Source organism: Mus caroli, unplaced genomic scaffold (assembly GCF_978045245.1).
Source record: "Mus caroli unplaced genomic scaffold, Mus_caroli_1 scaffold_5, whole genome shotgun sequence".
NCBI lineage: Eukaryota > Metazoa > Chordata > Mammalia > Rodentia > Muridae > Mus > Mus caroli.
The window spans coordinates 132,629,640-132,752,755 of NW_028227260.1; the positions used below are offsets into that span (position 1 = coordinate 132,629,640).

General features: G+C 41.7%; 2 protein-coding genes and 1 pseudogene across 2 annotated transcripts; 2 read left to right on the forward strand and 1 right to left on the reverse strand.

The window, feature by feature from the left end:
• Window positions 1-10,762: 10,762 nt before the first annotated feature.
• LOC110287346 (POU domain, class 5, transcription factor 1-like) lies at window positions 10,763-12,132 on the forward strand (annotated as a pseudogene).
• A 9,291-nt stretch (window positions 12,133-21,423) lies between these two features.
• LOC110286587 (polyubiquitin) lies at window positions 21,424-21,894 on the reverse strand. The gene is made up of 2 exons (XM_021153040.2): window positions 21,854-21,894; window positions 21,424-21,818 (listed from the first exon to the last, which is right to left on the reverse strand). The coding sequence occupies exons 1-2, from the start codon at window positions 21,884-21,886 to the stop codon at window positions 21,438-21,440; spliced, it is 414 nt and encodes a 137-aa protein (XP_021008699.2). The 5' UTR covers window positions 21,887-21,894; the 3' UTR covers window positions 21,424-21,437.
• Window positions 21,895-63,976: 42,082 nt separating this feature from the next.
• Window positions 63,977-109,275, forward strand: Phf6 (PHD finger protein 6). The gene is made up of 11 exons (XM_021153596.3): window positions 63,977-64,167; window positions 68,222-68,403; window positions 68,832-68,933; window positions 83,636-83,769; window positions 84,045-84,088; window positions 92,950-93,116; window positions 93,262-93,405; window positions 95,673-95,777; window positions 99,107-99,240; window positions 106,724-106,850; window positions 107,178-109,275. The coding sequence occupies exons 2-10, from the start codon at window positions 68,266-68,268 to the stop codon at window positions 106,848-106,850; spliced, it is 1,095 nt and encodes a 364-aa protein (XP_021009255.1). The 5' UTR covers window positions 63,977-64,167; window positions 68,222-68,265; the 3' UTR covers window positions 107,178-109,275.
• Window positions 109,276-123,116: the final 13,841 nt, after the last annotated feature.

Sequence of the window (123,116 nt, forward strand, 5' to 3'; positions counted from 1 at the left end):
ATAGCAAGCACAACATCAGGGACCATCAGCAGGATCAATAGCTGCCACAGGCCCTCCCTCTCAGGGCTCTCATATTCATAACCTCTCAAGAGTCCCCAGAATTCCAAAGGTAAACTATCAGCAGCTGGTAAAAATCACACCCATCCTATAACACAAGAAAAATCATAGCATGGTTAGCAGCCCATTCCCTACATGTGGGGTAAAAAAAAAAAAAAACCAAAACAACAACAACATATTCTCATAACATAACTAGATTTTTAAAGAAACCAAAAATTCTCACTACACAGACCACTCTTTGGTTCAAGATTAATCTGGGCTACATCAGACCAGCACCACAAGAATCTGAAGAAGTTTATTATCTCTGAATCTCTTTTTTAAAAGAAAGTTCCATTCAGGTGCTGGAGAGAGGGCTCAGCAGCTAAGAGCAGTTGTTGCCCTTGCAGAGGACAAGAGTTTAGTTCCTAGAACTAATGTTCCAATATCCCCAGATCTAGAAGACCCAGTGCCTATGCTTACTGCTTGCATATGATACACATACATACACACAGGCCAAATATTCATGCATGCAAAATAAAGTTTTGTTTTTTAATTAAAAGGAGAGTAAATGATATCCCTTGGCATTGGCGTTACAGACAACTGTGAGCCACCTAATATGGCTGTTGGGCACTGAACTCAGGTCCTCTGCAAGAGTAGCCAACTCTTTAACCATGAATTATAAAACCATGTGTTTTGCCTCTCTGTGTTTCACGCTGGATTTCAAATGACAAAAAAGCAGTCCTTGTGTCATTTGGTAAGTCAGAATTCCCTAACTCAAGATTTCTTCATGTAGCTGTCACACCCTATGAACTCCTAAACCATAGTCTATAAAAATCTACAAAACTGAGAGCTTACATACACAGTTTGAACTCTTGAAGAAGACTCAAGCAAACCTAGCTTTTGGTCTGAGGAGCTACTCCTGAATTTAAACTGGAAATTTTGGCCAGGCAGTGGTGGCACATACCTTCAATCCCAGCACTCAGTAGGCAAAAGCAGGCAGATCTCTGAGTTTGAGGCCAACCAGGGTTTTACAGAGAAATCCTGTCTCAATCAGACAAGAACAAATGATGGAGAAATGGCTCAGTGGTTAAGAACACTGGCTGCTATTCTTGAAGACCTGGATTCAATTCCCAACACCCACATGGGAACTCACAACTGTCTATAACTCCAGTTCTAGGGGATCCAACACTGTTATACAGACATACATCCAGGCAAAACACCAATGTATATAAGAATAAATAAGGTAGTTGGGCAGTGGTGGCGCACACCTTTAATCCCAGCACTTGGGAGGCAGAGACAGGCAGATTTCTCAGTTCGAGGCCAGCCTGGTCTACAGGGCGAGATCCAGGACAGCCAGGGCTACACAGAGAAACCCTGTCTCGAAAAACAAACAAACAAACAAACAAACAAACAAACAAGAATAAATATGGTAAAAAACAAAGCAAAAGCAAAACAAACAAACAAACAAACAAATCATGGAACCTTTGAGCTAATATTTCCCCCAAAATGACTCTTTGCAAACTTTATATGCCTCTGTACGGGGGAACGCCAGGGCCAAGAAGTGGGAGTGGGTAGGTAGGGGAGTGGCAGGGGAAGGTCAGGGGGACTTTTGGGATAGCATTTGAAATGTAAACGAAGAAAATACCTAATTAAAAAAATAATAGAAGCCGGGCGTGGTGGCGCACGCCTTTAATCCCAGCACTCGGGAGGCAGAGGCAGGCAGATTTCTGAGTTCGAGGCCAGCCTGGTCTACAAAGTGAGTTCCAGGACAGCCAGGGCTATACAGAGAAACCCTGTCTCGAAAAACCAAAAAAAAAAATAATAATAATAAATAAAAAATAAAAAAAATAAAAAAATAATAGATCTTCGATGAGGGAGCTAAAACCATCCAGTGGAAGAAAGACAGCATTTTCAACAAATGGTGCTGGCACAACTGGTGGTTATCATGTAGAAGAATGCAAATCGACCCATTCCTATCTCCTTGTACTAAGGTCAAATCTAAGTGGATCAAGGAACTCCACCTAACCAGAGACACTGAAACTTATAGAGGAGAAAGTGGGGAAAAGCCTCGAAGATATGGGCACAGGGGAAAAATTCCTGAATAGAACAGCAATGGCTTGTGCTGTAAGATCGAGAATTGACAAATGGGACCTCATGAAACTGCAAAGCTTCTGCAAGGCAAAAGACACCGTCAATAAGACAAAAAAGCCACCAACAGATTGGGAAAGGATCTTTACCTATCCTAAATCAGATAGGGGACTAATATCCAATATATATAAAGAACTCAAGAAGGTGGACTCCAGAAAATCAAATAACCCCATTAAAAAATGGGGCTCAGAGCTAAACAAAGAATTCTCACCTGAGGAATACCGAATGGCTGAGAAGCACCTGAAAAAATGTTCAGCATCCTTAATCATCAGAGAAATGCAAATCAAAACAACCCTGAGATTCCATCTCACACCAGTCAGAATGGCTAAGATCAAAAATTCAGGTGACAGCAGATGCTGGCGAGGATGTGGAGAAAGAGGAACACTCCTCCATTGTTGGTGGGATTGCAAGCTTGTACAACCACTCTGGAAATCAGTCTGGCGGTTCCTCAGAAAATTGGACATAGTACTACTGGATGATCCCTCAGTACCTCTCCTGGGCATATATCCAGAAGATGTTCCAACTGGTAAGAAAGACACATGCTCCACTATGTTCATAGCAGCCTTATTTATAATAGCCAGAAGCTGGAAAGAGCCCAGATGTCCCTCAACAGAAGAATGGATACAGAAAATGTGGTACATTTACACAATGGAGTACTACTCAGCTATTAAAAATAATCAATTTATGAAATTCCTAGGCAAATGGATGGACCTGGAGGGCACCAGAGGTTCTTTTATCCTGAGTGAGGTAACCCAATCACAAAAGAACTCACATGATATGTACTCACTGATAAGTGGATATTAGCCCAGAAACTTAGTATACCCGAGATAGAAGATACAATTTGCAAAACACATGAAACTGAAGAAGAACGAAGACCAAAGTGTGGACACTTTGCCCCTTCTTAGAATTGGAAACAATCACACATAGAAGGAGTTACAGAGACAAAGTTTGGAGCTGAGACAAAAGGATGGACCATCTAGAGACTGCCATATCCAGGGATCCATCCCATAATTAGCCTCCAAACGATGACACCATTGCATACACTAGCAAGCGTTTGCTGAAAAGACCCTGATATAGCTGTCTCTTGTGAGACTAGGCCGGGGCCTAGCAAACACAGAAGTGGATGCTCACAGTCAGCTATTGGATGGATCACAGGGCCCCCAATGGAGGAGCTAGAGAAAGTATCCAAGGAGCTAAAGAGATCTGCAACCCTGTAGGTGCAACAACATTATGAACTAACCAGTACCCCGGAGCTCTTGACTCTAGCTGCATATCTATCAAAAGATGGCCTAGTCGGCCAGCACTGGAAAGAGAGGCCCATTGGACACGTAAACTTTATATGCCCCAGTACAGGGGAACACCAGGGCCAAAAAGTGGGAATGGGTGGGTAGGGGAGTAGGGGGGAGGGTATGGGGGACTTTTGGGATAGCATTGGAAATGTAATTGAGGAAAATACATAATAAAAAAAATATTTAAAAAAAAAGAAAAAGAAAAAGCTGAAAAAAACAAACAAACAACAAAAACAAAACAAAACAAAACAAAGAAAAGTACTCAGGACCACTGCAAAGTTTTCTTTAGTAACTCTTCACTTCCCTTAGCTTCGGCAGCACAAGAAGTGGAAATCACCATTTTGCTCAGAAATTTTATTGAGGAGGTGGAATGAGTTGAACAGAAGCATAAAGACCCATGAAGAAGATGCCACATGAGAATCTAACAGACAACCTCTGAGAATCCACCATCAAAACTCTGCAAATGCTAGCAGAGTTTTCTGACATCTATCCCTGCAGCATCAAAGAGCAAGAGGACTTGACCAAGAAAGGGCTGCAGCCTCTGGGGTGGGGGGTGAGGATGGGGCACAATGGTCTGTAACAAGAAGGATCCCAACCAACCTCAGCTCTTTACTGAACTGAATCCCAACCTTGCAAAGCTCCCACTGAGATGAGCCTGATCAGACCCATCCATTCCTATCTAGTGGGAAAACATCCTAAGGGAAGTCTGAACACCTCCTTTTCTTTAAAATTTTATTACGTTGAGTTATGTAAGGTCATTTTCATGCAAGCCTTTAATGTGCCTTGAGTATTTTCCACTCCCATACTTGACTCTTCTACCTTGTTTCCCTGGCATCTCCTCTTCATTGTAGCTCTTTGCTCCCCTAGAGCAGTGCTTCTCAACCCCCCTAATGCTGTGACCTTTAACACAACTCCTTACGTTGTGGTGACCCCCAACTATAAAATTTTTATCATAATTTTGCTACTGTTGTGATTAATAATGTAAATATCTGATATACAGGCTATCTAATATGTGACCCCAATGGAGTCGAAACCCACAGGTTCAGAACTGCTGCCTTAGACATTTAATTTCTACTTTCTGATTATCTATACGTAGATGCTTTTATGAAAATAAATCTTGGGAGCCCCAAAAGAAAGAAAACGTGGCACGTTACTCTTGCTGAGACTGGCTAGATTCCCTTCATGTGATTGTCTCTAGTAATGGGATTTTTGAGGTTAAAAATATTCTGCAGAGCAGAAGAAATAATTAAGCAGTGAAAAGATAGCAACTAGAATGGGAAAAAATCTTTGCTGGCTACACATCTGACAGAGGATTCACACCTAGAGTATATAATATAAACTCAAAAAAACTAAATTAAAGACCTGTGGCAATTGACTTATGGTGGCTTACAACCATTTGTAACTTCTGTTCCAGGGGACCTGACACCCTCTTCTGATCTCTATGGACAACAGGCACTCTAGGACATATGTCCATGCAAAACACCCATACACATAAAGTAAAAATTTGAATATCTTTAAAAACTAAATGGCATGAAATCAAACAACTGAATCAACAAATGGTTTAATGAAATGAGCAGACAGTTCTCAAACAAGAAGTACAGCCGGGTGTTGGTGGTGCACACCTTTAATCCCAGCACTCGGGAGGCAGAGGCAGGCGGATTTCTGAGTTCGAGGCCAGCCTGGTCTACAGAGTGAGTTCCAGGACAGCCAGAGCTACACAGAGAAACCCTGTCTCAAAAAACAAACAAACAAACAAACAAACAAACAAAAAAACCCCAAGAAGTACAAATGGCCAATAAACATTTGAATTAGCTAAGAAAGCTGAATTTTCTTAGAGTTCACTCTAGAGGCAGTGGGACCTGGGACAATGGAGTGGATAAATGAGGTGGTCTCAAGTCCCATGCAATAGCCAACTTTAGTCAGAGCATCAGACAGTTTATCCTCTGAGAGTTAAGAGAAGTCGCATGGGTAAAGTGTACTGTCTGTCACCAGGGCAAGCCACAGGAGGCAGGCAAGCTGCACTGCATGTGACAGGCAAAGCCACTTGTGGCAAGTACATGTTTTGTTTTGTTTTTTTCCCATAGAGGCATATAAACAAATAACAATGTCCAATAGTAATGAGTAGTCTGAAATAAACTCACCTTTTCCTGCTACACCTAGGAGGGACACAAAAACATAATCTAAGAATAATTTTGAGTTTTTGAAGAAACTGAGGGCACAAGACTCTTGTTTTGGTTTCTTGGAGTTTTATCATAAGCACTCAGAAATCTCTTTGTAAGAGTCTATTGTTGGCCCATGTTCCAACACTTAGCTGTAAAAGAAAGAATTACAAATAAAAACTACATTGTGATTCCATTTCTCCCCAGTCAGAATGTCAGCTGTCCACAGAACAGTAAGATCTGCAGTGCTGACTGGGGTGGGTGGTATCTCAAAAGTTCCCATCTCTAAATAAGGAGCAGTCTCTCATTCTTGATAGGTTATTCAAACCCATATAGTCAACTACACACCATACACACACACACACACACACACACACACACACACACACAAATATAGATGTATAAGTGAAACATAATAATAATTGAAGAACTCATGAAATTGGGAGGGAGTGGAAGAACACAGAAGGAGCTGAAGGAGGGATGGAGCAGAAATGATCAAATATGGTACCCATGTGTGACATTCTCAAAAAAAAAAAACATTGTTTTTGAAGTCTTGGCTAGAGAGATATCTCAGTGGATAAGATGTTTGCTGCACAACTTGAGGCTCTAAGTTCTGATTTCCAGTGCATGAGGGATGGACACAGGCAGATCTCAGGGGCTCACTAGTTAGCCAGGCTAGCTAAGGAAACAGCAGTCATCTACAGTTTCCAAATCGCTATCTCAGGAAAATAAGGTGAAGAGCAACAAAGGAAGACACTGGGCATTGATGCAAGCTCTGTCCTTTACACATGCTGCCACAGGTGAGCACATACACACGTGCATGCAAGAAACAGTGCATGCACACATGTGTACGTATGCACACAAACAAAGATAAAATATTTTTTTCTTTTTAAAAATTTGACTATTTCATGAAACTCAAGAAGAATGAAGACCAAAATGTGGACACTGTGCCCCTTCTTAGAATAGGGAACAAAACACCCAGGGAAGGAGTTACAGAGACAAAGTTCGGAGCTGTGATGAAAGGATGGACCATTTAGAGACTGCCGTATCCAGGGATCCATCCCATAATCAGCTTCTAAACGCTGACACCATTGCATACACTAGCAAGATTTTGCTGAAAGGACCCAAAGATAGCTGTCTCTTGTGAGACTATGCAGGGGCCTAGCAAACACAGGAGTGGATGCTCACAGTCAGCTATTGGATGTATCATAGGGCTCCCAATGGAGAAGCTAGAGAAAGTACCCAAGGAGCTAAAGGGATCTGCAACCCTATAGTTGGAACAACAAGATGAACTAACCAGTACCCCGGAGCTCTTGTCTCTAGCTGCATATGTATCGAAAGATGGCCTAGTCGGCCATCACTGGAAAGAGAGGCCCATTGGACTTGCAAACTTTATATGCCCCAATATAGGGGAATGCCAGGGCCAAAAGAATGGGAATGGGAGGGTAGGGAAGTGGGGGGCGGTATGGGGGACTTTTGGGATAGCATTGGAAATGTAATTGAGGAAAATATGTAATAAAAAAAAATTTGACTATTTCTATGTAACTCAGGCTGGCCTGGAACTTAAAATTCTCCTGCCTCAACCATTCCAAGTGCTAGGCTTACAGGCAAACACTACCACACCTGGCTTAAAGACAATCTCCATAGAAGTAGCTAAATTAGCTTCATAAGCAGCAGACTTGGTCTTCAAACTGGCATGTGTAGCCTACCTCAAAACCCTTTGCAATCTATTAAAGCTAAAATTGTGGCCATATTTACGGTGATGCCTTCAGTCATTTTCATTCCCGTTTCCGTTTACAATTTACCACAACTGTTTTCAGTGCTGTGGGCTTCCATATTCTGAGCAGGTCCCCCAGGCAGAGGTCTGTACTCAGCAGGAGGCATTAGGGCATGGTGGAAAAAGCATGGCTCTGCCTCTAGCAAGCTGGGTAACCTTGAACAAATTAGTTCCCCTTTCAAAAGCTCAGTGATGTTTCTCATCAGTGAAATGTATCCATTTTATAGGGTTGATGTGGCAATTATGTGAAAATTGCTTTTACTGCAATATCTATTATGATATAGGTGTTCCAGGAAATGCAGTCAATGTCCTCTTTGAGTTTGTTTTGATTTAAAAAAAAAAGACTTAAGACCAGTTTTTGATTTCACAGCAAAACTGAGGGGAAACAGACTTCCAACCCCCAACCCTCACCCACTCTTGTGCAGCCCCCCGGTATCTTCAGGTATGATGTCCTGTGTCTGCAATTCCTCATTCAAGCAGGGAGGATTGGAAGTTCAATGTCATCCTAAGCTACATAGCAAGGTCAATGCCACCCTAGGCTACACGAGTTCCTGTCCCAAATGCGTTTTTTAAAGGAGGACAAGAGAAATGTCTAAGTCAGCAAAATACTTGGCATGCAAGTATGAAGACATGAGTCCAGATCCACAGCGGGGTTCATCTCAGCTTGGGGAAAGCAGAGGCACGAGAATTGCAGGGCCTCCTGCTCAACAGTCTAACCAGTCAGCAAACTCCAGGTTTGATAAGAAGCCCTCTCTCAAAAAATAAGGTGAAAGGTTGGTGAGATATCTCAGCAAGTTAAGGCAACCACTGCCAAACCTGTAGACCTGACTTTGACCTCCAGGATTCACATGGCGGGAAGAGAAAACCAACTCCTGCAAGCTGTCCTCTGACCCATCTCTCTGTCTCTCTGTCTCTCTGTCTCTGTCTCTCTCTCTTTACACACACACACACAATAAATAAATAAATAAATAAATAAATAAATAAATAAATAAATAAGTGTAACAAAAGCTAAGATGAAGAGTGCTTGACGTGGATACCAAAGTGCGCATGCATCTGTACTTGCACACACAAGAAGGGGCATAAACACAAAACATTTTTTCCTTTTGTTGAAAACAAGATTTTATTCTCAAGTGGTATATCCTGCTTATGGCTTGCCCTCCCTCTACTTCTTCTAGTTCTTCCCCACCTCCCCTTCCATCTGGATCCACCCTCTTCCCATCTCTCATGAAAAACAAGTTTCTAAAGGATAATTTAAAAAAAACATAGTAAAATAAAACAAAAACAGTCACATCAATGTTGGACAAAACAAACCAATGGAAAGAAAAGAGCCCAAGAGAAGGCACAAGGAACAGACTCAGGAAACCCATAAAAATACTCAACTGGAAGCCATAATGTGTATACAAAGGAGCTGTGGGGAAAAGGAGAAAAGATAAAATATAAATAATACAAAAATAAAAATATCAAGATAAAATATTTTTAAAAAGAAAGAAAGAAATAAAGAAGCCCAGACATTATATTATGAGACAAGGAACCTCCAAAGATGCTGTGAGTTCATTTTCTGTTGGCCTTCTACTGCTGAGCATGCAGCCTACTCTCAAGAGTAGTTGATTTCCTCTATGAACCATCCTAGGAGAAGACTAAATTTCCATTTGCAAATGGCTATCCATTGAAGATAGCTTCTGTGTTCAGGATGAAGCATGTGTCCACTTCTCCTTTCAGCTCTAGGACCTCATCTGGTGCAGACCAGTAAAAGCCCTATGCATGCTGCCCCAATCTTTGAGAGTTCATATGTGTGTTAATCTTGTTGATTTAGAGAGTGTCTTAGTCAATGCTCTGTTGCTGTGAAGAGACACCATGCCCCAGGAAAGTTTTACAAAAGAAAGCATGTAATTAGGGGCTGGCTTGCCATTTTAGAGGCTTAGTTCATTATCATCATGGCAGGGAACATGGCAGTTCACACAGCACTGGAGAAGTAGCTGAAAGCTCCATCCTTATCCACAGGGAGAGAGCTGGCCTGCAGTTTTGAAACCTCAAAGCCCACATTCAGTGACACACTTTCTCCAATAAGGCTACCACTCTCTGATAACCAAACATTTAAATCTATGAGCCTATGGTGTCCGTTCTCTTTTAGACAACCATAGTATTTGTTCCCACCTCTCTTTCAGGAGGAAGCATCTCTGATGATGGCTTAGCAAAAAAGGCACTGATCTATGGGTACATATTCATGTATCAAAAAGACTAGCACATGAGGTAATGGCTCTATGGAAGCAATGGCTTGACTTCCCCATATTCAGTGAGTTGTGCAGATGTTATCTTCAGGAATGGAGCCCTGCTGTCAGTTTGTGGAGAGCAACCTAGTCTTGGAAACAAACTGGGTTGTTTGAGGATTCCCATGGGACCTCTTTGGACAACAACTCAATTATATGTAACCCAGTCCTAGTACTGGAAGCTTCATTTGGTGACAAGAGGTGTCCAGTTGAGGCTCTGTCTCCCCCATTATTTGGCAATTTCATATAGAGAACATTCATATATGTATATATTTTTGGAAGCTTCTACTCTATTAGGTCTGATGCTATCCCTGAAATGGCCTTTAATTTTAGCTGTCTTTCCCCATTCATCCTCTCTCAATCAAGGTTAATCTAGATAAAAACAAATGGGGAAAGAAAAGGGAACAGAAGACACCAAGTCAAATGGGGAGGGGTGTTAAAAAGTCAAATGTTTTGTTTTTGCATATGAGAATGAAGACCGGGCTGGAGAGATGGCTCAGCCGTTAAAGGCTAGGCTCACAACCAAAAATATAAGAGAATGAAGACCACTTTCAGTTATTACATTGTCCAGATTCCAGAAAATGTCACTACCACTCTGAAGGGATGCACAGTTTTGGTGAAGGGTTCCAGAGGAAGCCTTTGAAAGGTGTTGAACCACATCAGTGTAAAAATGTGATCTCCTTGGAAAGAAAAAGAGGAGGTTATAGGTTGAATTCAAGATGGGGAAACAGAAGGGCCATTGTGTGAAATATCTGGAGTCACTTACAGACTGTGATGAAAGGAATTACCCTGGGCTTCAGTTACACCATGAGGTCTTTGTACCCACCCCACCCCCATTATCAACGCTGTTGTTGTTGTTTTTTAAATCAATATTGGTATTCAAGAGAATGAATCTCTTGTTAAAATCTAAAACTTGTTTAACGGAAAATTTCATCTGCAGGGTTTGGATGAAAATGGGTGCCCCTTGCTCTGTTTATCAAGCCCAGAAAGATGAATGAATCTCAGAAGGAAACAATATTGAGGCAGTCCCTAGGTAACCAACTCCTCCTTCTGTCAGGCTCCCAACTTGGGGTGCCCACCTTCCCCATGGCCTGGCACCTGGCTTTAGACTTTATCTTCTTACTCCCATAGGGAGTGGGGAGGATGGGTCAGGAAAGCTGGAGCTGGGCTGGGTGGACCCTCTGATCTGGATAAGCTCCCAAGGCCCCCAAGTGGGCCTATAATGGGGACGGAGGGTAGACAAGGCTTGGGGGTGTTGGGGATCTCCCCACGTACCCCACTGTGATAGTTTGTATATGCTCAGCCCAGGGAATGGCGCTATTTAGGAAGTGTGGGCTTGGTGGAGTAGGTGTATCACTGTGGGTGTGGGCTTTAATACTCTAGTCCTAGCTGCCTGGAAGCCAGTCTTCTCCTAGCAGCCTTCATATGAAGATGTAGAATTCTCAGTCCCTGCACCATGCTTACCTGGATGCTGCCATATTCTGCCTTAATGATAATGGACTGAACCTCTGAACCTGTTAAGTCAGTCCCAATTAAATGTTGCATTGGTCATGGTGTCTGTTCACAGCAGTAAAACCATAACTAACTTAGACAGCCATCACCTACCATAAGAGTTCTATGGAGGAGGAGTAGCCTATTGTGAACCTTAGGTTGGACTGGGACTAATGCCCCAAGTTGGCCTGGAGACTTTGCAGCCTTAGGCCGGACAGGAGCACGAGTGGAGAGGAACTCAGAGAGGGCCTCTCTTAAGCACTGTACTCTCCACCCCAGTGCTGTGAAGTTGGAGAAGATGGAACCAAGTCCCCAGGTGTCTCAGGACATGAAAGCTCTGCAGATAGAACTGGAGAAGTTTGCCAAACTGCTGAAGCAGAAGAGGATCACTTTGGGGTACAACCAGGCCGACATGGGGCTCACCCTGGGTTCTCTTTGGAGAAGTGTTCAGCCAGACCACCATCTGCAGTTTTAAGGCCCTGCAGCTCAGCTTCAAGAGCTTGTGTAAACTGCAGCCCCTGCTGGAGAAGTGGTGGAGGAAGCAGACAACAATGAGAACCTTCAAGGATGCATGCAAACCCTGGTGTAGGCCTGCAAGAGAAAGCAGATGAGCATTGAGAACCCTGAGAAGGGGAACCTGAAAAACACTTTTCTGCAGTGCCGGAAGCCTAACCTGCAGCAGGTCAGCATCATCCTCAAACAGCTTGGGTTGTGGTTCTGTAACCTACGCCAGAAGGGCAAACAAATGATCAAGCATCAACTATTCCCAACAAGTATGAAGCTGCAGGGCCTCCTTTGGGGGAGAGCTATATCCTTTCCTTTGCTTCCAGGGCCCCATTTTGGTGCCCTGGGGTATGTGAACCCCCATTTCACAACACTGTACACATTGGTCCCTTTTTGCGAGGATAAGACCTCTCCCTTCTGTTCCTGTCACTGCTCTAGGCTCTCCCATGTATTCAAGTTGAGGCAACATCCCTGCCTGGGGATGAAGTGAGCCTAGGAAAAGGAAGTGGATAAGGAGAGCCTGGAGCCACCATGGCTTTGGGGTTAAGTTCACTGACTGAGGAAAGTTTCAAAGCACAGAAAGGGTAGAGAGGAAGATGAAGTTATGCTGTTGAGTGTGAGCCGTCACTCACCACTTTGTTCTTGAATTTAAAAAGCCTGGGACACAGTAAAAAAAAAAAAAGATTGAATTTGTTTCAAATTTAGCAATCTGCAGCAGTTAAAAACAAAACAAAAGGATTCTAAAACCTTTTGGATAGTGTCTATGTTTATGCAAAAAGGACGGAGCAATAGGCCGAAAAGAAAAACTGGAGGAAAAATCCTACAGTTTCTCCTGCTGGTGCAAGCATAGCTTGTGTAGTACACAGAAAGCTGTTGAATTGTACACTTAATTCTGTAATATGTGAATTATGTATCACTGTTATTTTTAATACAAATAAATTAAACATACCAATCAAATCATCCGGGTTGCCAGAATAAAAGTAAAACCAGACTACTGCACACAGCATACATCAAATCCACCTTAACCGTTGAAAGGCAAAGAATGGAGAGAGGTACCTTTTGCTTATGCTAAGCCTGAACAGATTGATGAAGCTGTGTTTCTCTAAAAGCTTTACTAGAGATATAGCAGGATATTTCATAATGATAGAAGACCAAGGGAAACATCAAAGTCTGGTTTTCAGTTATGCCATGGAGCCACAGTAAAGCCTGAGACATTGAAACTACTAATGGAGAACGCAAGAGAAGCACTTCAAGATGCTGATGTAGAATGAGCTCAGTTGGCAGAGTACTTGCCAAATGTGTAAAGCCCTGAGTTCATTCCCAGAACCACATAAAGCTGGCATGCTGGTGGATAACTGCATTGTCAGAATGGGGGTGTTAGAAGGAAAGGGATCAGGACTTGCAGCCAGCCTTAGCTAAGTAGTGAGCTTGAAGCAACCCTGGGCTACATGAGACTGTCTCAATTAAAAAGAAAAGGTATAAATATAAGCAATGACTTCCTGAATGGGACACGGATGGCTCCAGAAATAATGGCAACAATGGATTAACGGCATTGCAGCAGATGAGAAAGCATCTTCTGTGGACCCCTGAGATGGCTCACTGGTAAAGGCATTTGCTCCCAAGCCTGAGGACATGAGTTCAACCCCAAGATTCACAGTGTAGAAGGAGAGATTCAGTTCCCAAAAGTTGTCCTTGGACCTTCACATGCTTGTTGATGTGACTGATGTACCCCACTCCCATACAATAAATAAACATATGTTAAAAACGGGCTTCACAGTAAAGGAAACAGCCAGGTGAAGAGAGAACTTAAATAGGAAAGAACCTTTGTCAGGTACTTGTTGAATATGAAAGTAAGTTTAAGAAATTAGGCAGAACGAATATATCCAGAAGATGTCCCAACCGGTAAGAAGGACACATGCTCCACTATGTTCATAGCAGCCTTATTTATAATAGACAGAAGCTGGAAAGAACCCAGATGCCCCTCAACAGAGGAATGGATACAGAAAATGTGGTACGTTTACACAATGGAGTACTACTCAGCTATTAAAAAAAGAATGAATTTATGAAATTCCTAGGCAAATGGATGGACCTGGAGGGCACCATCCTGAGTGAGGTAACCCAATTACAAAGGAACTCACACAATATGTACTCACTGATAAGTGGATATTAGCCCAAAACTTAGGATGCCCAAGATATAAGATACAATTTGCTAAACGCATGAAACTCAAGAAGAATGAAGACCAAAGTGTGGACACTTTACCCCTTCTTAGAATTGGGAACAAAACACCCATGGAAGGAGTTACAGAAACAAAGTTTGGAGCTGTGACGAAAGGATGGACCATCTAGAGACTGCCATATCCAGGGATCCACCCCATAATCAGCCTCCAAACGATGACATCATTGCATAGACTAGCAAGCGTTTGCTGAAAGGACCCAGATATAGCTGTCTCTTGTGAGACTATGCCGGGGTCTAGCAAACACATAAGTGGATGCTCACAGTCAGCTATTGGATGGATCACAGGGCCCCCAATGGAGGAGCTAGAGAAAGTACCCAAGGAGCTAAAGGGATCTGCAACCCTATAGGTGGAACAACATTATGAACTAACCAGTACCCCGGAGCTCTTGACTCTAGCTGCATATGTATCAAAAGATGGCCTAGTCGGCCATCACTGGAAAGAGAGGCCCATTGGACACACAAACTTTATATGCCCCAGTACAGGGGAACGCCAGGGCCAAAAAAAAATGGGAATGGGTGGGTAGGGAAGTGGGGGGGAGGGTATGGGGGACTTTCGGGATAGCATTGGAAATGTAATTGAGGAAAATACGTAATAAAAATATTAAAAATTTTAAAAAAAGAAAGAAATTAGGCAGAACGAGAGGGATGGCTCAATAACTAAGAGCACTTATTGTGAGATCAGGAGGACCAGAGTTTGGATTCCAGCACCTATGCTACAAGCTGGGTTTCTGACACACACATGGAACCACAGAGCCTAGGAGAGCAGAAGACAGAAGGATCTGTGGGGCTTGATGGCTTCTGGCCTAGATTCAGGGAGAGACCTCATCTCAAAGAAATAGGTAAAGCAAGACACCCAGTGCCATCTTCTGCTCTCTGCATGTGCACAGGCAGTCCCCACACGTGTGCATAGACTCATACACAGACATACATACATACTTACATATGGAAATAAGGAAGAAATAAATAAACTAACTTTAAAAATTAGCCCAAAGAGCAAGAAACCCAATCAATAAGTGGACAAATGAACAGGTAATTCTCAAATGCACAACTGGACAATAAGTGCATGAAAAAAATTCTTGAGTGCAATGCGCACCGCCACATTCAGCTCTCATCATAGGCTTGATTCACACTTCTTTTCTGCCTGTGGTGCTTTGAATAAAAGAAGGTTCTTATTCTTTATCTTTAGCCATTGTATTACTTCTTTTTCCATTGCTGTGATAAAACACCATGACCAAAAGCAATTTCAGAGGCATAAGAGTCCACCATGGGCCAGGCACTGATGATGACCACATTTAATCCCAGTACTCTAGAGGCAGAAGTGAGTTTGAGGCCAGCCTGATCTACAAAGCAAGTTCCAGGACAGCCAGGGCTATACAAAGAAACTCTGCCCAAAACAAACAAACAAACAAACTCAGCGTCCATCATGGCAAGGAGGCATACTTGCAAGCAGCAGACACGGTAGCAGGAAGCTTAGAGCTCACATCTTCAGAAACAAGCAGGAGTCAGTGAGGGCAAACTGGATGGAGGGTGAGGTATACACTCTCAAAGCCTGCTCCGAGTAGCATACATACTTCCACCTAAAACCCTAGAAACAAAATTGCCCACTGGGAATCAAGCGTTCAAATCCTGGAGCCAATGAGAACCTTCTCTTATTCAAAGCACCACAGGCAGAAAAGAAGTGTGAATCAAGCCTATGGTGAGAGCTGAATGTGGTGGTGCACACTGCACTCAAGAAGCATTGGCAGGAAGACGCCATGATGCACACTGCACTCAAGAAGGACAGGCAGGAGGACGTCACAAGCTCCAGCCCAGCAGCCTCATCTACACAGAGAGGTTATTTTATTTTATTCTTTTATTGGATATTTTCTTTATTTACACTTCAAATGTTATCCCCTTTCCCGGTTTCGCCCCCTCCCAGAAACCCCCTATCCCATCCCTCCTCGCCCTGCTTCTATGAGGGTGTACCTCCACCTACCCACCCACTCCCACCTCCCCACCCTCGATTCCCCTACACTGGGGCATCTATCGAGCCTTCACAGGACCAAGGGCCTCTCCGCCCACTGATGCCTGACAAGGCCATCCTCTGCTACATATGCAGCTGGAGCCATGTGTAAAGCACCAAAATTTTGTCTTGTTCTGGTCAGAATGAAGAAACCATAGACAGATCACTACAGAGAGTCCTAAGCACCATTTTCTACTGCATCATTTACCATAACAGTGCATGCAATCAGCCTTGGTGTCTGTCAGCAGGTGAGTAGATAAAGAAAATGTGTTGTGTAGACACAATGGAGTATTGCTCAGCCATTAATAAAACCATGTCATTTTTAGGAAAGTGGACAGAACTAGAGATCATAATGTTAAATAAAATACAACAGACTCAGAAAGAAAAAAATTACATATTTATTATCGTGTGGCATCTTGAATATAAAGAAAGACATGAAAGCAGAAAGGGGATTACTGGGAATGTAGAAGGAAATCAGGGGCAGGCAGATAAGAGAGAACAGGATCAAAGTATGGATATTTATACATGAAACTGTCGCAAAGAATCTCATTAATTTACACGGTTAATATATGCTAATTTAAAGAGATTTGGCCCATTTATTTTAATATTAAAATGAAAATTAAAAGTGCCAAGAATAACCGAGACGATCTCAAAAAAATAGAACAGTATTGGCAGGTGGATTTGATTTGGGGCGGAGGGGGGGTGGTTCTGGGCAAAGCTAAAGAGCAGGTGGAGAAACTAAAGAAAGGCAACAGGTCACTGGGTGCCAGTAACAGTGACCATGCATTGCAGTGCTACTCTGAGGCAATTAACCTAGGTTCCCAGAACCACCTGCTGCGCAGCAATCCCAGCTGCAGCCTATGCCAAGAAAGAGGACTACCAGAAGAAGTATAAGAGTGTCAGCAAAAATCAATTATCAAAACCTGGTTGGGAAAAGAGCTACTGGCCAAAAGCAGCAACTCATGAGCTCTTTTCTTACGATGTGTGGATGTGTGTGCATATGCTGTGTGCATGCTTGCCCATCCACAGAGATCAAAGGAAAAGATGGAATGTTTCCTTCACCTTTTACTTTATTTGAGGCAGTCTCTTGTTTGCAGTTGTGTGAGCAAGGATGGTTGACCTGCAAGCTTCTCAAGACTATCCTATCTCATTGTCCCATATTGCTCTATGCCTGCAAGCCTCTAGAAGTCTCCTATCTCATTCTCCCAATTGCTATATTCCTGCAAGGCTCTAGGAAGCCTCCTATCTCAAGTCTCCCATCTTGCTCTATCCCTGCATACCTCTAGGAAGCATCCTATCTCAGAATCCCATCTTGCTCTATCCCTGCAAACCTCTAGAAGTCTCCTATCTCATTCTCCGATCTTGCTCTATCCCTGAAATCCTCTAGAAGTCCCTATCTCATTCTCACATCTTGCTCTATCCCTGCAAGACTCTAGGAAGCATCCTATTTCAAGTCACCCATCTTGCTCTATCCCTGCAAGCATCTAGGATAGCTCCTATCTCAGTCTCCCAACTTGCTCTATCCCTGCAAGCCTCTAGAAGCCTCCTATCTCATTCTCCCATCTTACTCTCTCCCTGAAAACCTCTAGGAATCCTACTATCTCAAGTCTCCCATCTGGCTCTATCCCTGCAAGCCTCTAGGAAGCCTCCTATCTCAGACTCCCATCTTGCTCTATCTCTACAAGCCTCTAGGAAGCTTCCTATCTCAAGTATCCCATTTTCCTATATCACTGCAAGGCTCTACGTAGCATTCTATCTCAAGTCACCCATCTTGATACATTCCTACATGCCTCTAGGAAGTCTCCTATCTCATTCTCACATCTTGTTCTATCCCTTCAAGTCTCTAGGGAGCAACATATCTACAGTCACCCATCTTGCTATATCCCTACATGCCTCTAGAAAGTGGCCTATCTCATTCTCCCATCTTGCTCTATCCCTGCAAGACTCTAGGAGGCTTCCTATCTCAGCCTCCCATCTTGCTCTATCCCTGCAAGCCTCTAGGAAGTCTCCTATCTCATTCTCCCATCTGTCTCTATCCCTGCAATCCTCTCAGAAGCCTCCTATCTCAGACTCCCATCTTGCTCTATCCCTATAATCCTCAAGGAAGACTCCTATCTCAGACTCTCATCTTGCTGTATCCCTACAATCCTCAAGGAAGCCTCCTATCTCAAGTCTCTCATATTACTCTATCCCTGAAAGCATCTAGGATGTCACCTATCTCAGTCTTCCATCTTGCTCTATACCTGCAAGCCTCTAGGAACGTCCTACCACAGTCTCTCATCTGGCTCCTTCCCTGCAAGACTCTAGAAAGCCTCCTACCTCAAGTCTCTCATCTTGTTCTATCTCTGCAAGCATCTAGGATGTCTCCTATATCAGTCTCCCATTTTGCTCTATCCCTGCAAGCCTCGAGGTAGTGTCCTATCTCATACTCCCATCTTCTCTATCCCTACAGGACTCTAGGAAGCCTCTTATCTCAGACTCCCATCTAGCTCTATGCCTGCAAGCCTCTAGAAAGTCTCTTATCTCAGAATCCCATCTTGCTCTATCCCTGCAAGCCTCTAGAAGCCTCCTATCTCATTCTCCCATCTTGCTCTATCCATGCAAACCTCTAGGAATCCTCCAATCTCAAGTCTCCCGACTGGCTCTATCCCTGCAAGCCTCTAGGAAGTCTCCTATCTCAGACTCCCATCTTGCTCTATCTCTACAAGCCTTAGGAAGCCTCCTATCTCAAGTATCCCGTTTTCCTCTATCACTGCAAGGCTCTAGGTAGCATCCTATCCAAATCACCCATCTTGCTTTATCCCTGCAGGCCTCTAGGAAGCCTCCTATTTCAGACTCCCATCATGCTCTATCCTGGAAAGCTTCTCAGAAGCCTCCTATCTCAGATTCCCATCTTGCTCTATCCCTACAAGCCTCTAAGGATCCTCTTATCTCAAGTCTCCAATCTTGCTCTATTACTGTAAGCCTCTAGGAAGTCTACTAGCTCAGACTTCCATTTGATTTATCCCTGCAAGTTGCTACGAAGCTCTGATTCAAGTCATCCATTTTGCTCTATCCCTGCAAGCCTCTAGGAAGTCTCCTTTCTCATTCTCCCATCTTGCTCTATCCCGGCAAGCATAAAAGAAGTCTACTATCTCAAGTCTCCCATCTTGCTCTATTACTGCAAGCCTCTAGGAAGTTTACTAAGACTCCCAGTTTCTCTATCCCTGCAAGTTGCTACAAAGTCTCTTATTCAAGTGACCCATTTTGCTCTATCCCTGCAAGCCTCTAGGAAGTCTCCTATCTCTTTATTCCATCTTACTCTATCCCGGAAAGCTACTAGAAAGCATTCTATCTCAAGTCTCCCATCTTGCTCTATTCCTGCAAGCCTCCTATCCCGGAAGCCTCCTATCTCAGACTCCCATCGTGCTCTATCCCTGCAATCCTCTAGGAAGCTTTCTATCTCACGTCTCCCAACTTGCTCTACCCCTACAAGCCTCTAAGAAGGTTCCTATATCAGCCCCCATCTTGCTCTATCCCTGCAAGCCTAAAGGAAGACTCCTATCTCATTCTCCTATCTAGCTCTATCCCTGCAAGCCTCCAGGAAACCTCCTATCTTAAACTCCCATCTTGCACTATCACTGCAAGGCTCTAAGAAGCTTCCTATCTCAAGTCTACCATCTTGCTCTATCCTTGCAAGCCTCCTATCTCAGACTCCCAACTTACTCTATCCCTGCAAGTGTCTAGGAAGCCTCCTATATCAAGTCTCCCATCTTGCTTTAGCCCTACAAGACTCTGGGAAGCCTCCTATCCCAAGTCTCCCATTATGTTCAGTCCCTAAAAGCCTCTAGGAAGTCTCCTATCTCAGAATCCCATCTTTCTCTATCACTTCCAGACTCTAAAGAGTCTCCTTTCTCAGTCTTCCACCTTGCTCTATCCTTGAAAGCTTCTAAGATGCCTCCTATTTCAAGTCTCTCAACTTGTTCTACCCCTCCAAGCCTCTAGGTAGTCTCCTATATCAGAGTCCCAACTTCTTCTGTCCCTGCTGGCCTCTAGGAATTCTCCTATACAAGAATCCCATCTTGCTCTATCCTGCAAGACTCTAGGAAGTCTCCTATCTCAGTTTCTAATCTTTCTCTATCCCTGCAAGCCTCTAGGAAGCCTCCAATCTCATTCTCCCAACTTGCTCTATCCCTGCAAGCCTCTAGGAACTTTCCTATCTCAGACTCTCATCTTGATCTATCCCTGTAAACCTCTAGGAAGACTCCTATTTCATTCTCCCATCTTGCTCTATCCCCTCAAGCCTCTAGGAAGCCTCCTACCTCAAATCTCCCATCTTGCTCTATCCATGCAAGACTCTTGGGACCACTTATCTTATTCCCCCATCTTGCACTATCACTGCAAGCCTCCTGGAATCCTCCTATCTCAGACTCCCATCTTGATCTATCTCCGCAAGCCTCTAGGAAGCCTATCTCAGACTCCCATCTGGCTTTATCCCTGCAAGCCTCTAGGAAGTCTCCAACCTCATTCTCCCATCTTGCTCTATCCCTACAAGCCTCTCAGAAGACTCCTGTCTCAAGTATCCCATCTTCCTCTATGCCTACAGGCCTCTGGGAAGTCTCCTATCTCAAGTCTTCCATGTTGCTCTATTACGGCAAGCTACTAGAAAGCCTTCTATCTAAAATCTCCCATCTTGTTCTATCCCTACAAGCCTCTAGGAAGCCTCCTATCTCATGTCTCCCAAATTTTCTCTATGCCTGCAATCCTCTAGGAAGTCTCCTATCTCAGTCTCCCATTTTCGTCTACCCCAGCAAGTCTCAAGGAAGACTCCTATCTCATTTTCCCATCCTTTTCTATCTGTGCAAGCCTCAAGGATGCCTCCTATCTCAGACTCCCATCTTGCCCTATACCTGTAAGCCTCTAGGAAGCCTCCTATCTCAGACTCCCATCTTGATCTATCCCTGCATGCCTCTAGGAAGCCTCCTATCTCAAATCTCCCTTCTTGCTCTATACATGCAAGCCTCTAGCAAACATCAAATCTAAGACTCCCATCTTGCTTTATCCCTGAAAGCCTCTAGGAAGTCTCCTATCTCAGACTACCATCTTGGTCTATCCCTGCAAGCCTCTAAAAGTCTCCTGTCTCATTCTCCCATCTTGGTCTATCCCTGTAAGTGTCTAGGTAGTCTCCTATATCAGACTGCCATCTTGCTCTATCCCTTCTAGCCTCTTGGAAGTCTCCTATCCCAGACTACCATCTTTCTCTGCCCCTCATGCCTCTAGAAAATCTCCTATCTCAGATTTGCATCTTGCTCTATTCATGCAAACCTCTAGGAGGCCTCCTATCTAAATTCTCCCATCTTGCTCTACCCCTGCAAGTGTGTAGGAATTCTCTTTTTTTTTTATGCTTACCATGCAACAAAACCTTTATTAACATTTTTAACAGAGGTTCAGCTATTATTGAAACTTGTAGTTTCTAAACTTAAACTGGGGCAAATGGCTAGAGTGCAGAGTAATGCCATCACTGCCCACTGGGAATGCAGACCGAATAATTAATAGCCACCCCTCAGACGGAGGACCAGGTGCAGGGTCGACTCTTTCTGGATGTTGTAATCAGAGAGAGTGCGGCCATCTTCTAGCTGCTTGCCGGCAAAGATCAGCCTCTGCTGGTCAGGGGGGATGCCCTCTTTATCCTGGATCTTGGCCTTCACGTTCGCGATGGTGTCACTGGGCTCCACCTCCAGGGTGATGGTCTTGCCGGTCAGGGTCTTCACAAAGATCTGCATGCCACCCCTCAGGCGGAGGACCAGGTGCAGGGTTGACTCCTTCTGGATGTTGTAATCAGAGAGGGTGCGGCCATCTTCCAGCTGCTTGCCAGCAAAGATCAGCCTCTGCTGGTCAGGGGGGATGCCCTCTTTATCCTGGATCTTGGCCTTCAGATCTTCGTGAAGACCCTGACCGGCAAGACCATCACCCTAGAGGTGGAGCCCAGTGACACCATCGAGAACGTGAAGGAATTCTCTTATCTCATTCTGCCAACTTGCTCTATCCCTGCAAGCCTCTAGGAAGCCTCCTATCTCAGACTCTCATCTTGCTCTATCCCTGCAAGCCTCTAGGATGCCTCCTACCTCCTGTCTCCCAAATTGCTCTATCCCTACAAGCCTCTAGGAAGCTGGTATCTCAAGTGTCCAATCTATCTCTATCCCTAATATCTCTAGGATGTCTGCTATCTCAGAGTCCCATCTTGTTTAATAATGCAAGTCTCTAGGGATTTTCCTATGTCAGGCTTTCATTTTTCTCTCTCCCTGTAAGCCTCTGGGAAGACTCCTATCACATTCTGCCATCTTGCTCTATCTCTGCAAGCCTCCAGGAATCCTCCTATCTCAGACTCCCATCTTGCACTAAATCTTGTTCCCTGTAAGTCTCTAGGAAGCCTCCTATATCTAGTCTCCCTTCTTGCCCTAAATCTGCAAGCCTCTAGGAATTCTCCTAACTCAGACTCCCATCTTGCTATATCAATACAGGCCTCTAGGAAGCCTCCTATCTCAGTCACCCATGTTGCTTTATCCCTGCAAGCCTCTAGAAAGCCTCCTAACTCAAGTCTCCCATATTGCTCTATCCGTGCAAAACTGTAGGAAATCTAGGAAGTCTCCTATCTCAGACTCCCAACTTGATCAATCCCTGCAAGCCTCTAGGAAGTCTCCTATCTCAGTCTCCCATTTTGCTCCAATATGAAATTCTCTAGGATGTCTCCTATCTCAGACTCCCATTTTGCTCTATCCCTGCAAGCCTCGAGGAAGTCTGCTAACTCAACTCTTACATCTTTCTATATCCCTGCAAGACTCTAGGAAGTCTCCTATGTCAGATTCCCATCTTGCTCTATCCCTGCAAGCCTCTAGAAGTCTCCTATCTTACTCTTCCATCTTGTGCTATTTCTGCAAGCCTCTAGGAAGTCTCCTATCTCAGTCTCCCTTCTTGTGGTATTTCTGCAAGCCTCTAGGAAGCCTTTGATCTAAGACTAACATATGCACTATCCCTGCAAACCACTAGGAAGCCTCCTATCTCAAGTCTTCCGTCTTACTCTATCCCTACAAGCCTCTAGGAAGCCTCCAATCCAAGTCTCCCATCTTACTCTATCCCTGCATGCCTCTAGGATGTCTCCTATCTTGTTCTCCCAACTTTCTCTATGCCTTCAACCCTCTATGAAGGTAACAATCTCAGACTCCCATCTTGCTTTATCCCTGCTAGTTTCTAGGGATTCTCCGAACTCATTCTACCATCTTACTCTATCATTGCAAGCCTCTAGGAAGTCTCCTATCTCACGTCTCCCATCTTACTCTATCTCTGCAAGTCTATAGAAAGTTCCCTATCTCATTCTCCCATCTTTCTCTATCCCTGCAAGCCTTTAGGAAGCCTCCTATCTCAGACTCCCATCTTGTTCTAAACTTGCAAGTCTCTAGGATGCCTCCTATCTCAAGTCTCCCATTTTGCTCTATCCCTGAAAATCTCTAGGAAGTCTGCTATTTCAGACTCCCATCTTGCTCTATCCCTGCAAGACTCTAGGAATTCTCCTATCTCATTCTCCCATCTTGCTCTATCCCTGCAAACCTCTAGAAATCCTCCTATCTCAAACTCCCATATTGCTCTATCCCTGAAAGCCCTTATGAAGCTTCCTATCTCAGACTCCCAACTTGCTCTATCTCTCCAAGCCTCTAGGAATCCTCCTATTTCAGACTCCCATCTTGTTCTATCCTTGCAAGCCTCGAGGAAGCCTCCTATCTCAAGTCTCCCATCTTGCTCTATCCCTACAAGCCTCTAAGAAGCTTCCTATCTCAAGTCTCCCATCTTGCTCTACCCATGCAAACCTCTAGGATATCTACTATCTCATTCTCCAAACTTCCTCTATGCCTGCAAGCCTCTAGGAAGGTTACAATCTCAGACTGCCATCTTGTCTTATACCTGCCAACTTCTAGGGATTCTCCAATCTCATTCTACTATCTTACTCTCTCATTGCAAACCTCTAGGAAGCCTCCTATCTCAAGTCTCCCATCTTTCTTTATCCCTGCAAACCACTAGGAAGCCTCCTATCTCAGGCTCCCATCTTGTTCTATTCTTGCAAGCCTCTAGGAAGCCTCCTATCACAATCTCCCATCTTGCTTTATCTCAACAAGCCTATATGGAGTATTTTATCTCAAGTCTCAAATATTTCTCTATTACTGAAAGCCTCAAGGAAGTCTCCTATCTCACTCTCCCATTTTGCCCTATATGTGCATGCCTCCTGGAAGCCTCCTATCTCAGACTCCCATCTTGCTCTGTCACTGCAAGCCTCTAGGAAGCCTCCTATCTCAAGTCTCCCATCTTGCTCTATCCCTGAAAATCTCTAGGAAGTCTTCTATTTCAGACTCTCATCTTGCTCTATTCCTGAAAGACTCTAGAAATTCTCCTATCTTATTCTCCCATCTTGCTTTATCCCTGCAAGCCTCTAGGAATCCTTCTATCTCAAACTCCCATATTGCTCTATCCCAGCAAGCCTCTAGGAAGTCTCCTATCTCAAGTCTCCTATCTTGCTCTATCACTGCAAGCCCCTATGAAGCCTCCTATCTCAGACTCACAAATTGCTCTATCTCCCCAAACCTCTAGGAATCCTCCTATTTCAGACTTCCATCTTGTTCTATCCCTATAATCCTCTACAGATCTCCTATCTCATTCTCCCACCATGTTCTATCCCTGCAAGCCTCTAGGAAGTCTACTATCTCATACTCCTATCTTTCTCTCTCCTACAGGCCTCAAGGAGCCTCCGATCTCAAGTCTCCCATCTTGCTCTATACCTGCAAGTCTTTAGGAACCCTCCTATCTCATTCTCTCATCTTTCTCTATACCTTCCAGCCTATAGGAACACTACCATCTCAGACTCCCATCTTGAACTATCTCTGTAAGCCTCCTAACTCGACTCTCCCAACTTGCTCTATCCCTGAAAGGCTCTAGAAAGTCTCCTATGTCAGAGTCCCATCTTGCTCTATCCCTGCAAGCCATTAGGAAGTCTACTATCTCAGTCTCCCATCTTGAGGTATTTCTACAAGCCCCTAGGAAGCCTTTGATCTGAGACTCCCATCTTGCACTGTACCTGCAAGCCTCCAGGAAGCCTCCTATCTCAAGTCTCCCATCTTGCTCTAAACCTACAAGCCTCTATGAAACCTCCTATCTCAATTCTCCCATCTTAATCTATCCCTGCATGCCTCTAGGAAGTATCATAACTCATTCTGTCAACTTCCTCTATGCCTGCAAGCCTCTAGGAAGGTTACAATCTCAGACACTGATCTTGCTTTATCCCTGCAAGCCTCTAGGAATCCTCCTATCTAAGGCTCCCATTTTCATCTCTCACTATAGGTCTCTACGAATTGTCCTATCTCAAGTCTCCCTTATTTCTCTATCCCCACAAGCCTTTAGTAGGACTAGTATCTAAAGTTCCCCATCTTGCTCTATCCCTACAAGACTCTAGGAAATCTAGGAAGTCTCCTATCTCAGACTCCCATCTTGCTCTATCCCTGAAAGCCTCTAGGATGTCTCCTATCTCAGACTCCCATTTTGCTCTATCCCTGCAAGCCTCTAGGAAGCCTCCAATCTCAGAGTTCCTTCCTGCTCTATCCCTGCAAATCTCTAGGAAGCCTCCTATCTCAGACTCCTATTTAGCTCTATCCCTGCAAGCCTCTAGGAAGTCTCCTATCTCATACTCCCGTCTTGCTCTATAGATTCAAGCATCTACAGGTTTCCTATCTCATTCTTCCATCATGTTTTATCCCTGCAAGCCTCTAGGAATCCTCCTATATCAAGTCTGCCTTCTTGCTCTATCCCTGTAAGCCTCTACGAAGTCTCCCATGTCAGACTCCCATTTTGCTCTCTCCCTACAGGCCTCTAGCAATCCTCTGATCTCATATCTCTGATCATGCTCTATACCTGCAAGCCTTTAAGAAGCCTCCTATCTCATTCTCCCATCTTGCTCTATACCTTCCAGCCTATAGGAAGCCTACAATCTCAGACACTGATCTTGCACTATCCCTGCAATCCTCAGGGAAGCCTCCTAACTCAAGTCTCCCATCTTGCTATATTCCTGCAAGCCTATAGGAAGTCTCCTTTATCAGTCTCGCATCTTGCTCTATACTTGCAAGCCTCTAGAAATCCTCTTATCTCAGACTCCCATCTTGCGCTATCCCAGAAGGCCTGTAGGAAGCCTCCTATCTCAAGTCTCCCATCTTGGTCTATCCCTACAAGCCTCTAGGAAGCCTCCTATCTCAAGTCTCCCATCTTGCTCTATCCATACAAGCCTCTAAGAAGTCTCCTATCTCATTCTCCCAACTTCCTCTATATCTGCAAGCCTCTAGGAAGGTTACAATCTCAGACTCCCATCTTGCTTTATCCCTGCAAGCCTATAGGAATTCCCCAATCTCAATCTACCATCTTACTCTATCATTACAAGCCTATAGGGAGCCTCCCCTATCAACTCTCCCATTTTCTCTGTGCCTGCAAGCCTCTATGAAGTCTCCTAACTCATTCTCCCATCTAGCTCTATTAGTGCAACCCTCTAGGAAGCTTCCTATCTCAAGTCTTCCATCTTGCTCTATCCCTGCATTCCTCTAGGAAGCCTCCTATCTCAGACTCCTATCTGGCTCTATCTTAACAAGCCTCTAGGGAGTCTCCTATCTAAAGTCTTGCATATTTCTCTATTTCTAAAAGCCTCAAGGAAGTCTACTTATCTCACTCTCCCATTTTGATCTACCCCTGCAAGACTCTAGGAAATCTAGGAAGTCTCCTATCTCAGTCTCCCAATTTGCTCCATCCTGAAAGCCTCTAGGATGTTAAATATCTCAGACGCTCATCTTGCTCTATCCCTGCAAGCCTCTAGGAAGCCTCCTATCTCAAATCTCCCAACTTGCTCTATACCTTCAAGCCTCTAAAAAGTCTCCTATCTCAGACTCCCATCCTGGTCTTTCCCTGCAAGCCTCTACAAGACTTCTATCTCATTCTTCCATCTTTCTCTATTCCTGCAAGCCACTAGGAAGCCTCCGATCTCAGACTCCCATCTTGCTCTATCCCTGAAAGACTCTAGGAAGTCTCCTATCTCAGACTCACATCTTGGTCTATCCCTGCAAGCCCCTACAAGTCTCCTACTTCATTCTCCCATTTTCTCTATTCATGTAAGTCTCTAAGTAGTCTCCTACATCAGACTGCCATCTTGCTCTATCCCTGCTAGCCTCTTGGAAGTCTCCTATCCCAGACTCCCATCTTGATCTGTCCCTGCAAGCCTCTTAAAAGTCTCCTATCTCCATTTCCCAACATGCTCTATTCATAAAAGCCTCTAGGACGCCTCCTATCTAAAGTCTCCCATCTTTCTCTATCCCTTAAGCCTCTAGGAAGTACCTTATCTCATTCTCCCAAAATGCTCTATCCCAGCAAGCCTCTAGGAAGCCTCCTATTTCAGACTCCCATCTTGCTCTATCCCTGCAAGCCTCTCAAAAGCCTTCTATCCTATCTCAGACTTCCATCTTGCTCTATGCCTGAAAGCTGCTAGGCAGTCTCCTGTCTCAGAGTCCCATCTTGCTCTATCCATGCATCCCTCTACAGGTCTCCTTTCTCATTCTCACATTTTGCTCTATCCCTGCAAGCCTCTAGGAATCCTCGTATCTCAAGTCTCCCTTCTTGCTCTATGTCTGCAAGCCTCTAGGAAGCCTCCTATCTCCATCTCCCATCTTGCTCTATCCCTGAAAAATTCTAGGAAGTCTCCTATCTCAGTCTCCCCTATTGCTCTATGCCTGCAAGCCTCTAGAAAGTCTTTTATCTCATTCTCCCATCTTGCTCTATCACAGCAAGCCTCTGGGAAGTCTCCTATATCATTTTACCAACTTCCTCTATTCCTGCAACCCTTCAGGAAGACTCCTATCTTATTCTCCCATCTTGCTCTATCCCTGCAAGCCTCTAGGAAGTCTCCTATCTCATACTCCCATCTTTCTCCTTCGCTTCAAGTATTTACAGGTCTCCTATCTTTTTCTCCCATCATGTTCCATCCCTGAAAGCCTCTAGGAATCCTCCTATCTCAAGTCTGCCTTCTTGCTGTATCCCTGCAAGCCTCTACGAAGTCTCCTATCTCAGACTCCCATCTTGCTCTCTCTCTACAGGCCTCTAGGAATCCTCTGATCTCATATCTCCAATCATGCTCTATACCAGCTCTATATACTATTTCATTCTCCCATCTTGCTCTATACCTTCCAGCCTATAGTAAGCCTACTATCTCAGACACTCATCTTGCTCTATCCCTGGAAGCCTCTAGGAAGCCTCCTATTTCAGACTCCCGTCTTGCTCTATCCCTGCAAGCCTCTAGTAAGTCTCCTATCTCAAGTATCCCATCTTGCTCTAAAACTGAAAGTCTCTAGGAAGTCTGCTATTTCAGACTCCAATCTTGCTCTATCCCAGCAAGCCTCTAGGAAGCCTCCTATCTCATTCTCCCATCTTGCTCTATCCCTTAATGCCACTAAGAAGGCAATTATCTCAGACTCCCATCTTGAATTATCCGTGAAAACCTATCCCTTCCTAGAGGCCTGCAGTGATAATGTAAGATGGGAGAATGAGATAGGAGGCTTCCTAGAGGCTTGTAGGGATAGAGAAAGGTGGGAGGGAGAATTGAGATAGCCTCCTATATTAAGTATACTGGCTAGTTTTGTGTCAACTTGACACAGCTGGAGTTATTACAGAGAAAGGAGCTTCAGTTGAGGAAATGTGTCCATGAGATCCAACTGTAAGGCATTTCTCAATTAGTGATCAAGGGGGAGAGGCCCCTTGTGGGTGGGACCATCTCTGGGCTGGTAGTCTTGGTTCTATAAGAGAGCAGTGTGAGCAAGCCAAGGGAACCAAGCCAGTAAGGAACATCCCTCCATGGCCTCTGCATCTGCTCCTGCTTCCTGACCTGCTTGAGTTCCAGTCCTGACTTCCTTGGTGATGAACAGAAGTATGGAAGTGTAAGCCGAATAAACCCTTTCCTCCCCAACTTGCTTCTTGGTCATGATGTTTGTGCAGGAATAGAAATCCTGACTAAGACATTAAGTCTCCCATCTTGCTCTATCCCTAAAAGATTCTAGGAAGTCTCCTATCACAGACTCCCATCTCGGTCTATCCCTGAACCCTCTAAGAAGTCTCCTATCCCAGACTGCCATCTTGCTCTATTCCTGAAAGCACCTAGAAAGAATCCTATTTCAAATCTGCCATCTTACTCTATACCTACAAGTCTCTAGGTAGCCTCCTATCTCATTCTCCCATCTTGCTCTATCCCTGTAAGACTCTAGGAAGTCTCGTACCTCAGTCTCCCATCTTGCTCTATCCCTGCAAGCCTCTAGGTATCCTTGTATCTCAACTCTCCCATCATGCTCTATCCATACAAACCTCTAGGAAGCCTCCTATCTAAATTCCCCCAACTTGCTCTATCCTTGCAAGCCTCTAGGAGGTCTCTTATCTCATTCACAGAACTTGCTCTATCCCTGCAAGTCTCTAGAAATCCTTCTATCTCATTCTCAGAACTTGCTCTATCCCTGCAAGCCTCTAGGAAGGCTCCTATCTCCGTCTCTCACCTTGCTCTTTCCCTACAAGCTTCTAGGAAGCCTCCATTCTCAAGTCTCCCATCTTTATCCCTGCAAGACTCTAAGAAATCTAGGAAGTCCCCTATCTCAGACTCCCATCTTGCTCTATCCCTGCAAGAATCTAGGAAGTCTGCTATGTCATACTCCCATCATGCTCCATCCTGAAAGCCTCTAGTATGTCTCCTATCTCAGACTCCCATTTTGATGTATCCCTGTAAGCCTCTAAGAAGTCTCCTATCTCAGACTCCCATCATGCTCTATCCCCGCAATTCTCTAAGGAAGCATACTATCTCGTCTTCCATCTTGCTATATCCTGCAAGCCTATAGGATGTCTCCTATATCATTCTCCCATCAGCTCCATCCCTGAAGGCCTAAGGAATGCTTCCTATCTCAGACTCCAATTTTGCTCTATCCCTGCAAGCCTCAAGGAAGCCTCCTATGTCAAGTTTCACATCTTGCTCTATCACTGCAATCCTATACAGATGTCCTATCTCATTCTCCCATTTGCTCAATCCCTGCAAGCCTCTAGGAATCCTCCTATCTCAAGTCTCCCTTCTTGCTCCTACTCTGCAAGCCTCTAGGAAGTCATCTAACTCAGACTTCCATCTTGCTATATCAATACAGGCCTCAAGGAAGCCTCCTATCTCAGACTCCCTTCTTGTATATCCCTGCAAGCATCAAGGAAGCCTCCTATGTCAAGTTTCACATCTTGCTCTATCCCTGCAATCCTATACAGGTCTCCTATCTCATCATCCCATTTACTCTATCCCTGTAAGACTCTAAAAATCCTATTTCAAGTCTCCCTTTTTGCTCTATCCCCACAAGCCTCTAGGAAGACTCCTTTCTCAAGTCTCCCATCTTGCTCTATCCCCACAACTCTCTAGTAAGACTCCTATCTCAAGTCTCCTATCTTGCTCTATCCCTGCAAGCCTCTAGGAAGTTTCCTATGTCAGACTTCCATTTTGCTCCATCCTGAAAGCCTCTAGAATGTCTCCTATCTCAGACTCCCATTTTGCTCTATCCCTGCAAGACTCCACGAACTCTTCTCCTATCTCAGACTCCCATCTTGCAATATCACTACAGGCCTCTAGGAAGCCTCCTATCTCAAGTCTCCCATCTTGCTCTATCCTTGCAAGCATCTACGAAGTCTCCTATCTCATCAATCCATCTTGCTCTATCCCTCCAAGCCTCTAGGAAATCTCCCATCTCATTCTCCCATCTTGCACTATCACTGCAAGCCTCTAGTAAGCCTCCTACCTTGAGTCTCCCATCTTGATCTATCCCTACAAGCCTCTAGGAAGCCTCCTATCTCAGTCTCCCATCTTGCTCTATCCCTGAAAAACTCTATGAAGTCAGCTATTCCATACTCCCATCTTTTTCTATCTCTGTAATGCTCTAGGAAGTCTCCTATCTCATTCTCACAACTTGCTCTATCTCTGCAAGCCTCTAGGAATCCTTTTATCTCAAGTCTCCCTTCTTGCTCAATCCCTGCAAGCATCTAGGAAGTCTCATATCTCATTCTCCCATCTTGCTCTATCCCTTTGAGACTCTAGGAAGTCTACTATCTCAAGTCACCCATCTTGCTCTATCTCTACAAGCCTCTAGGAACTTTCCTATCTCAGACTTTAATCAGGTTCTATAACTGCAAGCCTCTAGCAAGTCTTCTATCTCAGACTCCCATTTTGCTCTATCCCTGCAATCCTCTAGGAAGTCTCCCATCACAGTCTCCCATTTGCTCCATCCCTGCAAGCCTCTAGGATGTCTCTTATCTTTGACTCCCATCTTGCTCTATTCCTGCAAGCCTCTAGTAAGCCTCCTATCTCATGTCTTCCATCTTGCTCTACCCTGCAAGCATATAAGAAGTCTCCTATATCATTCCCCCATCTTGCTCTATCATTGAAGGTCTAAAAGAAGCCTCCCATCTCAGACTCTCATTTTGCTCTATTCCTGAAAGCCTCAAGGAAGCCTCCTATGTCAAGTTTCACATCTTGCTCTATCCCTGCAATCCTATACAGGTCTCCTATCTCATTCCCCCATTTGCTTTATCCCTGCAAGCCTGTAGGAATCCTCCTATCTTAAGTCTCCCTTCTTGCTCTAACTCAGCAAGCCTCTAGGAAGTCTCCTAACTCAGACTCCCATCTTTCTATATCAATACAGGTCTCTAGGAAGCCTCCTATCTCAGTCACCCATGTTGCTTTATCCCTGCAAGCCTCAGAAAGCCTCCTAACTCAAGGCTCCCATTTACTCTATCCCCACAAGCCTCTAGTAATACTCCTATCTCAAGTCTCCCATCTTGCTCTATCCCTACAAGCTTCTAGGAAGCCTCCTTTCTCAAGTCTTCAATCTTGCTCTATCCCTGCATCCTCCAGGAAGTCTCCTATGTCAGACTCCCATTTTGCTCTATCCCTGCAAGCCTCTAGGAAGTCTCCTATCTCAGACTCCCATCTTGCAATATCACTACAGGCCTCTAGGAAGCCTCCTATCTTGTGTCCCATCTTGCTCTATCCTTGCAAGCATCTACGAAGTCTCCTATCACATTAATCCATCTTGCTCTATCCCTTCAAGCCTCTAGGAAGTCTCCCATTTCATTCTCCCATCTTGCTGTAGCACTGCAAGCCTCTAGTAAGCCTCCTTCCTTGAGTCTCCCTTCTTGATCTATCCCTACAAGCCTCTAGGAAGCCTCCTATCTAAGTCTCCCATCTTACTTTATCCCTGAAAAACTCTATAAATCTGCTATTTCATACCCCAATCTTGTTCTATCACTGTAATGCTGTAGGAAGTCTCCTATCTCAGTCTTCCATATTGCTCTATCCCTGCAAAACCTCTAGGAAGTCTCCTATCTCATTCTCAGAACTTGCTCTGTCCCTGCAAGCCTCTAGGTATCCTCTCATCTCAAGTCTCCCTTTTTTGCTCAATCCCTGCAAGCATCTAGGAAGGCTCCTATCTCATTCTCCCATCTTGCTCTATCACTGCAAGCTTCTAGGAAGTCTCCTATCTCAGACTCCCATTTTGCTCTATCCCTGTAATCCTCTAGGAAGTCTTCTATCTCAGTCTCCCATTTGCTCCATCCCTGCAAGCCTCTAGGATGTCTGTTATCTTAGACTCTCATCTTGCTCTATCCCTGCAAGCCTCTAGTAAGCCTCCTATCTCATGTCTTCCATCTTGCTCTATCCTGCAAGGCTATAAGAAGTCTCTTATAGGGCTGGTGAGATGGCTCAGTGGGTAAGAGCACCCAACTGCTCTTCCGAAGGTCAGGAGTTCAAATCCCAGCAACCACATGGTGGCTCACAACCATCTGTAACAAGATCTGACTCCCTCTTCTGGAGTGTCTGAGGACAGCTACAGTGTACTTACATATAAAAAAAAAAAAAAAAAAAAGCTTCAAAAAAAAAAAAAAAAAAAAAAGAAGTCTCTTATATCATTCTCCCATCTTGCTCTATCCCTGAAGGCCTAAAGGAAGCCTCCTATGTCGAGTTTCACATCTTGCTCTATCACTGCAATCCTATAGAGGTCTCCTATCTCATTCCCCCATTTGCTCTATCCCTGCAAACCTCTAGGACTCCTCCTATCTCAAGTCTCCCATCTTGCTCTAACTCTGCAAGCCTCTAGGAAGTCTCCTAACTCAGACTCCCATCTTTCTATATCAATATAGGCCTCTAGGAAGCTTCCTATCTCAGTCACCCATGTTGCTTTATCCCTGAAAGCCTCTAGAAAGCCTCCTAACTCAAGTCTCCCATCTTACTCTATCCCCACAAGCCTCTAGTAAGACCCCTATCTCAAGGCTCCCATCTTGCTGTATCCCTATAAGCTTCTAGGAAGCCTCCTTTCTCAAGACTCCCATCTTTCTCTATCCCTGCAAGAAACTAGGTAATCTACAAAGTCTCCTATCTCAGACTCCCATCTTGTTCTATCCCTGCAAGAATCTAGGAAGTCTCCTATCTCATGTCTTCCATCTTGCTCTATCCTGCAAGCCTATAAGAAGACTCCTATATCATTCTCCCATCTTGGTCTATCCCTGAAGGCCTAAAGGATGCTTCCTATCTCAGACTCCCATTTTGATCTATCCCTGCAAGCCTCTAGTAAGCCTCCTATCTCATGTCTTCCATCTTGTTCTATCCTGCAAGTCTATAAGAAGTCTCCTATATCATTCTCCCATCTTGCTCTATCTGAGCAAGCCTCAAGGAAGCCTCCTATGTCAAGTTTCACATCTTGCTCTATCCCTGCATTCGTATACAGGTCTCCTATCTCATTCTCCCATTTGCTCTATCCCCTACAAGCCTCTAGGAACCCTCCTATCTCAAGTCTCCTTTCTTGCTCTATCTCTGTAAGCCTCTAGGAATATTCCTAACTCAGACTCCCATCTTGCTATATCAATACAGGCCTCAAGGAAGCCTTCTATCTCAGACTCAAATCTTGCTCTATCCCTGCAAGCCTCAAGGAAGCATCCTATGTCAAGTTTTAAATCTTGCTCTATCACTGCAATCCTAAAAGGTCTCCTATCACATTCTCCCATTTGCTCTATCCCTGTAAGCCTCTAGGAATCTTTCTATCTCGTCTCCCCTCTTGCTCTATCCCTGCAAGCTTCTAAGGCAGTCTCCTATGTCAGACTCCCATTTTGCTAAATTCTGCAAGCCTCTAGGAAGTCTCCTATCGCAGACTCCCATCTTGCTTTATCCCTTCAAGCATCTACAGGTCTCCCATCTCATTCCCCCATCATGTTCTATTCAGGCAAGCCTCTAGGAATCCTCCTATCTCAAGTCTCCCTTCTTTTTCTATTCCTGCAAGCCTCTAGGAAGTCTCCTATCTCAGACTCCCACCTTACTCTCTCCCTACAGCCCTCTAGGAATCCTCTGATCTCATGTCTCGATCTTGTTCTATACCCGCAGCCTTTAGGAAGCCTCCTATCTCATTCTCCAACCTTGCTCTATAACTTCCAGCCTATAGGAAGCCTAGTATCTCAGACACCCATCTTGCACTATTCCTGCAAGCTTCTAGGAAGCCTCCTTTCTCAATCTCCCATCTTGCTCTAACTCTGCAAGCCTCTAGGAAGTCTCCTAACTCAGACTCCCATCTTTCTATATCAACACAGGCTTCTAGGAAGTCTCCTATCTCAGACTCCCATCTTGCTCTATCCCCGTAAGCCTCTAGGAATCTTCCTATCTCAAGTCTCCCATTTAGCTCTATTCCGACAAGCCTCTAGACCGTCTCCTATCTCACTCTCCCATCTTGTGCTATTTCTGCAAGCCTCTAGAAATCCTCTTATCTCAGACTCTCATCTTGCGATATCCCTGCAGGCCAGTAGGAAGCCTCCTATGTAAAGTCTCCCATCTTGCTCTATCCCTACAAGCCTCTAGTAAGCCTCCTATCTCAAGTTTCCCATCTTGCTCTATCCCTGAAAGACTTTAGGAAGTCTCCTATCTCATTCTCCCAAATTCCTCTATGCCTGCAAGCCATAGAAGGTTACAATCACTGACTCCCATTTGCTTTATCCCTGCAAGCCTCTAGGAACTCTCCACTCTCAATCTACCATCTTATTCTATCATTGCAAGCCTCTAGAAAGCCTCCTGTATCAACTCGCCCATCTTCCTCTATCCCTGCAAGTCAATAGGAAGTCCCCTATCTCCTTCTCCCATCTTGCTCTATCCCTGCAAGCCCTCTAGGAAGCCTTCTATCACAGACTCCCATCTTGCTGTATTTTTGCAAGCCACTAGGAAGCCTCCTATCACAATCTCCCATTTGCTCTGTGCCTGCAATCCTCTATGAAGTCTCCTAACTCATTCTCCCATCTAGCACTATTCGTGGAAGCCTCTATGAAGCTTCTTATCTCAAGTCTCCCATCTTGCTCTATCCCTAAAAGATTCTAGGAATTATCCTATCTCGCACTCCCATCTTGCTCAATCCCTGCAAGCCACTTGAAGTCTCCTATCTCAGTCTCCCATCTTGCTCTATTCCTGTAAACCTCTAGGAATCCTCCTATCTAATTCTCCCATCTTGTATTATCCCTGCAAGTGTCTAGGAAGCCTCCTTTCTCAGACTCCCATGTTGTTCTATCCCTGGAAACCTCTAAGAAGCATCCTATCTCATTCTCCCATCTTGCTCTATCACTGCAGGCCTCTAGGAATCCTCCTATCTCAGACTTACATCTTGCAATATCACTACAGGCCTCTAGGAACCTCCTATCTCAAGTCTCCCATATTAATCTATCCTTACAAGTGTCTATGAATTCTCCTATATCATTAATCCATCTTGCTCTATCCGTTCAAGCCTCTAAGACATCTCCCATCTCATTCTCCCATCTTCCTCTATCACTCCAGCCTCTAGAATGCCTCCCATCTCAAGTCTCCCATCTTGCTCTATCCCTGCAAGCCTCTAGGAAGACTCCTATCTCATTCTCCCATCTTTCTCTCTCCCTGCAAGCCTCTATGAAGCCTCCTATCTCGTTTTCCCATTTTGCTCTATCCCTGCAAGCCTCTTGGTAGCCTCCTATCTCATTTTCCCATCTTGTTCTACCCCTGCAAGCCTCTATGAAGACTCCTATTTGAAGTCTCTCATCATGCTCTATCCCTACAGGCCTTTAGGAATCCTCATATCTCAAGTGTCTCTTCTTGCTCTATCCCTGAAGATCTCTGGGAAGTCTCCTATCTCATTCTTCAAACTTTCTCTATCCCTGCAAGCCTCTAGGAAGGGCTCCTATCTCAGACTCCCATCTTGCTTCATTCCAGCAAGCCTCTAGAAAGACCCTATCTCTATCTCCCATCTTGCTCTATCCCTGCAAGCCTCTTTGAAGCCTCCTATCTCAAGTTTCCCATCTTGCTCTCTCACTGAAAACCTCTAGGAAGCCTCCTATCTCAGACTCCCATCTTGCTCTAGGCATACTGGAATTACATATGTGCTGTACTGTATCCAGGTTTACAAGGATACTGTAGATGGAAAATTTGGATTCAAAAAAAGTGATAGAGCTATAAAAAAGAAAAAAAAACTGGCTTTTCAACCTTGGCAGAAGACTATAAAATTCTGGCCCCATGAGAGCTCTTGGTGGCTTCCTTAGAGTTGATCTGGACAGTACAAGAATGAAGCCGCAGTAGCACTCCTGTTTTCTCCTGCTCCCCAAGAAAGGAGAGCAACTTAGAGTCAAGGGTAATTGTTCCATCAGAGAACAAGATGCAGGTATTGAATGAGTCTTGGAACTGATGACTATGTGATAAGAACAAACAAACAAAGAAACAAAAACAAAAAAACCCTTCTAGTTTCTTTGGCATGTTATGTCAAATGATCCTTTGCTGGGGGCACAGGTGAAAGGATGTTTTGCTAAAGCAGACTCGGGTGAAAGAATATTTTCTGGAAGCAGAAGGTGAAGGGGTATTTTGATATAGCAAACACATGAAAGGACCCGGGATGAAAGAGTATAAATATGACTCCCCAGACAGTGGGAGATGAGCATTGACTATTGGTTTGATTTGTGCCACCTCACTTCTCTATGGACACCCATGTATTGGTTCTCTTTACATAGCACTGTTGAGCTCAACCTGTGGTAATGCTGCCACTGAGAAAACCTCGTCCAAGAACTGCTCGTGAGGTTCCCGAGGCAGCTTGCTGCTTCTGGGGCCTTGCCTTAGGCTCGTTGACAAGCCTGGCAGTTTCTTCAGGCTTGAACTACGGCTGCCTGGTGTCTGCTTGCTGAAAGAACTGGTCTGTAGCTGCTGAATCATATTTGGTGTTCGCTATGGGACTGAACTGCTGCCAAAGAAAATCAAACGCCCCCCAAAAACTATTGCTAAACACTCCCCCATAGCCTAATAATTTTTGTCTTCTACTACTTCTGTTAGGTGGTGGTCTAGAGGAGAGGTTGAAACCTTATTAAAAGTAGGTTGCAAAAAACATGTATGCCTACAGCCAAGCTCTCTACCAACTGAGGTACACCCCAAGGCCACTGTCTTGAAACATTAGAACTGAGTTGAGAGCAAGACTCAACCGAGATGGCTTGCATGACCAACCAAGAAGCACTGTGCTTTAAGAAAGACGACTACAGTAAGTGCCTGGTGCTGTAAGAGAATGTCAGTGGTGTGCAGAGAAGTCTACAGATAGATTGCCAAGGCTTATGCTGAGATTGGTAGTTACTAAATCCAAGAAGCAGAGCACAAGGGTGCCATCCACTTCTACTACAACTCTCTCTGGCTCCAAACCCCAGCCATTTCTCAAGAAATGGCCACAGGGAGCTAGGGAGATGGAGTAGGTGCTCTTCCAGAGGACTGAGGTTAAATGCCTAATACCCATGTGATGGCTCATAACCAGTTTCAGGGATCCTGATCTCTCTTCTGGCCTCTTCCAGGCACTGCATTCACATGATGCACAGGCATACATGTCGGCAAAATACTCAAACACATAAAATAAAAATAAATCTAAAGAAATGGCAACAGACAGGGAAATACTGAAGGAGCAAGAGCTGGTGGACTGCATCAACTCCCACTTTGCTTTGGAGAAGAACAGTGGTGTCTAATACTTTTAGAATTATAGCCCCAAGCTATAATGCACTATATGGAAGCAGTTAACTTTGAAATGCCAAACTGCACATGGAGGTGTCTGCTCCACTAACCCCCTGGTTATTTGATCACCCACTGAAGAATGGATGCATCTGGAGCAGACTTCTCTCACAGTTACACATGGAGAACAGCTGCCTTAGGAGACAGAGAAGTGTGCAATAGCCATAGCTGTGCACTAGAAGGCACTGGGCCTGGGTGGCTATCAGCATTGCATGATGGTACAGTATAAACAAATATGACATCCCTAAAGATGGAAAGAGAATGGTCATGGCCAACCTAAGCTGTGACGGATAAAGAATTGCCTCCAGGTCATACTGCTCCCCCTGGAGTAGCTGTTGAAAGACACCTTCATTTTCAGCCATTCAGAAACCCATAAAGAATCTTATGGTAGGGCCAACAAGATGGCTCAGCTGGTAAAAGTGCTTGCTGCTAAGACTGATGACCTGAGTTCAAACCTTGGAATATATATGGCAAAGGAACAGAAACAATCCTATATCTGTGCTGTGGCCTGCAACATCTCCCCCCCACACACAATAAATAAATAGATGTTAAAAATTAAAAATTCTGCTTCAGAGACTAGTCTGCACAGGCGAGAGTGTGGACTACAGAAGCTACACAAATTCTGGGACAGGCAGAAGTGACACAGCTTCTGGGGCAGACTCCATTTCAGGCTCCAGATATCTGAGCACCTTCCCTGCTGGAGGAGAGGTGTCTGCCCTGCCTGGGAGGGATGTGCCGGAGCACCTGGGGGAGCCATCTTGGTTCCATGATCCCTCAGAGATTAGTCTGCGCAAGTGAGAGTGTGGACTACAGAAGCCACACAGCTTCTGGGACAGGCAAAAGCAGCACAGCTTCTGGGGCAGACCCCATTTTGGGCCTTCATCTTCGGCCAGGAGGCAGGTCCGAACGCCAGATATCTGTGCACCTTCTCTGAAAGAGGAGAGGTTCCTGCAGAGAGTACTCTGACCACTGAAACTCAAGAGAGAGCGAGTCTCCCAGATCTGCTGACCGAGGCTAACAGAATCACAGGAGGAACACGCTCCAACCAGAGACAACTATAACAACTAACTCCAGAGATTACCAGATGGCAAAAGGCAAATGTAAGAATCTTACTAACAGAAACCAAGACCACTCACCATCATCAGAACGCAGCACTCCCACCTCAGCCAGTCCTGGATACCCCAACACACCCAAAATCCTAGATTTGAATTTAAAAGCATATCTCTTGATGATGGTAGAGGACATCAAGAAGAACTTTAATAACTCACTTAAAGAAATACAGGAGAACACTGATAAAAAGGTAGAAGTCCTTAAAGAAAAATAGGAAAACACAACCAAACAGGTGATGGAATTGAACAAAACCATCCAAGACGTAAAAAGGGAAGTAGAAACAATAAAGAAAACCCAAAGGGAGACAACACTGGAGATAGAAACCCTAGGAAAGAAATCTGGAACCATAGATACGAGCATCAGCAACAGAATACAAGAGATGGAAGAGAGAATCTCAGGTGCAGAAGATTCCATTGAGAACATGGGCACAACAATCAAAGAAAATGCAAAATGCAAAAAGATTCTAACTCAAAACATCCCGGAAATCCAGGACACAACGAGAAGACCAAACCTACAGATAATAGGAGTAGATGAGAGTGAAGATTTTCAACTTAAAGGGCCAGCAAATATCTTAAACAAAATTATAGAAGAAAACTTCCCAAACCTAAAGAAAGAGATGACCATGAACATACAATAAGCCTACAGAACTCCAAATAGACTAGACTGGAAAAGAAATTCCTCCCAACACATAATAATCAGAACAAAAAATGCACTAAATAAAGATAGAATATTAAAAGCACTAAGGGGAAAAGGTCAAGTAACCTATAAAGGCAGGCCTATTAGAATTACACCAGACTTCTCACCAGAGACTATGAAAGCCAGAAGATCCTGGACAGATGTTATACAGACACTAAGAGAACACAAATGCCAGCCCAGGCTACTATACCCAGCCAAACTTTCAATTACCATAGATGGAAAAACCAAACTATTCCACAATAAAACCAAATTCACACATTATCTTTCCACGAATCCAGCCCTTCAAAGGATAATACCAGAAAAAAAAAAAAAAAAAACAATACAAGGAGAGAAACTACACCCTAGAAAAAACAAGAAAGTGGTCCTTCAACAAACCTAAAAGAAGACAACCACAAAAACAGAATGCCAACTCTAACAACAAAAATAATAGCAAACAACAATTACTTTTCCTTAATATCTCTTAATATCAATGGACTCAATTCCCCCAATAAAAAGACATAGACTAACAGACTGGCTACACAAACAGGACCCAACATTTTGCTGCTTACAGGAAACCCATATCATGGAAAAAGACAGACACTACCTCAGAGTGAAAGACTGGAAAACAATTTTCCAAGCAAATGGTCTGAAGAAACAAGCTGGAGTAGCCATTCTAATATAGAATAAAATCAACTTCCAACCAAAAGTTATCAAAAAAGACAAGGAGGGACACTTCATACTCATCAAAGGTAAAATCTTCCAAGAGGAACTCTCAATTCTGAATATCTATGCTCCAAATGAAAGAGAAGCACCATTTAATAAAGAAACTTTATTAAAGCTCAAAGCACACATTGCACCTCACACAATAATACTAGGAGAATTCAACACCCCACTTTCATTAATGGACAGATCGTGGAAACAGAAACTAAACAGGGACACAGTGAAACTAACAGAAGTTATGAAACAAATGGATCTAACAGATATCTACATTACATTTTATCCTAAAACAAAAGGATATACCTTCTTCTCGGCACCTCATGGTACCTTCTCCAAAACTGACCATATAATTGGTCACAAAACAGGCTTTAACAGATATAAAAATATTGAAATTGTCCCATGCATCCTATCAGATCACCATGGACTAAGGCTGATCTTCAATAACAACATAAATAATAAAAAGCCAACAATCATGTGGAAACTGAACAACACTTTCCTCAATGATACCTTCCTTGGTCAAGGAAGAAATATAGAAATTAAAGACTTTTTAGAGTTTAATGCAAATGAAGCCACAACATGCCCAAACTTATGGGACACAATGAAAGAATTTCTAAGAGGAAAACTTATAGTTCTGAGTGCCTCCAAAAAGAAGCTAGAGAGAGCACACACTAGCAGCTTGACAACACAGCTAAAAGATCTAGAACAAAAGGAAGCAAATTCACCAAATAGGAGTCGACAGCAGGAAATAATCAAACTCAGGGGCAAAATCAACCAAGTGGAAACAAGAAGAATTATTCAAAAATCAAACAAAGGAGGAGCTGGTTCTTTGAGAAAATAAACAAGATAGATAAACTCACTAGAGGGCACAGGGACAGCATTCTAATTAACAAAATCAGAAATGAACAGGGAGACATAACAACAGATCCTGAAGAAATCCAAAACACCATCAGATCCTTCTACAAAAGGCTATACTCAACAAAACTGGAAAACCTGGATGAAATGGACAAGTTTCTAGACAGATACCAGGTACCAAAGTTAAATCAGGATCAGATTAATAACCTAAACAGTCCTATATCCCTTAAAGAAATAGAAGCAGTCATTAATAGTCTCCCAACCAAAAATAGCCCAGGACCAAATGGGTTTAGTGCAGAGTTCTATCAGACCTTCAAAGAAGATCTAATTCCAGTTCTTCTCAAACTATTCCACAAAATAGAAACAGAAGGTACTCTACCCAATTCATTCTATGAAGCCACAATTACTCTGATACCTAAACCACATAAAGACCCAACAAAGATAGAGAACTACAGACCAATTTCCCTTATGAATATCAATGCAAAAATACTCAATAAAATTCTTGCTAACCAAATGCAAGAACACATCAAAACAATCATCCATCCTGACCAAGTAGGTTTCATTCCAGGGATGCAGGGATGGTTTAATATACAGAAATCCATCAACATAATCCATTGTAGAAACAAACTCAAAGACAAAAACCACATGATCATCTCGTTAGATGCGGAGAAAGCATTTGACAAAATCCAATACCCATTCATGATAAAAGTCTTGGAAAGATCAGGAATTCAAGGCCCATGCCTAACCATGATAAAAGCAATCTACAGCAAACCAGTAGCCAACATCAAAGTAAATGGTAAGAAACTGGAAGCAATCCCACTAAAATCAGGGACTAGACAAGGCTGCCCACTTTCTCTGTACCTATTCAACATTGTACTTGAAGTCCTAACAAGAGCAATCGACAACAAAAGGAGATCAAGGGGATACAAATTGGAAAGGAAGAAGTCAAAATATCACTTTTTGCAGATGATATGATAGTATATATAAGTGACCCTAAAAATTCCACCAGAGAACTCCTAAACCTCATAAACAGCTTCAGTGAAGTAGCTGGATATAAAATTAACTCAAACAAGTCAATGGCCTTTTTGTACACAAAGGATAATAAGGCTGAGAAAAAAATTAGGGAAACAACACCCTTCTCAATAGTCACACATAATATAAAATACCTTGGCATGACTCTAACTAAGGAAGAGAAAGATCTGTATGATAAGAACTTCAAGTCTCTGAAGAAAGAAATTAATGAAGATCTCAGAAGATGGAAAGATCTCCCTTGCTTATGGATTGGCAGGATCAATACAATAAAAATGGTTATCTTGCCAAAAGCGATCTACAGATTCAATGCAATCCCCATCAAAATTCCAACTCAATTCTTCAATGAATTAGAAAGAGCAATCTTCAAATTCATCTGGAATAACAAAAAACCTAGGATAGCAAAAACTCTTCTCAAGGATAAAAGAACCTCTGGTGGAATCACCATGCCTGACCTAAAGCTCTACTACAGAGCAATTGTGATAAAAACTGTATGGTGCTGGTATAACGACAGAAAAGTAGACCAATGGAATAGAATTGAAGACCCAGAAATGAACCCACACACCTATGGTCACTTGATCTTTGACAAGGGAGTTAAAACCATCCAGTGGAAAAAAGACAGAATTTTCAACAAATGGTGCTGGCACAACTGGCGGTTATCATGTAGAAGAATGTGAATTGATCCATTCTTTGTTGTTGTTGTTGTTGTTTTGATTTTTTTGGGTTTTTTGTTTGTTTGTTTGTTTGTTTTTGTTTTTGTTTTTCGAGACAGGGTTTCTCTGTATAGTCCTGGCTGTCCTGGAACTCACTTTCTAGACCAGGCTAGCCTCGAACTCAGAAATCCACCTGCCTCTGCCTCCCAAGTGCTGGGATTAAAGGTGTGTACCACCATGCCGGGCTGCATTGATCCATTCTTATCTCCTTGTACTAAGGTCAAATCTAAGTGGATCAAGGAACTCCACATAAAACCAGAGACACTGAAACTTATAGAGGAGAAAGTGGAGAAAAGCCTCGAAGATATAGGCACAGGGGAAAATTTCCTGAATAGAACATCAATGGCTTGTGCTGTAAGATCAAGAATCAACAAATGGGACTTCATAAAATTGCAAAGCTTCTGAAAGGCAAAAGACACTGTCAATAAGACAAAAAGGCCATTAACAGATTGGGAAAGGATCTTTTCCAATCCTAAATCAGATAGGGGACTAATATCCAATATATATAAAGAACTCAAGAAGATGTACTCCAGAAAATCAAATAACCCCATTAAAAAATGGGGCTCAGACCTAAAGAAAGAATTCTCACCTGTTTAATACCGAATGGCTGAGAAGTACCTGAAAAAATGTTCAGCATCCTTAATCATCAGGGAAATACAAATCAAAACGCCCCTGAGATTCCACCTCATACCAGTCATAATGGCTAAGATAAAAAATTCAGGTGACAGCAGATGCTGGCGAGGATCTGGAGAAAGAGGAACACTCCTCCATTGTTGGTGGGATTGCAAGCTTGTACAACCACTCTGGAAATCAGTCTGGCAGTTCCTCAGAAAATTGGACATAGTACTACCAGAGGATCCCACAATACCTCTCCTGGGTATATATATATATATATATATATATATATATATATATATATATATATCCAGAAGATGTTCCAACTGGTTAGAAGGACACATGCTCCACTATGTTCATAGCAGCTTTATTTATAATAGCCAGAAAATGGAAAGAACCCAGATGTGCCTCAACAGAGGAATGGATACAGAAAATGTGGTACATTTACACAATGGAGTACTACTCAGCTATTAAAAAGAATGAATTTATGAAATTCCTAGGCAAATGGATGGACCTGGAGGGTATCATCCTGAGTGAGGTAACCCAATCACAAAAGAACACACATAATATGCACTCACTGATAAGTGGATATTAGCCCACAAATTTAGAATACCCAAGATACAAGATACAATTTGCAAAACACATGAAACTCAAGAAGACCAAAGACCAAAATGTGTATGTACACTTTGCTCCTTCTTAGAATTGGGAATAAAACACCCATGGAAGGAGTTACAGAGACCACGTGAGTTACAGCTCACGTTTGGAGCTGAGATGAAAGGATGGAACATCTAGAGACTTCCACACCCGGGGATCCATCCCATAATCAGCCTCCAAATGCTGACACCATTGCATACACCAGCAAGATTTTGTTGACAGGACCCTGATATAGCTGTCTCTTGTGAGGCTATGCCGGGGCCTAGCAAACACAGAAGTGGATGTTCACAGTCAGCTATTGGATGGATCACAGGGCCCCCAATGGAGGAGCTAGAGAAAGTACCCAAGGAGCTAAAAGGGTCTGCAACCCTATAGGTGGAACAACAATATGAACTAACCAGTACCCCCAGAGCTCGTGTCTCTAGCTGCATATGTAGCAGAAGATGGACTAGGGGGCTGGTGAGATGGCTCAGTGGGTAAGAGCACCCGACTACTCTTCTGAAGGTCCAGAGTTCAAATCCTAGCAACCACATGGTGGTTCACAACCATCCGCAATGAGATCTGGCGCCCTCTTCTGGAGTGTCTGAAGACAGCTACAGTGTATTTACATATAATAAATAAATAAATCTTTAAAAAAAAAAAAAAAGAAGATGGACTAGTCAGCCATCAGTGGAAAGAGAGGCCCCTTGGTCTCTCAAACTTTATATGCCCCAGTAAGGGGGAATGCCAGGGCCAAGAAGTTGGTGTGGGTGGGTAGGGGAGTGGGAGGGAGGGTATGCGGGACTTTTGGGATAGCATTCTAAATGTAAATGAAGAAAATACATAATAAAAAATTTTAAATTCTGTTCATAGTCAGGAGGTGGTAGCACATGCCTTCAATCCCAGCAACAAAGGAGGCAGAAGTAGGTGGGTCTATATGTTTGTGGCCAGCCTGGTCTACAGAGTGAGTTCCAGGACAGATAGGGCTACACAGAGAAACCTTGTCTTGATAGATAGATAGATAGATAGATAGATAGATAGATAGATAGATAGATAGATTAGATAGATAGATGATAGATAGATAGATAGATAGATAGATAGATAGATAGATAGATAGATAGATAGATAGATAGATAGATGGATGGATGGATGGATGGATGGATGGATGGATAGATAGATAGATAGATAGATAGATAGATAGATAGATAGATAGATAGATGGATGGATGGATGGATGGATGGATGGATGGATGGATGGATAGATTAGATAGATAGATAGATAGATAGATAGATAGATAGATAGATAGATAGATAGATAGATAGATAGATAGATAGATAGATAGATATAGATGATAGATAGATAGATAGATAGATAGATAGATAGATAGATAGATAGATAGATAGATAGATAGATAAAATTTAGAGAGAATCCCATGATAGCACATGAAATCCAAAATATGATGCAAATAGGTCTGATCTCTATTCAGTGAAAGCAATTATTCCCTTCTCCCATACGGTAAAAGAAAGCTTGGATGGATGCAAGTATAAGAAAGAGGAGAGAAAAACTGAGCCTATCCTGAGCTGAATCTCCAGGCAAAAATGGCTCATTAGTATATTTATCCAAGCCTAGGAGGAAGGCAAGCTCATTCAGCCACCACCCTGGGCACTTGTTTCTTCACCATAGCCCTGACTCTATCTCTTTCCTCTGTCCCCTGTCTTGGCTGCTCCCCAACAATTGGCTATTGTTTATTTGGAGACCTGGGCACAGAGGGGGAAGAGAAAATGCCCCTCCCAACCTGGAGTCTCCACTGTCTTCACAGGGTTAATGCCAAGTCTCTTACTTAATCAAACAAATTGATGTGACATCACAGAACAATATTGAAGAGATTACATTGTAATACATTGAGGACAATTGTAAATCTGGAATAATAAAACCAGATAGCATAGAAAGATAAACAGATTAAGGACACATGCAAAGGACAGACAGACACACACACACACACATACATACATGCACACACACATACACATACAGAAAGAGAGAGAGAGAGAGAGAGTAATGGCTCTGAATACTCCCATAATTTAAAATAAATGGATATTTATCTCTTACATCACATCATACACAAATATCAATTTCAAATGTCTGGTGGATCTAAAGGAGAATGGTAAATCAATAAGCTTCTATAAGAAAGCATTCTAGAATATCTTCATGACCTTGGCAAAAGGCAAGAAGTATTCTTTCTCCAGACAGCATTGTTTCTGGTTACATTTAAGAACAAATAAAACACACATGAGCTCTGTATTTTCTCCTTTATGAACAGCTTGGCATTGGGATGGGTTTATCTAGTGGCCGCTTCAACTGCTTGTTTCCTGATGGCTTGTTCCTGGAGGAAATGTTATGATTAATCTCAGCATGGTAAGATTTGCTGTACAGCAGTAGCATTTCTGGCTCCATGACACAAGGGACTAGGAGCTCTCAGGAGCCAGACTGGCTTGCATTCTTGTTGCTCCTGTAACTGGTGTTTGACATCAGTATTTGGCCTTTAAATCACTGATGCATCCTTTTGCCAGTGCCTTTGGGTTTTTCTGCATTGTACGTCATTTTGACATGTCGATCTGACTAGTGATGTATGATCTCTTGGTCTTTTTTGTTGTTGTTGTCTTCAGCTGCACAAAATTTCTGAGCAGAGTGATGATGTCAAGTTGATGATGGCCACTTCCATGGGCAGCATAGACAAAGGGCAATTACTTAGAAAAAAAACAGAGGAATAAAAAAAAAGCTGATAAATGAAACTATAAAATGGGAAATTTTCTATTTATTAAAAGTCTATGGAGAGAATACAAAACAGTTCAGGAAGTGAGAGACTAAACTGTCATTGGCTAACTGGCAATGGGCCTTCTGGTATCTGAAATACAGAAAGAATTCCCACAGATAATTAAGAACAGTGTGGATAACCATTTAGAAATATGGTGTGGGATTTGTGCACAGAACAGTAAATAGATTATTAACAAAGCAGAGCAGGGCCAGAAACTTATTCACATGATGGAGAAAGATACATCCTGTACATGGCGGCCATGAGAAAGCTATAGTGGCCAAAGAAAGCTGCCGTGGAGCTGCTAATTTCAGCTGAATAAAACATCATGGAAAGAATAGTGGCTTGTGCCTCTGGTCCCAGCTAGGGAGGGTAAGTTGCTGGTATTTAGGACAACTAAAGAAGACCCCCTCAGCTCAAACAACAACATCAAAACTTGAGAAGAATATTGTATATTTTTAACCAGGCTGGCAGGAAGGAGGATGTTCTAAAGAAACACTTGTGCCCCTCACATCAGCTATCAGACCATTGAAACAATGGGCCTCAAGAACTTGGAATTTCCTTAGGAGTCACAAGCTAGGAGAAGGAAAGGGTTGGGTGCCTGGTGCCAGCCAGAGGAAGAACTGGTTTTCCAGTAAAAATTATCACACAGTTCTGATAACTTATGAGACCATCCTGCAGGATGAGACAAAGCCAAGACAATGGTGAATTAATGATGGGTTAAACTAGACCCTGCCCAAGATTTCCTACTTGCGCAAACCCACGCCTCTCGACATAAACCTCATTTCAGGTCCCCAAACATAAAATTGAGGAATTATTGGATCTCTTAGTTCCTCTTACCAGTGTGACCACATAGAACAAATCTCCTTTTATTGCTTAGTCTAGTTTGTTAGGGCTGCAAAAACCCAGGATCTGACCCTATTAATTACAGTAGTAACATGTTAATTAAAAGTCATCCAACAGGCCGGGCGTGGTGCCGCATGCCTTTAATCCCAGCACTTGGGAGGCAGAGGCAGGCGGATCTCTGAGTTCGAGGCCAGCCTGGTCTACAGAGTGAGTTCCAGGACAGCTGGGCTACACAGAGAAACCCTGTCTCGAAAAACCAAAAAAAAAAAAAAAAAAGTCATCCAACAAAAAAACCTCTACTGGATATAAACATGTATATCTACCATGAGGTACCAAAATACATGATGCAATGACGACTTTGATATGTATAACAGATATATGATAATTAAAAATAAGGCAAAATGTGTGCTGCAGCAATGGTCCAGCAGTTAAAAGCATTTGTTCTTGCAGTTGGCCCAGGTTCAGTTCCCAGCATTTACCTGGCAGTTCACAAGCGCCTGGAACAGGGGATCCAGAGCCTCTTTTTTTTTTTTTTTTTTTTTTTTAAAGATTTATTTATTTATTATATGTAAGTACACTGTAGCTGTCTTCAGACACTCCAGAAGAGGGCGCCAGATCCCGTTACGGATGGTTGTGAGCCACCATGTGGTTGCTGGGATTTGAACTCTGGACCTTCGGAAGAGCAGTTGGGTGCTCTTACCCACTGAGCCATCTCACCAGCCCCAGAGCCTCTTTTGACCACAGAGAGTTTCTGCATGAACACGGTGTGCATATGTACACTCAGGCACACATACAAACACAAATAAAGAAAAATGTAAAAGATGAAATGCTTTTAAAAAAAATTTAACAGTTATGGGAGAGATGTGTTGAGGTAAAGGTCAAGGAAATAAAATTCTTCTTTTTTGTCAGTGCTAGGATTCAAATACAAGGCCTTACAGATGCTAGGCAAGCACTTTACCTTTAAGCTACACCATTATTGTGGTCTGTTTTTTGTTTTGGGTTTCTTTGTTTGTTTGTTTGTTTGTTTTTTGTGTTTTTTTGTTTGTTTTTGTTTTTTGAGGCAGGGTTTCTCTGTATAGCCCTGGCTGTCCTGGAACTCACTCTGTAGACCAGGCTGGCCTCGAACTCAGAAATCCTCCTGCCTCTGTCTCCCAAGTGCTGGGATTAAAGGCATTCACCACCATTGCCCCACTCCATTACTGTGTTTTTTAAAAAGAGATTTATTTATGGTTATTTTATATGTATGAACATTTTGCCTGCATGAATGTAAGTACATTACATATGTGCCTTGTGCCCTCAGAGGCTAGAAGACATTGTTAGATACCCCAGAACTGGAGTTACAGGCGGTTGTGAGTCTCCTGATACTGGTGATGGAAATCAAACTCAGAATCTCTGAAAAAACAGCAAGTGCTTTTAACTTCTGGGTCATCTCTTCAGCCTGTAGCCTTTAGGCTTGTTTGCTGTTTGTTTGTTTGTTTGTTTGTTTGGGACAGTTTTACTACATACCTATATAGACCATGCTGACCTTGAACTCAGAAATGCTCCTGCTTCTGATTCAGAAGTGCTAGGATAATAGGTATGTGCCATTATGCCCACATGAAAGAGAAATCTTAATGTGATAAATAAGTAGAAGTTATTGCAAAAAATCAAAATACACATTCTTTTGAAGTATTCTTCAAGATGTACCATATGTTAAGTCTTGAAATAGAATCCATTTGAAATATATTTAAGAGGATTGAAAGCATGCACAGTATATTCTTTGATCACAATGAATGAAGTTAGGAAATAATAACATAAGGAAATTGTAAAATACACAAATGTGTAGAAATTAAACAACATATTCCTAAGTAAACAATGGGACAAAGAAAGGAAACTGTAAAATAGTTTCAGATGAATGAAAATGCAGACACAATCTATTAAAATTTATGGGACATGGCTAAAAGAAGATTTACAGGCAACTTTATAGGTATAAACACTTGCTTTAAGGAAAAAACAAGATTCAGAGCTAGAGAGATTGCTCGGTGGTTACGTGTACCTGTTGCTAGTGCAGAGGACATGGGTTTAATTCTCAGCACCTAGACAGAAGGTGACTCACAACCTCCTGTACCTCCAGTTTCAAGGGTTCTGACATCTGTTTCGACCTCTCTGGGCATCAGGTGCACATGAAACACATACATACATGTAAGCAAAACACTCATGTATATAAAATATAATAAATAAAACAAGATCCAGGGGCCAGATGAGGTGGTGCCCATCTTTAATTCCAGCACTTGGGAGGCAGGGGCAGGTGGGTCTATGAGTTTGAGGCCATTCTGGTATGCATACTGTGTTCCAAGCCAGGCAGGGCTGTACAGTGAGATTGTCTAAAAACAAAACAAAAACACAAGCACCACAACCAAAAACAATATACAGGGCTGGCAAGATGGCCCAATGGGTAGACATTCACTTCCAAAGCTGACACCCTGAGTTTGATTCCCAGGCACACATGGTAGAAGGAAAGCAGCAATTCCTAAATGCTGTCCTCTGTCCTCCATACAGTACCACTGTGGCACGTGGTGCACCCACATGCCCACACTAAAATACAATAAATAAGTGTAATTTTAAAATATGTTCAGACTTGGGAGGCAGGCGGATTTCTGAGTTCGAGGCCAGCCTGGTCTACAAGGTGAGTTCCAGGACAGCCAAGGCTATACAGAGAAACCCTGTCTCGAACCCCGCCCCCAAAAAATGTTCAGGTGAGGATATAACTGAATAAGAGTGTTTTGTACATGTGATGCCCTTGGTTTGAGCTACAACAAAAAGTAAAACTAGTGAAAATAAGAATAAAGGTTCAAGAACAGAAAAAGAATAGAAATTGACAAAATGGAGAATACAAAAAGAATTGAGAAAAACCAATGGAAGTGAAAAAAGATTTTTGCACAGTTCAAAAAAAGAATGAAAACATTGGGGGAAAAATAAGAAAGCTCCATCAATAACTCCAAAACAAGAATCAGAGAGATGAGGTCAGTCTAAGGGTGTCATAAAGACAACCAAAATGCCAGCAGGTTTGATGACTTAGATGGTATGGAAAAAATGAATAGAAAGTCATGGACCACAACTGACAGAAGAAAAAAATAGATGCAAATCTAACTAGACGCAGTGATTAGAGACTGAATCCATTTCAAAGGAACTCCAAAGAAAGATGCCCAAGTAGATGTTATCAGCACCCAAGGACGTCACAAATCCCTCCATAATGTAGAATCTCATTTCATGATGCTGGTATCACTCTGAAACTGAAACCAGACAATGACATAGAAGGAAACGAAGGCTAAAGGTCAATAACCCTGAGAAAATATTAAAGAAAAATATCCTCAACAAGATAACCTTCAAACTAAGCCCAGGAACCTGTTAAAAGGAATAAATACACACAACCAGGTGAATTTGTCACAGGATAACTGGGTAATTTGACTTTCAAGATTAATTTATACAGAAGCATGTAGAATTCACAAGGATTTCTAGACTTTTTTTGAGACAGGGTCTCACTATGCAACTTTAGCGGACCTAAAACTAGCTATTGAGCCAGGCTGGTCTGGCAAGATGGATTAGAAGATTAATTGCTCTTCCCTGCAAGCGTAGTGACCTAGGTAGATTCCCAGAACCCACGTGAACGGCAGGAGAGAATGGATTCCCCACAGGTTGCTCTCTGACCTACACATAACTAGCTAGCTAGATAATAGACTGGAAGAAGAATTAGAAGTTCAAAGTCATCCTGGGCTACCTAATTAGTTTGAAGCCATCATATGCTACATGAAACCCTGTCTCAAAAACATACCCATTATATTTAATCATACTGGCTTAAGTTTCATACATGAATCAATATAATATTATTGGGAGTTCAGAAATCAACTCTCCCATTGATGAACAATTGATTTTCACTAATGTTGCCAAATCAATTCAGTGAGTGAAAAAAAAAATGGTATTTACACCAAGCAGTGCTGGGACAACCGGAAGTCCCCAAGTGAAAGAGTATAACTGCATCCCTCCGTCCCCTCATGTTCAAAATCTGACCCAAAATTTACCACTAGTCTAAAAACACTTGAATATGAAATAAAAAGATTTTATCCCATCAGGGTCTGGGGTGCTTAGAGTTTAACCCAGTGGTAATACATGTGCCTAGTATATCTGGGGACCCTGGGTTAAAGTATTAGTTAGTTTTGCCATTGTTGTGACATAATGCCTAGCAAAGTGACAAAGCTACTAAAGGAAGAGTGTATTTTGGTTCAATTTGAGGGTTCAGTTTATCAAAGCAGGGAGGACGTTGTGTCAGATTGGTCCTCTCCGCCTCTCTGCTCCCCTATCTGGCAGAGATTTCACTGTGTCTATCCCTGGCTAGCCTGGAATTAATTCACTATACAGACCAGGCTGGCCTTGAAGTCACAGAGATTCATCTGTCTCTGCCTCCCCAGGGCTGGGATTAAAAACATGTGCCACCAAATTTAGTTGCTTTCTCCTTTTAATTCAGTCCAGGACCTCAGCCCATGGAGCAGAACTGCCCATGGTTACAGAAGGGCTTCCTACCTCAATCTCGAAACACCCTCATAGCTGGCCAGGAGTTTTGTGTCCTCAATGATTATTGATGCTATCAAGTTGACAATCAATATTGGCCATCACAACAAACAGGTTTTTAGACTTACAGGAATTATTTTACAGATCGTCCAAAAAAGTCTGTTCTTAGGTACCTTCATATTACTTTTAATTGATCAGTTATTTGCCTAATAGCTTTTCTGATTCTGTATATTCATCATACAGTTTTGTTCATATATGGAATCCTATCATGTTTGAAGTCCACAAATTACTTCCAATGGAACAATAAGTGAACTTTCTCTTTTAATTAGAGAAACCATGTCAAGGAACAGAACTAACATGAAATTGTAAAATTAAACCTAGATTCCAATTACTTTAGAGTTGTAGAGGATTTTTGAAAGTCTTATTTAACTTGACTGCCCTTTTCTGGTGACATTTTATTTTCAGTTCTAAAGCTGTCTGATTTCCAAAATTTACATTTTCACCATCTGCAGAATATGCAAATGGAAGAGCAAAGTTTAGTTTGTACTTGGACAAGATGTCAACAATTTTTTTTGTTGTTTTTTTGCATTGTGCGTTCGGCAGGTTCTTTATGCTTTCTGTAGAAATCAGGATGGTCTGCAACTCACGTTTTCAAATTTTAAAAGTACCTAAAAGGTTAGAGAAACAGAATCTAACACAGAACTTTCCTTTTTTTGTTTTGTTTTGTTTTTGTTTTTGTTTTTCGAGGTAAGATTTCTCTGTATAGCCCTGGCTGTCCTGGAGCTCACTCTGTAGACCAGGCTGGCCTTGAACTCAGAAATCCATCTGCCTCTGCCTCCCAAGTGCTGGCGCCACCACTGCCCGGCTATAACTTTTCATACAGTTGAAAGCACAACCTTCCTTGAGATCTGAAGGAGCCAGCTGGCCACAGGCATAGACCAACACATCTGACACCCTAACTTCCCTTTGTTCACTCACAAGAAATGTAGTTGTGAAGCTTAAATTGGGAAAGGCAACCTTACTCCATTTCATAAGCATCCAAGGGAACACTGCAACAATGCAGGTTTGTTTATACGGTGTGCCTTAGCTAAATTAGTGGCCACCAATTTCCCTTGAACATTAGTGGTTTTGAAGTTTTTCATTTCAGACATCAAGTAAATGTAACAGACATTTAACTGATTTGCAAATATTTGTCAACCACGGTGGAATTTGAAATGCAGTTTCTACATGTGCTTTCGCATGCCCCCTCTTCCTTGGTAAAATTAAACCATTCAGCATGCTCTAGTTTGGTTGTTGAACTCCCTCATCTAGTTGTATATGTCCTCTCATCTGCTATTAAAATCTCGAATATTTATCCTCCTCCTCTTCTTCTTCCTTCTTTTTTTCCTTTTTGAGAAAGGGTTTCACTATGTAGCTCTGGTGACCTTTAGCTATGCAAACTGAACTGGCTTAGAACTCAGTGATCTGCCAGCCTCTCTCCTCCAGAGTGCTGAGATTAAAGGCACATGCCACCAATTCTGGCTCTAAAAGTGTTTCTTTGTAAGTGTTATTACTGATTTAAATCGCAGGGATGCGTCTGTCCGTGAGGATGCGCACATGATGAGCACAGGTGCTGACCGAGAGCACGGGTGTCAGATGCCTCCAAAGCTGGAGCTTCAAGCCCTTGTAAGAGGCCTGGTCTAGGAGCTCAAGTGAACTCCAGGCCCCTGGAAGTACAGGATGTGTGCTCAATCACTGAGCTATCCGGCCCCTCAAAGAATATTACCTACTACTCTGTGAAGGCATCCTTCACAGCACATATGATCAATAATCCAAATGATTCTGCCTTTGTATTAGCATTCATCGTATGAGTTTTCCCCAGAAGTGACACTCTTCTATCCATCCCAGACAGGATACTCATGACAGCACAACAACAAAAATGAGTCCACTCAAGTGAAGCACGCCTGAAATGAGTTTTATGGGGTTATGAAGGAGCTCAGATTACTCGAAAGCAACTGTATCACCTAAAAGCCAACCCCAGCATGGGTGAGGTATCGCGAAGGTTACATTTCTGGAACGCCCTGCCCGCTTGCAGGCAGCTCCATGGAAGTCTCTCCTCCCCGAAGTACAATCCCCTAGGGTGTGGCCCCCTGTCCTACCTTTCTGAGCTTCCTGAGTCTTTTTTTTTTTTTTTTGCTGATTTTTTTTTCAAATTTTTATTAGATATTTTCTTCTTTTTTCAAATGCTATCCTGAAAGTCCCCTATACCCCTCCACCCTGCTCCCCTACCCACCCACTCCCACTTCTTGGCCCTGGTGTTCCCCTGTACTGGGGCATATAAAGTTTGCAAGGTCAAGGGGCCTCTCTTCCCAGTGATGGCCGACTAGGCCATCTTCTGCTACATATGCAGCTAGAGGCACGAGCTCTGGGGGTACTGGTTAGTTCATATTGTTGTTCCACTTATAGGGTTGCAGACCCCTTTAGCTCCTTGGATGCTTTCTCTAGCTCCTCCATTGGGGGCCCTGTGTTCCATCCAATAGCTGACTGTGAGCTTCCACTTCTGTGTTTGCTAGGCCCCGGCATAGCCTCACAAGAGACAGCTATATCAGGGTCCTGTCAGCAAAATCTTGCTGGCTTGTGCAATAGTGTCTTGATTTTCTTGTGTTTTGCAAATTGTATCATGGGTATTCTAAGTTTCTGGGCTAATAAAGTCTTTTAAGTTTTGTTAGCTCTAGCATCGTCTTGTGAGCCCCCTTCTTCCAGGCAGGATGGAAAGTTTCAATTCAGAGGAAATAGCTTTGGAACAGCTTTCACCTCTGATGACTAACAATAGCATTGACAATACACCGCTATTCAGACGGAAGCAGAGTTGATTGACAGCTGAGTGTGACTTACACCTGGATCATCTACTTTCCATTCATAATAATGTCTTCTCTTGGGGCCTGGAGGAAGACAATCTAAGTGGTAGATTAACATATGAATCGATTAGAAAATAACAAGCAACCTGCGTGCTGTATACAATTATATGCTAAATTGCTTTGTGTGACTGTTAGTACCACAGGAAGGTACCGGATCTCAAGGCCAGAGTGTAGGGCAGCAGCCTTAGACTGGAGAAATGTTTTCAAACATATAGCTATCACACATTGATTGGAGAACTTTAGACCAACAGTATGCTAGGTGGTTGGAATAGAAAAAGCTATAGGATGTGGTGGTCCCTTTTTTCAAACAGGCCATTGTCTAGTGGGAGTGGCAGAAGAAAGCATATGTAAGTTGAGTAAAATATGGACAATAATAAGTCTGGGATGGGGACAAACTGGAAAGAAGCCTCACCTAGGCAAGGGGTAAGACATGACTCTAGGGACACATGGGGCTGGCACTTAAACTGAATCTTGAAGACTTAAGGGTCTTGGTGCAAGAAAATTGTAAAAAGGGAGCTTCAGGGGCTGGAGAGATGGCTCAGTGGTTAAGAGCACTGACTGCTCCTCCGAAGGTCCTGAGTTCAAATCCCAGCAACCACATGGTGGCTCACAACCATTTGTAATAAGATCTAATGCCCTCTTCTGGTGTGTCTGAAGACAGCTACAGTGTACTTACATATAACAATAAATAAATCTTTAAAAAAAAAAAAGGGAGCTTCAGGAAGGAAGAAGTGATGCTTAATAGGATAAAGGCTTTTGTTTCTTTATTTCCCTTACCAGAAAAGCTGTGGGACACTCAGTTACTTGTACATAAAATAAGGGAAAAATGATTCCAAATCAGCAACTGTAAAGCTAACTCTTCTAAGATTCCTTTAGTGTGTGTGTCCAAGTGTGCAGGCATGTTCACCCACGTGGAAGTCAGGGGTCACCTTGTGAGAATTAGCACCCATTGGGTAGGTCTGAAGGTAAGCCCAATCCCCCCCCACCCCAAATCTAAAAGGCAGTCCAACTCTCCAGATATGAGCTCAACTTGGACTATAGGGGGATTTCTGTTGATTAGATAAAAGTCAGTATTCCCCAGGAACTTTTGGTTCCCAGCTGTCGAAAGGAGTCATTTACCTTATCTCTAGCAGAAGGGACATATGGTTACCTGTCACACCTATTAGCATATCAAAGCACATGATAGGATCACAATTACCTGTTACAAATTTTAAAGTCCCTGCTAGTAGCATCCTAGGCCTTCTCACCTGCTCCTCTACTTTAGACTGTGGCACATAGGCTTCCCTCTCCAGTGACCTACTCATTCTCCTTGTAACCCTGCTATTCTCAATACGTGTTCTCCCTCCCTCTCCCCTCCCCCTCCTCCCTCTCTCTCTCCTCCTCCTCCTCCTCCTCCTCCTCCTCCTTCTCCTCCTGCCTCTCTTCCTATGTTTTCTATTGTCTAACACTTGCTATTCTTCCCTCTCTCTCAGATAGCCCTGGCATGTCCAGGCTGCTATCCATTAGTCTACTTCTTTCTCTTTCCGCTCTGGACTCTTTCAAATGCCTCTGGCTTCTCTCTCTCTCTCTCTCTCTCTCTCTCTCTCTCTCTCTCTCTCTCTCTCTCTCTCTCTCTCTCTCTCTCTCGTTCTCTCTCATCACCAGTTAAAAACCTGCCTCTTAACTATGCCATGGAGCAGTTGTGTCCTCAGTTTATATAGTACCCTCCTCTTTAATGGATGAGTACTGAGGCATGAGCTCAGTCCAAGGGGCTTGGAGATATGTGCCTTTACCCATCTTGTTGGCCCCCTAAAACTAACTCTTGTAGCTAATATTTGAGGAGTTCTATGGGACAGAAAATATCAACATTGTTTTTCTTTAAAATAAAGTGTTTTAAAGCTGTAACTTATTTTTACTTTTAAATGTGTGTGTGTGTATGTGTGTGTGTGTGTGTGTGCTACACACAGACATGTGAGCATGTTAAAGGCAGTGCTGTCGGATATTCTAAAGCTGGAGTACCAGGCAGGTGTGAACCAATTACTGTTGTGTGAGTTCATCCTGCTCTTTGCCTCCATGTCTTGTGATTCATTGGGAATGTCAGATACAATTTCTCCCGTATTGTAGTTTTATCATTATACAACCCTTGAGGTGGTATAGATCTGTCAACTTGGTCATGTTATATAACCAACAATCAAAGTAGGATGAAAGCCAGTGGCAGCAACACATATTAGTGCATATCCTTACTAAATCCTGTGTTTGGTGATGATATTGATAATAATAATAATAATAGTTATTATTATTATTTGGGTTTTTTTGAGACAGGCTGTCCTGGAGCTCACTCTGTAGACCAGGCAGACCTCAAACTCAGAAATCCACCTGCCTCTGCCTTCCAAGTGCTGGGATTAAAGGCATGTGCCACCACTACCCGGTGATATTGATATTATTGAATGAAGTTTCTTGGGCCTTCCAATGTTACAAACAGATGAGGCACCTGAGATTTTATATGTACTACACTGTAATGGCAGACAGTCTGCCATTCTCAAAGTTTTAAATTTTATGTGCACCACAGCCTTACTAGATAAATGCATAGCCCCGGGGGCTGGAGAAAGGACTCCGAAGTTAAAAGTTAAAAACTCTGGATGCCCTTCCAGAAGACCTGGGTTTGACTCCTAGTACCCATAAAAGCAGCTGTAACTCCAGTACCAGAGGATCCAATGCCCACTTCTGGCGTCCTTGGATACCAGGCATGTATGTGGTACACAGACATACATGTAAAATAATGCAATAACATCTTAAAAAGAAAATTATAAAAAGGAGCTCTAGGAAATGAGGAGTGATGTGTGATGAATCAAAAGTTTGCATGTCTCTATTTCACTTGTCAAAAGAGCTGGGGACATTTCTATGTGTGTCACTACATGGGTGAGAGTCAGAGAACAGCTTGTGGGAGCTGCATCCCCCCTCCCAGAAGCTTTGCTCTGGACCTGAGTTTTGGAGCCCTTTGAATCAGCTTCTTCCTTTTGTTGTCTCTGTGATCTTGGGAGAGTTACTTAATTGCTCAAAAGTCTCTTCCTCGATAAAATGTAAAAATGACAACTCCTACTGGAAAAGAAGACAGGAGATACAAACAGAAACTACTTGGTTACATTGTAACTGTCGGTTACTTTGTCACTGGCAGTTAACTCCTCATTTTGCAGATAGCAATACTGTGCTTTGCAGTTACTTCCCCAGTATCATCATCAATATATTAAGTTCAGCTTCTGTGTTTTTTCAACAGTACTTTACCTGGTGTTCATAGTTCCCTAAATCATTCCTTGGCCACCATAGCTAGTTTCCTGGGCAGGGGCTATATCAATCAGACTAAGCCTCGAATTGCCAAAGAAGGTATATCAACGACTAGGTCCATTCAAAACCCTAGCTCCTAAAGAGGCAAAGAGCCGCATGGACTGGACAGACTTAGGAATGCTGCAGAGCCTTGGTGATAAACTTCATGGAAGACAAAAATGAGTTGTAGAATGCTGGGAGCTAACACTAGTGGGAACGTGAAGTTCAGTGGAGTTGCCGGATGCTGTAACAGCCAGCAGAGCAGGGAAACCTAACTGTTATATTTGTTGGGGGAAGAAACATGATTTAAATCATTATCTGTCTTTGTGCACTGTGAACCTTGTAAATGATATTTCTTTTTTGACTGATGTAGAAATTAACTCTCAGAATGGTCAAATAATGATTCATATTCAGGCTCCTTTCTCTCTTAGACAACATCTCATACAGAGAAATCACATGTTTGTTCACCGGAACATCTACAATATTTAACCCAAGCAATTTAAATCTCTTAAAAAATAAGAAATATAAAAATGTTTGGTATAAAAACCATGAGTATGACCAGGGAGAGTAGCTCTGTGGGAGAACAAACAAAGGCATGGGTTCAGTCTCCTCTGCCACTAAAAACTAATAGAAATCAAAGAGGTGACACGTCTGTCATGGGTGAAAGTTCACATTTATTTATGTGCTTTCTCCAGGTAACCTCCTCAACCGCACCTCCCAAGTCCATGTTTAACGTCTAGGAGGCAATTGGTGTGTCTTTGGTGAATGAATGAGGGATCCACCAGTGTCGAGTATACCCAGAAGCTCATAGGCACATAGGGCATACTTAGCTTACAGTCAAAACATTACACCAATCTTTCTGAAATGAATGGAAAGGTTTCGTAAATATGAGGTTCTTCCATGTGAGCCTCAGCAGAAGACCGGAGAAGTTTAAGACTTTCAGAATCCCCAGGAGATAGTACCAAACAAACATTTGAAAAACAACAACAACAAAAACCACCACTGTATTTTTAACAGGCTCCCAAGATCTCATTTCCATAACTTTAACTGTTGGGCACGGAAGAGCAACAGACCAGCACAGGGTGTGATTGTGTCTTGGGAAAATTCTGCCTTATATCATAAAGTGAAAGAAGAAGGAAACTTTAAAAGAAACCAACACAGCATCCAAGTGACAGATTTAGGGGACTGTTGCTTCGAGCCAAGGAAAATGGAAGATTCAGGGCTGGAGATATGGCTCAGTAGTTAAGAGCATGTTGATGCTCTTGCAGAGACAGATGTGTGTCCAGATCACAGAACCCATGTGGCTGCTCACAACCACCTGTAGTCCAATATCAGAAAGCCCAATACCTTTGTCTAGCCTCTATAGGTACCAGGTACACATGCAGTGCACACTACATACAAGTAAGTAAAATACCCAGATGCAGAGATAAAAACAAATCTTTAAAATGTAAGAAAAGATGGAAATTTCAATTTAAGAAGAGAGCCCCCAAAGTGTGTGATGTAAGTGTGTGGGGGATGAAAAAAAAGTCAAGAAACAGGGAAAAGATTCATCATGGGCTTTGAGCATGACAACAGAATTCAGATTTTCCTGAACCCTTGACCTATCTTCAAAGATCCAGATCAAAAGAATGGCTCTCAGGGATGTACTTCCTGGCTTTCTGGGCACTGTCCAAAAATCCTTGGGGAGTGCGATTATGTTAGAGAAGTTCATCTATTGCACTGAAACCTAGTGAGTGGCCTTACTACATCTTTTACATGGACAATTCCTTGAAGCCAGGACCTGTGTCCTTATTTTCAGCTTTTTTTTTATTCCCTCAGTTTTATTGAGATAGATATACTTCAAAAATAGTTTATATATTTACGTTGTATAACTTGATGAGTTTGTGGGGATTTTCTCATATTTATTTTTTAAATGTATTCATTTTTATTTTTAAATTTTTCTTCTCTCTTCAGCCGCAATTGTTCCCGCCCCACTCTTGAAAGGCTTTTTTTTTTTTTTTTTTTTTTTTTTTGGTTTTTCGAGACAGGGTTTCTCTGTATATCCCTAGATGTCCTGGAACTCACTTTGTAGGCCAGGATGGCCTCGAACTCAGAAATCCGTCTGCCTCTGCCTCCCGAGTGCTGGGATTAAAGGCGTGTGACACCACACCCGGCTTCCAAAAGGCTTATTTTTATTTATCTTATATATGTGAGTACGATATCACTCTCTTCAGACACACCAGAAGAGGGCGTCAGATCTCATTAGAGATGGTTGTGAGCCACCATGTGGTTGCTGGGATTTGATCCCAGGAACTCTGGAAGAGCAGTCGGTGCTCTTAACAGCTGAGCCATCTCTCCAGCCTTATTCATTTTTACTTTATGTGTATGAATATTCAGCCTGCATGTTTGTCAGTGTACCATGTGTATACCTGGTGCCTTTGAAGTTGAGAAGATGGCGTTGGTCCCTCTGGGACTCGAGTTACAGGTGGTTGTGAGTCCTAGGGACTGAATCCAGGTTTTCTGCCAAAACAACTAGTGCTCTTGACTTCTGAGCCATCTCTCTAGCTGCACACTGATTTTCGAGTCAGGATCATGCGGTGTAGCTGAGGCTAGGTTGGAAATCTCAAGGTCCTCCTGCCTCTAATTCCTGAGAGCAGGGGTTATAGTTGAGCACCCTCAGTCATATCCAGCCACCACTTGCTGTGTTAGTGAGGAGCTATGCCATGTCCCCTTTCAAATCTCTATAACCTCCAATACTCGTTGCCATACAGAAGCCATCTGTAATGTTTGTTGAATAAATGGCTGGAGAGTAACCAGAGGCACAGGGCGGTAGAAGCAGATGGATCTTTTGAGCGTAGAGGCAAGCTAGAGCAAAGCAACTGGTGCCCCAGGGCAGAGCCAAGTGGATCAGAGTGAGATGGATGTATTAGATGATGTTGGGACCATTGCTGAGTATGAAGTACAAAAAAGCAGTAACTGGAGCCCGAAGGAGAAGAGCAGAAGAAGATTGGTACTGGTGAATCACTAGGAGATCAGTGGCCTATGCTAGATCCCCAGGCACTAAGAGCAGGAAATAACAGGCTGCATCCATCAGTCATGCTAACTGGGACTGGTCACCACCCCTGGGCCCGAAGGTAACTGAATCCACTGATAATACTCTTGGAACTCTCTTTTACTTCTTCCTGTCTGTAAGGTACTTACTGCTTACATCTCCTGTTGTAGCCATTTGTCTTTTTCTTACTAGACTGTAATCAGCTGAAAGGAAAAGCTGTGTCTTAATCATTATTGTGATGTAGCTGACCACAGTGCTTTGTACACATCAGGCAGTGTACGACTCTGCCTTAGGTGTGCACCTTCAGCACATCATTCTGTATTGGTTTACTTGATGGCCTCAGTATTTAGATCGTGAACTCAATGGGCTTCTGTCGGATTAATCTGTTTCCTTTTGGCTTCGAACTTCGTTTTGCAAACTTTTATTGGCTTAAATTGTGTTCAAGTAGGTGCATGGATAAAAGAGTGGATGAAAGAATGGTAAAAATGTGGGACTAGGGGGTCAAAAAGACCTATGCTGTTCAAGTGCTGCATTTTCTCTTACATATTTATCTGTATGATTGTGGCATCAATAAACCTGTAAAACTTGGGAGATGGTGGTGGAAGGCCTCTCGTTTACATACAGTTTAAATGGAATACTTATTGTGGATCTTCCTATGCAAATCTCTAGTCACTACCTTAAAGAGTAACCGCAGGCAAAGGGCAGTGGAAGCAGGTGGATCTTTTAAGAGTGCAGGCAAGGTAGGGCAAAGCAACTGGTGCCCAATGCTTCCAGAGCACAGGAGAGATGCGAAGTAGGGGGGGGGCACAGGTCTAGGTGCTAAAATCAGGACAGATAGATAACTCAGCACCTGCACTACAGAAAGATACCTTATAGCTAAATGATTGATTTGTAGGTCCTCATTGAGTTCCATGTGAATGAATCAATGTTACACCACTATGGTTACTGGTTTCTTGTGCAATGAAATTTAAGGTTGACCTTGAAAAGAAAAAAAAAATAAAGATTGATGGAACGACGTGTAAAAACATTGGATCCAGAGTGTAAATCCACTCCCATTGCAGGAAACATGGCTAAATCAAAGACAGCTTTTTAAAGCCTCGCTGGTTCGTTAGATTTTTTTTTTTCTTTTTAAAAAATGGTTTTCCCTCGCAGAGGCCAGAAGAAAATAACAAAAGTTGACCCTCACATAAAGTATACTATGTCCCCAGACATTAATGTGATTTGTACATATTAACTCATTTCTCACAACATTTTCTGAGGGAGACCATTGCGTTCTCCATTTTAGAATTGATAAGTCTGAAGGACGAGAGGTAATACAACGTGATCAAGGTCACAGAGCTGGAAGTGAGGGAGCTGAGAGTCACAGTCAGGAGTATGCCTCCAATAAGCTAAGAGAGAGAGTGAGGGGGAGAGAGAGAGAAAGAGAGACAGAGCGAGCGACAGAGAGCGAGCGAGCACTGCTTTAGGTATGTAGCTCATTTGTGTGGAATATAAAGAAAATCACTCATCTTTTTTGATTATGGCAACTCCAGCATTTACAAAGAGCCAGCCAGCTATTAGGGTAATACATGCTTCAGTTGCATCCTTAGTCTTCTTCACAATAAACTTGGAAGGTATTTCATCCTCATTTCCAAGACATTCTGTCCTCCTCCAAAAAAAAAAAAAAAGGTTGTGTGATTAAAACGATTAGCCCAAAGACGGCCACGCAAACGGGCAAATTGCACTGGGAGCTCTGTCTTTGCGGGCAGTGAAATCAGGCGAAAGGAGGACCCCACAGGGATGCCAGGAGAGTACAATGAAATAATGGATGTAAAAAAGGCCTCGACGAACAAGTGCAAGGGCTAAGGCCTGTGCATTTGCTTCGCGGGAAAACCGGTTCCCCAGGACCTGGTTCCAGGCTTTCTGGCCCCAACCCAACGCCTTCTCCTCCCAGTGCCCAGCTTTCTCTTCAAATCTCTTTCTCCTCCGCTCCTGGCCCCCAAGCCTCAGCCAGGAGGCAGAGCGGAGAATAGAAGGTCCGCGCGCGAGCAGGAGGCGGGGCACCCCGAACCTTTCGAGGGGCTGGTCTGCGCGCGTGCGTCGTCCTTCGGCGGCTTCAACCGCCCCAGCTCGGTGACCAATCAGAGTGCCAGGCGCGCTCGAGACGTCTCAACGTCCTGTGGGTCGTGTGCGTACGGAGGGAGGCAACGTAAGGGCGCTCGGCGAGCCCGTCTCTCCTCGAATGAAAGGAAACAACCCCTGGCGACAGAGCCCCGCTCTTCGGCAGTGCCGGAGAACCGACTCCCGCCTTCCCCGTCTCCCCTCGTGGGCGCTGTCCTCCTTTCGCCCAGCCGTGAGCCCCACTGGTGAGTTCCCCGCGGTAGCCAGGGGCCCCCCATTCTCTCTCTGGCGGGAGAAGACGAAGAGGATGGCGGTGGCCAGGCCGCCGCCCCTGCCCGTTGTTACGGGGGGGACTGGCGGTGGTCTCCTTCATTGTCAGGGACCCCCAGAGGCGCCGCGCATTGTCGGTGCTCCCTACAGAGACTGGCGACCTAGTGCCGTGGGGGCGCTGAGGGACATGTTAGGCGGCAGCCTAGACTTCGGGGGAGGGGGCTTCACATCGGAGGAGAGAAATACTGGGATGGGGGCTTCAAAAAAAAACTCTGCTGTCGCTTAGATGGTTTCAGTGGTAAGGAGGGTGACTACTTCCGAAGTGTAAGAGAAAAAAAAATTGGTTAGGATGGCATGAGGGTGAGCCTTAAGGAATGAGGGGGAGAAAAAGAAAAACTCCCCAATAAGGGGAATCGGGCGAAAGTGATGGATAAGGAGATGCTTAGGAGTCTGGTCCTTAGAGGACGAACTCCTGGGGAAGGGAGGAGTGTGAAGAAGGTGATATTTTCCTGAATTCCAGAGACCTGGCCAAGGACAATCGGAGGGGGGGACCCCAACTTTCTGGCTGAAAGGAACCTACTGAAGTGTTGGGAAGGAAGAGACTTTTTCGAGTTTATACAGCGCTTTGGTTAGAGGGAGATTTAGGAAGCTTGTGTGAGATTGGGGAATACGTAACGGAGAGAATCCGCTCTGTTTCCTGTCTGGTCTTTATTACATGGGCGAACAGCACGGCGTTCTTTTGCAGTTTCTATTCGTTTCGATATTCTGTGTGAAAGTGAAAAATAAATCTTTTGATCTTTGAAAAGCCTTTAATTTTCCTCTGGTTCCTACGTAATATCGGGTCTTATTCATACAGTTCAAATTTCTTCACTACCCTTTGGCTTGAAACAACTGGAAAATTCCTTTAGTTTCCTTTTGAATAACCGCAAAAAAAAAAAAAAAAAAAAGCAGTGCGAAGCATGTAATAATATCGTGCAACCAAATTCAGGTGCTCTTCCGGTACATTTCCTATTCATTTATTTCTCTTCACTGCAACTTTGCTGAGAGAAAGACCGTGTTATCTTTGGAGGATCGCACTTATATCTGTGAATTTCAACTGGCTTGCATGCGGAAGGTTTTTCATCTTCCGGAACTGCAGTTTTGTTTTGTTTTGTTTGTTTTCGGTAGAAAACGTTCTTTTAAGATACTAGCCATTGACTTAAGCTCTCGAGTTTGGTTCTCAAATGCCCTCCTTGGTCATCCAGGTGGTTTCTACCTCGATGCTTCACAGCATCTTGGAAAATCGGAAATGCATTCATTGTTTCAGCGGGGTTTCTTTTTCAGACATTTAAACAGTATCTCCCATAAAATTACAGTTGTTTCTTTCACCTTTACACATTATCCATAATGTTACCTTTCTTTGAAACATCTCATTGTTGGGTTAAAGTATTGAACTTTAAGCTTTGCCTGCTCTTGAAAAACCTTTAAATTAAAACGAAAGCGCTCAATAGATGTTTTTGAGCCCCATAGTAATGCTGATAGAATGTCCTTATTCTGCTTAACCCTAGACCACAAGTGTGACAGTAGTAGATAAAAATCTGTATTTTTTTTTGATAGACAGTTTTGCGAGTCGTCATTGTTTCCATGATGGGCTCTGGTGCTGCATGGTTTATAAGGCAGATGTAAAAAAAATCAGCAAGCTCTGCACACATGCATTATTTGAATTTTAGTGGAAAAATCCAATTAGTCATTGCATAGCAAGGCAAAATTTTAATCGTTTGTTGCACATTTGTGTGTTTCTGTTCACTTTCAAATAAAATATAAATTACCAAGAAATATGTGAATGCTTTACAATGCAAAGTAAGTATATGTGTGTGTGTATATATATATTTTTTTTTTCTCTTTTAGATTTTGGAATCTTTGGTATCTAGAAAAGCAGGTTCTGAAAATTAAGATGAAAAAATATACCGTTTGTTAGTTAAAAGAGGCAATAGTGAATAAAGATAGAATGGAGTGGGGTACCATTTCAGATTCAATTTGGGGGATAAAGGATGATTTTCCCTCTAAGAATTTTGCTTATCTTCAGCCATTTTTTTGAAAGCTAGTGCTGGGATTGTTTAGAAACAGCACATTAAAGATGCCTATGAAGATAAGATTTATCATGTAGCGTCTTTTCAGCTGCCCTGGATGACCTGGAGAAATGCTGAATACATCATGGTGACTTAACAGAGCCTATAATGCATTGCATGGTAGTAAAGAAAACACATTTAGAACTCCAGTAGCAGATCTGGGTGCTATTTATGAATCTTGGTGTTTTTGCATAGCTCTAAAAACTGGAGCAGCTATATTTTTCATAAAGCAAGTGGAGTGGACATATACTTGCCAGAGCAAATGCAAACACACTTCCTCTTTTGTTTCTTTTGTTTCTCTGCTTTCTTTTTTTTTTTTTTTAATGCTAAAAGCTTTGCTGCCTATTTCTAATTAGTTTCACAGTTTATAGCCAGTGTTCTGAAATCAGTATTATTGAGAAGTACCCCATGGCACTTTGGAAGACTGAGGTATTTAAAATTATAGGTAGCATTAAGAGTTTGTTAAACCTAGCAAAGGAGAGAGAGCAAGACCTTTGAAGTCTTGTTCAAAAGCAAATAGTGGATATAAATTAATGAGAAGAAATGTTTTCTTTGTGGCTTCATATAACTTTACATCCTGATGATCCTCCGTGAATGGCTCTGAATGGCGCATTACCTTGCTGCTACTGCTGCTGCTGCTACTGCTGCTGCTGATTAAGAGATGCTTCTCAGAGTTACCAACTAGTTAGTGAGCCAAGTCTCTAAGCACAATGTCCTGAGAATAGTTAAATGTATATAAATGGCAATAACTGAATAAGCTAATTTGAAGACAGAAGTTTGAGATTCTATTGATTGTGATGAGTGTTATGCCAACCTGGATCTAAGCCGCTTAGTCCCAGTAATTGGGCGAATTATACAGATCAAAACACTGATTTGAAATTTGTTGAGTGATGGTATTAAATGATCTGTGTTGAGAATGATGATCCAAATCTGTAGACTTCTGTGTTACAGCTTTTCTTCCCTTTTTTGGTTTGACTGTACAGCCTATAATTATAATCTGATCAAATGTGAGGCTCATTCAGAATTTTCACAGCATTGCTAACTTATGTATGGAAGTTACTGCATGTAGGAGATCACTATCAGATTGGCTTTTAATAAGTAGACTTGGGATAAATTTCAGTCAAATAAAATGGTTTAGTAAATAGTGGGATCCTAAAGACTGCATTTTATGGTATACTGGTAGGAGCTTTATTATTTCATTACAAGAAAAAGGAACAGTAGCAATAGATAGTCTAAGGTCAAAAACATGCTTTTCTTACATTTGAAGTATTTCAAGTTTTAAAAATAACTATTTCAAAGTTATGTTTAATTTTACTTTTAATGCTTTATTCAGTATGTGAACTGGACAAAAGCAAGCAATTAAAGAATTCAGTTCTCTCAATATTTGGTAGTTTTAACTTGTTCTTAGAGCTTCATCATTCTGTTTCCTTGGTGGACATATATCTAAACTTGAAATTTATTTTTTATCTTTAATTATACTAGTGGATGATTTAGTTTTGTGATTTTGGTTTTCTGGCTGGTTTTGAGACGGGTCCTCGGGCTCACCTTGTGGTGCAGGCAGGCCTCTTCCTTATGGTCTTTTGCCTGAACCTAAGTGCTGAGATTACAGCCATGTGCCACTGTTTGAAGCTGTGTTATATATTTTTATCACACAAGAGCAGTTTGATTTCACATCTTCTAATTTGGATTTATTTTGATTTCTCTCAATGACTCTAGATTTGATTGCTTTCTTGCCACTTCTTTTTCCCTTTCTTAACATCTCTTACATACGGAAGGCATCTTGGGGTTTTGATATTTATCTCTATTAATATTTAAGTAACTATATTACAACCTGGGTCAGATATTGAGCTACTTGTGTGGATCCATATAAGGTCATTTTGAATGGAAATTAACCATTTTGTTGCCGTTTTATCCTCTGTAGCATTTCTTGAGGCTTAAAGTGGCAGTCTCTAAACACTAAAAATCATGTCAAGCTCAATTGAACAGAAAAAAGGGTCTACGAGACAGCGTAAATGTGGCTTTTGTAAGTCAAATAGAGACAAGGAATGTGGACAGTTACTGATATCTGAAAACCAGAAGGTGGCAGCACACCACAAATGCATGGTGAGTATACTGGCATCTATCAAGGGACCACAAAACCATTTGAGAAAGAATCTTTTTTTTTTTTTTTTTGGTTTTTCGAGACAAGATTTCTCTGTATAGCCCTGGCTGTCCTGGAACTCACTTTATAGACCAGGCTGGCCTTGAACTCAAAAATCCACCTGCCTCTGCCTCCCGAATGCTGGGATTAAAGACATGTGCCACCACACCCGGTTTGAGAAAGAATCTTAATAACTAACATATTAGTATTACTGAATATGAAAAGCAAAAAAAAAAAAAAAAAAAAAAAAAACCCGGTTAGATTTGTAAGAAATGGTTTAACACTATACAGTGTCATTTTAATAGAAAATTTATTTTTAAGTTTAGCATCTTCGTCATTGTCTTGATGTAATTTATATGCAAACTGTAATTTTTTCAAATGTTATTTATAGCTGTTTTCGTCTGCTTTGGTGTCCTCACATTCTGATAATGAGAGCCTTGGTGGATTTTCTATTGAAGATGTTCAAAAGGAAATTAAAAGAGGCACAAAACTGGTAAGTTGGTATTTCTGCCTCTTAAGCTTAGAATTACTTAAAACTCACGAAGAAGGAAATTACTTATTTTAAAGTGTTTTACTTTGTAGATTTCCTATAATTTTAAATTGTGGGCTGTTTTTATTTTCCAGGGAGTAAATCCAAAGCTTTGTTTGTTTACAGCTCAACAAAAAGGAGTAAATCAATATCTTGAAATATTTCTTCTCCCAAGGAAAATCTTAAAGCCTATGATCACTTACAAAATAAGCAGCTTACTTAATTTGCATGTATCATGTTTCAAATCTTCATTCAAATGTAATGTTCATAATTCTGGTATGTCTTCCCTTTTCGTCATAAAGTTCGGATGGCTCATCACAGACTGAGATGACAGTGGCCCGGTCAGCAGGGAAGTGATAAGTCTTGCTAACAGAATCTTGGTCTGGGGTTTGGCTATATGACACAGCATCTATGACTTTGGATAATTTTTGGTGAATTTTCCAGGAGTTTTTCCAAAGCTACGCTAGAGTTATGTTCCTGTACTTATCTTTACCACCAGTAACCAGTGTGGCCAGCTGTTATATTGGTCCTTGGGAAAAGTAGCATAATCTCAATTGGTATTTACAACACCCGACTTATCTTGCAGTGCTTCATTGACTGAAAGATTTCTTTTCATTTGGCTGTTTTTTCTTGTTTGATCTCTTAATTGGAATTACATCCATTGTTGTAGTGAGATCTTAACTGTGAATGCTATCTTATCATCCCAACCCTAAACTGTAAATAAGAATAGAAAAGACCTGGAGTTTTTAAATGTGATTTCCCTTTGATGACTTTTCTTTGCTTCTTGTAACTGTAGTATGCTGATCTTTTTAAAGGGACCAGGACACCATATTTTTATTTCCTTTTTATTTCCTGGTCCTTAAAACTAATTCAGATGCAATAAGAGAATGCTATTTACTTGAAAATAGTGCTGTAAACCTTATCGCTTAGCATATCCTTTGTCATTATAAGTAAGAATCCTTCCTCTTCTTGATAAGATAAACCGGGCACACTTGATAATGCCTCCTGTTCTCAAACCTGGTATTTGCCCCTGATACTGACAGAGGATTAAGAAACTTGGTGCCATCATTTTGAATGTTACATGAAGCAGAAGTATACATCTGTCAGTGGTGCTGTATTCAATCGAGATTTCATTTATTTGAACCTGTTTGTAAAGAAAATACCAGAACTGGATAGAAGTTTTACTATTAGGAACTATTTTGTTTTGAATGTCAGAAACTGATATGTTAATTTCTACCCCTCCCCAGCCCCACCCCAGGAGTAGTGTGCTATAAATAGCTCAAATTGCTCCTTGATCTAGTGAGTGGAATAATATTGAGGGTTAAATGCCTAGAAATAGTAATAGGCTTGGGCTTGAATCCCATCCCTGTCACTAACTGGGTGACCCTGAGTAAGTTATTTCCTTCCCTAAGCCGGGCCTTCTTATATAAGGGATAGTGCACACACCTGACTCACAATGTTATTACTAGGATTAAAAGAGAATATGCAGGACTAAGCGTGCTGCTCAGTTCTTGGTTAATATTAAGACGTGACCAATGGTAGCCACCTCTGTGGTTATTCCTTACAGATAAAATCCTGCTAATGTCAGAGAAGACTAATTGAAAGCATGCTAGGAAGACAAGTCATGAGATGAAATATTTTTAGGTGCTTGAGATTGAATCCATGGCTTAAATATGCAGAGCATATGCTTGACTCCTAAACGACACCTCCAGCCCTATAGCTTTCTTTTCTGGAAAATTACCATGGACACATTGTTATCTCAGACAAGTCACTACCTTCCTTGTCTTTTGCTGCCGATCAGTAGATACTGTTTTATCATCACATACTACTAAACAGCAATGAGAAGAAATTGTTATAAAAGGTAGAAGGATTTACCAGAGGCTGGTGGGCATGACTCATTGATAGATTTCTCAAGCATGCACACTATTGCCAGCACAAATGCACTAAGAGTTACGACTTGTTTCAAAAGCTACTTGACACTGTGGCTGTCTTGGATTGTGGGATAGCGGCAAAAGAGGAGTGTATTGGAGCCTCACCTGTTTTCTTCCTCATCATCCAGAGTCTTAGAATTGAAATTATTCATTTGGTGAATTGGGAGAACAACATTTATCCATTTCAGTTTGAAATGATTTCTTAGATTTTAAATTTTTGGTTTATTTAATGTGCCTGCATGTTTGCCTGCTTGTATGTATGTACATACATACATGCACTATGTGCATGCCTGGGTCACATGAGGCCAGAGGAGGGTATCGGATTCCCCTGATATTGGAGCTGCCATACACATAATCTTCTGAAAGGATCCTATGAAAGAAAGAGCAGCAAGGGCCCTTAATGAGTAATCCATCTCATTAGCCCCTTAAATTTTCCTCTAAGATTTAGTTTTGTTTCACTTTATGTGTACAGGTATGTTTATATGAGTGCAGCTTCCCATGGAGACCAGAAGAAGGCATTGGTTGCCCTGGAGCAGGAATTATAGGCAGTTATGTGTTGCCTGATGTTAATGCTGGTAGCAGAACTTGAATCTTTTACAAAAGTAGTATATACTCTTAACAGCTAAGTTCTCTCTCCAGGCACTGAAATAGCTTAGCTTTCAGTTTTCTTCCTTACATTATATTGTTTTCTTTTTAATGAGGTACTGCCAATTAACCAATATTCTTTATTTTAGTTATCTTTACTTTCCCTGGTATAGCTTTGTCTAAGCAATAAAAGGACCACAGTTCATGTAGGAAAGAATAAAAAAAATAGCTTTATATATCTAAACTATGTATAAACCAAGTAACTGGTTTCCCTGGGCAGCTTTTTAAAGCATTTAATTCTGTGAGCCTTTTTGCCCTGACTCCACTTCCTGTGCATCTCAAGATGAAAAGGGTCATGAGTACCCACTGAAAACAGTCCAAAGCAGGAGTCCAGTCTGCTGTGTGCATTCATGGTCAAATTCAGCCAGTACCTGCTGTTCCTTCTGAAGGTGTTCATTTGCCCCATAGAAGAGGAGCTGACCCAGGTCTTGATGCAGGTTGCAGGTGGCTGGATGGGAATCTTACAGAGGCGGGGATGCTCAGTAGAGCAAGAAATGTGGGTAGATGGTTCCTGCAGGTATACAGCTCCTCTACCCATAAGCACTTTTCTCACATTTCCATATCAGCTTCAAGGATCAGAGAGGGAAAGTTATTTTGTATGACTGTATTTATCTCTTTTCTCCATTTTATTAAATATATAAGCCCAAAGCTGTGCTTGGTAGAGCACACCTTCAATCCCAGCACTTTGGAGGCAGAGGCAGGTGGATTTCTGTGAGTTCAAGGCCAGCCTGATCTACAAATGGACTCCAGGAAAGCCAGGGCTACACAAAGAAACCCTGTCACCCCCACCCCAAAAAACTTTAACTAACTAAATAAAATATATAGGCCCAAGATATAGGAAGAAAAAAAGAAAATAACTATTTGCAGTTCTTATTTATTTTTCCCATAATGACTTCCGGTTCTTTATTAAAGACATACAAGATGCCATATCTGTACTCTGTTCCAGCTATATTTTGTTTTCGGTGTTCGTTTTTGAGTCAGGGTTTCATGTGACCCTGGCAGGCCTGAAACTCACTGTGTAGCTGAGGGTGGCTTTGATTACTAATCCCCCTGACCCCTCTTTCCAAGTGTCGAGATATTATACGTATGTGCTGTAGCCACCTGATAAGTCTATCCTTGTTCACCATGTAGACAAAAATGTGATTTCCAAGGAAAGTTCCAAGTAATGGTTGCTCTTTTGGATTTGCTGTGAGGAGACACTGGAGAGTGGTATTTGATTTGAAGAATGTATTCTTTCTGAAGCACCTTGGTGATATCACTGAGCTCTAACTCTGAGAGTTACTTTTACTAATTGGTACCTGTGTCAGATAGATAACAGATGTCAAAAGAATTCAGGAGGTCGCATAGTTCACCTTCCTTACCCCTAGGCAAGATCTACCTAAGCCATCCAGGATGATACACTCCTCTGGCCTGTTCTGGTGTTAGCAAACTGATTCTCTACTAAAGTCACATGAAATACGAACAGTAATGTATTTGAGGAACTCATCCCTCTGTAATTCAAGTACATCTCTTCATTTGAAGCTCTTTATTCTATTTCCATTAAAGGCGTATTCAGGATTGTGGTATTTTTCTCCCTTTATTTAAAAAGGCCATCCTCACATGATTCCCAAACTGTCCTATTTTCAAAGGAGAATTTTCTACTACACCTTACGAACTCCGCTGGATGGATTTTTTAAAAGACTTTTTATTTTTATTTTATATTTACATGTGAGTACACTGTTGCTGTCCTCAGACACACTAGAAGAGGGTATCGGATCCCATTCCAGATGGTTGTGAGCCACCATGTGGTTGTTGGGAATTGAACTCAGGACCTTTGGAAGAGCAGTCAGTGAGTGCTCTTAACCTCTGAGTCATTTCTCTCTCCCGCCCCTGAATGCCTGAATGAATGTTTTATACTTTTTCTAATGGTAGAACCTGGTGATACTTACGGAGTACTTGATATGTACTAATAAGGACTGGGCTATTTTAGATACAGATCCTGATTAATCCTCACAGTCATACTGCAAGAAAAGAAAGTCCTGCCTTACACAAAAGGAAACTGAGGGGCTGGTGAGATGGCTCAGTGGGTAAGAGCACCCGACTGCTCTTCCGAAGGTCCAGAGTTCAAATCCCAGCAACCACATGGTGGCTCACAACCATCCGTAACGAGATCTGACTCTCTCTTCTGGAGTGTCTGAAGACAGCTACAGTGTACTTACATATAATAAATAAATAAATCTTAAAAAAAAAAAAACAAAAGGAAACTGAGGCTCAGAGAAGTAAAGTCTGTGGTCATATAGCTAGCACTTGGCAGATCACAGATTTGAATCCATGGCCAGAGCTCCTAATTATCAGGTTATACTAGCTGTTCGTTTTAGCTGCTCCATGCCAAATCACATTTTTTTAAAAGTATGATGGCTTTCTAATGCAAATTGCAAAGTTTAGGACATGCTCAGACTCCTATTTAATGTATTTTGTCAGTAGCATTATCTTACTGTTAGGACAGAACCCTATATGTATGCTAGGTAAAAATGGTCTATTCTTACACTGGAGATATTTTTTGTAGTCTCTGACCATAAGAAAACACATTCTACATAGCATTTAAGCAGTTGGAGGGGGGCATGTGACATGGCAGAGGCAGGGTGTGTATAGTTATGATCTAAATAGCCAACTCCTAGTGAATGTTCATTCTTTTTGGAGGGTGTTCCCTATTTAAGAGGTTAAGACTTCCTAGAGATAGTCAGGTACTGGAATGAATGTAGAAAACACTTTGAGTTTTACCAGATTAAAATTGAGTAAAGGCAGGCAGTGGTAGCACAAGCCTTTAATCCCAGCACTTGAGAGGCAGAGGTAGGTGGCCAGCCTGGTCTACAGAATGAGATCCAGGACAGCCAGGGATACACAAAGAAACCCTGACTGGGGGCGGGGGGAGAATGGTTAAAAGGTTTTTTTAAAAGATCGGACAAGAATTTTAACTCAGAACAAAAAAGGCAAATGGGATTTTTTGGAGACATTATCTATACCACAGCTTCTGAGGAGAATGAAGCGTAATGATTGCAGTTTACTGGCCTGCCTGTTCTCTGTTGATGTCCTGCAGGCCTGTTCAACTCTACCTGTCTGAACCAGTATTTATAACCTTCGGCTCTGAAATCGGATTCTCTTTCTTTCTGAATCCCTTCCCTTCAGCCCTTCCACATCTGTTGTGTAGATTCTCTCTCTGAGCATGCTTTGTCTTTTTAAAGATTTATTTATTTTATATACATGAGTACACTGTAGCTGTCTTAAGGTGCACCAGAAGAGGCCATCAGACCCCATGTTGTGAGCCACCACATGGTTGCTGGGAATTGAACTCAGGATCTCTGGAAGAGCAGCCCTCTCTCCAGCCTGTCTTTTCTTTCTTAATGGTACCCTCTATCAAGTTTTCCTCTTCTTGTTTCCTAATAAACATAGCCACTTGTACTTGCCTAATTCCTTTAATAGCTACTACCAGGCTTGTGAGATGGTTCAGCTCTGGTAAAGGTACTTGCCACCAAGCCTGACAACCTGAGTTTGATCCCTAGGAAACACATGGTGGAAGTGGGAGAACCAACATGATTCTGAGAAAGCCTGTCTTAACGGACTGTTCCCGGCCTGCTCTCCTTTCTAGCTTTTCAGACATCCCCTCTATGTGTTCCTTCACTGCTGCTTCACAAAAAAGTTCCTTTTGTATGGCTCAGCTCAAACTCCTGCTTGTCACTGCCCTATAGACCAGCACTGCATGCTTTGTAGTCAGGACACATGGGCAAGCTTTTGCTTCCATGGTGAACTGTGGTCTCCAAGAGAGTTGAAAATATATTCTCTCTGCCTGGCGTATTATCACATGGGCATAGTACATGAATGTATTTGGCACAGTGCTTTAAATCTTCTTTGTGATCAGTAAGTGGGCACTGATCAGTCCTTGCATTTCAAAGAGGAGTGGGTCTGGAGAGGAAAAAGTGAGAAGCCTTTAATAATGGGCTGGGTTTAGACTGGAATAACATAAAAAATCCTGATTTGGTTAATCGGTGTTGTATTGTTTTGAGGCTTTGGCAGTTTGAAAGGGGAGTAGAATTAACTTCGCTTAAAAAAAAATTAGCCTGGTTATTTCTTCAGTATGGTGGGGAATGTGTATTTCTCAAACATGAGAAATGTTTTCGAATTATCTCTTTAACCATCACTCACCCAGTGTTGTTACTCTTGTTATATTCTTGGGCATTCTATTTGTCAGGTAAACCTTCAATTTTATCTTTATATGTGTTTATCAAATAGTCCAGCACCTACTTCGTGCCAGGCACAGTGCTAGATACTTTGGAAATAGACTTAAAATAAATTAGCCTTAGAAGTAAAGAGCCATGGGAGAGCTGGGAAAGAAGACCACAGCTGATGTACCTGAGAAGTCACAAGGTTTTGTGGGAAGTGACATCTGAGCCTAGTATGGTCACCCACATCAGTAATACCAGCAACTCAGGAGGCTTAGGCAGGAGGAGGATGGGAGTTCCTGACAAGCTTGGGCTACAGAGGATAACCTTTTCCTGTTTTCTTTTTTTTTTTCTTTTTTTTTTTAAAGGGTGGTCTGATACTGTGGAACTCAAAGGTAGAAGGGAAGGTTTCAAGGAAGAAGTGTTGGGTGATGGTGGATGATGTTACATAGGTTCTTATAACAATGATCCTTCACCAACTTGAATAAATGAGAAAAGGACTGGTTTTAAGAAAAGCACACCTTGGCTTTTATAAGATAGAGTCTCACTGTATACTCTGCACTGGCTAGTTTTGTGTCAACTTGACACAGCTGGAGTTATCACAGAGAAAGGAACTTCAGTTGGGGAAATGCCTCCATGAGATCCAGCTGTAAGGCATTTTCTCAATTAGTGATCAAGGGGGAAAGGCCCCTTGTGGGTGGGACCATCCCTGGGCTGGTAGTCTTGGGTTCTATAAGAGAGCAGGCTGAGCAAGCCAAGGCAAGCAAGCCAATAAAGAACATCCCTCCATGGCCTCTGCATCAGCTCCTGCTTCCTGACCTGTTTGAGTTCCAGTCCTGACTTCTTTGGTGATGAACAGCAGAATGGAAGTGTAACAGAAATAAACCCTTTCCTCCCCAACTTGCTTCTGGTCATGATGTTTTGTGCAGGAATAGAAGCCCTGACTTAAGACACTCTGACTTTAAAATTTTCCTGCCCCAATCTTTTGAATGCTAGGAGTACAGGTGTCTGCCACAAAGCAAACTTTTTCATAAAAGACCAGATAGTAAAGTTGTAAGGCCTCCCCCAGCTACTTGGGCTTAATTGTAATCAAAGGCAACAAAGGCGTTTTTGCTTTGCTGCAGTTAAACTTCATTTACAGGAACAAAAAGCAGGCCATGTTGCTCTCCCAGGACATTTGCCATAGAGTATTTGGGGAGGAAAAAGAGGTAAAATTTCACTGTGAAGATCTTTTTCTTCATCTTTGTAACTGTGTACACGTGCGTTAGGAATGTATTCATGCAAGTGGGAATTCTTTTTAAAAGCCAGTTGTGGCATGCAGGTTAATTTTAATGTCTGTAGGTATTTTATCAGAAATTTCTATTAAAGTGAACTTTGCATTCGTGGTGATTAAGTAGACTAAGCAGTGCTGGAGAAAACTGTCTTGCTATTATGGAAATGCATTTATTTAAATGCAATCTTTTTTCTTTGCCTTCCTGTAGTCGTTTTGCAATTGGGAGCACTAACTTTATGTCATAGAATTCTCATTTGTGTTTGCTAATGGAGGAGAACTAAAACCAGTAATATAAAGGCAGAGCTCCGCTCAGGAGGTGCAGCTCACTGCAGGATTGTTTGTACAGTATGGTCAAGGACCTGAGTTCAATCCTCAGAATCGCAAAAACCACTGACCAGTAACGGCAAATGAGCTCTGTGTGGCTTGGGGGACTCTCTTGGTGCTTACTTGAGTGTGCCTGTGTTTTGGGCCTTCTTCACAGATTAAATATAGCAAGCATCCTGGTAGTTCACAATATTCACAGCTGCAACGACCCATAGCTGAGAAAAATCTAAACAAAAAAGTTTGCACTTGCAAAATGCCTGAAATTTTCAGTCAAAGAAAAGGGGAAAGAAACAAACTAGAAGTGCTCTAGTGGGAGACTGTTTTTCTTATCAGACACGGTTTGGGTAATTGGATTGAGTTGGAATAGTTGAGTACTCGGCAGAAGGTCAGAGGGGATAGATTAGGCAAGAACTTCCCAGTCCAAGTTTACTATCCTTCAGGTTCCAAGTCTCCCTCAACTACTTCATTTCCTCTGTTACTCTGGTAAAAATATATGACAAGTGCTTTTCATTGTTTTTTTTAAGAGATACCTAGAATTTGAAGTCCAAATCTGTCTTTAAGCAACTTGTCACTACTTTTCAAGGATGTGAGTGTTCAGATTTTATTGAAGGGTTTTAGCTTCCTTTTAGACTTCCTAAGCCTGTTTTGATTTGTGATCCCTTTCGAAAAGACTGGTTTTGAAAACACGAGTAGAGCTATAATATCACATCGAAGCAGTTTGTAATTCATACCCCATCCTTGGAAGTGGCATTCTTTTTAAAAATTGTAACAAGTAATTTGGTGACTGTCAACTAACTTGGTAGGCCAGAGGCTGCTTCTGTCTATGTTGGCTATGTAAGGTTTTATTATTCTCCACTATGATCCTGGAGTTGTACAGCAATATTAGGGCATTTCTGACTGTTTGCCTTAACTGTACTGGTCTGCTTTCTGGTTTTTATGGGAGATGATGTTATTACAGCCAGAAGAACGAGCCAGGCCATTGTAAGGTGAGCTTGTCTCTTGTGAAGACAGCCTAGGTATGGGTGTCCCTTTCTTTAGGTGCTTTTGACAATTTGTTTCTTTGCCTTACAGGCTCAGGCCCATGGCTTCTTTTCATACCTTCCTTTGCATTTTCTGTATTCAAAGCAGTTTTCTGAAGCAAGTGTCTCCAACGCAGTTAACCACATTGATCTGCTGGGAGCATATATATGTGCTGGGAGTTCCTCTGCTACAGCTGAGCTCTGGGAGCCTCCTCTAAGGGTCTCCAGGTAGCCACTGGATTCTAGCTTTTCCACAAATGCTTTCTTTTTCTACCTAGCCATGAAGTTGGCAACCTCTTTTTCATTTTCTTCCCCGTGGCTGCTGAGAAAACAGTGTTTTTCCTTTTGATCCTTAAGACTTGGTGGAGACTTGGTTTCATTCTTGGCCTTGTTCAGTTGACTGAAGCGCAGGTATGCTTCGCTGTCTGCTTCCTACGGTCCAGCTAAATTTTAGTCTTTGAGTTCTTTGTGTGGCCTCTCATGCGTGACTTGGTTCCTCTTTCATCTGCAGGTCAGCTCCCTGAGACCTGCTTGTGTGGTACAGCTTAACCCACGTTAGCATACCAGAACTTGTGGCTGGTCCCACGGCTTCTGAGTATACTGCAGAAAGACTGAGCAGTCCCCTGTGACTGGACAGGACCTCCTTTCCAAACTCTCCAAGTTTGGAGCTGGGGATTCAGAATTGAGGTTTCTCATGTCTTCCAGGAGCAAGGTGAAAAGGGGGTAAAAGAAAAGTATTATCGGTGACAATGTTTTTGCCTGTTTAAAACAAGACCGACCGTGGAGTGGGATCCAAGCAGAGTAAACCGAGAATTAACATGTATACCTACATGGGGAAAAGGAAATTGGCTCTCAAGAGAATATTTAGTAGGTAGGTCAGCCTCCTCTCTCTTGAGCCAGGAAAGGACACCATTGTTCTTGAAAAACGTGTTCCTGTCAGCTCAGTTTTTATTTTCCCACATCTGAAGGCAACGGGGACACATTGGAAGTGTGATGAAAACGGCAGCTGACGCTCTTCTTCTGGATGGCAAGTAGTGGGAAAGAGGGTGACAAACTTCAGAGCAGATATTCTCTGTAAAGGCAGCTGCTGGGTACAGAGCTAGGCCCCATCTCACATACCTTGATGTGATGATGATGGTGGCAATGGTGCGGGTCTCGTCTGTTTCTTGTTTTAGAGAAGGGTCCCACTTTGTATCCCAGCTGGCTTAAAACTCACAGACCTGACCCTGCTTCTTCCTCCATGGAGCTGAGATTAAGGCATGTGCCACTATGCTCAACATGCTTCTAAATTTTATTTCATTCATTGACCATTTCATACATCTACGCAGTTTATTTTTATCATATGTATCCTCCATTACCTTCCTCCAGCTGCTCCTAGTGTCCCCCACCTTGTCACCCTGCTAACTTCATGACCTTCCTTTTGTTACTACTGGCCCCATGAGTCCAATTATTGCTGCCCATATGTGCATGTGTGGGAGGCCATCCGCCAGGGTATGGGGAACCTCTCGGCAGCCAGGTCCCCAAAGGACAGTGCTTCTCCCTTCCTTTCTAATGTTTTTTGTTTTAGAAGAAGCCATCTCTTTTATTTCAGAAATGGTTCTTCCTACCTGTCTAATTTCCTAGCTTCTTTAATTATGATATTTATCTGTAAGCTTTCAATTTTGTTTCTAGAAGAGCTAATCTGTTCTCCCTACTTTCTGTGTTTATTGAACTGAATTGTACTCAATTTTACTTTCCCAGTTCTTGATCATATAGCTCGTAATTTATTTTGTGTGTCTTTTGTTTGTTTGAATGTATGTGAGTTTTGTGCATGTGTTGGGCAGTGCATTCAGAGGTCAGAAGAGAATGTGTGATCTCCTGGAAGTAGAGCTAACAGATTGTTATGAACCACTGTGTTGATCCTGAGAACTGAACCTGGGCCAGTGTTCTCATCCAAGGAACCATCTCTATTACTCACTGTTTCTGCGAAAGGGTCTCAGTGTAGCTCAGGCCAACTCTGAACTCAGGTTGCCATCACATGTGAAGTCCTCTCGACTTAGTCTCCAGAGTTCTGCTATTAAAGGCATATACCTATATCCAGTTCATAATTATTTTTAGAAATACCTGAAGGTAATTAGGTAAAGTCTTCAATGTGTGTGTGTGTGTGTGTGTGTGTGTGCACGCGCACACACACGCGTTACAGCGCACTTGTGTGGTTAGAAGACAACTTTGTAGAGTCAGTTGTCTTCCTTCTGCCTTTATGTGCCTTTATGTGGCTTTTATCTCAAAAAGGAAACTAAGTCTCTGGAGAGATGGCTCAGTGGTTAGCAGCACTTGCTATTCTTCCAGAAGACTCTGCTTCAATCCCCAGCACCCACATATGGCTCACAACCGTGTGTAACTCCAATTCCAGGGGATCTGATGCCCTCTTCTGATTTTTCTCAAGCACACAAACACCCATATACATAAGAAAAAATGAGGAAAAAAAGTTTAAGTAAAACGAACACCCTCTCCCCAAAATCTAAAGCCCCCCCCCAAATTTTCTACTCCTAATTTTGACAAATATTTCCTTCTGTAAAATATTTTATTGATATTTTGTCCTATTCTTCATTGAATAGAACTAATAACAAAATAAGCTTTTGAACACTTTAAAAAATATGGTCTTCTGGGGCTGGTAAGATGGCTCAGTGGTTTAGCTCATTGGTTAGTCTTCCAAAGGTCCTGAGTTCAAGTCCCAGCAACCACATACTGGTTCATGACCATCTTTAAGGGGATTTGGTGCTCTCTACTGGCAGGTGTGTGTACCTGCAGCAGAACCCTTATATGTTAAATAAAATTTTTAAAATGGTCTTCCTGTGTTTCCTATGATTATTTATAAAATTGCTTTCTGTTACCTTAGCTGCTTAAACCACTTATTTGGACAAATCTGAGTTTATAGATGCCATAGTCATCCCTCCCCCAATTATTCAAATATTTTGGTTTCCTTTGCTTTCTCAGTTGAGAGGCAGGCATTGAATTCATTGGCGGCTGCACTATTCCTGATACTTTTGAAAATAAATTTTTGTATAACAAAATACTGAACATTGTAGAAAAATCAGAAAATACAGAAAATTAAGAAAATCATTCAAAGATAACAACCCAACATTTTGCTATTTACTTCCCACCCCTTTTCAAAGACTATATACTGGAGACCTTAGTGAGATTGAAATTCACATAGTTTCATATTCTCTATTAGCTTTCCACTTAGCATATATAGACCCATTACTTTGAAGCTGGGATGTTACTTATGCCTGCCATTCCAGCACTTGGTAGTCTGAGACTGCAGGCTCACAATCTTGAGTTCAGCTTGGGCAACAATGTGAAATGTTCTCTGAAAGAAAAATTCTCAGAAGGAGATTCATTTAAACATGTTTCAGTTGTTTTATAATTGGGACTATTCAAAACAATTCTGCAATGAATATGCTTGTACAGTCATTGTTTATGCCTGTTACTATTTTCAGTATATAAGTTGAAAATATAATTACTAGAACAAGAGTTATAAACTTTGGGAAGGTAGTATTTCTAATCCTTTGTTTTGGAGGGGTTGAAATTTGAACCTAGGGCTCACACGTGTGAGCAAGTGTGCTATGTATGATCTTGCTATACACCCCGATCAGCACTGCGTTTCTTTTTATAGTAATTACTTGAAGTTTCAGTACTCATTTGAAGAAGTGGGTTATTTCTTGTTTATTAATAGTGGATAGTAGCCCTCATGTTTTCTGGGAAGTACCTACATTGAGAACTTTTTTTTTTTTTAACTTACACGGGTATTTTTAAAAATGATAGCATGAATGAGTTTGAGTGTTTGATTTCCTTAGAGAAGTATAAGAAATTTTATTGGAATTTATATTAGCCTGCTAGTGCTTTGACATTACTTAGGAACCAAGTAGTCCAAATGTTGGATCGTAAGTGTCTGTCTCTTTGCTTGTTGTTTGATCTTGGTTTGGATTTTTGGAGGTAGAGTGTGTGTAATGTAGCCCAGGTTGGCCTGAAACTCAACCCTGCCTTAGCCTCCTGATTATTGAGATCAGTGTTTAGAACAAGGCGTCTGGCAACCAGGAAACAACATGAAGGTTTTGTTGTTGCCTTACTGTGGTTCACTTTGATGTGGCATTTATAGCTTAGGAGATGGCACATTAAAAGCCTACTGGGTATGGTACACTGTGTTTTGTGAACCAAAGCTATTAATGATTGTTGTGTACCTTAAAAAAAAAGAATTGTTGTTATTGGGGCTGGCAAGATGGCTCAGTGGGTAAGGGCACTGACTGCTCTTCCATAGGTCCAGAGTTCAAGTCCCAGCAACCACACGGTGGCTCACAACCATCCATAATGAGATCTGACGCCCTCTTCTGGAGTGTCTGAAGACAGCAACAGTGTACTTACATAAATAAATAAATCTTAAAAAAAAAGAGAAATTCTCTTTTAAAAAAAGAATTGTTTTTGAAATATAGAGCTGGTCAATCACTAATAAGTTCAGAATATAAGATAAATTTGAGTTGAAAGAATCTTTTTTTTGTCTTTTGGCTTGAATTCATAATGCAAAAGGTAAGTAAGATTAAATTAAAGCAGACAGGCATATTTTCACAGTATATTCAATTAGCTATCAGAAAATATCCTCAACTCAAGGGATGGATTCAAAGTAGTATATAATTCTTTTACCCTCTCCACTGGCCTACCCTCCAATTGATTTTACCAGGTTCCCAAAATACTGTAGGGAAGTTTTTCTCAAAAGATTTTCATTTAAGTCTTTATTAATCTTCCTTAAATCTTTAATAAATCTTCATTTAACTCTGATTTTAAGAACTCTTTGCCGATGATATTAGGACTGGTGGCAGGATATCGTGACTGGGATAGCAATAGCATCCTTACTGTGGAAGTTTAAAAAAAAAAAGTCTCATGAGATATTTTTCCTAATTACTGGTATCCAGCAAGTTCTGGATTGCAAAAGAGATCTAGGTTTTTATAGTGTCAGTTGTATATAGCTCAGCTCCATGATTTATAGCATTTCAAATGTTCTCCTGACCACAGTAGGCCATTACACATTTATAGCATCCTATATATTTTGTCAGTAAAATAGAAAGTACCATCAGAATAATTTCATTCAATTTTTTTTCAGGAGACAAAATAAGGAAAATAACATGAATTAGACTTTTTTTCTATAACCAGTTTGCTTTTCCTGACAGAAATTGGAATGTCCTAGCCTGTTTGGGACAGTATTAGCAGAATTACATTTGAATATTGTTTTGTTGTTTTTCCCTAGATGTGTTCTCTTTGTCATTGTCCTGGAGCAACCATTGGCTGTGATGTGAAAACCTGCCACAGGACATACCACTACCACTGTGCATTGCATGATAAAGCTCAGATCCGAGAGAAACCTTCGCAAGGGATTTACATGTAACTGGCTCATTTTGCTTGGTTTTAAAGCAGTCCCGCTGTCCTTCAGGCTTTTCCATTTTCCTCCATTCAAAGCATTTCACCATCACTATGAAGGCTCTTTTGATATGTACGATATGTAACAGTTAAAGCAATGATTTAGGAAGTGTCACACTGAGGTTTATAACATAATTCCAGTTTATGGATAAGGTGGACTGTGCTGCTCATTTTTGTAATTTGAAAAATGAATTGAATTTAGTTTTGTATACTTCATATTTTGTATTTTCCCCCCTCAGGGTTTATTGTCGAAAACACAAGAAAACTGCACATAACTCGGAAGGTATGTTTCATTAGCCACTTTTATGTTTCAAGAGGAAATTAGAGTAAAATATAAATGAGTAGTCCTCTACTAAGTTTTGCCTTATGATAGGTCTTACTATTCAATATCTTTATAATTGGAGATGTTATTACATCAGTCCAATGTAAATAGTCAAAAAGAGCTAAATTTTTAAAGAAAAAAATGCCCCAGAAATCTTAGGACTATACTGAAAACTCATGTCATATTAGGAAGAAACTGTGGTAGAGGCGACATGTTTCTCCACAGGTGGTCATTGGATTCTTGCTCCTGACAGCTATTACTGACAGTGTGAGCCTAGGAATCCTAGTGTACTTTGGATCAGAGTGCACTCTGGTGATGTCAACGCCCCATCTATGCTTTTGCTTTTCATGGTTCAGTTATTCCATGGTTCAGCTCATTGCATCATGAGCTGTCATGATCCAAAAATGGCAGTTTCCAAAAAGAAACAAGTTGCCGGGCGTGGTGGCGCACGCCTTTAATCCCAGCACTCAGGAGGCAGAGGCAGGTGGATTTCTGAGTTTGAGGCCAGCCTGATCTACAGAGTGAGTTCCAGGACAGCCAGGGCTATACAGAGAATCCCTGTCTTGAAAAACCAAACCAAAAAAAAGTAACTCCAGCACATCTCACAGGAAGGGAGTTACTCACACAGAGAAACCCTGTCTCAAAAAACAAAAAACAAAAAAAACCAACCAAACAAAAAAGAAACAAGTTTCAAGTCAGTTTGATTATAATATATTATGCTTTACTGATGTCTTACTGTGTCCAATTTATAAATCAGGCTTTATAATGTGTAGGCATGTGTAGGGAAAACCACATTTAGTATTATTCATGATTTTGTGTATCTACTGGGAATGTAAAAACAAATCCCCCACTGAGAAATAAGTGGAGACATACTATGTTTTTTTTCCTAGAAAACAAAAGTTTGTAAGTAACTAAATTTAAAATAGAAGCTTATCAAGTTATAGTTTGTTTCCACTTAAATTTATAAAACTAGTTTAATAATATTTATATATTGTTAGCCAAGTTGTATTTGTTTTTAAAAGATATGGGGAAGTTAGTTGAATTCTGACTTGGATCAAAGTTTTTTTTTTTTTTTTTTAATTTTTATTCTGTTTTGCCTGTGGGTATGTCTTTGTACCATGAGCAGGTCAGGTGCCCATGAAGTTCATAGGGAACTGGAGTTACAGATGGTTGTAAGCTGTCATGTGGTTGATGGTAATCAAACATAGGTTCTTTGAAAACCAGCTAGTGCTCTTCCACCAGCACACTGAGCCACCTCTCTAGCTCCACATCAAACCTATTTGAAGAATACATGGTTTTGGTACATTTATTAGCAGTATAAAATGGATTAGATTCAATCTTAGATTATCCTATATTTTCATTTAAATTTGACTCAATCTTTAATTTTTTTTTTAGCTTCTAAGACTGTTCTGTTCAAAATTAAAATGGATCAGATACAGATATTTTAGGAAATTGATTCTTTTGAGAAAGGGTCTCTATTATGTAGCCTGGGCTGGCCTGAAACTTACTATTCAGAACAGGCTGGCCTGAACTCACAGAGATTCACCTGCCTCTGCTTCCCAAAAGTGCTAGGATTAAAGGTGTGTGCCACCATACTGGGCTTTGGAAGTTTGATCTTTTTAAAGACTAAGCTAGGGGTTAGAGAGATATATAGCCGTCTTGTAAAATATCTGAAATAAGTTCCTGACTCCCATACTGGGCAGCTCTTGAGGTCTGATGTCTTTGGCTTCTATGAGTACCTATACTCATATATACCTAAAACACAGACACACACACACAAACACACACGTGAATAATAAAATAAATCTTTAGAAAATTGATGTACCTAATTTAATTCCTGGGGTAAATATTAAAACTGGTTCCCCTTTTGATCTCTTATAATTTGCTTTCGTAATAGAAAATTGTACTATTTTCACATCTGAAGTCCACATTAATACAAATACTTGTAACTGCTGGTTCAAAATACAGTCATCATACACATGTATTAAAATATCCCTGTACTGTATATACATCATACTTATTGTATGTTAATTAAGATATTTAAATGAAATGATTTAGTAGATATACATGCTAACCATGATTTGGTCATAACACATTGTATACATGAACTGAGTTATTGTGCTGTATTCTACAAATATGTACAGATAAAATAATAGTTGAATATTAATTCAACTCAACATTGAATATTGAGTAGACATACATGTACACAAATAATAAATGAATTTTTAAAAACATTTTTGTGCTGTTTTTTAGAAAGAGTATAGGGCTGGAGAGATGGCTTGGAAATTAAGCATTTGATGCTATTGTAGAGAACTATTTTTGGTTCCTAGCATTCACATCAGGCCCCTCCATCTACCTGTGACTCCAACTCTGGGGATCCAGCCCCCTCTTCAGGCCTTATTGGAAATAGACTGGATAAGCAATAAGAATAAAAATACTTGGAGGTGATAGAGTGTGATTGAAAAGCCCGTATAACTATTTTCCTAGTTTTTCGTCACTTAATTCTAGAAGTGAATTTAACATCTTTTGTGAAAAGTTCTAAGTAGGGACTAGCAGTGTGTCTCAGTGGTAGGTGGCTTGCTTGGCATGCATGATGCTCTGGGTTCTAACTCCAACACTACATTTAAAAAGGACGAAGCCGGGCGTGGTGGCGCACGCCTTTAATCCCAGCACTCGGGAGGCAGAGGCAGGCGGATTTCTAAGTTCAAGGCCAGCCTGGTCTACAAAGTGAGTTCCAGGACAGCCAGGGCTAAACAGAGAAACCCTGTCTCGAAAAACCAAAAAAAATAAATAAATAAATAAAAAAATAAAATAAAATAAAAAGGACGAAAGAGCCACTGCAAGGAATAACTATTGTAGGGAAGCTTTTCTATATTCCATTCCTTCAAGATGTTAACGATGTATTTATGCAGTGCCCTTTTATGATTAGAGTGGCCATCTATGTTAATAGCTGAGGATTAAGATTCATGATCTGATTAATACAAGTATATGAGTATACTGGAACTAGATACTTGAAATACTTAAAGATGATTAATATATACTGAATAACATAGCTGGCTTCTATTTTACTTTCTAGGCGTCTGAGGCCAATACTGCCATCTAGTGGTAGAAAAAAGCCACTGCAGTGCATACTGTATAAAGAATGATGATTAAAAATTAGTTTTTTTAAACATTTATTTAGTGTGTGTGTGTGTGTGTGTGTGTGTGTGACAGAAACTAACTTGTGGGAGTCAGTTTTCTCCTATCATGTGTAACTCAGGATTGAATTCATGTCTTCAGCCTTAGCAAGTGCCCTTTTCTGCCTGAATCCTCTCAAAGACGCAACCAAAATGATTTTGAGTGTCTTTTGCTTAGTGAGAGCGTTCTAATTCTACTTCATATTTTACAAACAACTTCAAATTGTCCTGATTTTGGTTCATGGTCTACTTCTGTAGAATATTGGTCCCTTTTGTTTCCTTGGTATATACTGTGTGTTTATACTTACATTCTGGAATTTGAAGCTTAATCTTCAAGTATTGCAGTTTTTGAAGATATATTTTCATAATTGTGTCCTGCATGTACATCTGTGTACTGCATGCATGCCTACTGTCCATGGAGAAGATCAGAAGGCGGCTCAGGATCCCTTGTAGCTGGAGTTCTTGAGTTACGAGCTGCTGTGTGTGTGCTGGGAAGAGAGTCCGTGCTTTGAACCAATAAGACAGCTCTCCAGCCCCAGTGTTGGCATTATTTATATTTAGAGAATTTGGCTTTTTAGCTCAAATTTATTTTTTATTGAGTACTTTGTCAGAAACAGCTAAGATTTGTTCTGATGGGAAACGTGTTCTACTTTATGACAGTAATTTATGATGGGGAGTTAAAGGATTTTATTTCAGGCATTCTCCAAGAACTATACTTCATTGGTCTCTAGGGCAAAGGACTTGATACCTGTGACAGTTTCTTTAGCATTTACTATCTGTAGCTCAATATTTCTGATACTAATCTGTCATGTTAGCCTTATGCAACATGAAGTGTTATGAAGCACTAAATTCAAGAATAGTTTTATAATAAAGCAATTTAATTTTCTAACCCTAAGTAATATATTATTTCATATTAAATGCCTGAAACTCATGTCATCTGTTTTGGAAATAAAACTTGGAGGTTAAATCTAGTATCCGATTGAGACAGAAGTATCAGAAATGACACCAAGGTTTTTGATATAATTGAGCCAGTTACTGAATGATGCTGTTTATGTAGGTAGTGTTAGACTTGGAAAAGGCTTATGAAGAGAGTTAATGAGTTAAACTTTGGAAGGTCAAGTCTGAGATATATTACGCGCTATCCATGTAGGGTATCAGCTAAGTGGATGGGTGGATTGATATCACTCTCGTTTTCTGAATAGAGACCTTGGCTAATGATAGGAATTTGCCACTGTTGGTCAGTGTATCTCAGACAGTAGAGGAAAAGTTGCCTAGAGAGAAAGCTCAGAAGAGATGAAGGCCTAAGACTGAGTCTTGAAGGCTGTTAATGGTTGAAGGATGGGCCCGCAAAGGCAGAGGGGACGTGGGTAGAGAGAAGGAGGAAAGTCAGCTTAGTTAGTGTTAAAGCTGTAGGGTCAAAGAAAGGTGGAGTGTAGTCCCAGAAGGAACTAAGTGGTTAGTTTTGTTCTTGAGAAAGCATCCACTGGCTCAGTGACAATAGAGCCATTCATGATTTTAGAGAAGGCTTTGGGGAGAGAAGTTGAGGAGTGACTTGGAGGCAAAGAATGTAGGTAACTCTTAAATCCGATTGCTTGTAAAGAAGCATGGGAGCACTTAATGGGAGCTGAAGAGTGGCTTGTTGCCCTGGTAGGCTCTTTTCTTATGGTGCTAGAGATTGAGCCCAGAGCTTTGTGCATGCCAGTCAAGTGCTTTCTCACTGAGCCACACCCCGAGACTTTACTGTTTACATCAGGTTTTGCATATTTTCATGTATCTGAGGGGTTTACCTGCATGTATGTATATGTACATGTGTGCCCATAGAGGCCAGAAGAAATCATTGGAGCCTCTGGATCCTTGCCACTAGACAAGCAAAAAGATAGCATTGAAGACCTCGGAACTGAAGTTATGTATGGTTGTGAATTTCTATGTGGATGCTGGAAATTGAATCCAAGTCCTCTGCAAGAGGTGGTCTAAACTGCTAAGCCATCTTTCTAGCCCCTGTTTAGGTAGTTCTAAGTTCATAAAAATCCCCTGTGAACATGGAGAGTCTCCTTAGCACTCAACAATATAGAGTAAAGCAGTGCATTTGTTTCAGTCTGTGATACAACACGGCTACATGATTATCACCTGAACTCCCTACGTTTTATAAAGGTTCAATGGTTATGTGAAACATACTGTGAATTTTCACACATCTGTAATAATGCATACCCATCTTTACACACACACACACAGGTGGAATTTTCTTTGATGTTCTTTGCATTACCTAGTGTGGTAGCTATGTGTGGTATTAACTAGTGTTCTTAAAAATTATACTCTATTTTTCTATTTTTTTTTTTTGAGACAGGGTTTCTCTGTGTAGCCCTGGCTGTCCTGGAACTCACTTTGTAGACCAGGCTGGCCTCGAACTCAGAAATCTGCCTGCCTCTGCCTCCCGAGTGCTGAGATTAAAGGCATGCACCACCACCGCCCGGCTTCTATTTTTCTAGTCTTAATGGGATGTTTATGCATTAAACGTGGATGAGAGTTACCAGAATCAAGTCCATTGTGTTTTGTCATGTTGTGCTGTTTTGAAACAGGGTCTTACTGTGTAGTCCAGGCTGGCCTCCAACTCAGTATCCTGCTGCTTTCAGTCTGAGTGCAGAGAATATAGGCATGTGTCACTATACTTAGCTAAGCCCTACATCTTCTGTGTTTGCCTCTCTCTCTCTCTCTCTCTCTCTCTCTCTCTCTCTCTCTCTCTCTCTCTCTCTGTGTGTGTGTGTGTGTGTGTGTTTGGATAAGAACAATATTGTTTATTTTAATGTTTTAAAGCTATTCACTTTATTTTTGCACATTTTACAGTTTTTTGTATGTGTTTGTGATGCACAAGTTTGTATGTACATGCAGGGGCTAAACTCAGTATAATAGTTAGGGTTCTCTAGAGTCACAGAACTTATGGATAGTCTCTATATAGTAAAGGAATTTATTGATGACTTACAGCCTTCAGTCCAATTCCCAACAATGGTTCAGTAGTAGATGTGAATGGAAGTCCAAGGATCTAGCAGTTACTCAGTCTCACACAGGAAGCAGGCGAAGGAGCAAGAGCCAGACTCCCTTCTTCCAATGTCCTTATATTGTCTCCAGCCGAAGGTGTAGCCCAGATTAAAGGTGTGTTCCACCACACCTTTAATCCCGGATGACCTTGAACTGGGAGATTTAATCTGGAATCCATAGCCACTGTGGCTCAAGATCTCTATACCAAGATCCAGATCAGAAACTTCTATCTCCAAGCCTCCAGATAAGGGTCCCTGGTGAGCCTTCCAATTCTGGATTGTAGTTCATTCCAAATATAGTCAAGTTGACAACCAGGAATAGCCACTACACTCAGATTATCAGGCTTGGTGACAAGCATCTTAACCCACTGAGCCATCTTTCTGGCCCCTTTTTACTCCTTTTAAAAGCAACATTTTAAAGATAGTAAGCATGGGGTCAGAGAAATGGCTCAGCAATTCAGAGATCTGGGTCTTCTTGTAGAGGATCTTGGTTTACTCCCCAGCCCCCACATGTCAGCTGTCTGTAACTCCAGATCCAGAGGAACTGACACTTTCTTCTAGCCTCTGCAGACACTGCACATACGTGGCACACAGAAATAATTTCAGGCAAAATGCCCATACTTGGACAATCAAAAGAGATACAAGTTCAAAAGAAGCTTAAAATTAATAAACATGGTGCTGGAAAGGTGGCTCAGTGCTAAGAGCACGTGCCGTTCTTGCATCAGGTGGCTACTCCTATAACTCAAGCTCCTGGGGATCCAGCATCCTCTTCTGGCTTCTTCAGGAACCAGCATGAATGTGTACACATACAAAAACACAAAAATAAATCTTTTTAAGAAGTATTAGTAATAGCAACTAGGTGTAGCTTATAACTATTGCTACTATTCTATACTTATAGAAGTAACTTGATAGCGCAATTTGTAACCACTAAGCATTTGAGTATCTACAAGGAACTATGATTATGAAAGGTAGTTTATTTAAGATAATTTTTAGGTTGCAGATATGGTCACTTGAACCTATGGCTCCAGCACTCAGAGGTCAAGGTAGGAGGAATGCCATGAGTCCAAGGTCAGCTGAGACTACAGGGGGCAAACCTGTCTCGAAAAAAAAAAAAAGTTTAAAAGAGGTTTGGAGAAATGCTGCAGTTGCAGAGAGCCTGAATTTGGTTCCCAGCACCCATGTGATACCTCATAATTGTTTATAATTCCAGTTCTGGGGCTCCAATACCCTCTTCTGACTTCCTTCAGCATCAGGCACATATGTAATAAACATACATTCATGCTTGCACATCTATACACATAGAATAAAAATAAGCAAAATAGAGTAAAAATTGTACTAGATATATTATCATCAGTGATGAATGAATAGTCCCCATTCTTACAATTAGAAAAGCAGCATATTGCTTATTTAAATCACCAAATAATACAGAGGTGTTATTAAAATTTGTTTAAAAGTTTTGCTACATTTACTTATGCATGCCTGTGTGTGTGTGTGTGTGTGTGTGTGTGTGTGTGTGTGTGTGTGTGTGTGTGTGTTTTGCAGGCCATGCACATGGAGGTCACAGGACAACTGAGAGTTGGCTCTCTCCTTCCACCATGTGGATCCTAGGGATTGAGCTCAGGTAGTCAGGGTTGGCATCAAGCACTCTTACCTACTGAGTCACTATTTCACAGGCCCCCACATCACCACCAAGGTGAATTAATATTTGGTCTTTATACCATTTTGAATACTACATTATAGAGTGAGGTTAAAAATGTTTACTGTGTGTATGTATGATGCATGTGTGTACCAGAGAACACCTGTGGAGGTCAGGACAACTTAAGGGTATTGTTTTGTTCTTTCCACCATTATGTTGGTTCTGGAAATCAAATTTAGGTTACCAAGCTTGGGTGCATGCACCATCACCCAATATGCTGTCTTGTGGGCCATTAATAAATAAATACTTATAGTGAATAACTGAATGAAACAGTGTTAATGGTAGAATTATTTTCTTATTTATGGGAAGAATCATTGTATTTCTATGAGTTTAATGAAAGTGTTTACAGCTAACTCACAAAATGGCTTTTTTTTGCCATTTCTTCTTGTTAGAGCTTCTTTTTGTACTTGGGACATGTTTCATTGCTTGATGAATTAGCTCAATCATAGACGGCTTTGAAGCTGAAGTTGTTCATTCATAATGGAAGAACTGTCTGCATCAGTGCTGTCCCGTCGAAGTGCAGCGATGGAAGCAGGTCAGGCTGACACTGTTGCCTCTGGCCTGGTATGGCTAATTCATTTTTGAGATCTGGTCAGTGTGACTGAAAAGTGAGATTCTTTTATTATAACTGACCTAATCGTGTTTAAAAGCCAAACAGCCTGTATCACAGAACCCATTTTTACAGAACTACAGAATCAAAGCAAATGAGGTTATAATGGTTCCAATCAAAAGGTCTGTACTCAGTTATTTGAAACACTGGATTGAGCCCCGTTGAGTAGAACATAGACCAGGTAGGTATCCTCGTTTCTAGGGGCCGTTTCATGCTAGCGAAAAGCGTAGTTCCTGCAGACTCATGGACCTACTGCTGATGGTTAAAACTGACCCATATAAATATAGCTTTTGTTTCTTTTTGAGCAGGTGATTTAGAAGAAAGTTTTAATGAGCATGAACTGGAGCCCTCATCTCCAAAGACTAAGAAGAAAAGTCGCAAAGGAAGACCAAGAAAAACTAACCTTAAAGGGCTGCCGGAAGACAGCAGATCCACATCGTCCCATGGAACAGATGAGATGGAAAGCAGTTCCTACGTAAGTAAAACCTGGTGGGTTCCCACCATTGCCTGCAGCCTGGAGACTTTCCCTTGAACTGTGGCTACAGGTAAGCTATACTGTTTGAAGAATGAAATAAGCCCTGGATCCATTTATAAGTGTTTTCCTCCTTTTATATTTACAGCGAGATAGGTCTCCACACAGGAGCAGTCCTAATGATACCAGGCCTAAATGTGGATTTTGCCATGTAGGGGAGGAAGAAAATGAAGCAAGAGGGAAATTGCATATATTTAATGCCAAGAAGGCAGCCGCACATTACAAGTGCATGGTAGGCATGCTTTCTTATGTGTTTTTTAAAAAAATCATTTAGCTGGTAATCTAATATGGTACTTTTGCTTTAAACATTGTTTTAGGGCATAGAGAAGTATAGTAAAGGATTTCTTTACTCATTGCTTTGACAAAATACATAGGCAACTTAAGAAAGGAAGGGTTTCCGAGGAGTCGAGTGGTATGTTTGCCTTTAATCCCAGCACTAGGGAGGCAGAGGCAGGCAGGTCTCGGAGTTCAAGGCCAGTCAGAGCATCATAGTGAGACCCTGTCTCAAAAGACAAAATGAAAAAGAAAAGAAAAGGAAAATGGAGGGAGGGTGGGCACGAGGGTAGGTGGACTTGTTTAGTTTGGATTATCCGGCAAGGAGGAGTCCATGGTGATGGGAAGTGAGGTGCAGTGGCAGGAGCATGAGGCGCTGTATCCACAGGCAAGAAGCCGAGGACCTCATCCCACGAAATGGTGCCACCCATATTTATAGTATGTCTCCTCATCTAAGCCTAATCTATAAATTCCCTAACAGACATGCCTAGAGATTTGTCTCCAGGGTGATTACAGATTGGTTCAAATTGCCAATAAATACAAACCATCACAAGTAATATGTTATGCTCTGAAAATTTTTTCAAGACAGGGTTTCTCAGTATAGCCCTGAACTGCCCTGGAACTTGACTAAGCTGGCCTTGACCTCAGAGATCTGCCTGCCTCTGCCTCCTGAGTGCTGAGATTAAAAGGCATGTGCTACCACCACTGGGCCCCAAATCTTAATGTACTTCAGACTTTTTAAAAAAAAAACAGGATTTGAAATAATAATTATAGTTACCATATTGAAATACTCTCAATTTATAGTATAAGAATTTCATTTTTATAATCATCATTAAAAACATTTATGAATATGTATAAATGTCTTGGGCTTCAATTTACAACCTAGTAAATATCACTGTTATGGTACTTAACACACTGTATTTCAGTTATTTATAAATATTTTTTTCCTAATAGACCCTAAAGTTCCTTGGAGAGATTCTGTCTTTATACCCATAGATCCTGACCTGATTGATCTTTTTTTTTTTTTTTTTTTTTTTGGTTTTTCAAGACAGGGTTTCTCTGTGTAGCCCTGGCTGTCCTGGCACTCACTTTGTAGACCAGGCTGGCCTCGAACTCAGAAATCCGCCTGCCTCTGCCTCCCGAGTGCTGGGATTAAAGGCGTGCGCCACCATGCCCGGCTCTGATTGATCTTTTGAGCTAGATTTATTGAATTACTCATCTCACTTAGGATTCATTTTGAAAAGTTACTTATATAAGAAGTTGTTGCCTAAGTGTGAAGTCACAAGGCTGAGCACCTAGCGCGTTGAAACCTGAAGCAGAAAGAATGTCTCAAGTTTGAGTTCAAGGCCAACCAATAGCACATAGTGAGACACTGTCTCAAAAGCCAAATGAATTGGGCCTGTGAAATGGCCCAGACAGGTAAAGGCATTTGCTGTCTCTAGGACTTGAATGTCAGAAAGAACTGACAACTGCCAGTTCTTTGACCTCCACCCATATAAAGAGGAGTCACATATAGAAATATATAAGTATAATAAAAATTTAAGACAACCCCTCAAAAAAGTCTCCAAATAAACAGAAATTCTGTACTAGAGTGCATATTAGATTCACCCAGAATTTTATTTTTCAAGACCACGCTGCACATCTGCTACATATGTGCAGGGACCTAGGTCCAGCCTGTGCTTGCTCTTTGATTGGTAAAGTTCAGTCTCTGGGAGTCCCCAAGGGAGTACTAGTTTTTTGAATCTCTAGTTTTGATGATGTTCCAGGGAAATGTAGAATACTAATGCTATTGGGTGCATATTAGATTCACTCAGAATTTTCTTTTTCAAAATATGGATCTTAAGGGACCCCCATGGAGTAGATTCTAGTTATATATTTGTTTTGGAAATAGAAAATAAGAAAGTATTCTAATTGTATCATTAATTGAAATTTACCAATTTAAACTATTTTTCAAAATTTGGGGGAATATTAAATAGTTAGGCAAACAGGGTGATGGTATTACTGAAGTCTTTGTTATTTAAAGCAGGGTATAGCTCCAGTTGGTAATCTTAGTTGGGTTTTTAATTGTTTCCATTTTGGTTTATATTGTAATGAGACAGGAAAATGTTTAAAATAGTTGATACTGATTATTTAAGCAAAGTCTCTGGAAGATTCCGAAACGTAACAATTTGTCATTGTGCTGTTTAATCTTTCCCAGTGGTGACGGTTTGTGGTTTTCTTTTGTAGTTGTTTTCTTCTGGCACTGTTCAGCTCACAACAACATCAAGAGCAGAATTTGGAGATTTCGATATTAAAACTGTACTTCAGGAGATTAAGCGAGGAAAAAGGATGGTCTGTGATTTTTTTTTGTATTTATATGTATTTGTATTATGCCATGATACCTTTGATTCTTGCTTTAAATTTAGGATACATCCCCTATTTATCCAGTTATTAAGAGTGTTAATATAAAGCACTTCATAGTTTTAAATATAATCTGGCCATTGGTCACTAGCTTTAAGAACTACAACTTTAGAGTTGGTGACTGCAGAGAGGATCAGTGGAGTGCAAACCTTTTTTCAAGTTTGGTTTTGAAAAATTTCAGACTGGTAACAATACCAGTCCTTACCCTGATTCATCAGTTACCAAGTCCTTACGTCACCTGTACTTTCAATTCTTGTTGCTTCTACTCTTTTATTTTCAGCATTTGTTTGTATGTGTGCATGCGCGCACGTGTGTTTGGGCTGCTTTGTGTCTATGTGAGTGCATTTGGAGGCAAGAATCAGATGTCAGGTATCCTGCCCTGTCTCTCTTTACCTTGTTCCTTTGATGTACAGTTTTTCTCTGAACCTGGAGCTAGGCTGGTGGGCTGCAAACTTCAGTGGTCTTCCTATGAAGTGTCTTCTGTGCTTCTTTTCCATTTTTAGATTTTACTTTTAGGTCTCTGCCTCTCCCTGTCTCTCTGTGTCTTTGTGTACTTGTTTATGCATGTGCCTGCAGAAGACATAGAAGGGCATTAGATTCCCTACAGCTGGAGTAACAGGAGGTTGTGAACCACAATGTAGATGCTTGAACCAAACTTGAATATTCTGCAGGAGTGGTATAAATTCTTTACCAATGAGCCATCTCTCCAGCCCCTACATTGATGTGTGTGTATGTGTGTGTGCGCACGCGTGTATATGTGTATGCATTTAATTTTATCTGTATGGGAATTTTGTCTGCATATATTCATGTGCATGAAGTGCCCATGGAGGTCAGACAATGAGTTTGGGTACTGTAGAACTAGAGCTAAAGACAGTTGTGAGCCATCATGGTATTGCTGGGAATTGAACCTGGATCATCTAGAAAAACAGCTACTGCTCCTTAGCCATCTCTGTAGCCCCCTCTACCTCATTTTCTCTGATTTATTGAAGAACTCAAACTACATTTGTTTGCTTTTTAATCTTGTTTTTCCATCCTCCATATTTATATTTAAAGTGGGAATTATAGAGGCTCGAGAGACAGCTCAAGGGCTAAGAGAACATATTAGTCTTTGAGAGGACCTGAATTAGGTTCCCAGTACCCAGATCACAACTGCCTGTAACTTCCTGTAACTCTAACTCCAGGTCTAACACCCTGTTCTCCATTGGTACCTGTTCTTACCTGTGCACATTTGCCCACATAGATACACACATATTAACCTAATTAAGAGTAGGAAATCATTTGAAAAATTAAATAAAAGCCGGGCATGGTGGCGCACGCCTTTAATCCCAGCACTCGGGAGGCAGAGGCAGGCGGATTTCTGAGTTCAAGGCCAGCCTGGTCTACAAAGTGAGTTCCAGGACAGCCAGGACTATTCAGAGAAACCCTGTCTCGAAAAACCAAAAAAAAAAAAAAAAAAAAAAAAAATTAAATAAGAGGTTGGAGAAGTAGATGGCTTAGCAGCTAAGAGTACTGGCAGTTCTTACAAAGGACTTGGATCACTCTCCAGCACCCATACAGTGATCAACTGTAACTTTAGTTCCAAGGGATCTAGGCATTCATGTAGTGTGTGTGGTGTATGTGTGTATGTGTGTGTTTGGGTGAGAGAGAGAGAGTCAAAACACTCATAACATATTTGCAGAAGATGGCCTAGTCAGCCATCATTGGGAAGAAGGGCCCCTTGGTCTTTCAAACTTTATATGCCCCAGTACAGGGGAACGCCAGGGCCAAGAAGTGGGAGTTGGGGGGGGGGGTGGGGGGGAGGTATGGGGGACCTTCAGGATAGCATTTGGAATGTAAATAAAGAAAATATCTAATAATAAAAAAAAGAAGTAAACTAGGAATTACACATAAGAACATGAACAGATTCAGTTTCCCCTCTTAGAGACATAATACTATCCCACAGGAAGGACTGTAGCGTCCCATGTGGGCCTATCAGGTCCATAATGGCTGTCCTGGATGAGATGGTCCATTTGTTCCCCCTGCTATGCAGTTCTGAATTCAGGCTTTCCTGTGGGAGCTTCAGATGGTTGAGGTCTTTGTCCAGCTCCACTAGAAATGACTGTTTCTTTGTGTAACTTCCCATGTTAAAGTGAAAATGATCTGTTCTTTAGATTCGGGTCATTTGATGGCTAATTTTGATCACTTTGAAACTAAAATCCTTAGTACTAAAACCTAGTCTTCTTGTGCAGCAAGCAGTGCTGGGTTGTTTCGCAGAAATCTAAGTAGGTGAATGGGACAAAAATGTAGTTCTCTTCATGTTAAAAGGTTAGGGTGAATGCTAACCTAGCAACCCCCTACATATACTCTAGTAGAAGTTAGTCCATCACAATCCTCCACCGCCTCTCCAATAATACAAGGGCATCTGAAGTTGAATAAACTTGCTAGCCGTTTACTATGCCCCCCTTCCTGGAGAAGGGCTGTGAAACATTCTGGAAAAGAGAATGTTTGCCTCCTGCCAGTCGCTCTTACTGCACATGGACCTGCCTTTCCAGTGGGCACCTGTTCCTCTAGCAGCTTTCTTTAGGAAGAGCTTCTCTAGACTCCACTGAGAAGCTCTGAAAAGATTTCTGCCCCGCCCATCTCCCTTCTGTACACTGCAGAGAGCCTCCTAGTGCAGATTGCTTTCCTGTTTTTCTCAGTTTTTCCAATCATAATAGGAAAGGATCTGATTCCAGGAAGGAAAGGGAGTCAAACCACTAAAATATACAATATTATTCTATTTGTACTAGTAAAGTGAAGGAGTGTCATCTATATTTAGAGTCCATCTTTACATGGTGTCATGGCTTTGATTATATGCCATATAAGTTAACGTTGGTGTAATTTTTGCCATAGAAAATGGCTACTGTTTTTCTTCTATTCTTAATACTTATTTTCGTTTATGGGTATGTTGGTCTGCCTGGATGCACACATGTATGTGGGTGACCATGAAGGCCAGAACAAAGGTATCAGGTACACAGAGCTCCAGGCAGTTGTAAGCTGCCTGCAACCTCTGAGTACCAGGTAGCGGGAGTTAGAGGCATGGGGAGCTATGCAGCATGGTTGCCCGGAAGTGGACTCTGATCCTCTGTAAGAACGGCAAGTACCCTTAACCACTGGGTTACTGCACCAGCCCCTGACTGCTCTCTTCTGTGGAAACTGAAGTAATTAGCTAAAAATAGAATACATATGATTGCCTAAACCTTGAAATATTGCTTCTGATTGTTCTTTCTTTCTTTTAACAGAAATGTACACTTTGCAGTCAGCCTGGTGCTACTATTGGATGTGAAATAAAAGCCTGTGTTAAAACCTACCATTACCACTGTGGTGTACAAGACAAGGCAAAATACATTGAAAATATGTCACGAGGAATTTACAAGTAAGATAACGAGTGTCCGTTTTCCTTAACATGTCAGGAAGTTAGTGCCCTTAAAAAGATAACACTGAGTTTTTAAATTAAATTGTTTATTCACTTTAGAACCCAATATCAGTCCTTCCTCTCCTTCCAGTACCCCCTCATGTAAGTCCTTCCCCCATTTCCCCTTAGAATGGGAAACCCCCTCTTGGTGTCACCCTTCACCCCCACCCTGCATATCAAGTTACTGTGGGCCTAGGCACATCTCCCACTGGGGCCAGACAAGGCTGTCCATTTATGGACGAGATCCATAGGCAAGCAGGCCGGCAACAGGTTCAGGGACAGCCCCTGCTCCAGTTGTTGGAAGACTCACGTGAAGACCACGCTGCACATCTGCTACATATGTGCAGGGACCTAGGTCCAGCCTGTGCTCGCTCTTTGATTGGTAAAGTTCAGTCTCTGGGAGTCCCCAAGGGAGCACTTGTTTTTTGAATCTCTAGTTTTGATGATGTTCCAGAGAAATGTAGAATATTAATGCTATTGTATAAGGAGTGAGAAGTACAGTTTGCCTTTTTCCCTGAAGGTATGGCCCTGGGCTAGCACTCATTCATCTGTAACCTATGCGCTAGGCAGTGGACTGGAGCCACTCATTCACAAGACTGTCCTTGGGAAGCGTACTGTTTATTGGGCTCTGTCAAGAGCTCTCTCTTTGAATTACATGGCCAGACAAATCAGTGCTCAATTACAAATTATATAAACACCTACAAGTAGTTACAAACAGCTATAATATTGGAGATGAAAGGGCTAACCTAACCTGTGGTAAGAAGTGTTTGAGTTTGCTCCTAAGTGTTTGAGCTGAGACATATAGGGCAAAGGTGAACCTGGTACAGGTATCCTGGTGTGTGCATAACAGATAAGTACCCCCACGCTGAGAGAACTCTAGCTTTGGCGTCTACCTTCACAACTGCACACTAAAGTCTCAACAGTTCTCACCTGGACTACTGTCAATAGCCTGTTCATTCTTCTTGTCTCCTTTTTGCTTCTGTTCCACCTGATGTCCTCAGATTAAGGTGTGTGTTTGTTGTATGTAAGTTTTGCTTTCACGCCTCACATAAGAGAGGGAGACAGAATGTATTCTGAAATTCAGGATGCCTATCACTCTTTGTAATGGGATTTCTACTTACCTGTGTATCTATAGTGGCTCCATTATTTCCATCATGCAGAGTCATTGGATAGGAATCTCTGAACTTGATGTGCTCTTGAGACTTGTGAAACACTTTCACAGGGTTAATATGTAGTTAAACGATACCTAACATTCAATTAAACAGCTCCTTTGGGCTCTTGTATTTGTGGATAAAGCAGTTACACATTAAGTCATCAAGCCCTTTGGGTGCCCACATAACATTCTAATGCTATCAGGCCTTTAAGCAACAGATATTATGAAGATTATTATGTAGACATCTAACACAAAGAAGGAAATGGAAGACTTCTACTTTATTGTGTAAGGCATGCTTAGCTGGAATGGCAAACAATTCAAATCAGCAAACTACCTGTCTCATCAATATGAATTATAAAGTCAGTATAAATTTTTATTTATAGTCAATATAAGTTATAGACATCCAACCCAGCTCTGTAATATGATACTAAAATTTGAAAATAAGTGTTCATGTGATCTATTGTAAATTGGTAAAGAAAAACCATGTCACCACCTCCCAGGTAAATGGTGAAAGGACAGTTTATAACTTTGAGTGTCAACTCAGATTGTTGTGTCAAGGGCACTTTTACTAAGTTGGGAATCATAATAGGGTGTCCAGGAGAAATCAACAAAGAATTTATTTATTGTTGAAGTAAAAGCAATAGCCCCAACCCAGGGTTGGGCCTCAGAATCACCAGACTTAGACTGGGCCTTTTTGGAATTGTCTATGCGTGTGTCCTACCACAGATGCTTTAATTCAGTAGGTTTGCAAAGAGGGTCAAACTTGAGGCAATTCCCATGTTCATCCCTAATAGAACAATTAGACTAAACACATATTCATTCAGATTAGTACCAAGACAAAGGTACCAACACCAACATTATCTTCAACATACTCTGTAGAGTTAGCTCTTGCAACAAGAAAAGAAAGAGGAGCTAGAGTGTAGCCCAACAGCAGCACAGTTGACTAGGACATTCAAGAATCCAAGTTTCGTTCCAAGCACCACAAAAAGAAAAACAGATATATAATAAATACAGTGATTGGCTCTTGTTAGGTGATTATCTACTAAGAAAATGCAAAAGAATCATGTATAAACTCAGGAGAATTACTGAAAGCACATCAAGATTGCATAATATGAGATGCTTTTTAAAAGGCAATTCCAGTCATAATTGTTTTGAAAATGTAAAGAAAAATGTTTCTTTCCCCTCTCCCTATGTGCACCTGCACACATGTACACACTTTCTCCAACTTTAAAAGCACTTGCATTTTGCTAAGTACCCAAGAGAGCTATATTACATTCCGCAGTAGAAGGACTTAACATTGAAAGATTCCTGGTCACTGGGCAGTGGTGGCGCACGCCTTTAATCCCAGCAGCACTCGGGAGGCAGGGGCAGGTGGATTTCTGAGTTCGAGGACAGCCAGGGCTATATAGAAACCCTGTCTCGAAAAAGAGAGAGAGAGAGAGAGAGAGAGAGAGAGAGAGAGAGAGAGAGAGAGAGAGATACCTAGTCACCAAATTAATGTAAAAACCAATATAATGTTAAGCAGATCCAAAAATGTTAAGAGTTTTGTCTAAACAGTAATCAGAGCATTATTAAAAAGGATTAGGAGGCACACAGAGGAAAGATGTCAGATGTGGGAGGCAGTTGGTTACAATCTGTCTTCCATTTGTTGTATCTGGGACATTTAACAAATTCTACATCTGCTTTATGGTTGTATGGTTTTTCATTGTATTGGTTAATCACTTTTTTATTGGCTCCTGTTTTAGACATTTAGATTAACTTCTTGGCTGTCAGAAAAGCATATTTCACGGCTGGGTTGGCTTAGCTGGTGGAGACTTGCCTAGCATGCATGAAGCCCTGAATTCAGTCCCTGTCACAGTATAAAAATAGGTGTGCATAACACTTTGAATGTTGAGACAAGTATTTAGCTAGCAGTTCAAGGTCATCCTCTGCTATAGAGCAAACTCAGGTCATATGAGGCTACATGAGAGCCTACTGTCTCAAATAAGCAAAGAAAAAAATTCATGTTTCAAGCTGGGAGGTGGTGGAGCATGCCTTTAATCCCAGCACTTGGGAGGCAGAGGCAGGCGGATTTCTGAGGCCAGCCTGGTCTACAAAGTGAGTTCCAAGACAGCCAGGGCTACACAGAGAAACCCTGTCTCAACCCCCCCCCCAAAAAAAAAAAAAAAATCATGTTTCAGTGGCCACCTCTAAAAAGTATTTGGCCATGATAATTTAAATTGTTCTTTAAACTTTCTCCAGTAAAATATACTTCTTATGGGCTGGAGAGATGGCTCAGAGGTTGATAACACTAACTGCTCTTCCAGAGGTCCTAAATTCACTTAGGACCACCAGTGGATTACAACAATGTATAATGAGATATGGTGCCCTCTTGTGGCATGCAGGCTTATATGCAGGCAGAACACTGTGTACATAGTAAATGAATCCTTTTTTTTTAAAAGGCGGAGGTGGTACATGTCTTTTTTTTTTTTTTAAGATTTATTTATTTATTATATGTAAGCACACTGTAGTTGTCTTCAGACACTCCAGAAGAGGGCATCAGATCTCATTACGGATGGTTGTGAGCCACCATGTGGTTGCTGGGATTTGAACTCTGGACCTTTGGAAGAGCAGTTAGTGCTCTTAACCGCTGAGCCATCTCACCAGCCCCGAATCTTTTTTTTTTTAAGACCTTTTTTTTTTTAATTTATTTATTTTTGTGTGAGTACACTGTAGCTATTTTCAGACAGACCAGAAGAGGGCATCAGATCGCATTATAGATGGTTGTGAGCCACCATGTGGTTGCTGAGAATTGAACTCAGGACTTCTGGAAGAGCAGTCAGTGCTCTTAACCACTGAGCCATCTCTCTAGTCCCCCCTCCCCCGTAAATGAATCTTTAAAAAAACATTTTGCCGGGCGTGGTGGCGCACGCTTTTAATCCCAGCACTCGGGAGGCAGAGGCAGGCGGATTTCTGAGTTCGAGGCCAGCCTGGTCTACAAAGTGAGTGCCAGGACAGCCAGGGCTACACAGAGAAACCCTGTCTCGAAAAACCAAAAAAAAAAATAAAAATTTTAAAAATCTAATATATATATATATATATATATATATATATATATACACACACACACACACACACACACACACATATCTCCTTCAATCCCTACAACATCTGTTCCAGATAGACTGTTGACTTCGAATGGGTGTCTTCATGTGCATAGATTATGGAAAGAAGTAGTCAAACAGGTTCAAATGCAAAGGAATATTTCTGAATGAAGTAACATGTGGACCGCTGAAATATGGCCTTTCTTCTTTAACTGCCATTTTTAAATTATTTACTGTTATTTTATGGACATCTGTGTTTTGACTGTACGTATGTCTGTGTGAGGGGGTCATACCTCCTGGAACAGGAGTTGCAGACAGTTGTGAGCTACCTTGTGGGTGCTGGGAATTGAACCCAGGTCCTCTGGAAGAGCAGCTGGTGTTTTCAACCACCTAACCATCTCTCCTACACCCTCAAAAATAGCTCTTTTAGAGCTCTAACTTTATAGTTGGAAAGGCAAGGGAAGTTGGGCATGTTAGTACCTGCCAGAGAGATGGGGAGCGGGGGAGGGAGACAGACTCCATGATAGTTCTTATGTAGAAGAGTGACCATTTAGGGCAGTCCCCACCCTATCACTCTCACCTCTCCCCTCCTTTGTAAGCTTCCTTGGAAAAGTTTCCAAATTCTGTACTTATCTGTTTACTGCCCTGATTCTTACTGTGTTTCCTCTTCCCTCTCCACCTTTGCTGTAAAGTTTAATTTGGTTCAAAGGTTTAAGTTAGACTGGGGCTATGTTTGGGGGAAGATGCTTAACAGATGATGGCGCTGCCTAGAGTCCTCACTCTGGATATCTGAACCTGTGGTTTAAAAATATTTAATATACATGATGCAGTCCCATACATGATGCAGTCCCAGTGTACCGTATTTGAAGAGGAGTACAGATTATCTGTGAAGCTGTTAAGTGTTTTACAACATGATGGAAAATAATGAACAAAACTAGATTGACAATCTGGGCAAGGATGGTGCACGTGTGTTATCCCAGCACTCAGAATATGGAGGCTGGAGGATCAAGGTCAGCCTCAGGTACAGTGAGTTTAAGGGCAGCCTGGGCTATATAAGTCTGTCTTGGTGAAACAGAGCAAACAAACAAAGTCCAAAATTAAGGATGGCAGGAGACATAGCTCATTGCTGTCACTCGTACTGTCATGAGTCTGAGCTAGCCCACATACAAATTCTAGGTTGGCCCCTAGGACTGCTTGTTGTCTTTGGCTACATAATGAGACCACATCTCAAAAAAACCTCACAGAGCTGTATTCAGTTATTATAATACCCCAAGCCCATCATTGCTTTCTGTTCTATTCAAATGTTCCTTGTAAACCTTTGGGGAGTAAATGCCTATTTTTATCCAGAACTGACCACAAGAAGGTACTGTTCTATTTTTGTCTAATGTAGAAGTTACCTGAAACCAGGTTTGAGTTAGCCCACCATTAGCATCTTTTTATCCTCCCTTCTTTTTGTTACTATATACTAACTGAATAAGTGGGTTTTGTTACAGCACACATATAATGTACTTTGATCACACTCAGCCCTGTTACTTTCTTCTGCCCCTCCCCCCATCCTTAATAGTCCCCCTTTTAGTTTCGTGGTCTTTCCAGCCTGTAACCTCCACATACTTGGTCTTCATGGAATTGATCATAATTAACAGGATGGTCTCCACTTCCATCCATTTTCCTGCACCAATAAAAATGTATTCTTGATAGTTAAGCAAAGTTCTATTGAACGCATATACTACATTTTCTTCAGATCATCTTTTCTGTGTGTGTGTGCACATGTGTGCATGAGTGTGTTTCTGGGAATTGAACATGTACATGCTAGATAAATAAGTCTACCACTGAAGTATATTCCTAGGCCTTTTTTCTTTTCTCATCACCCCCACCCCATTTTTTTGAGCTAGTGTCTCACTGGGTTTTCTAGTCAGGCCTTGAACTTGCATTCTTCATTCCATAGCTAATTATCAAAAGCCACCTACATATACAAGGACACACTCTGCCTTGGTCAGTGCCACCTTAATGACATGATTCAAGTATAGCATCATTGATAGGGGAACATTGGAAGTCACGTGCCTCCAGAAGTGAGCGGGATTAGTTATACAGTATGCTGGTTGATGGACTAAAGCTGGACCTGTAGCTTACCAAACTCAGATTTGATTCCTAGTTTATCTGAAATGGAGTAAGAGAGAAGCAAAGAAAATGGCATTAGACAAATCCACAGTATGGTGCAGCTGACAAGCTATCTGTTTCAATCGGGTCTTTAATAGGTCAGTGTTGTGACATGAAATGAAATTGGGAGGTCCAGTATAGAGGAAGAGAAACATAGCCAAGTGAGATGCAGGCGGAAGAGCTGACCCATGAAGAGATTGTAGCGAAGGCAAGGAAGCTTGTGCGTGATGTGACAGCATTGGAAGACTTTGAGGAAAGCTGTATCAAAATATAAGCAGAAAGCAACAGTGTATAGAGAATAGATAATTCCCTTCCTTCCGTGTGTGTGTGTGTGGTGTGTGGTGTGGTGTTGTGTGTTTATTGTTCGCTCATTTGTGTTCTTCTCCAATGTGGGTCCTGGGGATTAAACACTGGCCAGTGGGGTTGGTGGAAAGCACCTTTAATACATCCCTTGGTCAGAGAGATGCTCAGTAGTTGAGAACACTTTGTGTTTCTTGAGAAGATCCAGTACCCTTCTTTGGCTTTGGGCTGTACATATACACATAGACAAATACAAAGTAGATATGTCTTAAAACTATATCTCAAATATAGTTGTAAAGTATGTACATGAAATAGTTTTGTGGCTTTTGATTAGTTCATTAGTTTACCTCAAAGTTGACTCTTGGATTTTGTTTTGAATTGTTTTAAAACGCAGTCTCAGTCCAGAACCCAGGCTGGCCTCAAACTCACAAAAGCCCTCCTATCCATAAAAGTTGTGTTTTAAAAGAAATTTCATAAGTCTATTTTATTTATTTGTTGGGAGGCACATGTGTGTGGCATGGTGTACAAGTGGAGATCTGAGGACAAGTTCTGGGTGTCTGTTGTCTCCTTCTGACAATAAGCATGTGGACCTATTGTCAGGTGCCGTTATCTGATGACATATGGTACTAAGTATGAAGGAGCAAACCCATATTTTATAAGAGACCCAACCTCCTCTGCTAGTAGTTATATAATTATATTCTTACCAACATTAGAAGAAGGATTTTGAGATGTTTGTCTTTCATCATTGTAGACTCTATTGTAAAAACCATAGTGGAAATGATGAGCGAGATGAAGAAGATGAGGAGCGAGAGAGTAAAAGCCGTGGAAGAGTAGCGATTGATCAGCAGCTAACCCAGCAACAGCTTAATGGAAACTAGGTATGGAAGTTGATTTAAAGCTCTGTTGTCGGAACACCGTGCACACTAAAACAGAATGATGTGATGCAGCAAAACTATTAAGCCTATTGTATAGAGTTCCGAATGTGGGGCCAGGATGCTTAGTTAGGACTCTACAGGATGCCCTGTAGAGTTGTATTTGCTTTTCTTTAGCTGGTCAGTTTTAGAGCCATAAACAAGCTATCTACTTCATCAGTAAACATAGTTAGAATATGGCATTAGTAAGATACCCTTGTTCCTTAATAATGTTATGTCAATTATATCACCTTAAGCATCATATTTTACATTTTTTTATCATCTTTTAAACAGGTTCGTGGGACAGAGAGAGTTAGAAAACTGAGAAAAAACAACTATAACTCCTGTGCTTCTTTTCCACTTTTTTCTAAAATAAAGGGTTTGTAACTTTTTACTGCCCGACTCTTAGATCCTTCATTGAACTGCCTAAATCACCTTGTTAGTTTGTTTTCTGAGCCTTCAGTAGATGGCCGACTTTGACATATTGATATTACGTAGCTGTAGTTTGCAGTTTCTGGGAAGCAGTCAAAACACTATTAGCCCTGTGTATACTGTCAGCAGTTAAAACAGACATTGAATGAAGTAAACTGTATTTCTGGACTGAACAAAGTTCTACTGTTTAGAGTATGTAAGTTTGTGTAGTAGATCCACGCTCAAAGGAAACCAGAAGCAAGTTGTACTCCACCTTGCAAACATGCCTCTGGTAGCAACACCTGGCAATTTGGGGACTTTTCCTTGTTTTCATACTCAAGCAATGGAAACGACCAATGAAGAGACTCTTCTTTTTGTCTTGGCTTTGACAGCACATGCTCTAACCATTTCTGTCGCGAAGCGTGCTGAAGCCTACCTGTGGTCCTTTTTAGAGTTATTCTCACTGAGCGGCATGGACTCTGGGCAACTGGTGATGATAAGCTCTGAGCTCCAGTGCTTCTGCCAAAACTCTTGACAGTACACCTTTCTGTGCTGTACAGAGAGCTTCTGGCAAAATAATGGAATCGTATCAAGATCAAAATAATGTTTGGCAACATCAGATTAAACCTCTTTGAAATTCAAGAGGTCAGCAATGCGCTAAAGGACTTTGGACATCATGTCTGAAACCAGCTTCTCTCAAGTGCCCTGTTGTGTGGAACACTTCACATATTGGCCCAGCATATATAAGGAGGTCTTATATGCTAACATTTTTTTTAAAGGAACCATCTTTGTGCAAAACAGTATTTCTTTTTGACTCTGTGACCACTATTTTAGAAACATTATTTAATGCTTTCAGTCATCAGTTTGCTTACAGATTGAATAAGCTTTTGTGCCCTGTTTTTCTTCGAGGGCTCGGAAGTATTTTCTCAATCACCAGATTTTTAGAAAGGCTTTCTTTCCACTGGCGTTTCTCGCTTGTGACACACATCCACTTACCTGCTGAAGCACATTTACATATTTCTTTATGGCAAAACCAAAAAAGTTAGTTGCGGTCTGCCTAATGTTACCATAGCACCTCAGTATGAAAGGTAAGGATTCTGAGTTCCACATCATTAGTTAACCTACCATAATGAATCAGATTTGCAAATAAGAAATAACGTACTAACTTGACTGTACATTCATCTATTCTGTAGCTGGTAGAACAGCGTTTTGAAATGTAACAGGTGGAAAATTACACTGTGCTTATTGACTGAATTTTTAAACTGCTTGTCCCTTAAGATCATGTTTGTTAAGGTGTGTATTTACACATTTACTTAAATCAAGGGACTCAATGCTTGCTTTCTTTTAACCATCTTTTATTGTTATTTTAGAAGGAAACTAGCTTTAGTAGTGGATTGCCTTGTGCGTCTTCTCCTTTCACTCTTAATATGCCATGATGTGTATGGGATTAGTTTGCAAGGTTCATCATGACTTGAAGTGCAAGGACAGATCTCAGTTTGTTTACCAAGCGATGCGACTTTTCCCAAAGGATCTGTACTTTATTTCCTTATAACAGCTTGAAAACCATTCTTTTTTAAATCTTTAAATCACTGTGTCTAGGTAATTTTTCCATTGTGTGCCATAGAACTTACCCATGGAGAAATGGAGCCCCTTCATTTTTGGACAACTACTGTAATGATTTTTTTTTAAGAAAAATGGAAGGTGCCAGGGGTAATTATGGCCAGTCAATTATTATATAAAGGACTTCAAATGCTATAGCCGTCAGTTGATGGATTTGATATGTAGTACATGTATGATTTTGTATGGGTTTCTTCAGCCCTTTCTCTGCCACTAGCAACCAGAAAAGCACTTTACCTTTTGGTTGGTTAGATAGGTGGCTAACTACCTGTTTTTCTCACTGTGCTGTGATTGGCTAGATAACCTTCATTTAAAGTTGAAATGTAAACTGAAGTCACATTAAACATTCACGTTTGGCTGTAAACTTCCAATAGTTTGATTCTTTGTTCCTGTTTTCATTCTATGCTGAGTAAAAGTGCCTTACAATGTAAAAATTGTACAGTACTTACGTTCCCAAGTAGCAGCTTCACCATCTGGCTAGGCGTCACATTGTGGTAGGAGTATTAGATCAGTAGACCTCAGCAGTGTATTTACTGTACAACTCTTAAGTCCTTAACTGTAGTTTTAATAAGCATGACATTATTTGGCAAATATATGGCATTTACATCATTTCCAAAAATACTGCCATTGCTGTCTACTGCGTATTTTTAGCCTGAAATTTTGATGCGTCTTTTTTTCTTGTTTTTTCTTTATTTCTTTTGTTCCCTTTTGTCATTATTAATATTAAACCGTGTAATCTTTGCAAGCGTATATTGAAGATTATTCTGGAGCATTTATTGCCTTACCAGAAATGTTAGTAAGAAATGTTCTTTAGAATAGAAGGGTAGACTTGAGTTTCTATACTTTAAGAAGACCTCTTTGTTCCTGGGGGGAGGGGGGAGTTTTGCTTTCATCTCCTTGTTTTAAAGCCCACACAAGAAGTGAATTTCATATCAAGGATCAGCAGTTTTCAAACTTGAGGTGCTTCTTAGTGCACACGACTCAAGATCCTGACAGAGTAACATGATCTACAGATCTGCTAGTGAATTGAATCTATGTACTTGAACAAATGTGTGAATCTCAAATATCTCAAAGCAAAAGTGTTGTAGAATGTTGTTGCTTTTTGAAAAAGCACTGAAGTTAGACCAAGGCACAGTTTTGTTTTAGCAGACATTTAAGTTAATTGTAAAGATAAGGAATGCATCATGGGTCAAAAAATCAAACATTCCTCAATGTTATGTATATTTTGTTCCTGTTATATTGGCTTTATTTTCAAAATTGTAGTTTGTAGTATTAGTTTCCTTTTAATGGTATTCTTGCATATACTATTCATTCAATAAATGAGTTCTGGATTTCAGGTCTGTGTCTGCTTTGTAAAAGTGTGTATCAGGGGTTATTTGTACCAGCAATAGTGCCATGTTTCTTTCACTCTTCCTTTACTTCAAGGGGAAATACAAATGCCTAGGATGTTTAATAATAGCTCGACAGCAAACAGATATGAGAGGAGGACTAGAGAGTAGTTCCAGCATACTCTTAGCCTTGACTTCAGTCCCCTGGTATGGTAGATAAAGCACATAACTCAAAATGCAGATGGACTGGAGGGGTGTGGTTAAACAAAAATGAATATGATCAGCCCAGAGTTTCACAATATAAAGATGTCATCATGGAAAGAAATAGCAGCCCTTGAAAGACAGTAGATTTGGAGCTTATTTTGGTCCTTCTAATACATGATGCAGATCCCCATGGCTTAAATCAAGTTCACTGCCTCCAAATCAGTATGTAACTCTGAAAATGAACACACCAAAATGCCTAGTACAGATTATTTGACAGGTAACAGGTCTTTCAGCTATTCCACATCATAGACTTAGGTTACTCCCTTTTCGACAGACTGCTTGCTGCTGAACTTTGCACATCTGTTGTGCTTGATCTTACCCAGGTCAGAAATCAAAGTTTTGATTCCTGGACTTCACTTTTCCCAGACATAGTTTCTAAACCTGCTTTCCTATGGAAAGATGGCTGGGACACACAGTAGTATGATTTCCTATACATCCTAACTACCTGGCACATTGTGTGTGTGTGTGTGAGAGAGAGAGAGAGAGACAGAGAGAGGTAGAGAGAGAGAGTATTTAAAATCCATGATTAAGTATCAACTAAAAGACTATAATAAAAGCATAAAAATGAGTTATATGGTTTTCTTTACCTAGTTACACCTGTTGACAACTTGCTTTTTGTTTCAGTCTACGCTCCCTAGCAATTTCTGAAAGTCATACCCAAACCCTATTACTAATGACAGGGCCATCTGTCTATTTATTGAGATAAGGTGTCATACAGCATATCCTATATATAATCAAGGGTGACTGATCTACTGATTCTCCTACCTCCATCTCTCGGGTATTACATGTGTGTACAATCATGCTTAGTTTACCTTACCAGGTCCATATGTTTTTAAAAAAAGGAGTGTGTGTACCTGCATGTCTGGGTGTGTGTGTGTGTGTATGTGTGTGTGTGTGAGAGAGAGAGAATGTAAAAGAGAGAGAGATGTTCCAGTTCCCAAGGAATCCAGAAGAGGTTTCCAGAACTGGAGCTATGAGCCATATGACAGGCACATGTACAACATGTACCAGGGGCCAAACTTGCATCCTCTGCAAAAGCACTGAGCCCCAAATACAGCAAAGAGCCAGGCATGGTAGCACAAACCTTTAATCCTAGCACTTGGGAGGCAGGTACAGGTGGACCTCTGTCAGTTGAAGGCCAGCCTAGTCAACAAAGCTACATAAATATTGAGATGTAATCTCCTGTAGAGGGGGAGGGAGGCGGGAGCAAAGTGGCTCATAACTGTTATCCCAGCACTCAGGAGCCAGAAGCAGGAGGATCACACACTTAGAGCCAACTTGTGGCTACCTGGTGAGACTTAGTCTCAAAAATAAACAGTGGTGCACACCTGTAATCTTAGCATTTAGGGGACCCAGAGTTTAAGACCACCTTCATCTACTTAACAAGCTCAAGACCAGCCTGGCTACATAAGACTCTTGTCTCAGAAAAGAACAGATTGCAGACTTGCAAATTATGGCTTTGTCTGTACCTCTCTGTAACTGTGCTTCTTTTTATGGTACTGGCAGGGAGATTAAGAAAATAAAAGCCAGATGGACAAGGCCCTAACTAGGTGAACTGTATGGATGATAATCCTTAAATAACGTGATGTGAAAACAAGTCCTAATTTGGGAACCTGTTAGAAAAAAAGAAACTACGAAGAACTGTTTTGAGTGGGGGGGTTGATAATCTTGGAAATAAGATCTCTTACTATATATTAAAGAGCGTTGCTGAGGCAAAAATAGTGTAACATGGATGCTGGGTTTCAAGATGTTCTGTTGGGATTTCTATAAAATCATTTGTACATAAGGGTGAAGTGTTTCTGCACATTTTAGAAATCAGAACTTATGAATTTTTTTATTAATTTATAAAAGTAACTTAGGGGCTTGGAGAGATAGATCAGCAGTTGAGTTCCTGCATTGAGCAACTGACAACTTCCTCTAATTCTAGTTCTAGAGGATCCTCGTTGGGCACCTGCACTCATGTACACAGGCCCACATATAGATGTACACATGCATATCATTCAAAATAGAAATTATTTATACAAGTAATGCTTTGGAGAGCTGGCTCAGGAGTTAATGCTTGCTACCCTTGCAAAGGACCCAAGTTCAATTTCCAGCACCCGTGTTGGGCATCTCACAACCACATGTAAATCTAGTTTCAGGGAATTTTACCCCTCTTCTGAACTCTTCAGGCACTTATACCCACAAATGGACATCTCCACATACAGACACATACTTTTAAAAAAGTAATCTAGGGTCTAGAGAAATGGTTTACAGACGACGGACTGGGATCAGTTCCCAGAACCCCCATCCTGTGGCTCACAATTGCTGTGAATCAAGTTCCAGGGGATCTGGTGGCCCCATCTAGCCTGCAGTCATCAACAAACACATGCACACATCCATACACACATAATTTAAAAGAAAGAGAAGGGTAACCTATAACGCTAAACAAAGCACATTCTCAGTGTAGACTGCAGTGGTGATGAACGTTGAAAATATATTAATAGAAGCCAGACACAGTAAGTCACAAATGGTATAACTCAATTTATATGAAATTCCCAGAGAGTCCAAAGTTAAAAAAACAAAAAGGCAGATTATCGGTTGTCAGTAGCTACAGAGATGGGGCATTGAAGATATTAATAGGTATAGGGTAGAGGGTTCATGCCCTTTCCCTCTTCCATGTTAGCATGCCTATTGTTGTTAACCTTATTCAACTCATGTTAGGGCAATCATATTGCTGAGACTTAATGAGTATAGCTTGACATTCCTAGAAGACAGAGTCTCACATCAGACTCTCTGATCCTCTGACTCTTAGAATCTTTCAACACCCTCTTCTGAAATGATCTCTGAGCCTTTGGCTGTGACTGAATTACGAGAAAGAATTTTATGTTGAATGAATTTTACTTCAGCATTTTCACAAAACTGAAGCTGGGGATGGTGTTTCATGCGTGCAGTCCCTACCATTTGCCTATAAGCCTGGAGGAGGCAGAAGTAGAATTAGGCTTTCAGGGACATCTTCAGCTGCATCATGAGCTTGAGGACAACTTGAGCTACATAAGATTCCCACACCCCCCCCCCACATACACACACCTAGTATGTACCTAGTATGCGGTCTTTTCATATGTTTAAAATGTAGAAAGGTATATGTGAAGTCTCCCTTTTCCCCACAACTTAGTCCCTCCAATGTATTGCATCAGTTTCCTTGTCCATGATTTTATGCATATATAAGATACACTATTTCTCTCTCCTTCCCTCCAACCTCTGGGTATGGGTTGGGTGTTATGTATGTTTCAAGTTGTAATAAGAATTGCCAGCCGGGCGTGGTGGCGCACGCCTTTAATCCCAGCACTCGGGAGGCAGAGGCAGGCGGATTTCTGAGTTCGAGGCCAGCCTGGTCTACAAAGTGAGTTCCAGGACAGCCAGAGCTATACAGAGAAACCCTGTCTTGAAAAACCAAAAAAAAAAAAAAAAAAAAAAAGAATTGCCACCCAAACGTTTCATCCCATTTTAAGTTAAGTTTGTCTGATTTTCCACTTTAGAAGGGCAGCCATGATGGCTCATGCCTATAATCCCATCCTAGCACTTGTAAGCCTAAGACATAAGACTGGAGGATTGTCATCAGCTTGAGGCTAGCCTGGTCTACCTAATGAGTTCCAGCCAGCCAAGAGTAGAATATAAGACCTCATCTCCAAAAAATGTACTAAAGGGGCTGGAGGGGTAACTCGGTGGTTAAGAGCACTAGCTGCTCTTCCAGAGGACCTGGGTTCAATTCCCAGCACTCACATGGTAGCTTGCAACTCTCTGTAACTGTCCAGCATTGGGATATCTGACACCATTATACCAATTACATAAAATGAAAAAAATGTAAAATGTGCTAAAATGAGTGGGGAGGGGGAGCATGGTGTGGTTCTGTGGGCTTGGGATTTTGCCAGGAATCCATGACTATATCTCAGCAATATGTGGATTATTCCTGGAAACCTGTGGGGCATGGGTGTGTGGGAAGAGGGGAGAGAGAGAGAGCCCACATCCGGCCAGAGTTCCTGTGCTCTGGGCAGGTGGACTCGGGAGGACTGCTGGACGCTTTCCACTTGGCCCCGGGTGGGCATCTGGCTGTGTGAAGCCAATGACCCCACTCAGCAGGGGGTAGACAAGGGGCATTCCCCATACCAGGTTCTCAGTCTCCAGCATTCCACACTGGATACGGCAGAAGAGCTAAGAACAGAATAGGGGCCCCAGGAAGACACTCTCGTCCCGGAGTTACAGAAAGAAGGCAGAGGGAGAGAGATTCCCACGCAGGCGAGAGGCCTTAGTCCGGGCCTTGATGAACAGAGACAGTATGTGGTTTTAGAGCTTTATTGTAGAAAGGCAGGGAGAAAGAGAGAAGGTAGAAAGAGAGAGACCAGCCATGGCCAAGAGGAGAGAAGGGGGAAAAGGAGAGAAGAAAGGCTAGAGAGTAAGAAAGCTTAAAGAGAGAGAGGTAAAAGCTTAGAGTAAGAGAGAGAGAGAGCAAGAGGGAGAGTAAGAAAAGTTAAAGCTTAAGAAATCGAGGAGGGGCCAAGCAGCCCCTCTAATAGTGAGCTTGTTATCTTGTTGTTGCTAGGTAACTGAGAGGAGTCTAGCCTGAAGGCCAGAAGTTTGGGACATTGTCTATGTGACTGAAAGCCATGAGCCTCTCCTGTGGGGGCTGTGGAGGTGGTAACTTGGATAGGAGCCAGGGGGTCCAGGAGACATGAGGGAATGCCTTCTGTCCCATGTAGGTGGGAATTACCACCACCAGCTTTAACCGTAGTTCACTGGAGACCAGGCTGTTTGTACATAGCCCATTGCCCCACAGAAACCAGGCACTCACTGTTTCATTTGCATAAGAATGAGAAGGCTTTATTTTGGCTGGGATTGGTGACTTAGCCCAGAAATTCCAGCATTTGGGAAGCCGAATCCTGGAGAACCAGGAGTTCAAGGTCATCCTCAGGTACCTCATTTGTTCAAGACCAGCCTGTGCTACCATGAAACCTTGTCCCCACTCCCCTCAACCCCCAAACACGCTGTTTTCATAGGTTGTACTAACCATGGAGAATGGTCATTTACCTTTCTCTTGATTTCTGAAGAGTAGCAGGCTTTGCACCATGATCTAGTGTTTCCAGATAGGCTTTCCTCTCCACAGTCAGGCTTATCCTGCGTCAGTCCCATGTTTGGCAAGGGCAACGTATGACTGAAGAACTTGCATAGCCTTATGGTGTATCATGACTCTTAGCCCCAGTTATAACTAACAGCTGGTGGCTTTTGTGAAAAAGGAAAGCATCATTTGAACTTTTAACTTTTCAGCTGTTTGTTTTGACTTCGCATAAATACTGAGACTAGCTAGGAAATGAGCTTTTGTTTCATTTGCTAAAAATGATTTTTTTTTTCATGAGGCAATTTCAAGCAATTTGAATTTAGCAATCTCTACTTGTCTGAAAAGAAGTTATTAATTAAAAAAACCCAAACAAACAGGGACCTATTATGCTGCCTAGTCACATGAAAGAATCTAAATGAACACAGTCAAGGCTGAATCAACACATGAAATTATTTTCTAATTCCCCAAATTACATTTATGCTAATTAGTATCTAGTAAAACATTTAAATTTTTTCCAATGTTAAACATTACAAAAATAATTTTGGTGTTTTCCTAATAACCCAGCCTTTGATCATGTTTGTATTTATTTGATCGTTGTCAGTTTGTTAAATAATTAGGTAAGAGCAACAAAATAAAATGGCTTCATGAGAGTCCTTTTCTGTAACTTAGAACTTCAGTAGTCATAGGAACTGCGGTCATTCACTTATCTTTCAGAAGTAAGCTAAAGAGTTGAATGCAAAGGTGTTTTCTCAAATCTTCCTGACCCTTAAGCCCCCACTAGGTGTATGTTCTATATTTGATATTGATTTGGTAGCACTGGAAGCAATGACTCTTTTCGTTTGCTTGTTTTATGATTTCTTTATGGGGGCTGGAGAGATGGCTCAGTGGTTAAGAGCACTGACTGCTCTTCTGGAGGACCTGAGTTCAAATCCCAGCAACCACACGGTGGCTCACAACCATCTGTAATGGGATCTGGTGCCCTCTTCTGGTGTGTCTGAAGACAGAGACAGTGTATTCTAATACATAAAATAAATAAATCTTTAAAATAAGGTTTATTTATTATGAATACAGTATTTCTCCCACATGTGTGCCTGCAGGCCAGAACTGGGCATTGGATCTCATTTAAATGGTTGTGAGCCACCATGTGGTTGCTGGGAATTGAACTTTGGATCTCTGGAAGAGCAGTCAGTGCTCTTCACTGGTGAGCCATCTCTCCAGCATTCCTGCCCCAACAATGATTCTTTGGGATCTTGTTCCATGTGTTTTTAGTTAGAGAACAAGCACAGATGATACATGGTTTAGAAAGTTACTGATCAGAGAGTTGCAGTGTGTGTGTGTGTGTGTGTGTGTGTGTGTGTGCGCCCACCCTTACCTACTACCTTGTTTGTTGCTGCTTACAGCAGGATAGCCGGCCTGTGAGATACCAGGGGTCTTCCTGGCTCTGTTTGATATCTCGTCTTTGGGGCACTGGAGTTACAGACATGTGTTCCTGGATTTTTGTAGGTTCCTGGATTTTGAACTTTGGTTCTTGTGCTTGCATACAAGTGCTTTACCCTCTGAGCCTTGTCCCAGGGCCCTAAAAGCTGAACTTTTAACACTCTTTTGTGGGAGAGGGAAACAAGAGTCACTGTGGCCCTGGCTGTCCTGGAACTTGCTATGTTGGCAGTGTCCAGGCCAGAGGAACAGCATCCACATTGGACCTTCTGGAGGTCACCCGTTAGCAAAGCTACTATGAGCATACCTTGGAGAAGCAAAGTCCTGGGGGATTGTGCCCAGAGGGCCCTTGGTTGTTGCTAGGGCTCCTCGTGCTTGATGTCATTGTGTTCTCTTTGTATTTAGCTTGTTGTGATCATTTTGTGGAAGCTTCCCACTCCTCTCTGGGCAATTTACCTGTAGTACATGATTTAAGTGATGTTTTTCTGGGATAACATGGTTTAAAAGGATTAATGATTCAATTGAACTTTCTGAAAATACTTTAAAACAGGAGTGGCTAGGGCTTCTAATGAGGGGCAGAGAGAAGATAGGAATAAGACTAATTAGCACCATGACCAGGCTGGCCTCAAATTCAGAGCTCTGCTTTCCTCTGCCTCCCTGAGATGGGATTAAAGACAAGGAGCCCTACAGCAGGTTTCATTTACATACTGACTTTGTTTATTAGGAGGGTTTCTCTCTGTAATCCCTGCTGTCCTGGAACTCCCTGCATAGAACAGACTGGCCTTGAACTCAAACATCCTTCTGCTTCTGCCTCCTAAATGCTGGGATTAAAGACCTGCACCACCACCCTCCTCCAGTTTAACGTGATTTTCAACTACATTTTTTTCTAGGCATGTCTTTTTTTTTAATTTATTTATTTATTATTATATGTAAGTACACTGTAGCTGTCTTCAGACACTCCAGAAGAGGGAGTCAGATCTCGTTACGGATGGTTATGAGCCACCATGTGGTTGCTAGGATTTGAACTCCGGACCTTTGGAAGAGCAGTCAGGTGCTCTTACCCACTGAGCCATCTCTCCAGCCGTAGGCATGTCTTAAAAGAACTGTTCTTAAGCATTTCAACCTATCGTATACACCCCAATGACTTAAGGGAGCAAGCCAGAATGCTGGGGGTGTAAAGATAAAATGCTAACCAAAACAGGTAGCGGTTCAAGCTAGTGAGGTAGCTCAGTTGGTAGAGGGCTTGCCTAGTATAAGGAAAGTCTCAGGTTTCATTCCCAGTGCTGCATGCAGGAGTTCAAGGACTTCAAGGTCATCCTCAGCTACTTAATGAATTGGAGGCCCATCCTAGGTGTCTTAGTTAGGGTTTTACTGCTGTGGACAGACACCCTGACCAGGCAACTCTTATAAGGACAACATTTAATTGGGGCTGGCTTACAGGGTCAGAGATTCAGTCCATTATAATCAAGGCGGGAGCATGGCAGTGTCCAGGCTGGCATGGTACAGGAGAAGCTGAGAGTTCTACATCTTCATCTGTGGGCCTCTAAGAGAAGACTAATTTCTAGACAGCTAGGACTAGGGTATTAAAGCCCAGGCCCACAGTGGCACACCTACTCCAACAAGGCCACACCTCCTAATAGTGCCACTCCCTGGCCCAAGCATATACAAACCATGACCCTAGGCTATATAACCCTTTATCTAAAAAAGAAAATGGTACAAGAAGGAGTCTGGGGAGATAAGTGGGTCACATGCCTGATGTATAAAAATAGTGACTTAAGTTCCAATTCCCAGCATCCATGTAGAAGGCTGGTGTAGCAGTGCATGTATAAAATTCTGATGCTGGGGAATGGAGATGGAGCATCCCTGGGGTTTGCTGGCTAGCCAGCACAGCTGAAAGGCTAAGTCTGCTGCAGGCTCAGTCAGCAACCTTGTTTCAAATAAGGTGAAGAACAATAGAGTAAAGATGCTAGATACTGATTGATCTCGAGACGTCATGCACATATGCATGGGTAAGTGTACACACAGATACCTACACACACACACACACACACACACACACACACGGAAAAAAAGTAGAAAAAAAAGCTCAGTTGGTAAAGTGCTACTTGTGTAAACATTAGGACCTGTTTTTTTTTTTTTTTTTTTTTTTTTTTTTCTCCAGCATCCACATGAAAAGCTAGGTATAGTTAGCATGCACTTCTATCATCTGCTCTAGTGAAGCATGACAGGAGAACTCTAGGGTGTGCTGGCCAGGAAATCTGGTTGAATCAGTAAGCTCCAGTGGGAGAACAGGTTTCAGGAAACAAGATGGAGAATGATAGAGGAAGACACCCATCATTGACCTTGGCCTCCACCTACGCATACCCAGGAACATGTATGAATGCATGTACCTCATCCCCACAACACACACAAAGAAAAAGGAGTTATTTGTGCTCTTGAGTTTGGAAGTCCCAGGGTAAGATAAGTGGCACGTTCCTTTGGGTCTCTAATGAGGTTCTCCATGACAGGAGCACATAGCCAAGCAAAACTGCTCCTCTCATCCAGAAAGCTATCTGGATAAGAATAGCACCCCACACTCTCATACACTGACACTCTCCAGTAACCTAAAATTCTGCTGGGCCTCACCTCCCAGAAGTTCCACAGCCTCCTAATAGCACTAGCAGGCAAACAAACCTAACCAGATTGCCTGGCCAGCAAGCCTGAGAGATTCTCCTGCCTTGCTTTCCCGGAGCTGAGGGTCCAAGCACATCCCAACCATACCTAGATTTTTATGTGTGCCCCTGGGAGACAGTGGCTCAAACTATAACCTTGGGGTTCCAGTCTCTGCCATATCGTATTCTCATTGTCACCTACCTATATATCCCACATGGATATCCATTACTGAAGCTCCAAGCTCTCAGCTCCTCTCATGGACATTTCCAGCCCAGGTGATGTCTACTCAAGCATGAATTCCAGCCTAAATGTTCCTGGCCTAAGTTCTAGCTGTCTGCTTCCATCTCTATCTCCACCTACTTCTAAATTTCTCAAAAAATAGGTCCCTCTGTGTTTTAGATCAATCCTCTCTTTTTAAAAATCCATCCATCTTTCCTTCCTTCCATCTAATTACATGTATGTGCATGTGTAGGCATGCATGTGCCATTTGTCTTTATCTGTATGTCTATCTACCTATCTATCTATCTACCTATCATCTATCTATCTATCTATCTTTTATCCTGCCCATAATTCCAACACTTAGGAGACAGAGCAAGGAGGATTGCCATGAGTTTGAGGCCTCCCTGGATTACATAGTACATTCCAGGCCATTCTGAGCTACAGTGTAAAACCCTGACTCAAAAGCAAGCAAAGGCCTTCTAATCCATCCATCCATTGAAGTACATGTATGTTCATGTGTGGGCCACCTGTCTATATCTATACTATATATTTATTACATGTGTGTTAATGTATGGGCATCCACATGTCATGGCACGTGTACAAAGATCAAAGGACAACTTGCAGAGTTGTTTTGGTTTAAAGCCATTTGCAGAGTTTCTCCTCTTCTGCTCTGTCCATGTACTTCAGAATTCAATCCTTTCATTTTCTTTTGAGGGCAGTGGTTGGCCTTCGTCCTTCAACTGGATTAGAAGGTTATTTGTGACTATACTGGCCTCACTTCTCCTTCCCCAATTTCCCTCTATTCTTGTGTCCCACATGTCTAATTGTAACTTCTTCACCTCTACTTATGTAGATTTCTCTAATACTCCCTCACGCCTCACAATTTCACTTTCTTCTTTTTACTCTCAGCCACTCTGGCAAAGTTTGCAGTACCTGTTGCAAAGACCAGTGGCCCTTTCTATTTGTTCCCTTACTTCTTGGATGTATTTTTTATTCCCAAATGGTTTAACTGCTGTCACTGGGTCCTCAACTAATCTACTTTTGCCAAAGACCCAAAAATAGAATTCATATGTTAGATGGTGAGACCAAAATGGAAGTCTTTGGCTGTACAGACTCTTGGCCAAGCCTCTTACTTGCTGGTAGATAATGAATAGGAGTCTACCCCAAAGCTGGTTTGTTGGCAAAGTAAAGGCAAACCTGCCCAGATATAAGGGTGGACAAAGTATACACCGACACCATAAAGGGGCAGGAGCAAGATGAGAGTAATGCAAGCTAAAACAAGGTGTGGCAGGACAAATGGAGGTTTCTGGTTTGCTTAGGGAAAATGCTGCATGTAATGATAGCTCAAAGCTTGAAGCCAGGTCATGTGGCCCCTGCCCATAATCCCAACACTTAGGATGCTGAGGAAGGAGGATTGTCCTGAGTTTGAAGCTAACCTGGAATACATAGCATGTCCAGGCCATTTTGGGCTATTGTCTGAAATCCTGACTCAAAAGCAAGCAAAACCCAAAATTGAAGCCCTTGTGAGGTAGGCAAGCATAGAGAGAGCTTACCAACCTGGGCCTGCAGTTGGCTTGGCCTAGACCTGCACCCTTCCTTTAACAATGTGCCTGGCAACCTAAGATGTCCACCTTCATCAAGCTGCAGGTACACCATATTCCAACAATGGAATACGTTTCTCTTCCTCTAGCTTCAAAAATACCCCTTTTCTGGTCAGTTTCCACTCAAGTGTGTTCCAAGGCTTATGTGAGATTGACATGCCAGAAGGGAAGTTATCTGAACTGTTTTGGGGGTACACACATAGTAGGGGGTACACACATAGTAAGGTAAACTGTCCTAGAGTGAACTTTAGGGAAAAACTCTTTTTTACCAGCTTGTACCTATGCATAATTGGGTGTGCATCATGGGAACAGACAGGGACTGAAAGCAAAAGCTTACATAATCCAATATGCTTGTCAATCAAAACAGAACCACCTGTGGTACACACCTTACCAACCAAACATCTTCTGTTCTTCCTTCAGCCCATCAAGGAAGTACCCAGACAATAACCTGGTAAGAAACAATAACAGTAAGGTTAAATAAATAAGATTTTATGGGGTTGGAGAGATGGCTTGGTGGTTAAGAGCACTGACTGCTCTTCCAGGGGTCCTGAGTTCAATTCCCAGCAACCACATGGTGGTTCACAACCATCTGTAATGGGATTTGATGCCCTCTTCTCATCTATCAGAAGACAGCTACAGTGTGCTCATATAATTAAAATAAATAAGTCTTTTTTTAAAAAATGAAATAAAGAGAGAAAAAAAAGAAAGGTTTTATGGTCCAAAAAGCCAGAGACTGAATTTGAATGTTCGCAGTTAGAATCTGGGCAGTATTATGTTTCTCCTGCTCTCTGCCTCCTTGAGCTCTGTGAGTTCAAGGCCAGCCTGGTGCACATAGTGAGTTCCAGGCCACCTTATGCTACAACTTTTATACAAATGTTCTCTTATACTTATTATTAAGCCTTTTCCCACTTAGAAATTGCAATCTTTTCCTAGGTCATAATATAAACTCTTATTCTTACTGACTATCTAATAATCAATTATGTAACTGCATCATACTTTGTCTCATGAGACATTTGAATACTTTTCAGCTTTCATAGTTGCTATTTTGGTATTTCAAGCAGACCTTTTCAAATCACAAAGAAATTGCAGAAACCCACAAATTGAAGTTTGTTCTATATGATCACTGGTCTGAACACCTCAAAAAAGACTTGAAAAACTGAGAAAGGCTTAGGATCTGTTTGAAATAAATGGTGACAAAGGGACAGGATAATTCAAAGGAATGCTCAACTCGGAACTACACCCCAACTAGAAAATAACCTTTTGCTATAAGGACATTTTAGAAAGTATAGGTGGGCTGGGCATGGTGACGCACGCCTTTAATCCCAGCACTTGGGAGGCAGAGGCAGGCGAATTTCTGAGTTCAAGGCTAGCCTGGTCTACAGAGTGAGTTCCAGGACAGCCAGGACTGCAGAGAAACCCTGTCTTGAAAAACCAAAAAAAAAAAAAAAAAAAAAAAAGAAAAGAAAAGAAAGTATAGGTGGAAGGTAAATATGGAATGAACACCACATAGTATGTCAATGTTAATTTCTTTTTAAAAAGAAATTATTTATTTTATATGAATACACTGTCACTGTCTTTAGACACAGGAGAAGAGGGTATCAGATCCCATTAGAGA

Coding starts and splice junctions, on each gene's coding strand:
- LOC110286587 (XM_021153040.2), bottom strand. CDS start 21,886: ATGGTGTCACTGGGCTCCACCTCTAGGGTGATG. Junction 21,819..21,853: donor GCTCCACCTCTAGGGTGATG/GTCTTGCCGGTC, acceptor GAAGATCTGAAG/GCCAAGATCCAGGATAAAGA.
- Phf6 (XM_021153596.3), top strand. CDS start 68,266: ATGTCAAGCTCAATTGAACAGAAAAAAGGGTCTACGAGACAGCGTAAA. Junction 68,404..68,831: donor CAGCACACCACAAATGCATG/GTGAGTATACTG, acceptor TGTTATTTATAG/CTGTTTTCGTCTGCTTTGGT. Junction 84,089..92,949: donor AACTGCACATAACTCGGAAG/GTATGTTTCATT, acceptor CTTTTTGAGCAG/GTGATTTAGAAGAAAGTTTT.